The sequence below is a fragment of the Monodelphis domestica genome, chromosome 4, assembly GCF_027887165.1.
Source record: "Monodelphis domestica isolate mMonDom1 chromosome 4, mMonDom1.pri, whole genome shotgun sequence".
Classification (NCBI taxonomy): domain Eukaryota; kingdom Metazoa; phylum Chordata; class Mammalia; order Didelphimorphia; family Didelphidae; genus Monodelphis; species Monodelphis domestica.
The window spans coordinates 345,291,234-345,435,412 of NC_077230.1; the positions used below are offsets into that span (position 1 = coordinate 345,291,234).

General features: G+C 37.3%; 1 protein-coding gene across 2 annotated transcripts; it reads right to left on the reverse strand.

Annotated features, from left to right (window-relative positions):
- Positions 1-299: 299 nt before the first annotated feature.
- RNF169 (ring finger protein 169) lies at positions 300-105,085 on the reverse strand. Of its 2 annotated transcripts, XM_056794978.1 has the most exons (7): positions 104,628-105,085; positions 73,761-73,834; positions 36,970-37,098; positions 23,851-23,963; positions 18,966-19,103; positions 6,743-6,842; positions 300-4,833 (listed from the first exon to the last, which is right to left on the reverse strand). In XM_056794978.1, the coding sequence occupies exons 1-7, from the start codon at positions 105,037-105,039 to the stop codon at positions 3,625-3,627; spliced, it is 2,175 nt and encodes a 724-aa protein (XP_056650956.1). In that variant the 5' UTR covers positions 105,040-105,085; the 3' UTR covers positions 300-3,624. The 2 variants fall into 2 exon arrangements, with proteins under 2 accessions (XP_056650956.1, XP_007491043.2); XM_007490981.3 differs by lacking the exon at positions 18,966-19,103 and having other exon boundaries at positions 104,628-105,079.
- Between the last annotated feature and the right edge of the window lie 39,094 nt (positions 105,086-144,179).

Here is a 144,179-nt window from a genome sequence, read left to right on the forward strand (position 1 = left end):
TGACAGGTCTGGGGTTGTATTTCAATCACTTATCTGAGGCTCTACTCTGTGGGGGGCTGGTCTTGCACTACTTGCCATGTTCCTCTGTAGACTCTAGTTATCAGATGACAGACCCCACATGGTTTTGTGTGCTTATATAGTTGTGTTTACCTGAATTCTCTGCAGTTGCCATCTTCCTGCTCCATTTTTGGAAGCCAATCAACCTGTTAATGAAGCTTAGGTAATACCTGTACTCATCTGAAGACAAATTCCATTCTTTACTAAGAAAAGAGCTTACAAAACCAAGAAAATTGTCCAAATAAAATCAAAGCAAATATTTATTGCGCACCTACTATGTGCAAAGCGCCATATGATGTCCTTAACTGACTCATTCAGGATCACTCCTATGAAAGAATGCTTTCCCCTAAGATGATCCACAAACCCTCTGGTCACAAATACATTCAAAAGCTGAAGAGTATAATCTTCAGTCATCACTTTGTCACCCAGGCAAAATGTTGGCTGTCTTAGTCATTGGGATTCAATTAGACAACAATTAAGCAGCTATAATCAAAGAGGGCATCTTTTCTTAAAGTCCAATTAACATATGTCTGGAGATGGCATTATCAGGAATGCTTCTTCTCAGGGTCTGAGGAAAATCAAGCTGCTTCTCAAAGGTCTGTTTGCCTGGCTTAGGGAAAAGAAAAAAATGGAGGGATCACAGAACAAGCCAGTGACAGAACACATAATTGCCTGATTCAGTGACAGCCCAACAGGGCCCTAAATGACTTCTTCCAACATATACAATCAACAGGTCATGGGCACTCTCCCCAAGTATCTTCCCAGCTTTGGCCAGTGAGGCACCTTTTGCAAGTCTCACATTTTCTGGACTTCTAATCAAAACCATTCCTTAACCCCCAATCAGGAGTAGAGTTATTGGAAGAGAGAAACTTGCATGATGAGTTGAACTCTGCTTATCTGTGAAAAACAGATTCTTGTTGAAGTGTACTTTTTTCATTTCTGGTTCACAAAGTTCCCCATCTTCTGTTTTGTTTGCTTTTCATTTTCTTAAAAGAGAGTTCGGGCCAGCAACTCAATTTTGAAGTAAATTCACAATAAACCAGTCAAGTGAATGAGGGGCAAGTTTCAGAAAGGAAACAGTTCAAGCTTCAGCTTCCAAGGAATTGTTTTAAAAGGTAGAGAGCAATGTAAAATACAGACAATACAGACAGGGTCTCTGGTTGTTGTATTCTTCCCAGATTCTCCCCTCCGTAAAGGGAATATAATCTGCTCAAGTGCAATCACTCTACTTCCATGTGGGGAACTCTCCTCAGCAGTTTGTTTCCCAAACCATTCTAAGTACCAGACTGGGAGACCACACCAGGGCCCGAGGCATTGGCTTAACAGGAAATACTTTGCTCGCTATTGCCAAAACTATCATCTGTTGTCATTGCTATGAGATTTCTCAAAATGAAAGTGTCAATTCAAGGAAATATTGAAAATATATAGCTTTATCTATTAAAAATATTCTTTTTATCTTTTTAGTTTTTTTCTCCTTTTTTTAAACAAAAGTGAGTCCCAACTGAAAAATGTTTTCAGATTCTTGGAGATATAGTGATAAAACGGAAAAATATGTGTGTCTTTGCTGCTACCAACAGAGTTAACCTTCCATTAATACTTACAAATGGCAGAGTGGAAGTATACTAATGGCAGTAACTGATGGCTTTTTCTAAATATATGTATGTATTTGGGGTGGGGGATAAGGAAAAGATAGAAGGGCCAACTTTTCTGTCCTTTCTAGACCACTTCCAATTATTTCAACATGGACATTGTGACTCAAGTATTCTTTAAAAAGGCAACACATCACCAGTAAGAAGTTGGACCTAGATCATACAAAGCATGACCATAAAGTAATAAAACTGATTTTTTTAAAAACTACTCTACTAGAATTTAGTCATCCAAATAATAATGTCCTTCAATCTAGACCCTTTGGAAGACTATACATTTATTCCAATGAGATTGCTACAACTCTTGAGGCCTTTAGAGCTGATTTTCAAGCCATTCAAAAGCATCATTCTCATTCCTTCCTAGTAATACTTCATATAACCTGAACATGTGATTATTCAACTTGACCACTACCTTATTTATCAGATTTGGCTGCTTGTAACCTTTAACTCTAACCAAAGATCAAATCTACCTCAAAGAATGAAGATATGGCAACCATGAGAACAGAGAGAGAGAGAAAAAAAATCTGCTATAGATTCTGAAGGCAATTTCCAAAAAGAATTCCAGAAAATACTGAACACCACCAGTAACCCAAGGGAGCTATTTTGATGAAGATAAAGACTTGTCTGGACATATATTAATTTATAAACATCAGGTGCGTTACTTAAAAGTCACACTTTGTATGTATATAGGGAAAAACAAAGAAATGACCTGAAAGTAAACACCAATCTTTAAGCTAGGGTGAGTCTTGAAGGGGAAAAGCACCAGCTACTATGACAGAAAAGATGTAGTACAGAGCTTCAGAGAAAAATGAACCCCTAAAGAGTCACAGATATCAGAATTCTTGGTTACAACTTCATTGCAACAGTGTACAATGGGTACTCAAATATCATTATCTGATTTTGACTGAGTAATCTTATTTGAAAGTCTAAGTTAAATCAACCTTGCAGAGAATCAAATGCCATGGTGTCACTGAGAATGGCTCTCATCTCACAGACAGGAAGAACTGTAAGTTGGGAAAGCTGTGAGGCTCTTCACTCTTAATGTTATGAATGATTCTTAACTAGCCTTTGCTGCTCCCTTGATTACTCTGAAATTACAAGCTGTATGTGTAACGGGACTACAAATTCATTTTTTCCAGTCCTACATGATTATAAGGTCCTTGAGGGATTTGGATCATCTATCTAAACTCTGCATCTTCCCTAGCCAAAAGACTGTGTTCTATATATAGTAGTGCTTAAAAAAATGTTTGCTATTGGTATTTTATAATTAGTTAGAGCCAACACAATTAGAAAGACATACATTTTGGGATGGGGAAGGGAAGGAGATCTAGGAAGGAAGGAAATTTCAAATTATGAATTTTAGGGTCAAAGAAGAATAAATTATCAATTAACTGCTCAGAACAATATTCATCCTATCTGCAAGGCTGATTTAAACAAAGCCAGGATGAAAGATAAAAGAGGTCAGGTATTCTAGTCTACAATTCTGATAAAGCTAGTCCATTGTGTGTGTGTGTGTGTGTGTGTGTGTGTGTGTGTGTGTGTGTGTGTTTGGGTGTATGTGTGTGTAGCTGGGGGTGGTAGAGGGAGGGGGCAGGGTGTGGAGAGGGGGAGGAGGAATTGCAAACTCTGGCCACAAGCTCCTGAAAATGGCCAGCCCAAGGCTCAGGCCAACCTGGCCCTGCCAGCTTTGGCCCCAAACACTCTCCAGACTGTTTGCAGTACGGAGGGCTTCCTACTTGAAAGGACTTGATCATGGAAGAGGGGCAGGGATAAGGGATCCCTTGGACAGTGAGTATAAGGCCCAGGCTCAGATCCATAATTAAAAAGTGTCCTCATTATTCAATCTAACTGAAAAGTGGACTGGAGGATCTCTGATCGAATCTACTGGCCTCTAGGGAAAAGGCAACATCATTCCTAAGTGCTACTTGGCACCAGTAGTGCTGTTGGAACGTAGGAGATATTGGTCAGTACCTCCTTTTCGCCTGCTCACTATCCTACTCTCATTGTCAAACATGTGCTGGAGCTGAAGGGCCAGCTGCCGATCTTCCTCTTCCTGCTGAAGCTTCTGCTCCATCTCTTGAAACACTGGGTCCCCGGGGGTCAGGCCCACCTCCCCTACATTTTGTCTTAGTTTCTTAAAGGAGCCATTTTGCTCTAAGTGCTTGGTCTTACAGTGCCTTTTCCGGCCACGGCGTAAGGGAGGAAGTGGCGCATCACTGATAGTTTCTACCATGTCACAGTTGCCATTAGGCAACTCAAAATGATTCAGTGTCTTCAGCTGCTTTTTTGTGGTTTTGAGAACCACACCAAGTGTGTTGTTCTCAGGCAGTGCTGGATTAATAGCCATAATTTTCCTTGTCGTGAATTTCACATCAGTGCTTATCCATGATTTGTCTAGATCAGAGTCTGTGCTTGTCTCAGATCCCTCAAACCCCTGACTATCCAAAATGGCTCCATTTGCTCTCCCTTTGGATTCCAAGGAATAGTCAGTTTCCAACAGGATTTTGGCACTGCTCTTCCTACCAATTCTCCTTTCTACCTTTGCTTGACTAACCGAGGGAAAATAATCAGGCTCTGGGATGATAAGTGTAGGATGATCTGAGCTTACTTGCTCACTGAAGAGTCTCACATGTAAAGCCAGCCCTGGCTGCTCTTTGCTGGAATGGACAACTTCAGGAATTAGGAAGTCTTCCCCTGTTTCAGAAGGCATGGAAGTGAGGGTAGCTTTTGAAAGGGTCTTTTTGATCTGTCTTTCCTGGAAGATCTGTTCCCACTTCTTAAGGATCCGTGGACTAGCTTCATAAGAGGTCTGCTTCTGTAAGGTTCTGGTCAAATTCCTGGGTGTTGATTTTATGATCAATGGGCTGAGTACTCTGCCATCAGGGAGTCTCTTAGGAGGGGTACATGGTGAGCAGACAATGGGCTTGAAATGATTCAGTTCTTCTGAGATGCTATCATTACTTTCAGGACTAATAGATCGCTCTGGCTTATGCAAGGAGGACAGAGATGAGAGAGAGCTGAATGGTAGTCGTTTTTCCACAGTCAAATCAGGGGCTGAGAAGCAGCGGTTGTTTTGGGTTGACAAGAGAACACCAACAATGGGGTTGGAGGCTGGAGTCACTGCTGTGACCTGGAATTAAGATGAGAAGATTTTTTTAAATTCATGTTTGTGACCTGAAAAAGTATCTGTAGTTAAAAATCTAATCATGACTCCTTGGGCAATCTGGTATAGTCTACAGACCCCTTCTCCATATGACTGTTTAAATGTATTAAAATGAGTAAAATAAAATACATAGGATTGCAAAGGAAATTAATTCTACTGAATTATCACTGGCTTTTTTATTTATACCAAAACATATCTTAGGGAATTCTGAAGCCTATTTATTCCAGTTGCTTGATCAATAAGTTGTAGCATATATCTTCCTCTCTATGGGTCCTAGGGAATTCACATCATCCTAGAGGGCACGAGGGTCAGATGTCATTCAATAACTGTTGTGGCTCCAAGAAGTTCAATTAAACTGGAACCTAGTACTAGTTGTTGGGCATCAATTGTTGGGTTGTCACCTGCCCACTGTCTCCCTCTACTTCTGCTCCTTTTGTTCCTTCTGTGTGACCTCATTCCTTTCTCTCTCTTCCTGCTTCTTCCATCTATGTTCTTTCTTATATTCCTCCTTTTTATGGTTACTACACTTGACCTGTTTACTTGTCTCTCAGACTGCTCCCCTAATTGCCCATTCCTCTAAGTTCTCTCTATGCTGCCTTCCTATAAATTCTCTTCATTCTCTTCCTCCCTAGTCCCTAGTACAGACTCTTCCTTTCCTACTCTGGCCTTAGCTCAGCTTTCTCCCATTCCATTAAGACTGGCCTCTAGTGAACTCAACTAGTTTATGTACAAGACCTTGTCTATCTATGGTGCTTATTATCAGTGTGATCTTGAGCAAGTCACTTAATCTCCAAGTTCTTTCTTTCATACACTGAGAGAGTTTAGATAATCACTCTGGTTTTATACCAAATTCTATGCATTTGGGCTCATACATATATTTAGGGAGTCCAAGTCATCTAGTCCACCCCTACACTTTACCAATGATGAAACTGTTGCACATGTAGTATGCATCGGATGCAGGATTTGAGCCCAGACCCTCTGACTCCAGCATCTTGTACCACACAGTTCCAGTCCTGAATACCTTAGTCAGCCCCCAACTTTGACCTTCAATGGCCACTTCAGAATTTGGCAGATTAAGTAGAACTAGCACTAAGAAGTCAAGTAGACCTTTCTCATTTGCAAGTCTAGATTAGAAGGGGATTTCTTGACCAGAGGTTAGACTCTTTAAAGAATCCTAGGAATGTTTTAAGAAGACTGTGGAAGATGAACTATAAGAAACTGTAGGAAAAACAGTGATGATGAAAGATTCTGAACTGGAGAGATAATGATCTGCTCTCCTCTCTATCTGATGCCTTCCTTTTCATCCTTTAAGATTACTAATGTTAATAACAGAACCACAGAACTCTAAAGTCTGTGTGGTGGAAGGTTAAATGGAAGATGGAGACTCCAAAGTTAAGGAAGTTTTGAGATGAAAACATCAAAGAAGTCCTGGTTTAAGAAGGCATACCCTCTTAACAATTATAACATATGTGGGTAAACAGAGAAGAAAATCGAAAATGTATATTTAGTGGAACTGGGAGGTGAGGAATAAATTTACATTTAACAATGTTGCTTTTTTTCTAGAGAACAACAGATTTGACCAGATTCTTGAGTCATATTTTTCAGTTGGTTTAAATGAAGACAACACTTCTGAGCTCAAGTTTTAACAAATGCTTATCAACTAGTCCTAATTCTACCTACATATAAGTATAGACATTAGATTCACTGTTTTTTCCTCAACTGACTTTTTGGACTCCCCATTAAAGCTCACATGCCCAAGATATATTCTTTTTTGAAAGAAAACAAAACAGTAACAAAATCTAGAAGTGACCTGTGTTTAAAAAAAGAATGTGATAGGACAGGAAGGTGGATTCCCTGAGGCCTCTTACAGTAGTACCTTTGCTTTATTGGTGGGAACTGATCGAATTCTGCTTTTTGCTCTGTCCTGGGCTGTGTCATTACAACTCTGGCTTCTCTCCACTCTGGAATTCAGGTTTCTGAAGGGGAAAAAAAGAAGTAGCATAACTAAAAATAGTATATACAACTGTTAATACACTAGGGAAGTCAGGGGAGTTAGAATATGTTCCAAAAGGAGATTAACAGTGGTGGGAAGGGTAATAGACTAGAAGTTAGTAAAAAAGTTCTAGTCCCACTTCTCTGACCTTGGACAGGACCACTTTTGGTGTTTGGTTTCCTTGTCTATAAAATAGACATCACTTGAAGTTTCAAGTGGATAGAGGCCCTCTCTAGCTCTTTTAAACTATCAACCAATGAAGACTGAACTCTATAGTTAGGATGAAATTATTTGCAACACACTCTGGATACCCATGGAAAATAGGTGCAATTATATCTTCTTCAATTAGCATTATAAGATCAAATGCCAAAGGATGAAGAGGTCTAAAAAAATCCTGATTCAAACTCTTCCCCTCCAAACTGAATCAGATGATCTAAAATGGCTGAATGACTGTGTAGTCTGGATTTGAGAATTTCTAGGGGCACAGATTCCACTACTCCATTACTAATCCTGTTCAGAATTTTATCTTCTTTATAGGCCAGAAGTTTTTGATATGCAATTGAAATTTCAAAGGCAATTTGAATTACTGTTTTAATGACATCTGAGCATTTCCAGGTTGGTAGAAAAAAATTCAGTGTTGTCCCTCTCCTGATGAGATTTACAGTTTATTAGAGACCTTACCCTCTGATTTAAGCCTACTGCTCTCAAATCTCTGGAGGAATAAAATATAATCTACCTGTACAAAAAGATCTGTGATAATCCCAACCAAAGGTTTTTAAAGTGGTAAAACATCTACAATCATCAAAAAAGGTTGTTATTGGTGGCCCATTGGCTCCCACAGGTCTGATATGTCCAGTTAAAAACAAATCCAGGGTTTAATCTACTAGTCCTCATTGGAAGATAAGGGTTTTATTCTCTTTATCTCCAACCAATATGGATAGCATGGCACACTGGATAAAGAGCTGATCTTTTAAGCCTAGACAACCTGGGTTCCAGGCCTTTTTTGACACATATTGGTTATATGACCCTGAACAAGTTTTTTAACTCTCAGCATTCTAAGCAACTCTCTAAGACTCTAAGTTGCAGAGAAGGTACCAGCCTACCCTGGCAAAGTCATTCCCACTCTCCACCTTATCTTTAATTTCTTCATATATACTAGCCTATTGCTTATAAACAATGCCCATACCATCTCTATGCTAACAATTTCTCAAATTTATCTATCCTGCTCCAACCTCTCTGCTCATTTCCAATCTTGAACCAAATAGACATCTTAGACTCAACATGTCTAAAACTGAACTCATTAGCTTTTATAAACTCTTCCCTTTCTTAACATCCTTGTTACTGGAAAGGGGACACTGCCATCCTCCCAGAGCCTCAGGTTCACAACCAAGGAGTTACCTAGAATTGCTATCTCTCATTACCAACCCACCACCCATATCAAGCTATTGCCAAGGTCTGTTTTCATCTTTGCAACATCTCATGAATACTCCTTTTGTCCTGGGATATTGCTAACATTCTGGTGTTAATACTCATATTATATCTGGACTATTGCCTAGTGGGTCTGCCTGCCTCAAATTTCTCCTTCACTCTAATCCATTTAGATACTAGAGTGATTGTCCTAAAATACAGCTTGGATCATTTCATCCCTCACTCCTCCACATATATACATATATTCCGGGGTGAGGGGTGGGGGGTGTGGCAAACAGAGAGAGAGAGACAGAGAGACAGACAGACAGACAAAAGACAGAGACAGAGAGAAAAAAATGCCAATGATGAGGAAAAATGTTTGAGACAAGGGGACAGTCAGTGAAAATGCCTAGAGTCAAGAGACAGAGGGCCTACTGAGAGGAACCATAAGGAAGTTAGGCATTCAATTGAAGAGTATGGGGTGATAACGTGTAAAAAGAATGGAAAGGTAGAAAAGGTCAAGTTATGAAGGTATCTGAATACCAAATAGATGGTCTATTTGACCCTGGAGGTAAAAGGAAGTCATTGGTATTTACTGAATGGTGAAGGTATGGAGTAATATGGTCAAACCTACACTAATTTAGGAAGATTGATCTGACAGTTGAATGGAAAATCATTGGATTAAGTGGGACTTAAGGCAGAGAAACCAGCCAGCAGGCAATTGCAATTGTCCAGACTTGAGCTGATAAAGCCTTCTTTATTGCCTTTGCAGTGGTGGAGGTAGGCAGCATTTACAAAAAAATATTATCAAAGAAAAATGACAAGACTTGACAACTGATCGGGGGTGAGAGGAGGAATTGAGGATGGTGCCTAGGTTGTAAGCCTAGGTAACTGGGGGATAGTGTTGTGAAGAAAACACTGTAAATCTCAAAATCCTACAGATATGGGTCTTTTATTACTGTAATCTGCATTAGTGAAGGGCATACTCACAGTGCTGTTGTAAAAAAAGTACTTTTTAAGTTTACTGCGTTATAGAAATGACTTGTTCTTCTATAGGTATCTCTTGGTGCTTAGCATGATGCTTTAAATAATCAATTCTTGGCTAACATGACAGCAAATGAAAGTAATGAATGCTGGAGGGGATGTGGCAAAGTAAGGACATTAATTCATTGCTGGTGGAGTTGTGAACTGATCCAACCATTCTGGAGGGCAATTTGGAACTATGCCCAAAGGGCGACAAAAGAATGTCTACCCTTTGATCCAGCCATAGCACTGCTGGGTCTGTACCCCAAAGAGATAATGGACAAAAAGACTTGTACAAAAATATTCATAGCTGTGCTCTTTGTGGTGGCCAAAAATTGCAAAACGAGGGGATGCCCATCAATTGGGGAATGGCTAAGCAAATTGTGGTATATGTTGGTGATGGAATACTATTGTGCTAAAAGGAATAATAAAGTGGAGGAATTCCATGGAGACTGGAACAACCTCCAGGAAGTGATGCAGAGCAAAAGGGGCAGAACCAGGAGAACATTGTACACAGAAACTAATACACTTTGGTATAATCGAATGTAATGGACTTCTCCATTAGGGGCGGTGTAATGTCCCTGAACAATCTAGGAGAAAAAACACTATTCGTAAACAGAGGATAAACTGTGGGAGTAGAAACACCGAGGAAAAGCAACTGCCTGACTACAGCGGTTGAGGGGACATGACAGAGGAGAGACTCTAAATGAACACCCTAATGCAAATACCAACAACATGGCAATGGGTTCGAATCAAGAACACATGTGATACCCAGTGGGATCATGTGTCGGCTATGGGGGGTGGGGGGGAAGGAAAAGAAAATGATCTTTGTCTTTAACGAATAATGCTTGGAAATGATCAAATAAAATATTATAAAATAAATAAATAAATAAATAAATCTGCCCAGCACCCCCCAAAAAATAATAATAATCAATTCTTAAATATTACATGAGAGAAAGAAGAGGGAGAATATTCTTTCTTGGGAAACATTTACATTTTAACAGATGGACAATACTTTAACTTAGAGGGCAAATGTTCATAAAACAATATGGCAGTGTCATGTAGATGTGAAACTAAGATTCCTGGAAGCAGAGCAGAATCAAGTTTAGATTTATGCTATATAACTGATGTTTATGGTAGGCTATGGCAGAGACTGCAGAGATTGTATTGTTCTAATCAGTCACAGTCAAGACATACAGTAGAAAAAAGACCCCTAACTGGAGCCAAGATAGAATAATCCAGAACAGCTCCATGCCACCACTAGAATGCTCTCTGACCAAGATTAAAATATCACTACAAAACAAATACAGGAGTGAAAGAACCAATAAGGGGACAGAGTGAAACAACTTTCAAGAAAAGAAAAACCCAAAAGATAGGCAAAGAACATCTGGAGCACTGGGGTGAGAAGAGAGCAGAGCCATCAAGAGGCTGTAACAAGGAGGAAAGAGGAAGCCAAGAGCAAGCCCCATGGCCCTACCCCACATTTGCTGTCTTAGGTTTGAAACCTAAGCCTACAACAACATCCAGATCCTGAGATCCTGCCTAGTCACATAGTGATACAAGTGAAGGTATACTCCTTGAAATTTCAAACCTGTAGAGAAGTCTGGAGTCCTAGCCCAGAATAGTCTGTGCTGAAGTGGGCTGACCCTAGTGGGCCCAGAGTGAACCCAGAAGTCCCAGTCAGGGCTTGGGATAAGGGCATAGTACACAGTTTGGGATGATTGATAGTACTAAGTACTGATCTTTTTGCCTAAAGCTCAGGAAGGAGCTCCAAGACAGGACAATCAAGGGTGTGCCTTATTGGATCAAGTACACAGTGAGACCAAAAACTTCAGCCTAAGCCTGGGGCTAGAATTTGATCAGCCCCTGACCTGGTCAAGTTCAGAGTGATATCAAAAGCTTACAGGTAAGCCTGAGGCAAGTCTTTAAGCTAACAGAAACTCCAGGATCAATTGAATGGGGGGGGGGGGGGGGGAAGGGTGGTAGAGGCTCTCTCAGAGCTCACAGTCCTCAAACCATTACATCATCCCTCCAAAAATGAGCAAACAACAACAAAAAAAGCACCTAACTCTAAGGAATTTTTATGAAGACAAAGAGCAAAGTACAGACACAGAAGGGGATAGTGAAAGCAAAGGAAACACACACAGTCTAAAAGAAAAATATGGATAGGAAACAAATTCTGGAAGCACTCAAAAAATGCTTCAAAAACCCATTAAGAGAAGCAGAGGAAAAATGGGAAAGAGGAATGAAAGTGATGCAAGGAGAAATGAAAGTGGTGGTAGAAGAAACAGGTCAATTGAAAAAGGAGAACCAAAAATTGACAGAGGGAAATTAGGCCTTAAAAATCAGATTTGACCATCCAGAAACTAATGCTTTCTTGAGAAACCAAGAAACAATAAAGCAGAATCAAAAGAATGAAAAATCAAGAGGAAAACAAGAAATATCTTATCAAGACATACAGTACACTAACCCCAACAAAGTGGTGTCATTCTGATCTTCTTTGAGTATGAAGGAGAATAATCACCATTTGAAAACCTCTGATAAGGGATAACCCATTACCCCGAGGGGTAAGGTGACATGAAAATAAATATATTCAAGACTCTCAAACTATTCCAGAGAACAACTGGGAACTATGTCCAAAGGGCTATAAAAAACTGTGCATATCTTTTGACCCAGCAATATGACTACTAAGTCTATATCCCAAAGACAAGCAAGAAAAGGGGAAAAGACTTCTTTATACAAAATCATAGCTCTTTATGTGTTGGAAAAGAATTAGAAATCAAGGAGAGTTAATTGAGCAAGTTGTGGTATACGATTGTGATGGAATACTACTGTGCTATAAGAAATAATGAAGAAGATGGTTTCTGAAAAACTTGTGAAAACTTACGTGAACTCATGCAAAGTGAAGTAAGTAGGATCAGGAGGCTACTGTACACGGGAACAGAGAATATTGTAAGGATGATCAACTGTGAAAGACTTTACTTTGATCAAGACAATGATCCAAAACAATTTCAAAAGGTCCATGATGAAAAATGCTATATTACCTCCAAAGAAAACTGATGAATTCTGAATGCAGATAGCATATTTTTATTTTCTTTATTTTTCTCCCTTTTTAAATGTTTTCTTTTGTAACATGGCTAATAAGGAAATTTATTTTGCATGATTTCATTTGCACTGCATGCTTTCTCAAAAAAAGGGGAGGGGAGAGAAAGATTTAGAACTCAAAAAAATTTTTAATTAATGTTAAATTTTTTTACATGAAATTGGAAATATGAGACAAAATAAATAAAAATAAAAATATAATGAAAAAATTCAGGACTCTGTAGACTGACACTTTCTATAACTTTATACTTGTATTACTTTTACTTCTTTTAAATGGATATGTAAAGTCTTGTATTTCTGGTCTGAGTAGCAAAGATGGCATTGTCCATGGTTATAGGATTAAATATTATTTTATTAAGTTATTTAATTAATTTAAAATATTTTTCCATGGTTACATGATTCATGTTCTTTCCCTCCCCTCCATCCAACCCTTTTCCATAGCCAAAAAGCAATTCCACTGGGTTTTACACGTGTCACTGATCAAGATCTATTCCTATATTATTAATATTTGCACCAGAGTGATCATTTTAGAGTCTATCCCCAATCATATCCCCATCAAACTATGTGATCAAGCAGTTGTTTTTTTTCTGTTTGTTTGTTACTGATGCACTTAAATGAATTGAATTGGTGATGAATGAAATGAATTGGAAATGAAAATGAAATGAATAATGTGGTAATTTAACACACTGGTATATGGTAAAGGAGATGATACTCTAGCATGGGGACTATAATCATCTCTTTTTTCTTTAGTTTACTCAGCCTATGAGTGTTCCTGGGCTTTAATTAGATAAATAATGATTTTTTTTTTAAAATTCATTGAACCATACTATTTGATATTGGTTTGGATGGCCTAGAAATACTCTCAAACACTGTAATATATAATCCACCATGTGAACAACTAAGAATTAAGAAAGAAGAAAAATAATTTGTAGATTTAAAATATGTCATTAGTTGTAAAAGGATGTTACTTTTAAGAATATTGTTGCTGCTGCTACTAATATTGATAACAGCTTCTATTTGTATATCTTACCTATGACAGAAATCATGAGAAAATATTCTTATTAAAAGATGAGGAAATTACAGCTCAGAGAAAATAGATAACACAGTCATTGTCATACAGTTAGTAAATATTGAAGTTTGAACCCATATCCTCTAAATGCAAGTCCAGTTTGCCAAGTTCTAACTGCCCTCAGAAATGGAAGCCGTACTAACAATTAAGCCTTAGTCTTCTCCAAAGTGATTGCATCTGAGAGAATCTCAAAAGCCAATTCACCCCCTACAAAGAATAAAGCCTAGAGTTTAGCTAGAGACAGGTAACTGCTATAACCACAAGTCAGAATCTGAAGAACACTGACAAAACTTGAGAACTTGGTCAGGTCTCTTAATCTTTTACTAGCTCTAGGTGTTCATTTAAAAAATAAGAAGGCTGGATTAAAGACTTAAGAGATGGAAGGGGCTTAATATTTAGTCCAATTTATTCTGATCCCAGTTCTCTCTTCTGACACTTTTAGGTCTCTTACAGCTCTATCAGAAGATGCTTTAATATCTCCTCATCTGATGATCGGTTCAAGAACAGGGCCTGTATTACAACTATATTTATAACCCCAGAATCCAGTATAGTTAGTAGGGCATAAGAAGCACTTGCTGAATTGATATCTATGTTGTAAGGTCCCTTTCAGCTCCAACATTCTAGTCTGTAAAAATGGAGACTTGAATTCAGGACTTCAATCCCCAGAAGTCCTTGCTCCACTTCCACAGAATGCTTTGTAATATCACTGAATTCTCACCTGGGCCGAGATCGAGATGGGGTATTTAACCTGATTGGAAAGGCTTCTGGGCCCCTCTCTTTTCTTTTTCCCGTTGCCGCTTCCAAGCAGACAAGTCTCTTTTCATAATATAGGTGGGTTGGTCTAGGCGTCACTGGGCCTAGACACGTGCTTTCTTATTCTCTATTTTCTTTAATCCGTAACCTTTAATAAACCTCTAAAAATATAACATTCCTTGCAGAGAGAAACTAATTTCTACCCTGCCTAAGCTTCCCCCTAAATTTTAACTATTACAATTCTAATATTCAAACTTTTGATTTCAGGTCAACTGACAGCCAAATCAAATGGTATCTATTTGATTTTTGCTATGGCTGAAGGGAAAATTGGGGGTCAGGGATGGTATGGACTCACCTTATTACTTAGGGGGAAGGTGATAACTTTTCTATGGAAACAAGAGATATGAATTAATGAATGCCCTACTTTCCTAAAATCCTCTAATCACTGAATTTTGCTTCCAAATAATGGGGCTCTAGGCCAGTTCTACAATTGGCAAGGCCCACTTGAGGAGCAATGTCATGGATAGGCTATAGCAGTGTCCATATAAAAAAGTTCCCAAGAAACAAAAAGAAACACTTATCCTTCTCTCAAATGCTGATCCTTAAAGCTTAGGGTAGACCTTGCCAGCCAGTCTAATTTCCATGTTAAACATGCAATAGCACAGTAGATATGACAAAAAATTAGGATTCTTTGAAAAATGTCTGGCTGAAATTTCCAGTCAGGATACTAAATGGTTTCAGGGATGCCTGGATAGGCTGAAAATACACCCAACCACAACAATGAGTCTGATTCACAATGAGAAGTAGGAGTGGCTGCTACAAACATACAACTGGGGCCGTGAACCATACTATTTGATATTGGTTTGGATGGCCTAGAAATGCTCTCAAACACTCTAATATATAATCTTAATAAACTTAATGCTCATAGCATACAACAAAGGGTTTTCACTGTGAACATTTTACATATAGATAAGAATATAATACACACAGGCTGCTATTGTCAAAACAAAAATCAGAAAGGAGATGTATATAAGCAGAAGTGCATTCTATAGAATTTCAGAGTTGGAAGGGACTTAAAAGAGAAACTTAAAAATCTATCCCTAAACTTTAATCAGTGAATAAATCCCTTCTATAGCATCAGTGACAAGTAGTTTTCTATTCTCTGCCTAAACATCTCCATTGACGGGACAATTATTATTTTGGGAGATTGCTTTAATACAATTTTTACTACAACCATAAGATTTAGATCTAGAAGAGACCAAGCTCATTTGAACCTTAGTTTAGAGAAGAAGACATTTAAGTTCAGAGAGGATGACTTTTCCAAGGTCAAACAGGTAATAAGTAGCAATGCTGGTATTCAAATCTACATTCTTTGCATCTAAACCCAGGGCTCTTTTCATGTGTCACATTTTCTCCTACTGTTAGCAGACTCTCTTATATTTAGCTGAAACCTGCCTCCTGGGACTTCTCCCCATTCTTAAATTCACCCTCTAGAATCAAACAGAGCATACCTGGTTACTTTTTCTCTTCAGATTCAGATCAAATCAAATACTTGAACATTGTGCTGCTAGCTGATTCTTTTCTAGGACACACCTTCATTTTTAGTCCTCTTCCTCCTTTAGCTTACTGGACACTTAAGAGTCCCTACAATCTAGCTCTATTTTCCCCCCTCTTTTTTAATTATTTTTTTAAAATCCTGAATTTCACAAGCACCAAATTAAAACAAGAATTTCCACTTACAAAGCAGACAAAGCAGAGCAGAGAGTTAATAAATAAACATTTATTAATTGCCTAACGTGCCAGGCACTATGCTACATAAGTGCTAGGGATGCAGAGGCTCCCTGAGGTCACAGAGCTCACAGTCTAATGGGGATGGGGGGAATAGGAAAAGGGAGTAAATATAAACAACTCTGAACCAGGAAGCTATAAGGCAGTGATGGAAAACCTTTTAGAGATGGAGTGCCACACCCTACCCCCCATCCTCTAGATCAAGTGCCATTCTGGTCCCCCACTAGAGACTGAGTGTCATGCCTCACCCCATCCCCCTTACCCTATACAAGGGAGGGAAGAAGTGCTCCCATTGGGTTGCTGGGCAGAGGGGCAGATGATATGACGAAATGTCCTCAGGGATAGTGGAGAGGGGAAAGGGATAAACTCTGCCCAAGTCCCTCTGCTTTTCTAGTAAGAACTCTGACAGTTGGGGGGATAGCCCATGTGCCCACAGAGAGCACTCCTGCATGCCATCTTTGGCACCTGTGCCATAGGTTCACCATCACTGCTGTAAGGAACTAATCAACAGAAGGAAGGCACAAGAGGTAAAAGGAACTGAAATAGATTCTTGTAGAAGAAGTTGGTACCTTAGCAAGGACTTCAAGGAAGCCATAGGGAGAAGATGAGGAAGGAAAGGATTCCAGGCATGGGGGACAGTCAGGGAAAATGCCTAGAACAGGGAGATGGAAGATCTTTTGAGAAGATAATTAGGAGGCTACAAGAAACCACAAATCTGTATCACATATAGCTTTCTTTTCCTGTACAATACATAACAAATTTAATGTTATTTTCAAAAATGTCCTGATCATCTATCTTTCCCTCTGAGCTTCTGATTCTTCATTTCTCATTTTTAGAATTACATTGAAATCTTTCTCTTCTTATTTTTTATGACAATAGTATTGTTAACCCCGTTCTCTGCCCTCCAACTCCCTCCCTCAAACTGGAGGAGGGAAGGATTAAAAAGATTTATGGTGAAGAAAAAGAAATTCCAACATTGACTACATTGAAAAAAGTATATCTCATTCTATATTTTAATTCTATCTGTCAGGAGGTAGGTAAAACATGCTTCATTACTGTTTTTCTGAACCATTCCTCTGATCAAATTATCAAATAATTAGAAAGTATTTAACTTCAGTGTTCTGATTGTATGAATTTTTCTAGTTCTGCTCACTTAACTTTCTTTACTTAAATCACTTCAGACAAACCTTCCCAAGTTTCTCTGAAATCATTCTTCATCATATTTTATACTGCAATAATGTTACATTACATTTACTATTTATAAATATTTATATTTGACTGCCTATTTATGTCCTTTGATCATTTACCAGCTGGGTAATGGCTTTTGTTTTTATGTAGCTGAATCAAGTTCTTTATATTTCCTGAATATAAGGGCTAAATCAGAAAAACTTGTTGATCCCTGCCCCCTCAACCAAAAAGCTTCATATTATCTTATGTGATTCTCTTTACCTCTTAACTGTCATGAATTTTTCATCCATTTATACTTGCAAAAGGCATTTCCTTCCCTGCTTCCCTAATTTGATTTCTGATATAATCTTTTATATCTAAGTCATATAACTATTTGGAGCTTGTCTTGGAAAACTTGAGATACTGATCTAAACCTAATTTCTGTCAGACTGCTTTCCAGTTTTCCCTGAAATTTTTGGCATATATACTGAGCTCTTATCCCAGTACTTGGGTCTTTGGGTTTATGGAACACTATGCTACTATGTTTGTTTGCTTCTGACCAATTTTAATTTTACTAATTCGTTGAGTTGACCAACTTTTTCTATTATTTAAGTGTCAAATAGTTCTGACAACTGCTTTGGAGTATAGTTTGAGATATGGTACAAGTAGGCCCCTTTCTCACCTTTTTTCATTATTTATCTTGAGATTCTTGATTCCTCCAGATGAATCTTAACTACTTTCCCCCTAATTCTCTGAAGTAATTCTTTGCTAGTTTGAGCAGTATTACATTAAGAAAATTGATTCAAATAATAATGTCATCTTTATTATATTGACCTCTGTTATCCATTAAGCAATGAATATTTTCTCAATTATTTAGGTGTGAAATTTCACCAAGTATTCCTCCAACATGATCATAATTTATATTTTTAATATGTTGTTTTTGTTGTGCTAACATTTTATTAACTGTTTTTGTATCAATAGTCATTAGGTAGATTGACTCAGTTTTCTTTTTCTGATTTGTCTCTCCTTAGGATTTCTTCTTTTCCTATTTTTTCAAAGCTTATATGAAATAGGAAATAATTTTTCTTTGAATATTTGATAAAATTCACCTAAGTCCATCTATTCTTGGACTTTTTTTCTTCAGGAGTTAATTTACTATTTCTTCAAGGCATTTTTCTGAAATTGGTTAATTTTAATTCTCCAACTTTTGTTCTATTAACCTGAGTATTTTATATATTTTAAAAATATTTGCATATTTCATTGAAGTTATCCATTTTGTTGGAATAAAATTGAGCATAAGAATTTGATAATTTAGTTTGTCTTTATCTGTTGTGAATTTTTTTCATTTTCTGATACTAGCAAATTCTTTTTCCTCTTTAAAAATCAGATTAAAATGCAGTTTATCTTATTAGAGTTTTTTTAATGTAGTTTTAGTTATTAACTTAATTTCTTTTTCCTTTTGGTTTCGCTAATATCTTCTATGATTAATTTCTTCAAAGGCTTTTTAATGAATATAATTTTTACTGCATTATGGACAATAAAGGATGCCAATCAATAAAAATTTATGAAGTATCTAATTACATACCAGGTCTTATGCTAAGCACTGGAGATACAAAAAAAGGTAAAAAGACAATTCCTGCCACCAAGGAACTCACATTCTAGTAGATAAGACAAGCAAACAAATATGTACAAACAAGCTGTATACAGGTTAAATAGGAAATAAATAGGAAAAGCACTGGAATAAAGATGAGTTAAGAAAGGCTTGTGGGAGAAAATGGAACTTTAGTTGGAACTTACAGGAAGCCAGGGGAAACCAATGAGTAGAAATGAGGGGAGAGAGGATTCCAGCCATATGAGACAACCAGGGAAAATTCCCTGAGCCAAGAGATGCTTATGGAACAGCAAAGAAGGCCATACCACTGGACTGAGGAGCACCTTGTGGGAAATAAAGTGTAAGAAGATTAGAAAGGTGTGAGATTTAAAATGGTTGAGGTCTTAAACTGTAGTGATTAAAATAGTGGAAGATATAAATTGTGATAGATATAAGAGAGGGTGAGTAAATTTGACCGCAGAAATATGTTTCACTACAGTGTCTTGGGTTTTAAAATCAAATATAAGGTGGTCGCCAGGGAAATATTCCCAATTATTCAAATACCCAAGTCATTTGGGTTTTATAGAGATTTTAATTAACAATACAATGAGTAATCAAAGAAGGAGAGAGAGAGTAAGAAAAGAATCAGTTTTTTAACACTCACCACAAGGTCTGACTAAACAAGGATTTCTAATGACACCAGGCCAGCAGCATCTCAGCTGCTTTCACCAGCTCCCTCCTCCATCTGAATGTTTCAGAATCAGTCTCCTCAGAATGAGTCTCTCCAATCTGAATGTTTCAGAATGACCTCTAGCTCTTCCCTGAGCTCTTATTTTTAAGGGCAAAATCTTCTCTGCCACCTTCCCTAAGTCCTTGCATCTACCAATCACTGTAGATGTTAGATGTTTCTAAAGGACCACCCATTCTTTGTCCACACCTAAGAAGGTGTGGATTTTTGAGTAATTCACACCAGGAAAGCTCTGAGTAAGTTTTCCAGTTCTTTGTTCCTTGTAAATTCACAAGTTGCTTGACCTTTATAGGTACTTAGCTTAAGAAAAGTATGGGTTTAAGTACTTTTCATTGTTCAGAAAAGTTTACAACTTTATCTTCCCCTAGGGCAGACCCAAGTAGGTAAAGTAGAATTCTCACATTCCTGCTTTAAGTAGAGTTCACTGCCCAAATGGGGAATGGTCTTAATCCAATCTTATAAAGTAGGGTCTGGGAAATTTTAAGGTTTACAAAGGGAATGGTCTTTGAATGGTAAAGATAGAATTTTGTATTTGATCCTGAAGTCACTGGAGTTTAATGAGTAGGGAGTGACAGAATCAGAACTGATCTTTAAGATAATCCCTTTGGCAGCTAAATGGAGAATGGATTGGAATGAGGAGAGACTTGAGGCAGGTTGATCCACCAGCAGGTAACATGGTCTGCATTATCATGGTGAGTGTCAGAGGTCAGAAAGAGACATATTAGAGAGATGTTGTAGAGGTGAAATCAACAAGCTTTGGCAACAGAATGAATATGGAGATTGGAGGGGGGTGAGATATAGTGAGGAGTTGAGAATGTGCTTACTATTTCTGTTACTGTACACTTTATATGAAGTTTTTTTATGCCCTAAATAGTTAATTTTTGGAAAGGTGCCAGGAACAGCTACTTTTTCACTTCGTCAGTGAGATCTCCAGAGGTCTATCACATACAGCTTGTCAAAAATTCTATCCAAGTCCTTAACTTCTTTTTTGTTTATCTTTTTGCTTTTAGCTCTAAGTCTGAAAGATGTATACCAAGGCCTGGAACTATTTTTTACTGCCTCCCCTCTCAACAAACTTTTCTTTTAATTATTTAGATCTTATGTCATTTGTTTCTCATAAATAACACATTCTTGGATCCTGCTTTCTTCTTTTATTCTCTTCCATTTTATAGGTGAGTTCATCTCATTTTTGTACTTTTTGTTTTTTTTTATACTCTTATACTTTTTCTTCTCTTTACCAAGGAAAAAGCAGTGAGAAAGAATTTGTTTAACAAAATGAGGTCATTTTCTTTTGCTCTATAGTTCCTCTTTTCCTCACCTTGCCCAGACCCTGAGACAGATTCTTTATCCTTTTTTCTCCCCTTTTAACTTGACCACCTCAACCCAGACCGTGACCCTTTTAGATCTACTCTCTAATGCAGGAGTAAGCTTTGCTTTTAGCTAATCTCACCTTTATACTATTTAAAACTCTTCTCCCATATGCCTGTCCCCCACTACTATGCTTAGTTTATACTTTTTCTACATATATGTTATAAATGCAGGTGTGTGGGTGTGGGTGTTTCTCTCTCTCCCTGCATGTGTTTTTTTCAAAACTCCTTTAGTTCAGGTCAAGGCAAAACTTATATAATATCTGATTTCTCCATCCCTCCTATGTTTGTATATGTGAAATAGTAAGTTCCATACACTCCTCCCCATTTCTTCTCTAATGTATTCCTGTTTATCTTTTTTCTTTTTTTCACTTAGAACTATCAAAACAGACTAAAGTAACCACAAGCCCTCTTTTTATATTATTTACCTCCTATGGTGCTTAAAGACATTGAGTTCTTCAGGGACATATGCTTCATTTCCCACTATTAGAATGTAAAAACTTTCTCATTATGTAGTCCCTTACAATCACTCCAATGTATTTACACTTTTCCAGGTCTCTCTAAACTCTTGTCTTTGCATTTCAAAAATTCTATACAGCTCTATTCTGGTCTTTTCATTAGGAAGGTTTAGACGTATTCTAATGCATTCATTTTTTCCTTTCTGTAGTTTTCAAATTATATTTAGGTAAATTATGGTTATAAGTCTCTATCTTTTGCCTTTTGGAATACTATATTCCAAACTCTCCTGATCTTTAAAGTGGTAGCTGCCATCTTAAATGCTCCTTACTATAATTCCATAGTATTTGAAATCTTATTTCTGCCTACTTGCAGTGTTTTTCCCTTATCCTGGAGGCTGGAGATCTAGGCTACGAAGTACCAAAGAATTTTCATTTTAGTGTTTACTTTTAGAGGTGGATTCTTTTTGTTTTCACTTTGTTCTCTGGTTCTAACAGATATGAGTGATTTTCACTTATGATTTCTTAAAATGCAGTATCCAAGTTTTTTAAAATTTTGATCACAGTCATCAGATAGTCCACATGTCCAGACCCAGAGCTCTGAAAATGTTTAACTAGACCAAGGCCTCTTTGGGACTAGGGCTAATGCACAATCACCCTAAGGCTTCCTAACTGGAACATTCTAAGGCAATGAGAACTGGAAGGCACCTAGTGTGGTGCTCCTCTTCCAGGGCCCCCTTCTTACTACCTACAGGCTTCTAAGTGTTTTCTTGTTGATGCTAGACAAAGGTACCTATTACAGTTTGTCTTTACAGTTAGTTCTTCATTCTAATTCATTCTGATGCTCTTCTATTTTTCTTTTCTAGAATACTGGAATTCCTTTTATTTTGGGAACCTTGACCATAAGTCCTCTAACTTACCTTCCCAATTTGATCACCCAAATTTTGCATAGTCTGTATTCTACCCACCCAGAAAAGATTCCTCATCATTCCCAAGTGCCTCAATATCCTTGCTCACATTACTTTCCTATGTCTACACATCCTTTAATATACCTATAAGTAGGCTCAATCAAGGTCCAGCTGAGAGGTCACCTCTTTTATTCACTGGAAAGTCTTATGGACTAAAAATTAAAACATGTTTATAATTAATCTCAACATGTTTCCTTATTCACTGCCATTTCCTTAATCTCTCATTTTCCCTAGCTCATAAAATCACAGAATCCTGGAATGTGAAGGGGCCAGAGGTTACGTAGTTCAACTTCTCAGCATAGGAATGCTCAGCATAGCACCCCTGACAGGGGAATACATTGTCTTTGCTTCAACACTTCCAATAATAAAGAGATCATTCCCTTCACAGAGGCTGCCTATTGCACTAAAGGTCAACTCTGATTGTTAGACATACTTACTTTTACTGAGCCTAAATCTGCTATCCTGTAACTCAGACACAAGTTCACTACCACTGTCCCATAATGATGATTCTTCAGAGTTTAGAAAACATACTTTCCATTCCTCTATTCTATTTTGATAATGTGTATAGAATAGTAACTCCCCAAATGTAGGCTGAACTACAAGAAATAATATATCATAAAACAAAGCAAAAAAAAAAAACACCTAATATTTGGACTATTGTAAGTATTTAATATAAGCTTGCTAATTGACCAGAAAAAGAGCCAAACTTGAGTTTATTATCATTATCATATTATTTTGTAGTTAATGTCCTGTGGACTACAATGCTGATAATTAGAGGCAGCATGGTGTCATGGATGAAAAGTGGCCTCAGAATCAAACCCAACCTTAATATATATAAATAAATATGCCCTAAACTCACACAAACAGAAATGAACTAGAAACATCCTGGAGTATGAGGCAGAAGAAGGGAAATGGGGTAGATCAGGGAAAACTTATCTATATTAACCATTGGTTACCCTTTCTATAAAGTAGAAAATCCACACAACATATAACCAAAAGTTTGACATTCTTCAAATGTGGTCATCTTAGCACTGGAAAAGACCTCTGAGGCCAGTACATTTCTCCATCCAATGCATTAATCCCATGTATAATATTCCTAAACAAACAGCTGATCACCTTCAGTTAAGTTCAAAAACTTCCTTTTAGAGACAGCCCATTTTATTGTTATACAGCAGGGATATGGAAAGAAAGTGGTAGAGAAGATTAGGAGAACCATATAATTTAACTTTCTCCTTCTTCCCAAAAAGAAAGTGAAAAGTATATGGTGTCAGGCTAACAAAGCTGCTGTTTGGTCCCAAAACCAATGATACAAGATCTTGGCACAATTCCACAAGGAATTTTACTTTTTATTTTTCACTTTTAAAAATCTATTACATTCTCACTTTTATTTCCTCTCAAAGTCAAGCTTTGCCCCAATTCTTCCCCCCACTCCTTCCCCCCATTCTCAAAGATTGCAACAGTCTGTCTTTCCCATATTCCTCTGCCTGTCTGGTCAAAACCCCTGTTGCCCCCCAAATAAACAGATTCAGGCTGAATTTGGTATGATTTCTTACCCTGTCAGGAAAGCTAAGGAGTAAACGCTGCTCTTGGAAACAAACGCCGAACGATGTGTCATCTTGCCCTGGGAAGGTTCTTCATTTTCAGAATCTGAGAGGCGCTCGGGACACTGGGGAGGAGACAACAAGGAAGACAACACTTGTCCATCTGCGGTACCCATGGAAATATCCCTATGATTACAGAGAAGGTATATATAGATTTATAAGTGTAAAGGATATAAACCAAGCTCAGATTTTTAAGAATTATTTTCTATTAGATAATGATACTAGAACATTGGGTAGAGAGATCCTCTATGAAGGATTTACAGAAGGACAGAATTGCATAGGAAGAAAGGGCAAAGATGTAGATAGGCTGTTATATGCACTACTGGGCATCTGTGCCCACACAGACTACATATCCAAAGCAAGCAGAAATTCTTTTATTATCCTCATTTTGTAAATGGGAATGTTAAATGACTTGTCCATAGTCACAAAGCTAGTAAGTTGTAGAACTTGGATTCTGGTCTAACTCTAAATACATTCAACTTTCATTAAACTTTAGCTGCCCCTCTAAAATAACAACATATTCCTTTAGCATATGAAAAATGTCCCATTACCCTCCTGGTTAAGTGAAAATCTAGACCAGAAGCTACTTCCCTAACATAATGGTTAATCTTAAGGTAGTGAGAAATGAGTAGGCTCTCATCTACTAAATGCAAAACTCCCTTGTTGCTTCTCCCTTTAAAGATCACTACCTTAGTATTTTCCTCTTGCATCAAACATTCTATAGGCACTAGTTCCCCCCCCCCCCCTTCTTTCCAGAATACAATGTCACAAAGCAATTACAGAGTTATAAAGTTATGGTTTTTCCCAAATCTGAAATGGAGGCATCACACAATTTAAGAACTGAAATAGGTCTGAGTGTCCATCTGGTCTAACCCAAACCTATAAGAAATCCAACTATATAATATACCCAACAAGTGGTCATCTAGTCTTTACTTAATGATCTCTAGGAAAGAAGAATCCACCAGCCTCCTGAGGAAACCTATTCCACTTTCAGACACTTTTTCATTGTTAGCAAGTTTTCACTGATATCAAAGATAAATACGCCTCTTTGCAACTTCCACTCTCTATTCCTAGATCTTCTCTTTAGGGTTACACAGGGCAAGTCTAATCTCTCTCATGCATGATATCCCTCCAACACTTAATGGAGTCATCATGTTCCCCATAGCAAAGTCCTGAGCAGAGCTTGCCAATCTGACTTTCCAGTCAGTCATATTACACATCACTCCCTATCATGATACCCATGGGCCAGTCAGACATTACTATCTTACTCCATTTTCTGTCTCTGTGCCATTGGATTGGCTGCCCTCATGCCTAGAAGGCACTTCCTTCTTCATTTCTGCATCTTAGAATCCCTAGTTTCCTGCAAGACTCAGCTTAGGCATCACCTTCTATGTAAGATTTTTCCAGATCCCTTAGTCAATTAGCATTTATTTAAGTACCTCTACATACTAAGTATTGTGCTAAGCACTGAAAAAGGAAAACAAACAAACAAACAATACTTTCCCTGAAGAATCTCACAGCTACTACTTGTTCCCTAATAATCTTGAATCTATTCTGCATATAGCAAAGATAGCTATTGTTTCCCTATCTAACATAAACTCGTTTAGGGTAAGAATTGTTAAACTTCTACATTTGTATCTAATTATAGTTTAAGCTCACAGTAAGTGGTAAATAACTGCTTCCTAACTGACTAACTTAAACAAAGGTCAATAATGGCAGATTTTCTATCCTCAGACAGAAGCTGCAAGGCATATTGTGGAAAGAGCACTAGACTTATAATCAGACATTTGCTGGCACCTCAGGTTCAGGGTCCAAAGCTCAGAAAGCAAAATCATTAATACAAGGTCACACAGATCACAAGAGAAACAAACAAGGACCTGAGCCTAGGTTGTGATCTGAACCTAAAGATGCAATTTTTTCTCCCCTTCAGGGATTTCCTCAGCCTCCAAGTAGACAGATGGGAGAACAGGACCCCCTCATATCTTTTCATCAGCCTTAACAGGTTCCTGGAATGCTACAGATTTGCACATCTAAAAAGCTTCAAATTTTCTGAGAAGAAAGAGCATTACTCCTGGAATAAGAAGAGCCTAAACCTCATTTCTAACATCTGAAAAATGGGGACAAAAGTTATTATAAACAAGGATGTTGTAAGGCCTCTGAAAATATAAAGCATTATGTAAATGTAACCTATACTAGTAAGAACTATCCCCTATATTATAGAAAAGATAAAGTACAGTGGACAAGGCACTAACTCTGGAACCAAAGGACCTAGATTCAAATCTTGCCTCTGTTAATTTCTATGTACATGACCTTAATCTAAGGTCTTAGTTTTTATACCCTTAAAAGCTCTAGATTTATGATCTTATTATTCAAATAGAACCCAGAACCTCACTTTCATAGCAGTCTTAGGTAGCAAAAATGGTGACATTTGCATAAAGTATTTGGGGACCAAAAAATATTCTTTCAGATTAAATGAGTAAATGACAAAAATACATGTCCCCTAAAAAAAAAAAGTCATAACAGTCTAAAAGTTGTAGTGTCACTCAGATAGTTCTTATATCACTAGTCTGTTCGAACATCAAAAAATATGCAAAATTGAGTATTACCAATAAATACGTTGAAAGAAATAACAGCAAATTGCAATTTCTGAATCCAGTTTAGGATTAAACTGAATTCATTTACATTTCAAGAGTAAAAGGGTAAAGGAGGAGAGCAGCCTGCTTAGGGAACAATATTAAGAAGTTTAGAATAATTTCTGAGTCTTAACCAAGCTACAGAATTAGAAGTAAGTCTTCTACAGTTACCTCTGGACTTTGGAAAGAGCAGAGATGATAAGCTCTTTCTGGCAGAAACCATAAGAACAACATAGCAACCAAGAAGCACCTGCATATTAAAGGAGTCTCTCTCCAGTTTGTTCTGCCACTGAGAAAAGTTAAGATAAGAGGATAAGTTCCATCACTCCCTGAAGCAATTAGAAAGGTTGGGTCAGTCTTTCCTACCCATTTCAGTTCCTTCATTTGATTACAAGCGACTCTCCAAAAATGTGATTATGTGGCAATTCAGGATCCTCAATAGAGAGAAAAAAGGAAATCCATTGGCAAAGCAGCACTTGGTGTTTCCTTTTAAAAGGCAGTTATGTTTAACTTTTTCCTTGAATAAAATTTATTAGAACTTTAGGGTATACTTATTAATTCAGATGACTGGAATAAGCTATCCCAAAATTAACTTCTGGTTTTAAGATAATTATAAATCTAAAATATTTAATAAAAGATGTCCTTTACAGCTGGCTAGAAAAAGGGTGCTATGGTTCACCAAATTTACATCCAGACTGGGGTGACATGACATTGAGGTAGCTCCAAAGACAGCTTCCTAGTTTTCCAATTTTGTATAAGAAGTTTCACCTCTATTGCAGGTTTGTTATCTACTACCTCCCTACTTCCAGGTATGTACTTTGAGATCTCTAAATTTAGAATTGGTTGAAGAGAATAAGGATATGATATCAAAATGGTTCCTGATTTATCTAATGGGAGGCAACAAAAATGATATGTAGCAGTCTCAACTATGATGCTAAGTGTTATAGAGCCATTTGGGTCCAGAATGGTCTTCTTTAAGAGTGAAAATTGTGAGATTGGACATAAATTAATAATTTCATTAATTAAAAGTAGTAGGGGAAGAAAAAGATGGAAAAATAGGACAGAGAATATAAAAGGTACTTTCTTTATTGCTCCATTTAGCTTGCTAATCTGCAACTGCCATTAAGGCCTTCTTCCCATCTTACACAGGCAAGTCCAGTCAGCAACAAAGAAGATAAAAGCCTGAAATCTGCTCTTGCCTCAGTTTATCAAACCTTCTCTCCACCCACTAACTCTCATATGTCACATCTCAGGAGCCAACCATGACTTTCTATTTTGCTGTGCCACCCAGGGGAGCAGTCCATGGAACACTGCAGGGAAGATTGTACTGTCCCATGTCTAGTGATCTCTTGACTTTACTGATACATTTTTCTGGCTGTCATTCTAGCCACATGACTCAGTTCACCCAATGATTTCCTTCACACAGTCCTGGACTCCCAGTCAAAAGTAGATAAGGTCAAGTGTGTGACACAGGAAAGGGAGGAAGAGAAAATTTCCCTCACACACTTCTTGGGTAGTTTAATGGGTAAAAACAAGAAAGTTAACACAAGATACTAGGAAATTGATTATTTCCAAGGGGATTTTCCTCTTAAATTGCCTGGCTAGCACCAGAATGGAACTGAGTTATACATTTAGATTAAGAATTAAGTCTTAGAAAGATGCTTTTGGCTTCCCCCCCCTCAAGATTCTATAGGAAAGGGGAGAACAGACTTCCAATACACAAAGACCCTAACAACATGAGAAATATGGATACCCAAGTATATTCTAAAACAAGTAACACTGATTTATTACCATTTCCCAAGGTGAGGAAGGATAGCATACGCAGTTACAAAATTCTAAGAAACAAATGTGTCTTTAAAACATATCCCAAGTAATGGGCATAGAAACCACAAATCGGAAATTATAAATGAATGAGTTACAGTTGAACAGGCCATAACAACAGAGAGACCTCCTGTAATCGTTTTCATAGAATTACTGAACACCAAAGCTCATCTATCCAACCCCCTCATTTTACAAAAAAAAAAAAAAAAACAACACAGATTCAGAAAAGCAAAGTAATATGGCTGAGGTGATAACTTAATTACTAAAAAACTAAGCCTGAAGCTCAAGCTTCCTGACTACTAAAATAGTGCTCCTTCCAACAAAACTGTCTCCACAAGGAACTCTAATTTCTGGCTGTGTCTTTTCCACCTTTAGTGACTGGTACAAAGATCTGGCTTTATACTTACCTCCTGAGAGATAGTGAAGGACTCAGGGAAAAGACTAAGACATTTAATTTTGGACATAAACAATGTGGGAATTTATTTGTAACTTCAGGAGTTGGAAGTAAAGGATTTGGAATACCAAAAGTAGATTTTTTGTTCAATTAAAAAATAAAACAAAATTTAAGGAGAAAAAAAAGGTCTAGTTTTATTCCCTCTGACTTACTCCTGACTTGTAATTAGCAATCTCAAGACATTTCTGTGGTTCAAGGCTGTGAGATGGCAACCAGTCTTTATCATACACTTAGTTTTTGTGTCCATACTGATGACAAAATTCATGCATAACAAGTCTTGAATTATAAAATATTTTGACTATATGAAAGTTTTAAAAATTAAATTAAATTAAGAGCAACAGCTGGATAGTTCAGTGGATGGAGAGCCAGGCCTAGAAACAGGAGGTCCTAGGTTCTAATTTGGCCTCAGACACTTCCTAGCTATGTGATCCTGGGCAAATCACTTAACCCCCATTACCTAGTCCTTACCCACTCTTCTGCCTTAGCATCAATACGAAGTGTTGATTCTAAGGTGGAAGGTAAGAGTTTTTTTAAAAATAATTAAATTAAATTATATCAACAACAAAAAATGAGCTGAAAGAGACTTACCTAAAATCCCCTAAGTGGCAACTATCCATTCCTATGTTCAAGCCTAGATCTCCTGACTCCAAGTCCAGAACCCTTTCTATAAAAGCACACTGCCTCTAATATTTGCTTTAGCCGATGAGTGTATCACTTACAAAGGTCAGTGGCTGATCTTAAGGCATCTCATTTTATATATCTTTGAAGCCATTTGTGGGGATATTCAGGAGACAAAGGGCTAGTAACTGAATATAATTTTCAGGCATAGTTACACAAAACACATTCTGACACATTAAAACAGTAATGGCAGCAGTAGTATTCTTTTTGAGAATGAAAGGGCAAAGGGGTCTGGTTAATCTGGCATATTTCAGAGAGGTGGCATGGACATAGGGATATTAAAAAGAACAATATTCCAATTAGCATTTTTGTTATAATGTACTAAATGAAAAATATATACATATCAAAAACGCTGCATAAAACAAGTTTAGCATGAAAATATACTTAATTCCTCTCCTTTGCCCCACAATTTCTCCAACCTTGCTCTATTTGGGGGTACTCCATAGCTGCAGACTAGTTTTTAGGGATTCCATGAACACATGTCAAGCTCAAGAGTCTTTGGCCAAATGAATATGGTAAATTTTATACTAGAATGTCTTTCAATTGCTAGTCCCACACCAAATGGTTAGTGGTTCACAAGACTTTTATCATCTAAGGCCCTTATTTCATAAAACTTAAAAACTGATTATTTCTTTTTTCCATTTCCAGATGTTTCTACCTCAGCTCCCAGCTGCCAACAACTGACACTGACAGCACAGAGTTGAAGCTTCAAAGAGTAAAGAGTTATAAAATGCAAAATTTTACACCCCCCCCCCAAGATAATAGACAATAGTTTCCCCTTCTGGATAGATTATTCTCCTGATTCCCCTCCCTACCCTACTCCTCCACTTCTTATTTTTCAGCATTTTCCAGGAATAACTTGTACAAATTATTCAATATGGCAATTGATGAACATGGACAGTCAACCGTTTATCTATTCTGAAGATTTTATTTGTGTTTGTCAATATTTGTCAATTCCCAGAAGCTATAAGATCACCAAGGTTAAACTGACTATTTTGGGGGAGAGAAACAAAGGAGGGGTTGGGCAGTTAGTAACTTTAAATTTGGCCTTGAGTTCTCTGTTGACTTGGAGGCATCAATAGTCCCAATGGGGAAGCCACAAAGAACTATGAGAAAGAAGCCCAAAGTGGTGACAATCACTATAGAAACCAAAGCTAAGAGAGCTCAGAGGTAATTTAATTAAATAAAAATTCCCTCTGCAATATTACTGACAAGTAGTTGCCCAGCTTCTGCTAGATCTCCAATGATGGGGAACCACTAAAGATCAACTAATCAGGGATCCTTGATAAGCTACATACATATATGACTACAACAGAAAAAAGATACATTTATAACATTTTAAATTCTAGTTTGGAGTAAAATTAATTTTTATATCTCTTCTAGTCAAACAGTTTCCAGTTTTAAATGTTATATTTGTATCTGAGCCCTCACTTCCCCTAAATATTGCTATTCATCAGAATTCCCTCATCTCTAAACGAAGAGAAAAACAATTTTGATCTAAAAGCTAAACCTGAAATTTGGAGAGAAAAAATTATGGCTCAGGTTAGAAATAACTTCAAAATGAAGGCTTAATTTCAACATTTTAATGTTACTTTTTTATTTTTTAAGTTATTTAATTAATTTAGAATATTTTTCCATGGTTACATGATTCGTATTCCTTCCCTTCCCTCCTCCCTTCCCCCTCCAGTAGCCAATGAGCAATCCAACTTGGTTTAAATGTATCATTGATCAAGACCTATTTTCATATTATTAATATTTGCACTAGGGTGATCATTTAGAGTCTACATCCCCAATCATATTCCCATCAAAACATGAAATCAAGGAAATGTTTTTTCTTCTACAGTACTTTTTCTGGATGTGGATAGCATTCTTTCTCATAAGATCCTCAGAATTGTCCTGGATCCTTGCATTGTTGCTAGTAAAGAAGTCCATTACATTAGATTGTGCCACAATGGTTCAGTCTCTGTGTACAATGTTCTCCTGGTTCTGCTCCTTTAACTATGCATCAATTCCTGGAGGTCATTCCAATTCACATGGAATTCCTCCAGTTCATTATTCCTTTGAGCACAATAGTATTCCATCACCAACAGATACCACAATTTGTTCAGCCATTCCCCAATCGAAAGGCATCCCCTCATTTTCCAATTTTTTGCCACCACAAGGAGCACAGCTATAAATACTTTTGTACAGTATTTTTCCTTATTATCTCTGGCGTACAGACACAGCAGTGGTATGGCTGGGTCAAAGGGCAGGCAGTAATTTAAAGTAAAGATTAAATTAACTCTCCCCTGCCCAGTTTTAGATTTAATCAACAAAAGCATATACACCCCACTCACACTTGAGGGGGGGAGGTCTGTCACCCACCTGTGCAATAGTGGGTGATGAATCAGAATCGACTGACTTCCCCCTGGGCAGTCGTAAGCAAAGTTTTAGCTGTAATTGGTACACACCAAATGGAAGAAAGTCAACAAAAAGGAATGATCTTTAAAAATGCCAAGAACTTCCTGTGAGGGCTCTCTTCAATCTTTCATCTTCGACTTGACTTTGGAGGATCTAGACCTTGAGATCTCAGACAGCTTCCCTTTTAGAGCTACCACATGGAGTGAGTGAAAAAAGGCTGATTCCTTTGCTGGATTTTCTGAAGGGACTAGCCTCAGGAGAGACCTACCCTCTTGAGAGAGGCTCCCTGCATCCTCAGGTCCTTGGCTCAAGGCTGAGGCCCCTCCAGCTAAGGACTAACTAGCCTTTCCTGGGTTAAACCAGGACCAGATCAAAATACTTAGTGTGTAGTCTAGATATCTTACCCTATCCTCTCTCTGATTTTCTTACTTTCATTCCTTCTATATTTTATAAATAAATTGTTAAAATAAATCTCTTTGGAATTAATTAAAATTCCTGGCAACCCTACTCTTGAATAATCCAGTCCAACCTTTTATTTAAAAAAAAACCCTCATATTTCTACCCCTTAGAGGGCATAGTTCCAAATTACTCTCCAGAATGTTTGGATCAATTCACAATTCCACCAGCAGTGCATTAGTGTCCCAATTTTGCCACATCTTCTCCAACATTTATTACTTTCCTTTGCTATCATATTAGCCAGTCTGCTAGGTGTGAGTTGTTTTGATTTGCATTTCTCTAATTATAAGAGATTTAGAACACTTTTTTATGTGCTTATTGATAGTTTTGATTTCTTTATTTGAAAACTGCCTGTTCATGTCCTTTGCCCATTTATCAATTAGGGAATGGCTTGCTTTTTTGGAAAATTGATTTGGTCCTTCAAATATTTGAGTAATTAGACCTTTGTCAGAGGTTTTTGTTATATTTTTTCCCTAGGTTGTTGCTTCCCTTCTAATTTTGGATACATTGGTTTTGTTTGTACAAAAACTTTTTAATTTAATGTAATCAAAATTCTTCATTTTACATTTTGTGATATTGTCTATTTCTAGCTTGGTTTAAAATTCTTTTCTTTCCCATAGATCTGACAGGTATTCTATTCTATGTTCACCTAATTTACTTATAGTTTCATTCTTTATATTTAAGTTGTTTACCTATTCAAAATCTAACTTGATATAGGGTATGAGATATTGACCTATACCTAATCTCTCCCATACTATTTTCTACTTTTCCCAGCAGTTTCTGTCAAACAGTGGGTTCTTGTCCCAAAAGCTGGGATCTTTGGGTTTATCTGAGGTCATTTATCCCAAGTCTATTCCATTGACCCTCCCCCTTCTGTCTCTTAGCCAGTACCATATTGTTTTAATGACCACTGCTTTATAGTACAATTTAAGATACAGTACTACTAGGCCCCAATCCTTCACATTTTTTTTCATTATTTCCCTTGATATTCTTGATCTTTTATTCTTCCAAATGAACTGTTATAATTTTTTTCTAATTCAGTAAAAACATTTCTTGGTAGATAGGTATGGCACTGAATAGATAAATTAATTTTGAGTAGGATTGTCATTTTTATTATGTTAGCTCATCCTACCCATAAGCAATTAATGTTTTCCAATTATGTAGATCCAGTTTTAATTGTGTGGATCATGTTATGTTTTAAAAGAGGTCAGTCAATGTTAATTTTTCCAGGTTGAACTAAAAATTAAAACTGTGTACTCTGCTGAAAAGAGACTTGGAGAAAGAACTTAGAACTGACTCTGCTCTTTGCTGTAGAACCATAAACATATCACTTCTCTCTCTGCACTTCAACTAAGATAATACTCTGTCTCCCTCACAGGAAAAAATATATATGTACTGATATTCTTAAAATGATCTGATTGAATTTTCTACCAATTCTCTACAACATATAACAAAATCTTCCATGTGACTGCTTAAATTATTTTTATTCTTTTTTTTCTGTTGTCTCATGTATGCTACATCTTGCAACCAACCAACAAGCATGTTAAGTACTTACTATCTTTAAGGCGCCTAGGTCAAGAAGACAATAAAAGAAATAATCCCTACTCTCAAAGAGCTTACATTCTACTGAGGAGATAATATGTACATATATAACTACTCACAGATTACAAAAATAATTGCAAGGGAGAGGGGGGAAACACTAACTGTTGAGGTCACCAGGAAATGTACTATGCAAAAAGTGGTGCACCTTTGCAAGTACACAAAATTCAATAGTATGAACAAACTCCAAGATCCTGAAATTCTGTTTTGTGATTCTCACAGAGCCATGTACAAACCTTATTTCCCTCCCTATTGCTCACTGACTTCCTTCCCTCTGGCAGTGGTTTCCCTGGGAGTTAGATCACAGGTTGGGCAATTCATGGGTCATCAACCTTGGTTTCTCTTTAAGTGACTTGGGGAAGTGGCTCAAAGGAGTAGAGAACTAACCCCAGCTAGATGCCAGATTCTTTCCTCCAGGCTTAGTGAATTGCCACATAGTCCCCCAATACATGTATCCTATCCTGTTCTCTCTGTTCTCAGTTCTCTGGCTCAGTAGTAGGTACAGAGCACTTATAGCTATCACAGCCTAAACAAAGTTCTTCTATTTGAAGTTTGGATTTCCATAGCACCAGGATGAGATGAAGTTCAGTTATAAGCACACAGATATATGTCCTGCTTGTTCCCTCTGTTCCTCAGTTCAGGTTTGGCATTGCTGTTGCTTAGAGTTTGAATCACTGTGGCATCAGAGAAAAGGAAGAGCTCCTAGGATGTGGAGTTGCATTCTGATATAAGCTGGTATAGCCCTGGCTGCCAGAGAATGATAAGGGTGAGGATGCTAAGTAAGCATTTATTAGGAGCAAGGGAATATTGGCCTTTGCTATTGTTAGTTCATCAAGTTTTTACATTGTTTGAGTTCACTATGTACCTTACAAGGTTGGTGAAAGATGAGCACCCCACAAATCATAAAGCAACACATACTTGTAAGCTATTGTTATTGTTGATAAGAGCAACATTTAATAATATAACTACAATGCTAAAACCCCAGGAGTATCTGGCAGATCACCCAGAACTGATCCTCCCAAAAGTCAAATCACTTGCTTTTCAACAGCCACTAGTATGGTCATAAGCTCATTATCAAATCCCTGTGACTTTACTCACTAACTTAGAATTTTAGGAAAATCACTTCAGTTCAATTGAATAAGCATTTATTAAGTGTCTATTACACACAAAAAGCATAATAGGTTTTGGGTATACAAAAACTAAAAAGATCTAAAAAAACCTTAGCTCTCAAAAAGCATATATTTTATTGGAGACATGCAGGATATACACAGATAAAAATTTCAAATAATTTGATAGCACATTAACAATTGAGCATCAGGAAAGACTTCAGTTGCACTGCAGCAGTGATGGCAAACCTTTTAGAGGCCAAGTACCCAAACTGCAACCCTCAAGCAGCATGTGAGACCCATGCCTTACCCCAGACAGTGGTGGGAGGAAGTGCTCCCACTGGCTGCTGGACAAAGGGGTAGGTGATCTGAGAATTGTCCCCAGGCACACATAGTGAGGGAGATGGGAGCAGCCCCCTCCATCATATGTGCCATAGGTTCACCAACACAGCACTTGAGTTTCTCCCTGAGGTTCAGGTTCAGCAATGAGCCCAAGTTCCAAGACTTAGAGGTGAGGAGGGAATACATTCCAGGTAAGTAGATAAAAAATGGAAAAGCACACCAGTAGGAGGATGGAATGAAGAGTTTAGGAAATAGCAAGACAGGGCAGTTTGGCTAGAAATAAGAATGCACAAAGGGGAGTAATGTGAAATAAATCTGTAAAAGATAGGATGCAATCAGACTGTACAGGTGGCAACAACTGACATATATATTGCCATTTTGACACCTGTTAATACCTCAGACATCCCAGTGATTCTGAACCTCTGGATGTTAGCATTCAAACCCTATTCCTGACCACACATATAAATTTCTCATTCTTATCCCCTTCAATCCTCCCACCTCAAAGTTCCAACGAAAGGCTACCCAGTCCATTTACTAATGCCTTCTCTACTGGTTATTCCATAAGAAACAAACTTCCCTTCATCTTAAGTCTTTTCCTCTCCCACTCCTTCCATCCACTGGCTATTACTGAGCCCTACCCTCCCTGTCCAACTTTTTCAGTACTGGCTATACCTTCATTGATTCTCAGTCAATGGTCTTGTGTGGGAGTTGGAATGCTTCTTGCTCTTCATCATCACCTTCAGGGTCTCTTTCTTCCTCCATTACTCAGGAACCTCTCTTCCTTTAAAGTTCATATTATTCATATTGTACCATCTAATCAAAATCCTGGAAGGTGAATTTGCTGGTTCACAATTTTTCTTTCCTCCCCAACTCCTACTCTCATACTAGGGGTCTTCAACATTTATATTGACCCTCCCTCAAATGCTCTAATCACTCAGTTTCTCAATCTATTATTCTTCCACCATGAGCTACTTTTCCACTCTACCTTATCCACACACAGATAGTCATACCCTTGATCTTGACATCACCCACAAATGTATCACCTCTATGTTAAATAATTCTAAACTCCCCCTATCTAACCAGAATCTCTTACTTTTAACCTCTCCCTCTTGCCTTCCCTTAAGAAATTCTACTCTTCATGATACCATAACTAAATTAGGGGAACACAGAATAGTTTAACTGGCAAATCTTTGAAGAAGGGAAGAGGCTGAGTTAAGTGGTTTGCCCACTGTCACACAGCTAGTGAGTTTCTGAGGCCAGACTTGAATTCAGAAAGATGTCTTAACTCCAGGCCCAGTGCTCTATTCACTATGCTACCTAGCTGCTTTACTCCTTATCAAAGCTAATCCCTCTACTTGCTCAAGTAATCCCTATCCATACCATCTCCTTCATCAGACTGCTCCCCACTGTCACTTATTTTCAATTTCTCTTTTTACTCAGAAAAAGTATTCTATCACCTAGGCTAGCTGTGATAGGTCAATTTAGGAAAGTTTATCAAGAAGGGCTGTAAGGAAAACAGTTTATAAATGGCAAAGAACTATGTAAATGTGAATTATTATTATTATTAAAAGGAATTACTTACGAGTACTAATGGCTCATCTTTTTTCTGCACTTCTTCCATTCTCCTTTTCCCTGCTTCAATATCCTCCAGTAAGAGTTTGTGGATCAGATCCTCAGAGGTTTTCTCCTCTTCTAACTTTTCTTCCTTCAACTAAAAATACAAATTACACAAGAGATAGAAAAATTTAAAGTCAACCCTAGAATCATCTTCCCACTAAGGACTTGATTACAGCAGAAAGATAACAAATGAGTACTTTGAGACTAATCAGATCCAAAACCCTTCTAATTTTTAAATAAGCTTGCAATACTGAGTCTTTTCTAAACCAATATTTCACTATAGCTTAAAGTCCAATTGCTCTGCATTCTTGAGCAATCTAAAAACCACACAGCTAAGAGAATACAAATAAAATCAGAAAAATAAGATTTATTCACACAGTCAGAAAGGCTAGTCCTTCTTGCAGGCCAGACACACCTGCCTGGTTCCTACACCAGCTTGGAAGGCATGATGATTCAATGAAATGGCATTAACTATTACTAATTAATTAGTTATTAAAGCTCTTAAATGGGAGATTTGGAAAACTTGAGTTTAAGTTCTCATTCTGCCACTAACTCATCAAATATCTAAGGAAAGTTGTTTCTCCTCTCTAGACCTCAGTTTCCTCCTCTGTTAAATAAAGGAACTGGACTAAATAATTTCTGGGGTTTCTTTTAGTTATGATATTCTGAGAATAGAGCTAAAGCTAGTAAGATTTAGTAAGAGGTCAATAAGTCAGAGTTATAGAACTGGATAGGATTAAGATCATCTAGTCCAACTCCTTGACACATCCATAAAAGTAAAGTGACTTGCCTGAGGTCATAAGCTGCTAAGTAGCAAAGTCAGAATATGAACCTACATCTTCTGATGCCAAATCTAATACTTTATAGGTAGCTTTACTACCTCAAGTGCCAAAAATACTACATGTAGAATCAAAAGAACTGAATTCCACCTCTGGCTTTGCTACTTATTGCCTCTATGATTTGGGACAAGTCACTTAATATACCTGGATCTCAGTTCTTCACTGGCCAAATGCAGAGGTTGGACTAAATGATGTCTAAGGTTCACTCAAGGTTCAAAAAATTCAAAATTCTGTTTTTGATTGATTAGTTCCCTCCCTCTTCAGGCTTTTGTGGCATTTGAGGGTGAAAAGAGAACACAGAGTCTCATATTTTAGTAGAACTTTTCCCTCTAACATGTTTGAACGTGTTTTTAACATATCTTAAATCATAAGCTAAATATACTGAGGGAAAATAATTCCCAGAATAGAACAGGAGATGAAAACAAAGTACCCTAATAACAACTATCCCCCAGTAAAAGGGAAAGCAAAGCCCCATCTCCAAAAAAAACTCCTTTTTGAAGCCTGTCCCAACTTATTCCTCTCTATTAGGAAATCTAGAATTATCCTTATTTTTCAAGTTAAGGAATTTTAACTCTAGAAGTCAAAAAGACATTAGAGGGATATTAGGAAGGAGAGATTTCTGACTATAAGAGACAATAAGTAAAAATGCTACCCAACATGTTAGCTCATTGTTGTTCAGTCATTCAGCTGTGTCTCAATCTTTGGGATCCCACATGTGGTTTTCTTAACAAAAAGATACTAAGTGGTTTACCATTTCTGTCTCCAGGGGAATCAGCTAACAAAGGTTAAGAGACTTGCCCAGAGTCCTACAACTACAGAGTATCTAAAGCTGGCAGTGGACTCAGATCTTCCTGACTCCCAAACTAGCACTCTATCCACTAAGCTACATAGCTGCCTCTATGTGTTAGCTATTTCTTCCAAAATGTAGCATCTGAAAATTTGATGAGCACACCATTTTCACCTTTATAAAAGTCATATGGTCAGCCAGTTCAATCCCGTCATTTTAGAAGGAAGAAAACAGAGAAGTCTGAACTGAAGGAATCAAGATGGCGGTGTAGAGGCAGTGAAAAATTAGACCTCTGAAAACCCTTCCTTACCAATTAAAAAAACAAATGTTCCTAGGGGACTGAAAACCAAACCTAATAACAGGACAGAGCCAAGGAACCCTCCTGTTGGACTCAACTTAAAAGGTACTCCCCACAAAAGTCTGAATACAAGAACACTCGGGTTTAAGGGGAAGAAGAAGGAAGGTTCCAGAACCCTTCCCCAACCAACAGTACTGAGCCTCCAGCAGTGGCAGGAATCTCTGGGCAGGTAAGGGTGCTAGTCTGGAGGGAGTACCTTATAGGCAAAGCTGTGCCAGGCTCAGGGCTTTGAACACAGGCGGTGGGGAAGCAATTGAAGAAGAAGTACAGAGCAGGCAGCCTAGTTGCAGCCAAGGTTTTGGCTTCAGAGCACATCCAGTTCTACAAGTTCAGCTCCTCTGGGCTTAATCTTATCAAGCCCTCAGAGGGCAGGGAAGCTCAAGCTCCAACACCCCTCCCCTAAAGACTGCTCTGAGAGCCATGCTAAGTTCCAAGGGTGAAGGTTGACAGAAAAGCCCAAACCTACAGATCCAACACATAATGAAAGGAGGAAGAGTGCAGGCAACTACAGGGGGAAAAGGAGGGGCAAATGTGAGCAAACAAAAAAAGAAAAATGAAATTACAATCGACTGCTTCTATCCAGGCAATGAACAAAGAACAAAGAACAAATGTAACAGGAAAAGATCAAGAAACATCAAGCAAAAACATAGAAACGCCAGTGAACTGGACACAGGCTTTGGAAGAACTCAAAATACAATTCAAAACACAATTAAGAGAAGCTGAAGACAACTGGGAAAAGAAATATTAAAAAGCAAGATAAGTCATCTGGAAACAGAAAATAGTGTCTTGAAAGCCAAAATTAATCAGCTTGAAAATGAGGCAAAGGAGATAAAAGATGACCTCCAAAGAAAATCAGACCAGAAGGAGAAGGATAACTAAAAATCCAGGGATGAAATTCAGTCTTTACAAACTAGAATACAACAATTAGAAGCAAGCGACTTCACAAGGCAGCAGGAAACAATAAAACAAAATCAAGAGAATGAAAAAATTGAGGAAAATATAAAACACCTTATTCACAAAACAGAAGATTTAGAAAATTGTTCCAGGAGAGACAACTTAAGAATCATTAGTCTACCAGAAGATCATGACAAAAGAAAAAGCCTGGACATCATCCTACAGGAAAATAACCAAGAAAATTGCCCCGACATTCTAGAATAAGAGGGAAAAGTAGAGATTGAAAGAATCCACAGATCACCTCCTGTACTTAATCCCCAACTGACAACACCTAGGAATGCTATAGCCAAATTCAAGAACTACCAGACCAAAAAAAAATTCTTAGATTAAAAAAAATTTTTTTTAATTTAAAAAAAAAAACAAATATATATATATATATATATATATATATATATATATATATATATATATATATATATCACAAACTGCTAAGAAGAAGTCATTCAGATACCATGGAACCATAGTGAGGATAACACAGGATCTGGCTGCATCCACACTGAAGGACCAAAAGGCATGGAATATCATATTCCATAAAGTAATTGAACTAGGTCTACAACCAAAAATCAACTACCCAGCAAAACTGACTATATTCTTACAGAGAAGTATGGTCATTTAATAAATAGAAAAATTCCAAGAATTTGTAAATAAAAGACCAGACCTGAACAGAAAATTTGATGCCCAAACACAAAACCCAAGAGAATCATCAAAAGGTAATTAAGAAAGGGGGGGGGGGGAGGAAAACGAAGCAAAAAAAAACAAACCCTTTCCTTATTGGTAACTCTTAAAAATTACTATCACCTGGGTAGCTAGAAGAATTATACTTAAAGGGAACAGTGAGAAACTATATACGATGAAATGCCAAGACATGAATATGTATATAGATACATATGCATAAAAATATATATGTATTACTAGAGTTAAAAAAAGAGGTTAATACTAAGAGAAATGAGAAAAGAAACATAGAGTAAATTTATATGTCACAAAGTAGCACATGGTGGGAGGGGGTTGAACATCAATACACTGGAAGGGTAAAGAGGTTGGAGATAGGAAATACTCAATTCTTATGTGCATTGAAATTGACTCAAAGCGGGAAGAACAATCAAATACACTGGGGCAGAGAATTGATTTGCGCCCTATAGGGAAGTAAAAGTTTGGCAAACAAACTGGGGGGTGGGGGGGGAAGCAAAACAAGGAAGGAAAGGGAGTATAGTTTAAAAAGACTGTAAAGAAAATAAGGGAGAATAAGAAGAGAGGTGGGTAGAAAGGAAAGTAAAATAAGGGTGGGAATTATGGGCACGGATTAAAAACAAAACTGATGTAGAAGGAAATAGTGAAAGAAGAAAGGGCAGGACTAGGAGTGGAAATCAAAATGTTGGGAAATAAACAGCTGGTAATCATAACTCTGAATATGAAAGGAATGAACTCACCCATAAATTGCATGAGAATAGCAGAGATGATTAGAAACCAAAACCCTATCATATGCTGTCTACAAGAAACACACATGAGGAAGGTAGATACACGAAGGGTAAAAGTAAGAGGAGGGAGCCAAATCTATTGGGCATCAACTGATAAAAAGAAGACAGGAGTCACAATCGTGATATCTGATGAAGACAAAATAAAAATACATCTAGTCATAAAATACAACACCCATTCCTATTAAAAACACTAGAAAGCATAGGAATAGAAGGGTCATTCCTAAAAATAATAAACAGTATATATCTAAAACCAACAGCTAATATCATCTGCAATGGGGATAAACTAGATGCATTCCCAATAAGATCAGGAGTGAAACAAGGATGCCCATTATCACCTCTACTATTTGACATTGTACTAGAAACACTAGCAGTAGCAATTAGAGAAGATAAAGAAATTGAAGGCATCAGAATAGGCAAGGAGGAGACCAAGTTATCACTCTTTGCGGATGACATGATGGTCTACTTAAAGAATCCTAGAGATTCAACCAAAAAGCTAATTGAAATAATCAACAACTTTAGCAAAGTTGCAGGATACAAAATAAACCCACATAAATCATCAGCTTTTCTATATATCTCCAACACAGCTCAGCAGCAAGAACTAGAAAGAGAAATCCCATTCAAAATCACCTTAGACAAAATAAAATACCTAGGAATCTATCTCCCAAGACAAACACAGGAACTATATGAACACAACTACAAAACACTCGCCACACAACTAAAACTAGACTTGAACAATTGGAAAAACATTAACTGCCCATGGATAGGACGAGCCAATATAATAAAAATGACCATCCTACCCAAACTTATTTATCTATTTAGTGCCATACCCATTGAACTACCAAAATACTTCTTCACTGATTTAGAAAAAACCATAACAAAGTTCATTTGGAAGAACAAAAGATCAAGGATATCCAGGGAAATAATGAAAAAAAACACATATGATGGGGGCCTTGCAGTCCCAGACCTCAAACTATATTACAAAGCAGCAGTCATCAAAACAATTTGGTACTGGCTAAGAAACAGAAAGGAAGATCAGTGGAATAGACTGGGGGAAAACGACCTCAGCAAGACAGTATACGATAAACCCAAAGATCCCAGCTTTTGGGACAAAAATCCACTATTCGATAAAAACTGCTGGGAAAATTGGAAGACAGTGTGGGAGAGACTAGGAATAGATCAACACCTCACACCCTACACCAAGATAAATTCAAAATGGGTGAGTGACTTAAACATAAAGAAGGAAACCATAAGTAAATTGGGTAAACACAGAATAGTATACATGTCAGACCTTTGGGAGGGGAAAGGCTTTAAAACCAAGCAAGATATAGAAAGAATCACAAAATGTAAAATAAATAATTTTGACTACATCAAACTAAAAAGCTTTTGTACAAACAAAACCAATATAACTAAAATCAGAAGGGAAACAACAAATTGGGAAAAAATCTTCATAGAAACCTCTGACAAAGGTTTAATTACTCATATTTATAATGAGCTAAATCAATTGTACAAAAAATCAAGCCATTCTCCAATTGATAAATGGGCAAGGGAAATGGATAGGCAGTTCTCAGATAAAGAAATCAAAACTATTAACAAGCACATGAAGAAGTGTTCTACATCTCTTATAATCAGAGAGATGCAAATCAAAACAACTCTGAGGTATCACCTCACACCTAGCAGATTGGCTAACATAACAGCAAAGGAAAGTAATGAATGCTGGAGGGGATGTGGCAAAGTAGCGACATTAATTCATTGCTGGTGGAGTTGTGAACTGATCCAACCATTCTGGAGGGCAATTTGGAACTATGCCCAAAGGGCGACAAAAGAATATCTACCCTTTGACCCAGCCATAGCACTGCTGGGTCTGTACCCCAAAGAGATAATGGACACAAAGACTTGTACAAAAATATTCATAGCTGCGCTCTTTGTGGTGGCCCAAAACTGGAAAACGAGGGGATGCCCATCAATTGGGGAATGGCTGAACAAACTGTGGTATATGTTGGTGATGGAATACTATTGTGCTCAAAGGAATAATAAAGTGGAGAAGTTCCATGGAGACTGGAACAACCTCCAGGAAGTGATGCAGAGCGAGAGGAGCAGAACCAGGAGAACATTGTACACAGAGACTAATACACTGTGGTATAATCGAACGTAATGGACTTCTCCATTAGGGGCGGTGTAATGTCCCTGAACAACTTTCAGGGATCCAGGAGAAAAAAAACACCATTCATAAGCAAAGGATAAACTATGGGAGTGGAAACACCGAGAAAAAGCAACTGCCTGAATACAGAGGTTGAGGGGACATGACAGAGGATAGACTTTAAATGAACACTCTAATGCAAATACTATCAACAAAGCAATGGGTTCAAATCAAGAAAACATCTAATGCCCAGTGGACTTACGCGTCGGCTATGGGGGGTGGGGGGGAGGAAAAGAAAATGATCTATGTCTTTAACGAATAATGCTTGGAAATGATCAAATAAAATATATTTAAAAAAAAAATACATCTAGTCAAAAGAGATAGGGAAGGTAATTACATCCTGATAAAAGGCAGTATAGACAATGAGGAAATATCAGTACTTAATTTAGGCTCTTTGGGTATTAAAGTCTAGCATTTCACAAATAGTATTCCCAAAAGGAAAAAAAATATAAACTCCTAGAGAAGACCTTTAATGCCTCAATTAACAACACAAGCCTCTTTGACACCTCTCAAATAACAGATATGAATCCAGGGGCAGCCAAGTGGCTCAGGCGATACAACATCAGGTGCATAGACAGTCCTGAGTTCAAATCTGGCCTCAGACATTTCTGGGTGTTGGACCCTGGGCAAATCACTTAACCTCCATTGCCTAGCCCTTATACTCTTCTGCCTTAGAACCAATACAGAGTAAAGATGGCTTTAAAAAAAAAAAAAGGCATAAATGCTATTCAGTGTCAATTGTCCCATGTTTTTTGCTTTTGCCTCAAAAGCCGAGAAAGTCTTTCTTCTTTTCCCAATAACTTATAAATATAAAGTTTCCATCTGGCCTCCAATAACCCCATAATAAAAATCTTAAATAGGATATTAGGAAAAAGACTTCAGCAAGTCATCACAAGGGTTATTCACTATGACCAGGTAGGATTCATACCAGGAATGCAAACTGAACCAGGAATGGTTCAATATTAGGAAAACTATCCACATAATTGACCATATTAACAAGCAAACTGACAAAAATTACATGATTATCTCAATAGATGCAGAAAAAGCCTTTGACAAAACACAACTCTCATTTCTATTGAAAACACTAGAAAGTATAGGAATAGAAGGGCCTTTCCTAAAACTAATAAACAGTATATATCTAAAACCATCAATACACATCAACTGCAATGGGGATAAACTAGAAGCCTTCCCAATAAGATCAGGAGTGAAACAAGGATGTCCATTATCACTTTTATTATTCAACATTGTACTCGAAACACTAGCAATAGCAATTAAAGAAGAAAAAGAAATTAAAGGTATTAAAATTAGCAATGAGGAGACAAGCTATCACTCTTGGCAGATGATATGATGGTCTACTTAAAGAATCCTAGAGAATCAACCAAAAAGCTAGTCAAAATAATCAACAACTTTAGCAAAGTCGCAGGATACAAAATAAATCCACATAAGTCATCAGCATTTCTATATATTTCCAATACAGCTCAGCAACAAGAATTAGAAGGACACTTGACCCCCATTGCCTAGCCCTTACCACTCTTCTGCCTTGGAGTCAATAAGATGGAAGGTAAGGGTTTAAAAAAAAAAAAGAATTAGAAAGAGAACTTCCATTTAAAATCACCCTAGACAATATAAAATACTTAGGAATCTATCTGCCGAGACAAACACAGGAACTATATGAACACAACTACAAAACACTCTCCACACAATTAAAACTAGATCTAAACAATTAGAGAAAGATTGATTGCTCATGGGTAGAATGAGATAACATAATAAAAATGACAATCCTACCCAAATTAATTTACTCATTTAGTGCCATACCCATTGAACTTCCAAAAAACTTTTTTATTGAATTAGAAAAAACTATAACAAAGTTCATTTGGAAGAACAAAAGATCAGGATATCCAGAGAAATCATGGGGAAAAAAATGCAAAGGAAGGAGGACTTATAGTCCTAGATCTCAAACTATACTATAAAGCAGTGGTCATCAAAACAATTTGGTACTGGTTAAGAGACAGAAAGGAGGATCAGTGGAATAGACTAGGGGTAAATGACCTCAGCAAGACAGTCTATGATAAGCCCAAAGATCCCAGTTTTGGGGACCAAAACCCACTATTTGATAAAAAACCACTGGGGAAATTGAAAGACAATATGGGAGAGATTAGGTTTGGATCAACATCTCACACCCTACACCAAGATAGACTCAGAATGGGTGAATGACCTGAATATAAAGATGGAAACTATAAGCAGATTAGGGGAACACAGAATAGTATACTTGTCAGATCTATTGGAAAGGAAAGACTTTAAAACAAAGCAAGAGCTAAAAAAAAAAATCACAAAATTAAAATCAATAATTTTGATTACATCAAATTAAAAAGGTTTTGTAAAAACAAAACGAATGCATCCAAAATTAGAAGGGAAGCAACAAATTGGGAAACAATCTTCATTACAAAAACCTCTGACAAAGGTCTAATTACTCAAATTTATAAAGAACTAAACCAATTATACAAAAAATCAAGTCATTCTCCAATTGATAAATGGGCAAGGGTCATGAATAGGCAATTTTCAGTTAAAGAAATCAAAACTATTAATAAACACATGAAAAAGTACTCTAAATCTCTAATAATCAGAGAAATGCAAATCAAAACAACTCTGAGGTATCACCTCACACCTAGCAGACTGGATAACATGACAGCAAAGGAAAGTAATGAATGCTGGAAGGGATGTGGCAAAGTTGGGACATTAATGCATTGCTGGTGGAGTTGTGAATTGATCCAACCATTCTGGAGAATAATTTTGAACTATGCCCAAAGGGCGCTAAAAGACTGCCCTTTGATCCAGCCATAGCACTGCTGGGTTTGTACCCCAAAGAGATAATAAGTAAAAAGACATGTACAAAAATATTCATAGCTGCGCTCTTTGTGGTAGCAAAAAAATTGGAAAATGAGGGGATGCCCTTCAATTGGGGAATGGCTGAACAAATTGTGGTATATGTTGGTCATGGAATACTATTGTACTCAAAGGAATAATAAAGTGGAGGAATTCCATGGGGACTGGAACAACCTCCAGGAATTGATGCAGAGTGAGAGAAGCAGAACCAAGAAAACATTGTACACAGAGACTGATACACTGTGGTACAATTGAATGGAATGGACTTCTCCATTAGTGGCAAGGCAGTGATTCTGAACAACTTGGAGGAATCCACGAGAAAAATCACTATCCACATTCAGAGGAAACACTGTGGGAGTAAAAACACCGAAGAAAATCAACTGCTTGAATACATGGGTCGAAGGGATATGGTTGGGGATGTAGACTCTAAATGAACATCCTAGTGCAAACAACAACATGGAAATAGGTTCTGATCAAGGACACAACTAATACCCAATGAAACTGCGTGTCAGCTGCCGGAAGGGTGAGTGGAGGGGAGGGAGGGAAATAAAGTGAGTATTGTGACAAAAAAAAAAATCAAATTAAATTAAATTTTAAAAAAAATCTCCTAGGGAAAAAAAAAATGCTGTATTGGTACAGGTATATTGTCAAAAATGAAACTGTTGCCCACAATGACTCAAACAAAAAATTGGCCAAGTTCTTTCTTAATTAGCCTATCAAATTACCAATGTAAACAATGTTGACTTCTGTTTACATTGTGATAACACTGTGTACTAATAAAGGTCTACCCACCTTGAAAAGATTTATTCCCTTAAGAAGGCAAAGATGTTCTCTGAAATCTTGGTAAGATTTTATTAATAAATCATTATAACTTTAAAAAAATAACCCCATAATAGCTGACGTACTAAGTTAAGTCCTACCATGTCCTAAGTAAATCAGGAATTATAACAGTCTATTCATACTCTCATTCTTCTCAATCAATTACTATGCTCAAAGATCCCAAAGCATATAATAGATAAAACCTTTCTTCATATAAATCACTTTCTTGGAACAACAAAAAGGAGGTTGCAGGTCTAATACAAATAGAGATGGAGCTTTTTCTATTACAAAAGAAATCCGGGAAGCTAACTGCAAGCCTGCCACAGCACCTCATTCCAAGTAACTGCCCTTCAACTGTCTCAATTTGAACACAGATTTGAAGGCCCACAGCATCCCACTTCTGTCTTCAACTAGCAATAAAAAATATCCTTTAATAAAATACATAAATCTTGTGCTTGTGCTTCCTTTTCCCCTCCCTAGTGCCACCAAACAAATGAGTTGTTATAAGGAGAAACTGACTAAATCTCCTCATTTTTACATTCCCCAAACTCAGAGTTCTCATTCCAACTGCTTCAGCAAATTACCCTAATTTGAATGCTGTGGAACCTACTCTTGTCCACTTCCATCAAGTTATATTCTTGACTTGATAAATCAAAACCAGATGATTACAGTCCCAAAAGTCAAGAAGCTCTTTCAACTTTTCCTATAAGTGAAAAGAATAAAAACTGGCAATTGGGTGGAAATAAACCAATTTACCTCATTAGTCAATTGTCAGGGATTCAAACTCTGATCTCTCTCCTAACTATAACTTGGGGCTTGAGGAGGTAGTTTGGTTTTTAAAAGCTGGTATTCCATTAAGAAATAGTCTTATTATTTATTTATCTTTTATCCACAAACACAGTAAAAAATTATTTGACCCATCATCTACTATACAAATAATACCTCCAATAATGATAAAGCTAAGTGCTAGTAACACACTAGTCTCAAAAACTTTGTTAGCAGATGCAAAATACAGGTTTACAGTAGGTTTTGCCTATATTTAATGTCTTCCTTCCACATCTTTGCCTCTTTAACTCCTATTCATCTTTAAATGCCTCCATCTAACTACCTTTTCCACAAAGTTTTCCTTCATTCTTCCTGGCTGGTAACAACTTTCCTCCTTAGACCTCATATACAATATTTAGTTTTATAACTCTTTAGTGCATTTATATAATACCATGTATTATTTTTACCTGTGCAGATACAATATTTTACAAACTTCAAGACATTGGAGTCCTAAGTCTTATCTAAACTTTGTCCTGCCTTATTTCTATCACAGAAATTTGCAAAGAATAGGTGCTTAATTCTTTTTGAATAACAGATATGCTCCTATAGATCAGAAACATTTCTGGGACAAAGATGCCATTAAATAGTGACTAAAAACACCAAATGTATCCCCAGAACTATTTATATAATTCTTATCCCTCAAAATAATCCAGTGAGAGATATATTATCAAGATTAATGAGAGCAGTTAGGTGGCTCAGTAGTAGAGCACCAGGCCTGGAGACAGGAGGTCCTAAGTTCAAATATGGCCTCAGACATGGTCTAGCTGTGTGACCCTGGGGAAGTCACTTAATCCCAAATTCCTAGCCCTTACTGCTCTTCTGTCTTAGACAGAAGGTAAGGGTTTAAGAAAAAAGTTAATGGTCCCACACACATTGTACCAATTTTTTAAAAATGTAGATTCATTAAGGTAAAGAGATATTCCCAAAGTCTCAAGTCTTCCCAAATAAAATCCAGCTGACTTTCCCTTACACCAAAGCAACTTCTTATTAATTTTAACATTTACTTTTTTAAAACTATAATATATCCAGGAGTACTAAGGCAAAATACTAGTAAAATTATCAGGCAGAGTTCCCTGCATCCAATTACAAAATGAATTTCATGATTTGCCCAATACCATACTTATAAAATGCAAAGATGGAATAATGGTGATGATGGCTCACATATGAATCTGTAGCATTTTAAGGTTGATAAAATGCTTTTTTTGATAACTTTGTGAAGTGGGTAGTACAAGATATTAGTATCCCCATTTTACTGAGGAAGAAAGTGTAAAACTTAAGAGAGGTTAAGTTGATTTGTTCAACTTCTTACAACCTATAAATATCAGACCAGGAGTCAATTACTGCTATCCACACACCACAGCCATTATGGCGTGCTATTTTTCCATGCTAAAACCACAAGTTTAAAACACAAAGCTAGGCTCTACAAAAGAGTGATATACTCTGCCCACCATCACCCTCATTTACAATAGACAAGTAGTTTTTGTCAGCCATGTTCCTTATGAAAAGCAAAAAGTAATTATAATCCTATCACTAAAGTGGAAAAGAGAACAGTAATATATATTTCATTAAAATCTAAGTTCATTTAAATTCTTTTCAAAAGCTTTAAGGTTATTATTTTATTTTTAAAATAATATTAATGGTTTATTAGTTTAAAAGTTACAAATGTTCCATTAAAAACATCTACTACATAGATCTCCAGAGAGGGAGAAGTTTTGGAAGAAGCATTGGACGTTGTGTCAGAGATGCTGGGTTAAATCCTGGCTCTGATACTTACTACCTTAGGCTGTGGGCCCATTATTTGACATCTTTGAGCCTCAGGCTTTATTTCTTCTGGCTAATGAAGGGACTGGACCAGATGACTTCAAAGGTACCTTCGATGCTAAATCTATGACCCCCTGACTCACATGATGAATTTGGCTATTATTATTTTTTGCTCTCTTCATTGTAACATAAAGATGATCAAATTTCAATCAGGAAAAGGTGGGGTTTTTTTATGTTTTATTAAAAGTTTTTATATAGCACTTTAAAATTTATAAACAATTTAAAATAAATAATATCATTTATCTCATTTTATTAGAGAGGGAGTTTGGTTAAAAGAAGGGAATTAAACTTGACATCATGATACTTGGGTACAAATTCTGTCTCCATTGAGATCTTGGTTACGATACTTCATATCTCCCTGGGATTTGTCTTCCCCTTATGTAAAATGGGGATAATGATACTTGAATAAACAGTATTTTGTGATTGTCACAGGGTAAATGCTTTGTAAATTCTCAAAGCCATCATATATATTAATAATGACTATTATTATTTTCATTATACAAGATTACAAATATTATATTAATTTTATGGGGAAGAAACTGAGGTTCAAAGAGGTTATATAATTTGCCCATGATCCAAAGAGAGCAGAATTTAAACCTAAAATTTTTTCCCTTTAAATTTAATGCTTTTTCCAAAACAGTTTATGTACTTGCTTCTCTGGAACCCTTCATGAGTCAATCTGAATATGGGCATTATTGAATAAGTTTATTTCTATCTGCAGTTTTCTGGTCTGACTCAGCAAACTAGACTATCACTGTCCAATTGTAAGAGGGGAAGAAAGGAAAAATGTAGGGGCATCTAGCTCTTACAGGATTTTGCTATTAGTTAGAAATGTCTCCTAAACAGTAGTTGACTAGTGATTTGCACATACTAGATGTTTAATAAATATTTATAGAAATGAATCAAAATTTCTTAAGTCACAAGTAATAATATTTTTCAAGCCACTCTGGATAGTTCCATTATTTCACAGGACAATAGGATTTATGGCTAGAAAAGTCATATAAAGCTCATCTAATTTAACACTTTTGATATAAACATTTGAGAAAATTTAGGTTATCAAATGATTAAAGTCACAATAAACAGGCAAATAGTAGAGTTCAAATTACATTGCACACTGATTTGCTTAATTTGTTGAATTCTATTTAAGAACTGTACAATTGCTATGTAAAGGGTTCATTTTTACATTTAAGAAAACCACAAAGGCATATATTTGTCAATTCTATTTGAACCAGATACAGCTAAAGTTGGCCTCCATGAAAAAGTCATCATTCCTCCAACTTGAGTCACAAGCAGCTTTCAGTATTTGGATATGCATGGCTTTCTTCACTATTCTTTCTAATATGCTCCAATCTCATTTTGTGGTGGCCTCTCAAGAACTTAACCAAAGAACCTTGCCTTTTCTTTCACAAATATTCCCAAACTGGAAGGGGATAGGAGTAGGAGGGAGGGAGGACATATGAAACTATGAAGAAAAAACATAAAGATAACCCAGGTCTTTGAGTAAATTAGATCCTCTGTATTTCTTTTCCCAAAAGCATCCTGATTCATTTTTTTTAAGTTTCTCTTCTGAACAATCTGAATTCTTATACCCAAGTATAAGAAATAAAGGAATAGGAGAAAAAGTATGGAGAGCATTTTTTAGATTCTTTAGCAAAAAACTAATAGTATATTCACAAATATCAATCAAATATAAATGCTTATAATGAAAGACCAAAAACTTACTTAATCTGAAGTTTCTTCTCTTCCTCAGAACCATGTAGTTAACTTGCTCTTAAAGATGTGCCTGTGCACTACTCCTATAAAGTAAGCATCTTGACTACTCCTGGTCCTGAGAAGAAACATGTCAGCACATGTCAGGAGTGGGGATTTCCTTAAGTATTACATATACCAGAGGAGAGAATAAGAGCATGAAAACATACCCAATGACATACAGCATGGTATGTATAGCAGAGAGGGCATTAGACTTTAAAGTCATAAAATTCATCTTGTTCCAAGCAGCAATGTTATCAATGCATTCACATTCTAGGCTAAAGTAAACCATATTCCAGGGTACTAAAAGAACTAGTAGGTTTGTAATCTTTCTAAAATCATAGAAAATGGGTGAAGTGCCCCAAATTCAAATTAATTTCAGCTATAAATCCTATGACCTTATGACTGAAGGGGAAAAGAATATTTGAAAAGTTATAGAAAATGGATTTGAAAATAGTTGGAAAGGGCCTTAAAGATTATATAACCTAGCACCTCCATTTTAGATGCAAAAACATCTCTTGATAATGACCTGCCCGAGGTCACACAAGTAGAAAGTAGTATACCAAGATATGTATTCAAACCTAGGATCCTTTCCACTATACAACATGATGGTGAAATTCCAGAGGTTCCTTATTACCTCTGGGATAAAAAACAAAATCTTCAGTTTCACAATTAAAGCCTTTGACAATTTTTTATATTTTAAAATATTTGACAAAATATTTTTATAACTAAAGCTTTTCTAGTTCTATCCTACATTTCTAGATTTAAAACATAGTGCTTTGTAATGCTTGCTAAATGAAACTTATAAGAACTAAATAACAGAATAATAGAAATTAATAAGATCAACATCTTTATCTTTAAACAGAACAAGTTGGTTTAACACTGTAAATTATAATTAACAAGATTTAAAAGAATTTTAAAATATAGTTTATTACAACATGGTACACAATATTCAGGTAGGGTCAAAAAGTTCAAATTCACCTCTAACCTTTACTTCTATTTATCACCCCTCTCCCTGTCCAATTATTGAAGTCACTAACAAGTCCTATAAATTCTACTTTTGTACTCACTCATATCCATTTCCTCTGTTTAACCTTCATTACAACTTAAGTTCAAATCTAGTCCCCAAAACTTACTAGCTGTGTGACCTTGGGCAAGTCATATAAACTGTTTGACTCAGTTTCCTCATCTACAAAATGGAGATAATAATAGCACCTACCTCCCAGGGTTGTAAGGATCAAATGAGATAATAATTGTAAAGTACATAGCAAAATGCTCAGTATATAGAACACATTTTATAATGTTAGTTATTGTTGCTCTTATTATTATTACAAAGATTCAAAGTTCAGACTGGTATGACCTCTCTTTCCAACTATTTTAATAGCATAAATTGGTACTTCTCTTTCATATAATCTACATTACAAGCAAACTAGACTATAAGCCTTTCCTTTATCCTGTCCTACCTTATCCTACCCTCCATGTATTTGAACTGATCATTCTCTATACCCAGAATGGATCGTTCTCACATATCCACTTATTCAAACCATTACCTTCCTTTAAGGCCCAGTTCAGTTTTTTTACTCCTTTGCAAGTGGTTCCTGATTCCCTCACCTAGAATTGGCCTTTCCTCCTAGAATCTCTCAGCCCATTCTATTTGACAAGAGGCAAGGTAGTATAACAGAAATAGCAATAATGGTAATTAATAATAATAATTAGCAATAGTAATAGCATCAACTTAAACCTGCACTAAGACTTCTGGAATACCTTTCATAGGACTTTATTGTTTGTGAAGTGCTATACAAAGTAAAGCCAAGATGGTGGAATAGCAGGAAGAAGATCCTTGCAGATACAGCAAGCTTTCCACCAAAACTCCTCCAAACAGATTTAGAAAATACACACATCAAATCATGATAGGGAAATTAAGAAAAAAAATCAGGAGTCGTTTTTCAGCATAGGTTGGTATAGAGAGACAAGACTGAAGGGTCTTGTGGACACCTGAAAAGGAGAATGGCCAAGTGTGATTACAAAGCACTCTGCACCCAGGAAGAAGTCATGCACCAGGGCAAGAAGAGGTCAGGGCCTATAACAGAATGTGTGTTATCTGGCAGCTTTGTTATCCTATTCAGTACCAAATCACAGATGCAGAGTGGACAAAAGAGGATACCTATACTCAGGAATAACATTCCAAGGTGAGAGGTAATCACAGTCCCTGGGTTGTGTTCTAAGAGAAAAAAAGCAAGGTCAGAAGTGAGCAGCAATGGTATGGCTCAGATTCCAGAACAAAGCAGGGTCTCAGTCATATCCTCCAGCCCAAAGGGGTGCCTATAATTCAGTCACTCTGACCAATTAGATATTCCCACCTGGCTTAATTGAGGCTGAAGTCAACAGTACGCTGCTGCTCAGATACAAACACAGGTCAGGAACTTGCAGAGCTTAGAACAGGAGGGTAGCAATCAGATTTTACCTTGAATTAGACCAACAGAAATGCACTGAAAGCCTGGTGGCCTGAGGCCTATCCCTGAGATCTCAAAAAATAACATTTAGTACCTCGCAAAAATAAGACAAGTCCAGATCTCCAGAAGTGCACAGAGACATCAAATCTGACATCAAGAAGTAGGTTGGAAGAATAAGCAAACAAAAAAAGAATCCTAATTGATAAAAAGCTATTAATAGTGACCGAGATACTTACAGCACAAACCCAGAAGAAAATGATTCTAAAACATCTACAAGCAAAGCTTCAAAGAAAAACATGGCATGGGCAAAAATTCAACTAGAATTCATGAAAGAGGTAAAGCTAGATTTTAAAATATTTTTATAAACTGAAGGAAAGTGCTAGAAGGAATTTTTTAAAAAGAAATGAGAGCTATGGAAGAATTGAGAATTAATAGTATGAAAAGAGAATTAACAGAAAAGGGAATTCACAGTCTGACACAAGAAACACAAAGCAACCAACACGTTTCCTGAAAATTAGAAATAACCAGATAGCAAAGACTTAATGAAACAATAGGAAATATTTTTTAAAAAGCCAAAATGCTAAAAAAAGAAGAAAACTTGTCATCTCATTATAAAAACTTAGGAACCAGATTGAGGAAAAAATTATAACAAAAATAATATAATATGTAAAATTACATTTAAAAAAACAGGACTACATAAATACCATGACAAAAAAAAAGAAAGAAATCTTTAAAGAAAACTGCCCAGATCTCTTAGAATCAGGGAGTAGAAGTGTAAATAGAAGGAATTTACCCACCATCTGCTAAAAGAAATCCCAAAATGAAAATTCTATGGAAGATGATAGTCAAAATTCAGAGCTCCTGGGTCAAAGAAAAATTACTGCAAAACAGCCAGAAAGAAAGAATTTACAAACTAAGGAGCCACAGTCAAGATCACAACTTAATAGCTATCACTATAAAGGAACAGAGAACATAGAATGCTATATTTCAGAATGCAAAGAACATATAGGTTTATAACCTGTAAAAATGAGTATAAATTAGTATAAAGACCTTCAGAACCTAGTCCCCTCCTACCTTCCCAATCTTCTAACACTAACTCCCCCAAATCCAGTAACACAGGATGACCTCTTTGATAACCCAGAAATAACGACCTTCAACTCCTGCTCAGGTCATTTTCTCTAGCCCCATACCAGGAATGCTGTCATTACTCATCTTCATGCATTGGCTTCCTTTAAATCTCAACTAAAATCCCATCTTCTACAAGAAGTCTTTCTTCCTAATCCCTCTTATCTAAACCATTCTGAAGCTGGTGTCTCTCTGAACACTAGAATTTTGCTTGGGACAAATCTTGTGGTGAGTGGATTGATGACTGACTGATCTCTCTCTTTTAAGGCTGGCCTAAGCTGGCCTAGCCTTTTTTCTCATTATTTCCTTTCTCTCTCTCTCTCTCTCTCTCTCTCTCTCTCTCTCTCTCTCTCTCTCTCTCTCTCTCTCTCTCTCTCTCTCTCTTTAATTCCTCATTTGTATTAATTCAAATCTCTACAAAAACCCAGCTGACTTGGGTATATTTAATATTTGGGAATTTTTCCCTGGCAACCACCTTATATTTGATTTAAAACAAGACACTGTCTTGAAACCATATTTTCTGTGGTCACAATTTAAGGCAACCACTCTTTTATCTGCCACAGTTTATAACTCCCACTATTTTAATCATTACACTGTGAAATAAGCTAGAAAAAGACATGATGAACCACTACAGTACCTTTGTCAAGAAAACCCTAAATGGGTTGGTGAAGAGTCGGACAACCAAAATGACTGAACAACAAACAACCATGTTCACAGAATTCATTTATTACATCTAATTATTCTGTGTGCTGGGTTAAAAATCACCTTCCCACTACTTTAATGATTCAACTAACAATGAAGAACAAAAGTGAACTACAAAATTAAAGAGTGAGAGGAAGAGAAGAAAGAAAAAAGCCAATTGCAAATTTATTAGCAAAAATTCAAGGGCCAGTGATATGACAAATTACCAAAAAGTAACTCTTAATAGCCTCAGTTTCTGTAGAAGGAAAGAAATTGGGTCTTTTTTCTTTCTATTCATTCTCTAACACAGGCACAGAATCTCAGAGTTTCAAAACATCTCAGGAGCCATCTAATCCAAACTACATGTGAACCAAATCATGCTAACAATAATAGGAACTGAGGGTAGGCATTAGATCTAGGAATTCAGTGGCTTAAGGAACTCCTGGGGAGTAACTTCCTTTGCCAATGCAGACTGGTACCTTCTCTGCAATTGACAGTCTGAGATAACTGCCTACAGCACTGAAAGATGAAGTGCTCTGCCCAGGGATACACAGTCAGGATGTCAAAGATGGGTCTTAAATCTAGGTCTTCCTGATCCCCAGGCCAGCTCTCCATCCATTGTCCCAAGCTGTCTCCCATCAGAATAATTACTCAGATTTAAATACCAGCTTATTGTTATATATAGTATCCAACTTTGCACAAGGCAGTTACTTAATGTTTACTGAATCAAATTAATTATAATCATCTCTAGCATTTATATAACACTTTAAGGTTTGCACGGCAATTTACATGCATTATCTCATTTGATCCTAACAATCCTGGGAAGAATTATTATCTACATTTTATATTTAAGGAAACTGAGGTTAGAAAAGGTTAACTGACTTGATCAGGGCTACACAATAAGCACCTGAGACAGGATTTGGACTCAAGTCTTCTGGCCCCCAAGTCCTGCTTCTATCCACTGTCCTATCTAGCTACTGAATAGGCAGAATCTTGATTTTATTTTCAAAATTCCCTTGTGAGACAGGTATACTATATGAGTATTATTATCTTCATCTTAGAGATGAATAAAATGAGAACCAGCAAAATTAAGGGGCTTTTTAAAGATCATATAACTGGTAAGGTACAGACTAGACTCATATTCAGAACTCTGGTGTTTGGTATTCTTTTCACTGCACTTTCAATTAAAATAATAAAATAAGCAACCTGGCTTAAATTTCTTCCAACTGTAATAAAATGCAAATCATTAAGGTATGTTTATTTACCTATTTATTCACAAAAGTAATGACAATAACCTATCTTACTGTTGAATAGGACTTTTAGAACTGAATTAATACTTCAGAATGCAAAGATGATAAATGAGCATTTAGGGGAGAAAAGCATTCAATTATTTCCATAGAACAATATTGCCTTAGAGTAGGAGATTCACTCCCAGTGGGTTATGTCTCAGGAAGGTAGAAGAACTCTCTGAAAATCATTCATTTAAACAAAAATACTTGTTAAATACCTTCTCTGTGCAAAGAACTGTTAGACCCTGAGGACACAAATTGCTTTACACATTAACTTATTTGATCCTCCCAAATACCTTTTAAGAAAGGTGCCATTAAAAGCTATTTTAATGACAAAGAAATTGAAAAGTTTGTCAGAAAAGAAACTGAGACAAAAAGAGGTTAAATGATCTTGTCCAGTAATAGAACTAGTTAAATAGGCAAGAGAAAATTCAACCTTAGGTTTTCCTCATTCCAAGTCCTGAACTCAATCCATTTCAACATATATTTGTCATAAAGAAGCTGATGAGAAGGCCTCAAAACCTTAGGAAAGTATAAGGCAAAATTCTCTGTGTTTTTAAAAAGTAAAAAGTTGGAATGGCAGTAAGCATGAGTAAAAGTGAAACTTTGGAAGAGTTGTTAAGATGAGTACAGGGAAAGGTAAAATATTTGGGCCAAAGTAAAATAAACTTATTGACAAGTAAAAAACTTACCTTTTTTTTTTTTAACATCTTTAAACAGCATTTAATTTATAGCCACACTCCTTGTGGTGGTAAAAAATTGGAAAATAAGGGGATGCCCTCCAACTGGAGAATGGCTGAACAAATTGTGATATGTTGGTGATGGAATACTATTGTGCTAAAAGGAATAATGAACTGGAGGAATTCCATGCAAACTGGAAAGACCTCTAGGAAGTGATGCAGAGTAAGAGGAGCAGAACCAGGAGAACATTGTACACAGAGAAGTATACATTGTGGCATAATCAAATGTAATGGACTTCTTTATTAGCAGCAATGCAAGGATCCAGGACAATTCTGAGGAACTTATGAGAAAGAACACTATCCACATCCAGAGAAAGAACTGTGGGAGTAGAAACACAGAAGAAAAACAACTGCTTGATCACATGGGTTGATGGGGATATGATTGGCGATGCAGACTCTAAACAATTACCCTAGTGCAAATATCAATAATATGGAAATAGGTCTTGATCAATGACACATGTAAAATCCAGTGGAATTGCAAGTCAGCTATGGGAAGGGGTTGGGGAAGGGGAGGGAAGGAATGTGAATCTTGTAACCACGGAAAAATGTTCTAACTAATTAAATAAAATTTCCCAAATTTGGAAAAAAAAAAAAAAGAAACACCCAACTTACTCTTGTCCCAGGCTGAACAATAAACCATCAAACATCCACTAAGTATCCTAGACAGGACACCAAGTACACTTTTTGTCTTAGTTTCTCTTACTGTATCTATGCTGCTCCCAGGTATTCTAGCCTCTGGTTACATCCCTCTTCCCAAGCCTCTATGTAACCAGTCAGTTGTTCCTCCTTGGTTATACTCCCTAAAGTACAACTATAACCCCATGTTATGGTTTGGTGGAAATTCCCATTATTGGTATTAACTAGAGTAGTGACTGTGTAGTGGCCAATGAGCATTGTTTCCCTTGTCCTGATTAAAGACTTTCAATAATAAATAATAATAAAATAACATTTAACATGCCATATAGTCTTGTTGCAATCACTTTTTCCTAAAGGATTTGACATTAAGATTATAAAATTTTGACACAATCTTTCATACCTCATCCTGAAACCATAATGAAAAGTTTATTTTTCTAACCCCATAGGTTTTCAATGGGAGTTAAATCAGGCAAGTTCTCAGACCACTGAAGCATATTTTTTTTTTCCATTTTGGATAAATTTCTTTATCTTTTTTGATGTGTGGTATGAAGCAAGGCTAAAACATTTTTGGGGGGGTGGTTGTTTTATAGTCTGATGAAGATACCCAGATCTTGCCACTTTCTCAACTGGGCTTCTAAGAACTGTTTTGTCAAACAGTTTTTCAGATTTATAACCTCAGCATTATCCTTAACATTCTCCCTCAATCTACATATATAATTAGCTATCAAATCTCTCTCTTTCTACATCCACAGCACCTTAAAGACTAATCCCTTATTTCTCCTCTCATAATTTCCACCTTAGATCAGGCCCTTATTATCTCTGATCTAGATTTTTGCACATCTCCTATTTGTCCTTCTTGCTTCAAGGCTCTCAGCTTCAGTCCATCCTCCACATTGCTGCCAAAGGGATTTTCCTTAAACACAGATTTGACATTGTGGATGAGGAAGACTTTGAGCCAGGTACTGAACTCCTTAGAGAAAGGGAGAAGAGTGGCCTTGAGGCTGACAAATTGTAGCAAGGAGGCTCTAAACTTGATGATACAGAAGAATGAGGAAAATATCAAAAGAATCAGAAAACCTGACTCAATCACAGTATAACCAAATCATTTAACTTCTCTGAGCCTGGTTTTTTTTTTTTTAATGTATAAAATGTGAGTAACAATTGTTGCATCAGATGGAAGTGATCCCAAAGGGCGTCTAGTTCAAATATCTCATTTTGTAGATGAGAGACTGAAGCCCAGAATGGAGAGAACCTCAAAGTAGAAAAATGAGAGCAGAGAATCAGGTAAGCAGCAATGAGAAACAAAAAGAACATGCCAACTCCTCCCAATGTCATAAATGTAGGGACAGGAAAGGGAGAACAGGAAGGGTGCATAAAAGAAGAAGCAACTAACATGAGTGACTTCTTTTTAGTTAGTTAGTGTCTTTGGTTAGTCAGTTAATAAATATTTGTTAAGTATATACTATGTGCCAGGCACATAATAAGACTGTGGGATACAAAGAAAGACAAAAGACAGCCCCTGTCCTCAAAGAATTTACAATTTCTCCATTAGAGAAAGTCAGCATATACAACATATAAGATAGAAAGATGGTGCCAAGAGTTCACATTTACCCAGCCCTTGACAGATCACTTTCTTCATTATAACCTTGTGAAGCAGGTGTTACAAATATTATTAGCCACTCCCTCCATAAAAAAGGGGGGGTCGTAGCCTAAGGTTCAGAAATTTAAGGGATTGTTCCATGGTTAAATAGTAATTTAATGATAAAAGTTTAAATAACACCCTGGTTTTTGGGGTCAAACTTTTCTTGTGACAGGCAGTTTCTACCCAAGACAACCTCTCTCCTGTGCACAATCCCAGGTGGCCAACAAAGAACTGAGAAAGGGTAGGAGTATGGAATAATGTGCATGCTGAGTCTAGAATGAGCTCCTCTCCTATTCACCCAAACCCTTCCTTCTCTTGTCATGGTCTCAAAATAATTTCACTCAAGGGTCCAACCTCCTCTGTTGGCTAAGTTACAAATGTATACTACTACTTTGGAGATCTGGTTGTATCCTTGTATCTCAGACTACAAATGTGATGCAACTTTACCCCTTCCTTCTGCTGCCTCCCATCAATTCTGGTATCTCAGTAAGTGCTTTCCCTTATATGGGGTAAAATATGTTCATAATAAAGATTTATTGCTTTTAGTATCATTGGTTCGGTTGTCTCTTCAGAGGAAACCCCTAAATGCCAAAAAACAACTGCATTGGTCTAAGAAAGCTACATAACTGAAATTTAAACCTTCTGACTATATACCCATCATTCTTTCTTACGTGTATTGTCCCATAGCTAAAAGGAATGAAAACAGGCACATAAAACATGACCTGGATAGCCCAAGACAGCATTTAATAAGCACACAATGCCTTCTATATAGTATATACCTGTTAGTTGAACCTAATAAAAATTAAGTCTAGTTCCAGGAAAAGCAAAGACTATCTTATTAGTAGTTTTCTACTCTACTTGCACAACTGTCACACATAAAGTGCTGTTTGCATTACATGATAGCAATACAGTCCCATTTTGGTATGATGTTATATAGTTCAAAACAGGTAGATTATAGCTTAGTAGGAGACTTAAACTTATTCTCTTTATCTCTTACAGGTACCAAGAAAACATTTTACATAATAGGTGCTCAATAAAACATAGTGCACAAATAAAATCAATGCAGACAAAATTAGAAAGCATGAAACTGGGAGGAAAATTTTATATCAAGTCTGTCTGATAAAGGTCTTATTTCTCAAGTATATAAGGAACTAGGCCAAGCTTATAAAAATAAGAATCATTTCTCAATTGATAAACAGTCAAAAGATTAACAATTTTCACTAAAAGAAATCAAAGGTATCAAGTCATAAAAATGTATCCCAAAGAGCAAAGAAAAGGGGAAAGGATCTATATATACAAAAATACTTATGGCAGCTTTTTTGTGGTGGCAAAAAAATTGGTAATTGAAGGGATGCCCATCAGATGGGGAATAGCTAAATAAGTTGTGGCATATGATTGCAATAGAATACTTTGATAGAATATTTTGCTATTTAAAAAATGATGTGCAGGACCTGAGAAGACTTATATGAACAGATGCAAAGTGAAATGTATAGAACACTATACATAGTATCTGCAATATTGTAATAATAATCAACTGTAAAAGATTTAGTTACTCTGATCAATATATTCAATGATTCACAATTCCAAAGGGCTCATGGTGATAAAAGCTGCTCACTTCTGGAGAGAACTAATGAACTATGAGCAAAGATTATGACTTATTTTTTAAATTTTATTTTTCTTACATTTAAAAATGTCTAATGGGAAAATGCACATGTATAAAAGATCTAGTATTTCTTGCTTTTTCAATGGATGGGGATGAAGGGTTAGAATCTGGAACTAAAGATTTTTTTAATTTAATAATTATTCACTTTGTATACATTTTGCATCTGCTATTTGTGTACATTTTGTTTCCCTAGTACATTATAAGCCCCCTGAGGGTAGGAACTTTTTCATTTTTTTCACTGTGTCCCCAGTATCTAGTATGATGCTTGGCATACATTAAGTGTTTAGATAAGTGCTCATTGATTTCTATCGCATGTTTACCTCCTGGGTTGATTATGAATAATATCTTACAATGATTTATTACCACTAAAATTCAAATCCTTTAAGATGCCAATGAATGACAAGCAATAATGGAAGCTGAATATAAATTGAGATCCTTTTCAAATGAGAGGATAAGAATGAAGTGAGGTGAGTGTTTATAATAGATGATCATATATTACCAATTTCTTGCCCATTTTTAGCATTAAAACTCCTCTAAGTGGGTCCCAGAAAATCAGATAATGGCAAAAATAAGATTTGGAAAGTTGTCAGGCAACTACAAAGATAAAATTCCTTATAATTCCTCTAATAGACACATACTTTCACCATTAATCAAAAAGACTGGGGCAGCAAGGTGGCTGAGTAAACCAGGCTTGGAGATGGGAGGTCCTGGGTTCAAATCTGATTTCAGACATATCCAAGCTGCATGACCCTGGGTACGTCACTTAACATTGCCTAGCCCTTACCAAGACTCTTCTGCCATGAAACCAATACATAGTATTGATTCTAAGATGGAATAAAGAGTAGTTTACATGATGTATATAGACCTCAGAGTTCAGGGCAAGTCGAACACATGAACAAGGAATTGAAAACAATTATAGGGAAAATCTGCACAAACACACTTAAAGTGGACAGATGTTCTTCCTTTAGCTTTATTTCAACTGAGAATTAGACCTAGAGGTGACTTGCACATCTCCCCTTGCAAAATTCTATATGGTCAACCTTTGTGGCATGGTAGAACAGCAAAACCATCTTATGTATCCATGCTAAAAGGAGAATGCCAACTCCACACCTATTTCTGGTAGAAATACAAAATAGGTTGGAAGAATTAAGAAAGCTCAGATTGTTAGTACAAAGAGTACCAATGGATTTCGCACTACACAATATCAAGCCTGGAGATAAAGTGTAGATGAAGAATTTTGTTAGAGAAACATCTACAGAGTCTAGATGGAATGGCCCTCTAGAAGTAGTTATGACTACTCTTACTTCCATAAAAGTTTCTGGGAAGGATCAGTGGTATCATGCCTCAAATGTAAAACAACATTATGCCCACAATACTGACAGCTATATAGAAGATTTAGTAAACAACCTGAATAGAATGCAAAAGGAATATAGCAAAAACTCTGAAGTAAAGCCAAACAACAACTTAAATTGTCCCTATAAATGAGAAAAACGAGAGTAAAAGAAGAAAAACAGAATAATGGCACTGCATAAATATATGAGATAGTCCCAGATATCAAGACAATAGCTCCAGATAATAATCAAGTCTCTACTAATAGTGAAACAAACTTTTATTAACAAGAAAAACACAAACACATATCTACCAATACACAACATCATGAAGGATCTCTGTTTATATCAACAAGAAAGTATATATCAAGGGTAAAAGAAAGTTTCTATCTCCAGAAATATTCAAATATCATAATCTCTCTATATTCAAATTTCCATAAATCCAGAACTCCAGAGAACCAGATACTAAATTATAAAAGTCAATATCAAATTTCAAATTATAGGACACCCTTAAAAACTGATTAGAAAAATACATTAAATACACCCACACATGAAGAGTTTACACCATAGAAGACATACATCAATGCATGAAGATTTCACACCATAAAACTGACATGTATTCATGAAGAGTTCACGCTTACTTACATGCATATGCACACATGAAGAAAAATCAATCTTACACACATGCAGGATCCTGTGTGTTAAAATCATCAGAGAACACAGGACTTCAATCAAAGAGAGATGACAGGCAAAAAGCATGAATGCTGTATAGAGGAAGACTCAGGACCTGTATATTTGCATTTAATCAACACCAAGGACACCAAAATATTTTTGAAATTAAGGACTGATGATAAGGGGTCACATAAGATTTCATCATACACGTTAACTTCACATATAGATCAATGCATATACATTCACCCAAAAGCATAGCATGAAGAAGACACATGGGTGGGGTAAGTATGTAACAACTCAATTAGTGCACACACATATTTCATACTGACATGTTATTTGAGTTTCTGCAGGAATCAGGCAGGCAGGAAGTTACAAAACAATTCTTGTCTGAATGACTTCTGGTCAGAACTCATATACAAATGTATCATAGTGTACATATGTAAAGTTTGTACAGTGAGAACACTGTACATCTGTAAAATACTAATGGGTTAATCTACTAATATAAATCTTTAGGATACCAACATTTACTAACAATTAACACACAGGGAAAGACACAGTTCAGGGAAGTTTGAAACTTGAGACAGATTAGGGACAGAATGATATTTTATCTTATGATAAATTTAGACAGATATATAATGTCAACATGGAAATTTAGAAATCCCCAATTTATTTAGTTGGGAGGTAGAAACTCCAGGTTTTGACCTTGTCACAGGAAATTTTTCCCCCTGAGGGAAGGCTCTATTTCACCAGACAATAGAAATCCACTTCAGGTGGGAGATAAGCCCCATCTGAAGTCCAATGACTCTTTGTCTCCAGAAGCTTTTTCCCAGTATATCACACCCTCCTTCCAAGGATCAAAATCCAGACCTTCAGCTTTCGAGATTGACACGCTGCCTGTAGCACCAAAGAGTCACTTGATGGATGGATGGATGGATGGATGGATGGATGGATGGATGGAAGGAAGGAAGGAAGGAAGGAAGGAAGGAAGGAAGGAAGGAAGGAAGGAAGGAAGGAAGGAAAGAAGGAAGGAAGGAAGGAAGAAAGGAAGGGAGGGAGGGAGGGAGGGAGGGAGGGAGGGAGGGAGGGAGGGAGGAAGTGATATGGGACAGTTTTAATGTACTTTAATGTAATTAATGCCCCACTTCCTATACCCAGAATAACAATATAAACACTACCAATTACACATTAGGAAACCTTTTTCAGTTAATAATAAACAAGGTAAGCATTATTGTGGTAAATTTCTTAAGTATACATTTTTATGGATTAGCTAGATAAAGCATGCATGATACATTAAGTGACACAAAGCTATAAATAGCTAAAATATTAAATAGTTATCACAGTCCCAAAAAAGCGCTGAAAGACTACCCACTGAGATACATATGACAAGATGAAACTTAATTGGAATAAGTGAAAAGTTTAACACTTAGGTTTAAAAAAATCAACCAATTCACCAGTACAAGAAATAGGGGTAAGCATGGCTAGAGGGCAATTTATATCAAAGAATTAGGGATTTGGGGGAATATGAGTAAAAAAGTATGGCAAAGCCATAGCAAGATAGCAGGATCTTGGGCTTCATTAAGAAAGGCAGATTGTCTAGAATGAGGAATGAAAAATGAGAGCTAGAAAATGGTCGTCAGTTCTAGGACCCACATTTTAGGAAGGTATTAATAGGTGGGAGAGTGTCCAAAGAAAAATAATCATATTGGTAAAAGACCTTAAAATAATGCCATATGAGAGTCTGTCTTTGTATCCTCAATGCTTTGTATTTAATAAATGTTTAATGAATTAAATTCAACTGGGAGATGTTTAACCTAGTGAAAAAAAAAACCTAAGTGAAATGTTAATTATATTTTAAATTAAATTTTATTTTACCTTTTTCCCACTCACATGTAAAAAGAGCTTCCAACATTTTTCAAAAAATATTGTCTCGCCTGTACAAGAATATTCATTGCTGCGCTCTTTGTGGTGGCAAAAAATTGGAAAATGAGGGGATGCCCTCCAATTGGGGAATGGCTGAACAAATGGTGGTATATGTTGGTGATGGAATACTATTGTGCTCAAAGGAATAATCACCTGGAAGAATTCCATGTGAACTGGAATGATCTCCAGGAACTGATGCAGAGTGAGAGGAGCAGAACCAGGAGAACATTATACATAGTGACTGATAACATGTAGTACAATTGAGTGTAATGGACTTCTCCATTAATGGCAATGCAGTGATCCTGAACAACTCAGAGGGATTTAAGAGAAAGAACACTATCCACATTCAGAGGAAAAACTGTGGGAGTAGAAACACTGAAGAAAAACAACTGCTTGATTACATGGGTTAAGGGGAATAAGATTGGGGATGTAGACTCTAAATGATCATCCTAGCGCAAACATCAACAACATGGAAATAGGTTCTGATCAAGGACACATGTAAATTGTGCATCAACTATGGGAAGGGTTGGGGGGAGGGGAGGGAGGGAAAGAATATGATTCTTGTAACCAAGGAGTAATGTTCTAATTTGACTAAATAAAATTTTCAAAAAAAAAAAATATATTGTCTTGAATTTTCTCCCTCCCTCCCTTCTCCCTATCCCTGTTGAGATGGTAAGTAGTCTCATACAGATTTTACATGTCCAATCATATAAAACATTTTCCCATACTAATCCTCTTGTGGAAGGAAATAGAAAAAAATTAAGAAAGTGAAAAAAGCCTGCTTTGATCTAGATTCAGACTCTATGAGTTGTTTTTTCTCTGGAAACAAATAGCACTTTTTATCCTTAGTCCTTTGGGATAGTTTTATATGATTGTACTGTTGAGAATAGCTATTATTCACAATTGTTCAGTATACAGTATTCCTGTCACTGTGTACAATGCTCTCCTGGTTCTGCTTAATTCACTCTACTTAAGTTGCTATAAGTCTTTCCAGGTTTTTCTGAGTTTCTGCTTTTGTCATTTCTTATAACCAAGAGTATTCCATTGCAATCACATACTATAACTTACTCAGACATTTCCCAATTGATGGGTATCCCCTCACTTTTCATTTCTTTATCCCCTACCCCCCCCCAAAAAAAGAGTGCTTTAAATATTTTTGTACCTACAAGTCCTTCCCCTATTAGTTTTTTTCCCCCTTTGGGATACAAACCAAATAGTGGTAATGCTGTGTTCAAAGGATATATACTGTTTTATAGTCCTTTGGGCATAGTTTCAAATTACTCTCCAGAATGACTAAATCAGTTCATAACTCCCTCAACAATATATTTGTGTCTCAACTTTCTCATATCCCCATGAAGTTTTGTCATTTTCCTTTTCTATCCTAGGTGTGTGGTGTGGTACTTCCAATTGTTTTAATTTACATTTCTTTAATTAAGTGATATAGGGCATTTTTTTTGCATGATTAGATAGAGCTTTAATTACATTGTCTGAGAACTACCTAGTCATAGTCTTGGATCGTTTATCATTTGGGGAATGATTCATATTCAACTCATTTCTCTATGTATTTGAGAAATGAGGCCTTTATTAGAAAAATTTGGAAAATATTTCCACACGTTTATGATTGTTTTTCTCCCCATTCTATTTACCCCTATTTAATTTCTAACATCTACTCTCCCCCAATTTGCCCTCTTTTGTATCAGCCTCACTATCCCCTTCTCTTATCCTCTTCCTCTCCTATTTTCCAGTAGGGTAAAATAGCATTCTATACCCAATTGATTCTGTATGTTCTTTCCTCATCAAGCCAGTTTCAATGAGAATAAGGTTCACATACTCCCTTCCCCATCTTCTCCTCCACTGTAAACACTCTTCCTCTTTTATGTGCAATAATTTACCCCATTCTATTTTTCCATTCTCCCTCCTCCCAATATATTCCTCTTTCTCATGTCTTAATTTTATTTTATTTTTATATCACCCCATAATATTCAACTCACACTTTCACCCTCTGCCTGTGTATATTCCTTCTAACTGCTCTAATAATGACAAAAATCTTTGGAGTTATGAGAATAATCTTCCCATATAGGATACACTACTTTATTGAATGTCTTCATTTTTTTTTCCTGTTTACTTTTTTATGACTCACTTAAGTCTTATATTTGACAGCCAAATTTTCTTTTCATCAGGAATGTTTAAAACTCCTCTATTTTACTACTGAATTCCCATTTCCTACCCCACTCCCACCCCAAAGGATTACATTCAGCTTTGCTGGATGATTTGGTTAGCAACTTTGCACTATGGAATATCCTATTCCAGGCCCTCTTTTAATATGGATTTGTTAAATCTTGTTTTATCCTGACCATGGCTTTACAAGATTTGAATTGTTTCTTTTTGACTACTTGCAATAATTGCTCCTTAGCCTGGAAATTCTAGAATTTGGCTATAATATTTCCAAGTTATCCTTTTGGAATCTCTTTCAGGAGATCATCAGTGGATTCTTTCCATTTCTATTTTGCCCTCTGGTTCTAGAATATTAGGATAGTTTTTCTTGATGATCTCTTAAAAGATAATGTCAAAGCTCTTTTTTTTTTATCATGACTTTTACCTAGACCAATAATTCTTAGATTGTCTCTCTCCTGGATTTATTTTTGAGGTCAGTTGTTTTTCCAATGAGATATTTCACATTGTCTTCTATTTTTTCATTCTTCTGACTTTGTGTGACTGTTTTTTGATGTCTCATGGAGCCATTAGCATCCAAAGCCACTGGAGTTTACTGAACAGAGGAGTAACACAGTCACAACTACATTTTATAAAGATCAATCTGATAGATGAATGGATGGATTTGCTGGGAGCCATCAAATCCATGCTGTTTGACACGGTCACAAGTGGAAACCGGGGACTGCAAAGGACCCCAGGAAGTATGGAAACACCCACTCCAACCCCTCTGTGTGACTTCTCTCTCACTAACATCCCCTATTGTTGGAATTGTTATGATTATTATTCTTACCCAGCCCTATACTTACGAAATTAAACCTAAGGATTTCTATGTACCCATTTAGATAAGGAATCATAGATGGGACCCCCCTCCCCTTTCTCTAGGTATAAAATCTCTAACAAAACTGTATCTAGATTCTCCACCCCCATGTACAGGTCAGGGATGACAGGTATATTAATTGCCTTTCAGGGAGAGGCTGGCACATTCTACTTCACTGACTTGTTTTGCTAACTGAAGTCTCGGTAATGTTTTGGAAACTTTAGTGAAACATTAGAAAATGACAGTCTGATATTGAAATAAAACTCAAAACTGGGTTATGTTTATTAATGTAGACTTGGCAACAATGTTATGTTGATTATCTACTAAGAAATCCTGATTGATCATGTATTTGGTTAGTGTAATGAATAATTATTCTTGGCTTAACCACATGTCTGAGCCTCATGGGTTAATTGGGAACTGACCCCTAGCCATGCTGCCTGTGATGAGAAAAACAATTATATTCTGTGAAAGCTTCACATTTGTTGTTAGAATCTATGGAATCAAAGTATGTGTATGTGCAACCATTAAGGGTATAAAAATAAAAATCAAGCCAGCAAAGGCTGAGCAGTTCTCTTGTGATGCCTGACTGCAGGTTGAAACTTTTAACTGCTTCCCATTTTCTTCTTCAATTTATGCTGATGCTGCCACACCCAACCAAAGACCTCTGACCCTGTGGAGGGCAGCTCCCCCACATATACACACACAGAGCATAGATTGAAGTGGGGAGAGAACAACCAGCAAGAGATTGCAATTTCCAAGGAAGAGAGGTGATAAGGGCCTGTGAGGAGAGAAGGGACATATACAAAACATTATCAAAGTCAAACCAGCAAGATTTGGCAGCAGATTGATAAAGAGGCTGAAAGTAAACTCAAAGATGATTCCCCAGGTTGTGAACCTATGGGACTAGAAGAATGATAGTGCCTTCAACCGCAACAAACAAGTCAAGAAGAAAGGTAGGTTTTGGAGAAAAGATAATGGGCTCAGTTTTAAATATATAGAATTTAAGATGTCTGAAAGGCAGTTGGAGATAAAAAACTGGAAGTCAGGAGAGAGGTTAGAGCTATAATAGCAGGTTTAAAAATCATCAGCTTAGAGATGATAAGTGAATGCATGGGGGCTGATGAAATCAAGCGAAACAGCAAAGAGGAGAAAAGAAAAGGGCCCAGGACAGAGTCCAAGAGAATATTGTAAAATTAGAATCTGTTATCCTAAAAAAATTATGATCCCCAGCAAAAACTATGATTCCCAGAACCCCACTCACTTCCTGCCATTATATGCTGACATAGAAAGAATAAATTGGGTGGAGTTCGGTGTCTAGCCCTCTTACCTTCCTGTCGGCGGTTTTGTTGGAGTGGGGTAACAGATTCTAATTTCTAACATATTAGGGTAACAGATTCTAATTTCACAATATCCACTTATAGTGGTCAGGAGAAGTTGGACATGAGCAGAAGAGAACCAGGAGAAAGCAGTAACACAAAATGCGGCAATCAAAGGTTACACAAAGGTTAAGAAGGAAGAAGACTGAGAAAAGGTCATTAGATGAGGCAATTACCAGAATACTGACAATTTTGGAAATAGCAGTTTCAGTTAAAGATTAAGAGGAAAAAGAAATGGAAAAACCAATTCTAGATGGCCTCAAGTTTAGCCACAAAAGGAATGGAAGCAAAGATGAACAGATCAGGTGATGTTTTTTTTAAGAATAGGGGTGTAGATTCATAGATAATAGGGAAGTAGCCAGTATATATGGAAAGACTGAAGATCAAAGAGACAGTGGGAATGATAGAGGGGGCAATCTATTAGAGAAGATAGTTAGGAATGGGATCATTTGTACATACAGAAATTTGCCTTGGCAAGAAGGATCAACTCTTCATTTGAGATGAGGTGAAAGAAAATAGTAGGAAAAGATTATGAGGATAAAAAAGCTTCAATTTTTTCTATGAAATATGAGGTACGGCTTTCATTTGAGAAACTGGGAAAGACAGAGTCTAGAGAGGTTTAAGGAGGAATGAAAAGGGCACTGTGTTGAGTGAGTCAGTGAACTGAAGAGGAACTATATTGTTCTGATAGACCCCAAGGAGGAGAAATAGAATATTATGATGAAGTTGTGAAGAAGTAAAGTTAAGCTTGTTTAAAAAAAAAAGAAAAAGCAGTTTAATAATTAAATCTAATTAAAAGTAGAATGGACTGCCTCAAAACGTTATGGATTCTCTCTCACTAGGAGATTTTACCCAAAGACTAGATGACCACATATCTATCACTAATGTGGAAAGGATTCTTGTTCAAGAATGGACTGAACTTTGAAATGTCTTTAAGGATCCTTTTAACTCTGACACTGTAAGGTGTTACTTAAAGTATGTATACTCTGCTGTTATAGATGTTGGACCAATAGCCCATGACAATTATATTTACAGCAATAAAAATACAACTGCTTGTTTAAATCACTGTGACTGATTGTTTACCAAGGCATACCATTCTCTAAATCCATCTGGGCCAAGAGGAAAATACTGGGAAAGGAAGACTATACATTTTACCAAATGAATCCCTTAAAAAGCAATGTGATACATGGAAAGACAATGGAGTCCAAAGACCTGGACTAGAGTCCCAGAATAACCCTGGGCTAATTACATGATGAAGTTGCCTCACCTCTTTCATCTGTTTAAAAAAAAAAGGGGGGGGGTATAAATAGTACTTGCTCTCAACTAAACAATCACTTATTATGGACTTATACTCAAGGCACTGTGCTAGGAATAGGAATACAAACAAAAATAAACCTGCCCTCAAAAAACTTATATACATCACTGAGGAATACAGCATATACAGAGATTCAAATCAATTCAATCACCATTTACTAAGTGTCTATTAGATGGTAGACACTGAGGCTAAAAAGATAAAAAACAAACCACTCTATAAGAAATTTCCTTTGCCCTAGAGGATATAATACTATAGGTAAGTGCATACAAAATAATTACCCAAATCTTTTCAACTCAATAAACATTTATTAAGTGCCTACTTTGTGCCAGGCACTGTGCTCAGCTCTTCCAAGTCTTTTCTGTCAGGGAGAAGAGCAGTAACAACTTGGGGGGAAGTAGGGTATCAGGATAGGAATCTTGTAACAAATAACACTTCCGCTGAGCCTTGAGGGAAAACAGATTCCAAAAGGCAGGGAAGAAGAAGGACAGTGCTCCAGGTATGGGGAGGACAGCCTGTATAAAGACAAGGAGGTAGAAGATGAAAATATCATATACAGGTAATAGCAAGCAGTTCAGTTTGTATGAGTGACAGTGATGTGTAATTAAGAGTATGAAAACATCAAACAAGAAATTTATGGTTTATCCTAGCCTTGAGGTTAAGGTATTTTGGGTAAGGAAGTCACATGGTCAAATTTGTGCTTTAGAAATGTCAATCTGGTAACTATATGTTAGATGGAATGGAGAGGTTAGAGATGGATTGCAGGGAGAAAATTAGGAAGCCATTATAATAGTTCTGACAAGAAGCAATGGAAAAGTAAATCAAAAGTAATTTGAACAACAGGAGGCCTTGAAGAAAGGAGAGAAGAAAAGGTTGTGGGAAGACAGAATAAAATCAAGGCAAAAGAAAAGGATTGCCAAATAGCTGTGTGAACCCATTTGAAACTGAACCACAAATTTATAGTGGACTTAGTCACTGGTTTTGTGGCTTTCTCCATCAGTAGTACTCAAACGGGAATGAAAAAAATGGATGGTGGAGATATAAGCCAGAGTGTGGTTTGACAAGGCATGAGGTGCAATAGGATCAGAGGTGAGGGAATTCAAGAGTAGAGAATATAGTTGGACTTTTTAACTAGAGGGTCAAGACTGCAATCAAGAGCGCCACAGCAGAGGCATCAGACTGGGAGAGAGCAAAGACAGTTTAAGCAGGTGTAGGTCCCAGTGAGGATGATATATGGTTTGAGAGGTGTGTAATAGAGAGAGAAAATGTAAGGATAAGAAGTTTCAATTGAATATAGAAATTTATGAGTTCTGAACAATGCAAAAAGCCCTGGCACTGGAATCAACAAGCCTGGATTCAAATCTCACTTCTTGACATTACCTGGGTAACTTTGGACAAGTCACATAAAACTCCCTAGGCCTCAACTTTTCCATCTGTAAAATCAGAAGGCTGGTCCAAATAACAGCAAATTCAAAGACATGACTATTTCTTATGTTTCAAAGGTTAAATGAAGGTCATGGGAGCTGAAGAGCTTAAGTTAATGAACTATAAGATTACTGTAAAAGAAATATTAACATGTATCTAGATGTCCCTAAAAATAAAGGCAAGCAGTTAAGGAGAAAAGGAATTCTATGGAGCCAAGAGCCTTCGAAAAAAGAGGGGGAATAACCTGAAAATGACCATAATAAGGTCAGAGGAAGAGAAGTTTCTGAATGATGGCATCAAAGGGAAGTTTTGCAAATGTCAGTGAGAAATAAAGAATATAGTTATTTTTCTTCCCTCTGCTTCAGTGTGTCATTGAACATGAGAGATGATGCATACAAATATAAGAGAAAGAATAGCTAGTAATAAAGTATCTTGAGGTGACAGTCAAGTTTCTGCAAATGTAAGAATAAAGAAGTAGAAGCAGAAAAAGACTAAGATAAAGGAAGGCCACTGGCAATAGAATAGGAATTCCAGAAAGCAAAGCAGAATGGGAAAACAGAGCAGGACAGAGGCCAGGTAGGTTTAGAAATGGATGAAGATGAGAAATAGTTGGGAATGGTGGCTATGAATATAAATTTTCACCCAAGCAGCCAGACTATTGCTAATAATAAATTTGGATTCTTAACAAATATTCATTATCATTTCCATTTCAAGTTACTTTCAGGAAAATGAAAATTAAGGTTAAACTGAATACCATACCTTTCTAAGGCTTTCATACTCTTCTCGAAGTTCCCCTGGTTTACTTAGTTTGATTGGTGCTCTGAATATAAAGTCTGCAGAGAACAAAAGGAAAATACTTTAATGTACATACTTTTCAAAGAGGGAACTGATATTCAATCAAACATCATTAAAGCCTTGCTTATTAAAACACTATAATGTATAAAGAACTATGATGAACTCTAGGTGAGCTATGAAAATGAAAAAACAGTCCCTACACTTATGGAATTTTCAGTCTACTAGGTAATATTAAAGATAGGTAACTATAACAGAACAAAGAGGAAAGAGTTGTTGCATGACATTCAGTCAAAATACATGAATGGTAATAAAAAGATATCAGTCTTCTATCCCTAAATAATAATAATACCAAAATACAAGGTTTCCTACACAAAATTCCAATAGTTCTGTCAACAAACTGTATATTATATATTACTTTATATATTAAAAAATCGTGACTCTTGAACCAGGCTTAATCTTATTAGAATGTTAAAAATATTTAAAGTATTGCACAGAAAACTGCAGAGTTTGAGAGTTAACTAGAATCTAGTTACTAGACTAGAATATAGTCTACTAGGGCTCAGAGTCCATAAGACTAGGTGAAGACCACTAAATTTAGAGTCAAAGGTCCTAAGTTCATATGCTAGCTCTCACATTTACTATTGTTGTGTGACTAAGGACATGTCACTGCACTTTTTTTTAATTTGATCACTTCATCTTTGTGGGCCTCAGTTTCTTAATCTATAAAAAGTCAGACTTGGTGGCTTCTAAGGTCCCTTCCAGCTCTCAATTTGTGATTTTGTTATCCTAAAATCTCTCACCTAAGAAAGAATCCCCTCTACAACATTCCAGGCAAGTGGTTATCCAACCTCTATATGAAAAAAGTACAATTTAAGCTTTGTTCAAGGGACTTTTCTGCTGCCACAATGGGGATATTGTGAACACTATATACACACTAAGGAAAACTATCTTAAAATCCTCCCAGAAGAAAAGTCAAATTTCCTATATATCTGTCCATGCTTAAATGAAGCTGTTTCAAAGGACTAAAAGAATTTATTGCTATATTTTCCATCCTTTCAGGTAGACAAATATTTGTTATGAAGTTGTCTTCAGCTTCTAAATAAACTATATTTTTCTTTTCCTAGATGAGTTAGTTATATTTAGAAAGCAATACTTCTATTTGATATGTGGTAACACTTAAGGAATGTGGAAGACAGTGCCATTACACATATTCAACCTAGGTAGTAAACAGAAACTCAGAGCTCAACATGCTGGAGATTGATTAATCACCAGATTTGGGCAGCAAAAGTCACATCATCTTTAGTCACCGAAATGGAAAGAAAAAATTCCTACTGATGATTCTGAGAATTATCAACCTTTGTGCATATTTCAAATATAAATCATTATCAAAGCCAAGGCATCCAATTCTACTGTAGGAAAGTACTAAAGGTCAAGAAGTTCTTTCTTAGAATGAGCCCAATTCTGTCCCCTTTTAATTTCTTTATAGTAGTAGTAGTAGTAGTCTCTCAGTAACCGAGGATGATGATTGTCTTTGTGCACTTTCATCTGTGATGTAGATGAGTGTGCACAAAGACACTTGTACGTGAAGGAGATTTAAATGGAAAAGTCGATGCACAGAGACAGTCCCACTCTCTCGGCGTTGTGTTGGAAGCCGGGGTCCAGTGGCACAAAAAGTCGTTACACCTGGAGACTTCCTTAGCTGCATTGGATGGCCTTGTTGTCTTTTGTGCTCCAACAAGCCCTAAACACTCCACAGTGCTTTGCTGTGTCGCCATCTCAGCCGGTGAACCTTCTTATTGGTTTCTTCCTTTCAGCTGAAGCAGTCTTCACATGCTGGGTGAGCAAAGCCTTAGTTCACCAGGGGTCTACGACCCGATGGCTACCCGCACAAGGTTTAGCCGGCTTGTTGAAGCCGTTGCCCGGGGTGTGGCCGCTGCCCGGGGTGTGGCCGCTGCCTCATGCTAGCAACTATTAGGAGCCACAAGTGAGAGCTGGGTGTCAGGTGAAGGTCAGAGGTTATAGAGCTGCCCTAGGAGGGCACGACAAGCCCTCCATACCAGAGATACTACTCCTCCCTGACCACCCCATACACCCCAACTGACAGGAAGGGGCTCTCTAAAAGACCAAAATAAATAGATTAGTGGATATATGCAGGTAGGTGTCACAGGCAGCTAAGTAGCACAGTGGACGCAACTAAGCTTGGAATCAGGAAGACTCATCTTCATGATTTCAGATCCAGTCTCAAACATTTACTAGATTTATTACTCTGGGCAAGTCACTTTACCCTGTTTGCCTTGGTGCTAAAAACTGAAGAAGATGGCTATTTAAAAAGTTACATCAGAGACGGGAAAGGCTATCTATGAAAAAGCTAAAACATATCTTAAGGGGGGCAGCTGGATAGCTCAGTGGATTGAGAGCCAGGCCCAGAGATAGGAGGTCCTGGATTCAAATATGACCTTAGACACTTCCCAGCTGTGTGACCCTGGGCAAGTCACTTGACCCCCATTGCCTAGCCCTTACCACTCTTCTGCCTTGGAACCAATACACAATATTGATTCCAAGATGGAAGGTAAGGGTTTTATAAAATTAAAAAAACAACATATCTTAAGGAGTACAGATGGATGTACAGAAGCAAAATCCAGTCAGCTGGTATCACACAAACCTGGCAACTACCATGTATCTGCTGAAACCAAGTTAGTGTTTGTGATCAGCATCAGAAGTATCAGTAGTCCAAAAATCTGCAAAGTAGTAAAGCTTCTTCCTCTTTACCAAATCTTCAGTGGTAATTTTGTTAAGCTTTAAACCAAGGTAAACAGGGTAAAGTGACTTGCCCAGAGTAATAATTTCTTTATAGTTCTACTTAAACCATCCCTAGAACCAAACAATCTAAAATCTCCTTGTATGTGACAAGACTTCAAATATTTCAAGTTAGTCACATGTCTCATCTCTAATACCACTTCTAGAAATATTCTCTTCTTCAGGCTTCTTTTGGTTTCTTTCAACAGATTATCATTACATACATACATGCATACATACATAACTATTTTCCTTTCCCATTCTGGTTGCCCTTTCAGGACAACCTTTTAGTTTATAAATATCTCTTCTGAAATGTGCCATTAAAAAAAAAAAGTCTGGTGATGGTTTATATATTCCTCAAACCAACAAAGATAGCCAGGAAGAGTTATCTCAATAAACACAGGAAAGCTTTGTGGTTAAATGTATGTGCCCTAGGGCTAAAAATACACATTCCCAAAATGTTATTCTGAGAATAAAATCACTAAATAAAAGTTTGCCCATCACTAAGCTTTCTGGGCTTTTCTACAAATGCACTTTTATAGTTCTCTGAAGTCTAGGCTCTTCACCAAAGACAGCAAAAGCAGGCTAATTCTCTGTTGGGGGTGGGAAAAAAAACACAAAAAAACCTAGCAATGTATTGCCATAATGGAACAATCAAGGTTCTGATACAGGTCATACTCTGTCGATATCACTTGGTCAAGCCAGTGAACTTACACAACATCCAAAATGCATTTATGTCCAAACTGAACGTGTTCCTGGGGACACAGTGTTCCATTATCTGAGAGTGAAAATTAAGATTATTTTCTTCCAACTCCTAACAAGTCTGATCCTGTTGAGAGGAAGGAATCCTAGTGTCCTGCCTAAGGGTTTATTGTACACTCTCATAGTCAGCACACATTTGGATTATGAAGTTCAGTTCTGGGTGCCACATTTGAGGAGAAACAATAAGTTGTCTCTGTCCAGATAATTATCTGAAAGGAAAAGAGTCTTGAAAATATATCATGAAGGATTGGCTAAAGAAAAGAAGGCTATTTAAGTTGGGGAAGAGAATATTTTGAGGAAGAGTAAAGTATGAATGCTGTCTTAAGATATCTGAAAGGTTAAAATAGGGAACAGGAATCATATTTAACTTGTTTGACTCTATATGACAATTAGGATCAATGGGTTAGAGAAAAGCAAATTTGGGATCAAAAGAAGTAAAAGAACTTTCAAAAATGGTGGCCTAAAAACAGAATGGGATTCCTCGGAAGATATGAATTAATTTCCAGTCACTGGAAATCTTTAAGGGGAAGAATGTTAACAACTTAATGGAGATGTGGTGGAAGGGTTTTAGGTAAAGATTTGTACTAAATAACCAGGAAAATCCCCAAAACTTAATTTTCTATTATTCTATAACCCACTGTGCACTATCTAAAGAAGAAAAAATATTGAAAAATAATTTTATCCAACTATATTTTCACCTGAATCTTTATTTTTATTTGGATAAGAATAAGCATACCCTAAGTCAGGCTTCTAAAAAAAGAGTCAACACAAGAATTCAAAAATATTAAAGTGGCAGTATTCAATGTCTATATCTATTTTTAAATTTTCCTTTAGAAAAGCCTATTTCTTTGGCAGCAGTATTTTTTGGTAATTACAAAGTAGTACTCTAAAACTTCATGATCATCATCTTTATTATGAGCAAAGTGGTATGCTGAATTGCCAAAGGTTATCTACATTTTGACATAACAGAGAGGGCTCTAGCCTGGGAGTTAAAAGTTCTTTCAGTCCAAACAAATATATTTCTTAAGCACCTGGATACAAAGCACATAAAAAAAAGTTTTTAAAGTTTAGATAACAGTTAATTTAGTCCCTTCCTTCATGGAACTTCCACTCCTGAAAAAGGAAAAAGGCACAAATTGAAACACAATAAAATAGTACAAAGGTACAAAATAAAATGTTATGTGAGGTTCTAATTCAGGCTGCAGGAGAAATCAAAGAATTCACAAAGCATTTCTGAGAGGGTTTAAATGACCACACCCATGTGGAAGGAGAATCCAACAACACTATGAAAAGATTGGAATGGAGAAAAGTAGAGATGGGAAGACCTGTTAGGAAACTAATCCAATAGTAGAGTTCATACTTGACATGGGACTGTGACCCTTGTACTGCAACTCAGGACTGAGCTCTGCCCATGAGCAATGCAACAGAAACACACCCAATATCAGCAAAGGGACCCTGGTAATTTTCTGACCAGCTATCCATCCCCTTACCATCTGTGGTAAACTGCTGCTAAACTGAAAATAATCCAGATGCCCCCAAGACCTACTGCTGGCTTCCCAAGGCATAGACTACTCTTTGCTTACCAACAATAGACTGCTTCTCCACTCTCACCCCAGTGCAACAGATCTTTCTTGCCAACATTTTAAGATGTTTTGGCCAGAATATTGTTTTACTCTACCCTTTTGGAAGTTCTGTCACTCCAGAATTCATTTTGAGGTATTATTTTTAAGTTGTTTGAAGTGGAATTTGGGAAAGCCTTTTCTCCATTATCTTCCTATCCAATGAAAATCTTTAAGAGAAGGTTGGCAACTGCTTAACTGAAGATGCTATAAAAGGGTTTTGTAATAAGAGCTAATTAACAGGTAAGGTCCCCTACAACTTAATTGTCTATTATTCTATAAATTATTGTATTCTAACTCCAGAATAGGGTAGAGGGGAGGAAGAAAAGGGGAAGGAGAGAATGACTCATCAGGAAAGAAATAATGAAATGCAAAATAAAACTATGATTTAATATGTCTTTTTAGAAATACAAAGATGATTCGAAAATCCACTTAGATGCGAACCCAAATGTACTTGGTTGAGGGCATAAAACAATCAATATGGTAGGCTGTTTATTTTCCCTTTATAAGTCCCCCCTCTTAAAAACCACAAAAAGGCAGAGCCAAAATGGCAGTATAGTAGTAGGGTAATCCTGAAACAGCTCTGAATATCCTTCCAAACTGATCTTTAAAAGTGCCTCAAAAGGACAGAAGTCAAAGCAGGACTAGCAAGGGGGGCTCTCCCACTGAATACAATGTGAAAGGTAGGTAGAGAAAGTGAATTTCCAGGAGATGAGGGAAACCAGAGGCAAAACTATACAAAGCAAAGCACAGGCCAACAACCCTGCCACTTACTGCCCCAGACACAGAGCCAGGACATGAGCTACACTAACAAAAAAGCACCGCAGACATAGCCCTGTAGACTCCAAGCCCTGGCAGTGAGATTCAGAGCTCCATAGCACTGGGCTCACTCGGGTCTCTACAGTAGCAGCAACAGCAGTGTCAATGAAGATAGCCTCTGGGCAAAACACTGTGAAGCCTGCTACAGCAACAAAAAAACACCACAGATCTCCCCCTGGAAATCCTAGGCCCTGAAGGTAAGGCTCAGAGCTCCACAGTAATGGGCTCACTCAGGCCCTAAGAGAAAAGGGAAAATAGCCTCAAGACAAAACCCTGCAAGCCAGAAGCTAAGGTAGAAATGACCAGCAACTTGTAGGACTCCCAGTCGGCCAGTGGGAAAATGAGCAAACAGAAAATTTTTGATCCTGGAAAATTTCTACAGAGAAGAACTAAAAAAACAAACAAACAAACAAACAAAAAAGCGACAGGAAAAGGTGAAAAACAAGTAAACACATGTAAACTCTCAAAAAAAAATGGAAATTGGTCATAAGCTATGAAGGAACTCAAAAAGGAGTTCCAAGAACCAAGTAAAACAGAAGGAAAATGGGAAGAAAAGTGGGAAAATGAAATGAAAGTAATGGAAAAAGAAAGTAACAGCTTAAAAGGCAAAATTGGTCAAATGGAAAGAGAGATACAAAAAATCAAAGGAAGTAATAAGGAGAATAAAAACCAGAATTGACCTGATGGAAGTACAGGCAAAAAAAGTCCAAAGATAAAAACAGTGCCATGAAAAGTAGAATAGAGACCAAATGGAAAAGGAGAATTAAAAGATCATGGATGAAAATCAGTCTTTAAAAACTAGAATTGGGCAAGTAAAAGCTAATGATTTCACAAGACATCAAGAAATAATCAAAATGAAAAGAATGAAAAAAATTAGAAGAAAATATGAGACTTCTTACTGAAAAAACAACTGACCTGGAAAGCAGACTCTGAAGAGACAATTTGGGAATTATTGGACTACCTGAAAATCATGACCAAAAAAAAAAGCCTAGACATCATATTACAAGAAATTATCCAAGGAAACTGCCATGATATCCTTGAACTAGAGGACAAAATAGACATTGAAAGAATCCATAACCTCATGATCACAAGTCCAAAATTTCGAAGTCCTTCCATGTCTTTTGACGTTGATTGTAGAAAACTATGTCTTGATTTTTCATCTGTGCTGCATGCCACATTTAGTCTGTCATCCATTCCTGATAAAAGTCCTGTGTTCTTTAATTCAGGAACATACCATAACATTCAGGAACATGCATATGTGTAAGGTTTTACATGTGCATGTATGTAAGATTGAAAATTTTCATTGTGCATGGAAGTAAAATATGAATTATTCATTAGTGCTTGTCAGTATTCATTAGTTGTTCATATGTGGAAGTAAATTTTACATATGATCATCTTCATGAGTGGGTGTATGCAGTATGTTGTAGTATAAATTATTAGATATCATGTTATGATTATGAATTTGATATTCCCTTATCTTTTGATGTTTGAATTTTCACAAGGGGATTTATTGTTTGCTGTCTTTTAGATATATCTTGGAGATGTGGAAGCTGCCAGATCTTGTGTAATCCTGACTGGGGCTCCATGAAATGTGAATTCTTTCTTTCTGACCACATACAGTATTTTCTCCTTGGTCTAGAAGCTCTTCAATTTGGTTATAACATTCCTGGGAATTGTCATTTGGGGATTTATTGCAGGAGGTAATCTGTGGATTCTTCTATTGGTCTCTTTAAATCAACTCTGGGTGAGTTTTGTGATATCTCAAATAAAATACTCTTTCTCTTCTCTAAATTAAATAAGAGATTTATTGGGGAAGAAAGGAAAGATAAGAAATGGAGGGAAAGAGGGTTTCAGGTTCCCCTAATACTAGAATAAGTCTTGGGTTGGAAGATGGTAGAGTATAGTTCAATTTGGGAAAATGGGCTGACAGGTCTGGAAATTCAGTCACTGTATCACAACAGAACAAATCAAAGAAACCTGGACTTTGTCCTTCTTTCTTCTGTCCCCAAGCTAAGAGACTTCTCTTCTTTCTGTCTCCAGTGTTGTTTCTGTCATACTACCTTGGTCCCTAATAATACCAAAAGATTTTGTCTGATCATTCAAATATTCAACTCTCAGGCAAATCCCTGTGAGAAGAGTGTTTACTTTCTCAAGGGATCTTTCCATTTCTTCATGATCTCTATCAGCTACTCTCCTCCATCCTGGAAATGCTCTGCTAGAACACAGCCCTTTGTGATTGACTTCCTTTACTCCAAAGAGGAAGTTTTGGTAAAAAGGCTTGCAACTATATGCCAAGAGAGAATCAGAAATGCTGAAGTTGACTATCCCAGGTAAAAAACAAGCACAGCAACAGATAAAACAGGTTCTACAGAAGTTCTTGAGTTTTTCAACAGCTTAAAAATGACAATCCTTTACCTTTACCTGTGGACAAAAAATGCTGCTTTAGGTGACCAAGTTACTTCATACATATTGATCCATTAAATACTAGGACCACTCCACTGAATAACTTTTTCTCTAATGTCTACACTTGGACCAGGATTATATTTAACCTAGGACACTTTTACGGAAATGATGTCTTAAAGGATGTCAAATAACCACATTCTATAATCTGACCCACCATCCTAAGCCAGGAATTACACTGAGTTTAGTCAGTGAGCAGTAGGGATTGCCACAATTCAGGAGCATTAGACATTTACCAGGTCCTTCCCAAAAGAAGGGGGTGTGTTAACAGGTTATTAATAAAAACAAACAAACCAACCACAAGACAGGTATTATGTTGTTTGTACCAAAACCCCTCAGGAAAGATCTGTCATTATCAGAACATCCACACCCATCACAGATGCACAAACAAATCTCTCACCTTTATACAGACTGCTGCCCAATCACAACTCGAAATATTAATGAGCACCAAACTAAGAGTCTGGAGACCAGTTTCAGTTCTTACAGTAACTATGACTATGGACAAGTCATTTCCATGTCCTTCTTTAGGCTTGCATTTCTTCATTTGTAAAATGAGGAAGCTAAACTTGGTGACCCATAGACTCCCTGGTCCAGTTGTTCCATGATTCTATAAAATTAGAAGTAATTTACCCATAATATTTGGTTATACCTAGATTTCATTTTGAGTAAAGGTATGTTTAAGGGAAAACAAGTAATTCAGTTTGAATGTAGTATAGAAAATATAAGGGGTGTTGGAAAAGTGGGATGACACCAAATTGTGAAGGACCTTGAATGATAAGCTTAAAGAATCTAGGCTTCAGAGCAACAAAAATATTTCTGAACAGAAGAGTAGCAGTTAGAGCTATTTATTAAGAAGATTAATCTGATGAAATATAAGGGAGCCAGGGGAAGAGAAAGACCAAAATAAGGAGTCCTTGGTGATGAAAGCTGTGTTTTAAAATTAATCTCATATAGCAAAAAAAATGGAAACATAGTAAATGGCCACTGATGAGGAAAATGATTGAAAAAACCATAATGCATGAATTAAATGTATAAAGTAATAAGTATGAAGAATTCAAAGTAAGGATATCCATATGAACTGACTGAAATAAAATTAAATAAGCAGAACCAAAAGAACATAATCACAACAATAAATCAAAAGATCATTAAGGGTAGTATGTTATATACATTGCTAGACAAAGTCAATATATCTGGTATTTTTTTGTTACTTTCTTTGTCACAAGTGAGGGTCCAACTTCAAGTGGAGAGGAAGGTGGGGAAGGAGTTGTTTCAAAATGACTGGGATAAAAACAAACAGAATCAATAAAATTTCTTTTTTTAAAAATTCACTGCATAGTAGCTATATGGGATGAGCTGTAGAACATACAATATGGAGGCAAGTAAACTAGCGAGGGTACTATTTCAGGAAACTAGGTGTGAAGTGATAAGGATGGTGGTAGTAACCGATGTATAGAGGAACAATTAAATGAGGAAGAAAAATTGGACATTTGGAATCAGAGGGCTTGTTCCTGGTTTTGTTATATACTACCTAGATGACCAGGGGCAAGTTATTTGACTTCTCTTAAGTCTGTATTCTTATCCATAAAATGAAAGGGGAAAACAAAATGACCCCCAAACCCTCTTTCAGCACAAAATCTATAATTTCATTATACTGATTCACCGGAAGAAGGCCAAGTAAAGAAGTTAAACAGAGGAAAGAGTAGTATTATACTATCACTTAGCAAGTCACATCTGGAGTATTGTACTCAATTTGGGGCACCACAATTTAGGAAGACAGCAATAAGCTAGACAGTGCTAGAGATGGAAAATGAAGATCATAAGGGCAATGGAACATGACATACTGGAATCAGTTGAAAGAAGTCAGGATGTTTAGCCTCAAGAAATGCTCAGATAGGGGGCAGCTGGGGGGAGAAGGGGGGAGGGGGGAAGGGGAAAGAAGGGGGAAAGGAGGGAAGGGAGGGAGCAAGGGAGCAAGGAAGCAAGCAAAGCTCAGACATATCAAAGAGAGGGTAGAATTAAGAGCAAAGGATAGTTACCTCAAAAAAGTAGATGTATATTCAATGTCTAAATCTGTTTTTTTAAACTATATATGAGAAAAATATAACAAGTCTAAGAAAAAGTTTCTAAGAATTAGAGATAATTAAAAGTGATACTGGCTGCCTGAAATATAGTGGAGCTTCCCTCATAAGTCTTTAAGTACAGGTTAGATGACCTCTTTTGAGGGATGGTATAGAAGGGTTTTTTGCATTGAGGGTTGACCTCTGAGGTTCATTTCCACTTTTAGATTCTGTGAAGTTCCAAACAGAATTGACCAGTCTTATTTGATATTACCTCAACTCGCCAATAGTGCAGGTGGAGAATTAACTAAATACATGTGAAAAATAATTTATTGTTAGGAGTCAGCCTGAGGAAGTAGAAAGAGAACAGTATTTGGAAATCAGATGACAGAGATTCAGCTCCAAGATGTGATAGTTCCTATCCATACAACTTTGGACAAATCATTTAACCCTTCTAAATATCAGAGTTATTATAAAACAAACATTTTATAAATCTCAGTGCTATAACTGTGAGCTATTATTACCAAACAATAATGACAAGAAGTACTAGTAAGTAAACAAGATTAGAAAAGAGAAGCTTGCCAAAAAAAAATTTGTGTGTGTGTATATATATATATATATATATATATATATATATATATATATATATATATTCCCAATATACAACCAGCTACCACATAAAATGCTCCCCTTCTGGGAGGCAACTGAAGACTGAAAATAGAAAGCTTTGATACTCTGATTTATGATTTTATCAATATTAATGATACCTCCACTACAAAAGATCCAAACCCCTTCCAGAAAGGGAAAAATTAATGAACTAATAAAGTTTCATATTTATTTCAATATTCAGCAAATATTAGGCAACTATTATATATAATATATGGGAACTACAAGAAAAGGAATAAGGGAGTAAGCATTTATGAAGCATCTACTTTGTGCCAACACTATGCAAATGCTTACAAAGATTATCTTAAAGTAAGTCATGGTCCTGTCCCCCAAGAAGAAAGGCCCTACAGTGTGATGAAATCCACACTAGTCCATAAGTAGGACAACCTGGCATCTTGCCCTAGCTCTGATATTTACAAGATCTGGACAGGTCACTTAACCTCTTGAAGCCTCAATTTCTTCAGCTGCAAAATGGTAGTTATAATATTTGCAGCATTACCTTCTACATGAGTCAGCTAGGTGGTGCAGTAGATACAGATTCAAACCTGGAGTCAGGAAGGCTCATCTTCCTGAGTTCGAATCAGGCCTCTAGCACTTACTGGACTTGGCTCAGGTTCCTCATCAGCAAAATGAGCTAGAGAAGGAAATGGCAAATCACTTCAGTATCTTTGCCAAGAAAACCTTAAAAGGGGTCACAAAGCCAGACAGAAAACTGAACAAACCTTCTACATATCACTGTCATAAGGAAAGCACTTTGTAAACTTTCAAATCTACAAAAATATTAAATGTTTTAATAAAATTTATTTAAAATTTAGAATATTAAATTATATTAAAATTTTAAAAATCAAATATTTAAAAAACTAGGTATACAAATAATACCCCCATTTTACATGAGGAAACTAAGGCTCAGAACACCTATATAAAGTCATAGTTTGGCCTTTGACCAAAGACTGCATGCCTGGGTAGCAGCACCCTCTGTTCTCCAAAGTTAGAGGTAGAAAAGGAATTATTTATTAAGTTATCTCATTTTAGTCTGACAACTCTGGGAAGTAAGTGCTATTATTATCCATTTTACAGTTGAGGAAACCAAGACAAACAGAGATTAAGTGTCTTGCCCAGGGTCACACAGCTAGTTAAGTATGCAAGGCTGGATCTGCCATCAGACTCCAGGTTCAATATACTACCTAGTATGCCAACTAGCTTTCTGGGCTCACTATACTAACACCAAACTTAGTGCTGACACTCAAATGCTATAGCCTATCTGAGCTTCAACCATACAACAGCCTCAGTTTCCCTGGTAGCTAGGATCACAGACATGTTCTACCACACCAGACTTGCTCTCCTCCTTCATATATACTATTTCCTAGCTGTAGTAGATGCTTAGATGCTTAATAAGTATTCCTTGAATTTTTCTAAAATTATGACCCTTTCAAAGTTGCAGAGAGAAACAGATACAATCTCTGTAGATTCCCTAATTCTGCTAAAATCATCTCTTTGGAGAGTACAATGCTATAACAACCAGCTACCACATAAAATGTATCAATAAATTTCTTAAGAGGATAAATTGGTCTCAATGACAATCTTTAAACCTTAGTTTTAAGTCAGTTCATAAGCATTTATTAAGTATTCACTATGTTCTAAAAATACAAAAACAAAAAAAGTTTTTTTCTTCTCTGCCTTCAAGGAGTTGACATTCTACTGGTTCTCAAAAGCAAACTTTTTTTTACCTCATAAACACAATATTTGATCATGCACTGAAAAAAAATCTATATTTATCTGCAAATTCTATGCACATACTATTGTACTAATGTTAAGTACATTATAAAATGTTCACCAAAAGATACTAAAAAGGATAAAGATGAAATACACAACTTATTCAATTTTTTTCATTTAATTTAATGGAGATTCCCTTTGCTCTCACTAGAAATATTTTAGTAATAATTTATTAAGAGAATGTGATTAAATATGCTTTATTATTTGAAGAGAAATAATTTCCTGTGTATGTCCTAAAACAGAATTTTCAGGGTGGCAACACTCCAAAGGGCAGCCAGAACCAAATTAAAATGTAATTGGTAAATAGCTAACAAAACAAAAATATAGAATATAGATAATGTTAATTATGTGATTTTTCTAAGACAATATATTGTTGTCAGGGATCTTAACATATGGGTTTGTGACCATTCACTTTCTATTTGAGTCTGCCATCAGAGCTCTAGAGTATGGAGCAAAAACTAAAGTGAACAAGATGCCCAGAGTGTTTTGAGTAGGGGGAAGGCATGGTCAGATTTGTACAATAGGAAAATCACCTTACCATATATATAGAGGGTAGATGACTAGACCAGGAAGAGACTTAAAAGAGAGAGGGCAAATAAGAAGTCATTACCATAATCTACACAAGAGCTAATGAGCACCTGAATTAGGGTGTTGGCTTTATTAGGAGAAAGAAGAGAATGGATTCAAGATGTGTAGATAGAAATGATATTTGGGTTGAGTACAGGGTGACATCATGTTTGTGAAACTGGATGACTACAAAAATGGTGATGCCTTCAAAAGAAATAAGGAAGTTTTGGAAGAGAAGTGGGTTGTGGGAGAAGAAATAACATAATGAGATCTATAGTACAAGCTACAATCTATCCTTTCCTATATACAACTCATTCTTTTCCACCTAAAATGAAAAGTGGGTAGGAGGAGGGTGGAAGATGCTCTTACAAAGTCATTGCTCCTGAGCACAGAGCTCAGTGTCTGACAGTGGTCCAATGTATCCACAAGGTATTCATAGAGAAAGAAGGTAAAAGATGATACATGAGGGAAGGAAAGAAGGTAAAAAGTGGTACATTTTCCCAATGTCACAGCTGGTGCTACCAGCAGGGGTGGAGTGGGGGTGTTAAAGAATCTAAGTTCTGGTAAAGTTATAATTGTGCTAAGGAACAGGCAAGCACAAAAGGAGAAGGCTGAGAACTATAACAGTGGGGGCAAATGGGCAATGGAGTAAAAGAAAGTTACATGAGGATGCATCAAGGATGGAGACAGGCCCTGCAATTACCTATAAAACAGAAAATAAGATGTGACCTGTCTTCTCACCCTCCAAAATGACTGGCCACATATCCCACAGGGTCAAACAGATGACCACTTTGTAGACCTTGGCTCCAAAGAATGTGTGTATCAATAATAATTTTATGTAACTGCTCATGAATCTCATTTTCTTTTGGATATTCATTCATCTGAGGAGAAAGCAGGTATACATATATTTAGGAGGTATGATTCAAGAACAAGAGAAGGGCCCAGCCTGCAATTATGAATGTTGCTTGTCTTATTCGTAGATATGAGAATAATCTCTTTAAATAATTAGGAGGTGTGCCACTATTAGCTGTTAGCTGTTTATTCCATCTGAGCCATCTTTCTCAGAGCCCTGCAGCAAGTTTGGGATTCAACAGAAGTTTCACAAAAGATTCTGTCTGACCAGTGAAGCTGAAAGCAATACACTGTTACTTGGTTCTTTTTAATTCAGGTAAGGAAAAGGTAAATGCTAAACCAATATGACTGTGTTTGAAACATAAAGGGCAATGGTAATAAAGGAAGGCCCTAATCAAGGTGCTCTTCCTCCCTCAAAGCCAAAGCAGGAAGAAGAGATGGGGTAAGCCTCCTCCTGAGGAGAGACTTTTGTTTGGATCTTAAGAGTTCAAAGGGGCCTTAAACATCACTTCCTCTGAGCCACTCATTTTTACAAATGAAGAAAATGATAACCAGAAATCACAGAGCAAGGAAGCAAAGGCCCTAGAAGGGGAATCCAGCTCCTCTGACTCCAAGCCTAGCACTTTTCCTCACCTACCAGGTTACCTCATTACTCAGTTTCAATGCATCTGGCTAAATTAGAACACCTCCTACATAGGGCAGAACACCACAATGAGCACCTCCAGATTCCAGGACAATGCTGAAGCCAGTAAAGACTGCTGTTTTTCCTATGGAGAGACAGAGTCTTACTCAGGCACACCTAATTGGCTCTTCATCTTTGATGTCATAAGCTAAGCAAACAGGTATTGACCAAGAGAAGTCCCCTTCCCACCACTCTCTCTAAAAGCAGAAGGAAGAGAAATCTCCAAGATTCCAAAAAAGATAAGGTAAGGGCAGCAGGATGGAGGAAGGGTCATATTTACACCAGAGGCAGTCTGCTATGAGAGACTAAGTCCCAAAATAAGCAGAGGTTTGAGCTGGGTTTTTTTATTTTTTGCTTTGTTTTTTAGCTAACTATTTTTCTGTATGTTTTCAAGTTATGAAGCCATGATAATATATTAGGTCAGAAACACTAATAACATCATAGGTAAAGCTATTAATTTGGTAGATTCATTCTGGAAAGCAATGTAGAATTACACAAATAAAGTACCTAAACTGCCCACACCCTTTAACCTAGAGATTCCATGGCTAGACACATGTCCCAAGAAGGTCAGTGACAAAGAGAGGTTTCATATTCACCAAAATATCTACAGCAACATTTTTTGTGATAGTAAAGAACTGGGAATGATGTAAATGCCCACTATACGGAATGGTTAAACGCACTGTGGTATATAAACATAAGGGAAGATTACTATGCTGTAAGAAACAAGAAACATGATGAATACAGATAAACAAAGCCAAGAAATCAAATATAATTTCAACAATGTGAATAGAAAGAACAATCAAAAAATGGAATATTACAAAATTAAAGAACAAGCTTTGCCTTAAAGAACAGATATGAGAAGATAGCCTCCTCTTTTTGCAGAAGCTGGGGTCCAGGACTGTGGAATATGGCAAATAACATCGGATTTTTTTTTTTTTTGATGTGTTGATCAGTTATGCTTAAATTTTTTTTCTTTTCCTTTTTTTTCCCCCGTTTTAAAAAAATATTCTTGGTTATAAGGGTAAGGAGAGATACTGGGGAAATCTTAGCTATATAAAAACAAAAAGTATAAAGATCTAGTAAAACTAATTTAGGTACATATATTACATATATACCCAACACTAATTATAATAATATCTAGTGTATTTATATAGCACTTTTAGGTTTCCAAAACACTTTACAAATATTCTCTCATTTGATGCTCACAACAACCCTGGGAGGTGGAGGTAGGCACTATTATCTCTATTTTGCAAATGAAAAAATTAAGACAGATGGAGGTTAAATGATTTGTTCAGCGTCACATAACTAGTAAACGTCTAAACTTAAAGTCAAGTATTTCTGACTTCACTAAAGGTCTAGTGATCCATCCCCTGAATCATCAAGAGTACACACGAGAAAGCATGCACACACATGCATGCACACTGTAAAAAATAGACTCGAACTCTGGACTTCAATCCCCACAAGCCTTTGCTCCACTTCCCCAGAATGCTTTGTAATCTCACGGAATTCTGAGGTGGGCGAGATCGAGAAGAAGCTGATTGCAAAGGCTTTTGTGGCTCTCTTTTTGGACTTCCGTTTTGGAGCAGAGGCTTCTCTTCCATGATGTGAGGTTATCTTGTCTAGGCCTCTGGCCTAGGCACGTTTTGTTCCTTATCCTGTATTTTCTTTAATCCTTAACCTTTAATAAATCTCTAAAAAATATAATACTCCTTGTAGAGAGAAACTAATTTCTACCTGCCTCAGTCTCCCCTAAATTTTAATTTTTACAGTTTTGGCGACCTAATGGGAGAAAAAACCTCTCAATCTTCTGATTTCTTTTCTGATCTTTAGTTCAGCTTTTAATATCTAGTGCCTAGAAATTTTTTTGAGCCACATTTCTCTGGCCGAGTTTTTTTTGCTTTTTTTTACCCTCGCAAAGCTGCACTCCCCGATTCAGACCTGTTGCGTTTGCCACCCACCCCACCCGGCTCGGCCCGTCACTTCCTGCCTGAAGCCCCAATCGTCCTCACCTGGTACTCTGGCTCCTGGCCCTGCCCACCTTGGCGGCCCTCTCGGGTTCTGGCTCCTGCTCTTGGCCTCTCACCTGGTGCCCGATCTCCCGGCCCTGCCTGCCTGTTTCTGCGCCCCAGACCCACGAGCGTGACCCCAGCCGGCTCATCACCCAGATCCTTGGAGCAGATCAACCAACTGGTAACAAACAAACTGGGGTATTGACCACATGGGGTATCAGAGCAGGGGAGAATGAGAAAGGGAGAGAGAAGAAACAGATTTTTCAAACAGGAACCTAAAAAGCAATGGGCTGTTTAAAAGGATACCTTTTGACTGTTCTGGTAATAGCATTGACTTCACCTGCGTGTCAGGGAGAAGATTCAACTAACTTTGAAGGGGCAAATGAGTGGCTCAGCAAACTGAGAGCCAGGCCTACAGACATGGGGTCCTGGGTTAAAATCTGACCTCAGATACTTCCCAGCAGTGGGGCCCTGGATGGGTCCCTTAACCCAAATTGCCTAGCCCTTACTACTCTGCCTTCGGACAATAGACATTTAAATGGATAATTAATTAAAAACACACACACACACACACACACACCCCTAAGGAACTTTAAAGACTGGAGGTTATGATTTTAAGGCATTTCAGACTCCAATGGTTTATTTAAAAAATCTCTGCATTCTATTGCATTTTTCCTAATTATTTTGTTTAATTACCGGATTCAATATTATTCTGTTACACTGAAGGTTGACTGAATTTATTTTGAATGTACTGAGTTTTGAAATTCTGTTGTTTTTCCCCTATAACTGTGCTGAAAAAATATTAGTGATTAAACCCATATATGAAAAAAGTTTTTCTATTTTGCCTTTGTAAAATTGTCACAGAGGATAGATGGACTTCAGGACTGGTTATAATTGTATAACAACCTTTGGAAAATTTAATATGCTAAATATCTCAAATGACTTTAAGGGTTTTTTAAATATGATTTTTGTAATTTTTTTTAAACAATCTCTGGTTATTTTTGCCTGTCCCTACCACGAGGTAAGGCCCATTCTAGTAGCTGAAGTGAAATACATTTTATAACCCCCAACCTTCCTGCATTTCTAAATATGTGAATGGAAGTTGGGGCACTTAATCTCAGAGCATTTGTACCCCTAAAAAGCCTCCAAAAAAAAGGAGCACCCCTTTATTTATACTCTTCAGCTCACTATTTTACTTCCACCAGAATGATACATAAATTTCTTGATTATGTTCTTAACCCAAGATGAGTTTTACTTTGTTTAAAAATATGTTTAAATACCAAGGCTGAAAGATTGCTACATTAAAAAAAAAGTGTGACAAATGTCCATCAATTCATAGGTTTTTTAAAATGCCATGCAGCAACTTGTGTGAAATATGATAGTGTGTTTGTTTGCTATTGTAATTAATTGGGCTATTGAGAATTTTGGGGATATTGAAATCTACATATTTGTACTACTGTATTTTTAAAAATGAAAAATTATTAACGTTGTTCAATTCATTTGCCTTCTACTCACAGTGAGCATGGCCAGATATTAAGAGGAAATGGATCTCATTTTTGGTGAGAAAGCCTTGTATTCTATATTTTCTTAGCTGACACAGAGTGTCAATGATTATAAGCTATATTTTTGAATTTTTTAAAGCTCTTTTTTATTATATTTTTCTTGCATGTGCAATATACTTTTTCAGGTTTTTTATTTAATTTTTTTCTCTCCTTTTTATATTTAAAGCACATGTCACCAGCATTAAGGTTTTGACTTTTCAGTACTACAAGTTTAAGATATATTTGCTAGAGCATGCCCAAAAGGTTGTGACTATAAAAATGATGCCACTAATTATTTAAATAAATTATGGGACTTTGCTTAATGATTCTGTCTGATTCCAGAACAAGATATATACACAAGAGCCATTGCACAGAGCCAAAGAAAAGTCAATCTAGGATGGATTGATGCACTTCTAGGCCAATACAAAGGTCGTGAACCTAGTGTGAAGACTCGACATTACTGTGTTTAACATGTTGTTACGACATAGGCTTTCCTTGTCTCCATACTCACTCTGAAAATACTCACAGACAAGTATCCCCGAAACCTTGGCTCATATAATCTGGTCCCCTTTTCTGCCTCTCATAGTGTGGTACCTTTCTGTAGTCCTGGCTACTGACTGGGTAAATGCATCATTGCTTAGATCATTTTGATTGGGCCCTGATTCAAGGACCTGTTATAGATTTATTTTTCTTTTACTTGGAATTTTTACACATAAGACTTTGCTAGTCTATATTTTCATCCAATATTTTCTTTTTTTATTTGGATTTCTCTGATATCTTTTTAATTTCTCTTGCCAATTGATTCATATACTTCATACCTCAGCCATGCATCCCTAAGTGATCCTGTATTTGTCAATCACTCTCTTAACAGGGGAATGTAAAAAATATCATTTAAATTTCAAAGTTTAAATTCTTTTTGAGAAAAATTTTAGGTAAAGAAGATGATACCTCTCTGAATCCAGAACTGAACTGTTGGAGAAGATACTATGAAGAAGCCTCCAGACCAGCCAGCTGCACAAAAATTGAACTTTGGTTGTAGTTGATTGAACATTTATTTGTATGTATACTTTTATGCCAAAGGGGACTGCCCCCTAACTGGCTTTTTGTCAATACGTTTCAGCAATTATTGGTTTTATTCTTTTTTTCTCTAAACCTCAAATTATTGTAATCTTTAAATTAATTATGTTTTCATGATCCTTTGGAAAAAAATTTGATTGAACATTTATTTGTATGTATACTTTTATGCCAAAGGGGACTGCCCCCTAACTGGCTTTTTGTCAATATGTTTCAGCAATTATTGGTTTTATTCTTTTTTTTTCTCTTATCCTCAAATTATTGTAATCTTTAAATTGATTATGTTTTCATGATCCTTTGGAAAAAAATTAATTTTTTTCAAATGCTCAAACGGGGGAATGTAAAAAATAGACTCGAACTCTGAACTTCAATCCCCACAAGCCTTTGCTCCACTTCCCCAGAATGCTTTGTAATCTCACAGAATTCTGAGGTGAGAAGAGACCACAGAGCAGGGGGACAGGCATGCTAACAAACCGCGGAGGCTGGGAAGAACTAGTCTGAGGCAACATATATCCACAGAAAACCCGCCCATATCACCCAGACCTCGGACCAAAAAGGAAAGGGGAAAAAACCACCAAAGGGATGGCTCACATTGCCCAAAATCAAGTCTCCAAGAAGAAAGGGAAAAAAGTGACTATTGAAAAATTTTATGGGGGGAATACCTAAGAGAAAGAAGAGAAAGAGGATGAAATTCAAACAAAATCAAAACATGCCCCCCAAAATGGGAATTATCCAAAAGTTCTGGAAGAACTCTAATTGGAGCTTATCCAAAAGATGGAAACCTTCTAGCAAGAAAAATGGGGAAAAATTCAGAAAGAGGTCAGCAGCCCGGCAGACAAGACCTCACAATTGGAGAAAGAGCTGAAAGCCTCTAACAGGAGGGCAGACCAAGATGAAAAGTAAAACCAGTCCCTAAAGCCCAGAATTAAGCAACTGGAAAACAGTGATCTTGCAAAACAGCAAGAATTAATAAAGCAAAGTCAAAAAATTAATGAATTAGAAGAAAACATAAAATATCTCACTGAAAAGGTCACAGACCAGGAAAACAGAGGAAGGAGAGACAACTTGAGAATCATTGGTCTGCCCCCCCCAAAAAAGAGATAAACAGAAACCTCGATTACATACTACAGGAAATTATAGAAGAAAATTGCCCCAATATTATAGAGCAAGGGGACAATATAGAAATAGAAAGGGTTCATAGACACCCTCTATACTAAGTCCCCAAAAGACAACCCCCAGGAATGTAATCGCCAAATTCAAGAGCTTCCAAGAAAAGGAGAAAATCTTACAAGAAACTAAGAAGAGGAGCTTCAGATATAGAGGAGGCCCCATAAGGATCACACATGACTTAGCAGCAAACATGCTAAGAGACTGCAAAGCATGGAACACAATATTTAGAAAGGCAAGAGAGCTGGGTCTCCAACCAAGAATCAACTACCCATCAAAACTGACTATATACTTCCAGGGGAAAGTATGGGCATTCAACAAAATAGAAGATTGCCAAGTATTTGCTAAGAAAAGGCCAGAACTTAGTGGAAAATTTGAACCCATTAGGGCAAGAAAGAAAGGAAAATTAAGGAGGGGGTGGGGGGAGGGAGTATAAAAACGGAGGGAAGGAGAGGGGGGAGGGGAAGGGAGAATAAAAAGGGAGGGGCTAGAAAGGGAAGCATCTCAAGGGAGGGGACTAGGGGCACTGACCTAAAGTAAATCACTGGTTCAAAAGGAGAAAGCTAAAGAAGAAAGGTCAGAACTAGGGGAAGATATCAAAATGCCAGCGAATCCACAAATGACAATCATAACTTTGAACATGAATGGGATGAACTCACCCATAAAACATAGACAAATAGCAGATTGGATTAGAACCCAAAACCCTACCATATGTTGTCTTCACGAAACACATATGAGGAGGGTTGATACTCACAAGGTTAGAATTAAAGGATGGAGTAAGACCTTTTCGGCCTCAAGTGATAGAAAGAAGGCAGGAGTTGCCATCATGATATCTGACAAAGCCAAAGCAAAAATAGACCAGATTAAAAGGGATAGGGAAGGTAAATATATTATGTTAAAAGGGAGTATAGACAATGAGGAAATATCACTAACCAACAAGTATGCACCAAATGGTATAGTACCCAAATTTCTAATGGAGAAACTAGGAGACTTGAAGGAGGAAATAGACAGTAAAACCATATTAGTGGGAGACTTGAACCAACCACTATAAAACTTAGATAAATCAAATAAAAAAATAAATAAGAAAGAGGTAAAAGATGTGAATGAAATCTTAGAAAAATTAGAGTTAATAGACATATGGAGAAAAATAAATAGGGACAAAAAGGAATACACTTTCTCAGCACCACATGGCACATTTACAAAGATAGATCATACACTAGGTCACAGAAACATGACATGCAAATGCCAAAAGGCAGAAATAATAAATGCAACCTTTTCAGATCGTAAGGCAATAAAAATAATGATCAGTAAGGGTACATGGAGAGCCAAATCAAAAATTAATTGGAAATTAAATAATATGACACTCCAAAATCGGTTAGTTAGAGAAGAAATCAAAGAAACAATTAATAATTTCATTGAGGAAAATGACAATGGTGAGACATCCTTTCAAACCTTATGGGATGCAGCCAAAGCAGTACTCAGAGGAAAATTCATATCCTTGAGAGCATATATTAACAAATTAGGGAGGGCAGAGATCAATGAATTGGAAATGCAAATCAAAAAACTTGAAAGCAAACAAATTAAAAACCCCCAGAAGAAAACCAAACTAGAGACCCTAAAAATTAAGGGAGAAATTAATAAAAATCAAAAGTGATAGAACTATTAAACTAATAAACAAGACTAGAAGCTGGTACTTTGAAAAAATAGACAAAATAGACAAAGAACTGGTCAATCTAATTAAAAAAAGGAAAGAAAGGTAAATTAACAGCATGAAAGATGAAAAGGGGGACCTCACCTGCAATGAAGAGGAAATTAAGGCAATCATTAAAAACTACTTTGTCCAACTATATGGCAATAAATATACCAACCTAGGTGATATGGATGAATATTTACAAAAATATAAATTGCCTAGACTAATAGAAGATGAAATAGAATTCTTAAATAATCCCATATCAGAAAAAGAAATCCAACAGGCCATCAAAGAACTCCCTAAGAAAAAATCCCCAGGGCCTGATGGATTCACAAGTGAATTCTATCACAGAACAGCTAATCCCAATACTATACAAACTATTTGACATAATAAGCAAAGAGGGAGTTCTACCAAATTCCTTTTATGACACAAACATGGTACTGATTACAAAGCCAGGCAGGTCAAAAACGGAGAAAGAAAACTATAGACCAATCTCCCTAGTGAATATAGATGCAAAAATCTTAAATAGAATACTAGCAAAAAGACTCAAGCAAGTGATCAGGAGGGTCATTCACTATGATCAAGTAGGATTTATACCAGGAATGCAGGGCTGGTTCAATATTAGGAAAACCATCCATATCAACAAACAAGCAGACAAAAATCACATGATTATCTCAATAGATGCAGAAAAAGCCTTTGATAAAATACAACATCCATTCCCATTAAAAACACTAGAAAGCATAGGAATAGAAGGGTCATTTCTAAAAATAATAAACAGTATAGATCTAAAACCATCAACTAACATCATCTGCAATGGGGATAAACTAGATGCATTCCCAATAAGATCAGGAGTGAAACAAGGATGCCCATTATAACCTCTATTATTTAACATTGTATACTAGAAACACTAGCAGTAGCAATTAGAGAAGAAAAAGAAATTGAAGGCATTAAAATAGGCATGGAGGAGACCAAGTTAGTGCTCTTTGCGGATGATATGATGGTCTATTTAAAGAATCCTAGAGAATCAACCAAAAAGCTAGTCAAAATAATCAACAACATTAGCAAAGCATAAGTCATCAACATTTCTATATATTTCCAACACAGCTCATCAATAGCAAGAATTAGAAAGAGAAATCCCATTCAAAATCACCTTAGACAAAATAAAATACTTAGGAATCTATCTCCTGAGACAAACATAGAAACTATATGAACACAACTACAAAACACTCTCCACACAACTAAAACTAGACTTGAGCAATTGGAGAAACATTAACTGCTCATGGGTAGGACGAGTCAATATAATTAAAATGACCATCCTACCCAAGCTTATTTATCTATTTAGTGCTATACCCATGGAACTTCCAAAAAAAAATTTTTACTGGCTTAGAAAAAAACATAACAAAGTTCATTTGGAAGAACAAAAGGTCAAGGATATACAGGGAAAAAATGAAAAAAAATTCAAAGGAAGGTGGCCTTGCAGTCCCAGACCTCAAACTCTATTATAAAGCAGTGGTCATCAAAACAATTTGGTACTGGCTAAGAGACAGAAAGAAAGGAGGATCAGTGGAACAGACTTGGGGTAAGTGACCCCAGCAAGCCAGTATATGACAAACCCAAAGAGCCCAGCTTTTGGGACAAAAACCCACTATTTGACAAAAACTGCTGGGAAAACTGGAAAACAGTTACATCCTACACCAAGATAAACTCAGAATGGGTCAACGACTTGAACATAAAGAAGGAAACTATAAGAAAATTAGGTGAACACAGAATAGTAAACATGTCAGACCTGTGGGAAGGGAAAGACTTTAAAACCAAGCAAGACATAGAAAGAATCACAAAATGTAAAATAAACAATTTTGATTACATCAAATTAAAAAGATTTTGTACAAACAAAATCAATGTAACTAAATTGAGAAGGGAAGCAACAAATTGGGAAACAATTTTCATAACAAAATCCTCTGACAAAGGTTTAATTACTCAAATTTACAAAGAGCTAAATCAATTGTACAAAAAATCAAGCCATTCTCCAATTGATAAATGGGCAAGGGACATGAACAGGCAGTTTTCAGCCAAAGAAATCAAAACTATTAATAAGCACATGAAAAAGTGCTCTAAATCTCTTATAATCAGAGAGATGCAAATCAAAACAACTCTGAGGTATCACCTCACACTTAGCATATTGGCTAACATGACAGCAAAGGAAAGTAATGAATGTTGAAGGGGATGTGGCAAAGTCGGGACATTCATTCATTGCTGGTGGAGTTGTGAATTGATCCAACCATTCTGGAGGGCAGTTTGGAACTATGCCCAAAGGGCAATAAAAGAATGTCTGCCCTATGATGCAGCCATAGCACTGCTGGGCTTGTATCCCAAAGAGACAATAAGGAAAAAGACATGTACAAGAATATTCATAGCTGCGCTCTTTGTGGTAGCCAAAAATTAGAAAATGAGGGGATGCCCTTCAATTAGGGAATGGCTGAACAAATTGTGGTATATGTTGGTGATGGAATACTATTGTGCTAAAAGGAATAAGAAAGTGGAGGAATTCCATGGAGACTGGAACAACCTCCAGGAAGTCATGCAGAGCAAAAGGAGCAGAACATTGTAAACATTGTAAACAGGTAAACATTGTACACAGAGACTGAAACACTGTGGTACAATAGAAAATAATGGACTTCTCCATTAGTGTCAATACAATGTCCCTGAACATTCTGCAGGGATCTAGGAGAAAAAAAAAACTATCCACAAGCAAAGGACAAATTGTGGGAGTAAAAACACCAAAGAAAAAGAGGGGACATGAATGAGGAGAGACTTCAAATGGACACCCTAATACAAACACCAACAACACGGAAATGGGTTTGAATCAAGGACACATGATACCCAGTGGAATCGTGAGTTGGCTATGGGACGGGTGGTGGGAGGAGGGGAAGAAAAGAAAATGATCTTTGTTTCCAAGGAATATTGTTTGAAAATGACCAAATAAAATAATGTTTAAATTGGGGGGGGGGGGGGAGAAGTTTGAGGGGGAGGCAACTAGGTGGCCCAGCAAAATGAGAGCCAACTCTGGAGACAGGAAGTCCAGGGTTCAAATGTGGCCTCAGACATTCCTACTAGTGTCACCCTGAGCAAGTCATTTAAACCCTATTGCCTAGTCCTTACCATCCTTCTGCCTGGGAACTAATACACAGTATTGATTTCAAGATGAAAGGTAAGAATTAAAAAAAAAAAAGTTCAAGGATCCACAAAAAGCTCTCTTGCCATTTGAGATCCTTTAATCTATTACTCTGTCCATTTTTTTTGGTCCATCTATCAAGTTGGATGACTACTTGTTTAGGACAATGCAGATTTCTGCTTTCAGTGGGACCATGGATACTCCACAGAGGTCCCTTCCAAAGCTATTATTCTATGAGTCTAAGCGATTGACAGAAAATTCTTTTTAAAATTAGAACTAAAAAAACCCACTATACTAATAAGTCAGCATAGAGATAATCAGAATATCACTATTATGGCATAGTACAATAATGCAAGTTGTTAATGACAAACCTAAGTCATGAAAAGACTCAAAAGCATTCAACAATGTCCATGTCAAGTTTAGCAAGATGTCCCTTGCTGAACATAAATCTCTTTGTGTTATTCCTTGTTACTTGATATTGTTATCTTTTAAGGAATGATTTACAACTCATCATAGGCATGGGAAATAATATAGAGGTGTAGTATATCTTTAAAAAATTTAGTATACATGAGATAAGCTTTAGTAACCAGCAAACTATATATGTCAAGTGCCTGCTTATTTCCCTTTAGATTTCAGATAAACAAAGTGCAACTGTAGTAATAATAATAGCAGCTCATGTTTCTATAGCACCTTCTTCACAATAGTAACAAGTTTTAAAGGCAAGGAAACTGAAGCTCTGAAAGGGTAACAATCTACCATTCGTGCAAATGCTAAAATAATGTGCTTTATTCATCAATTAAATTATGTTATTCTTAAATCCAAAAATCTTCAGGGCTCTTTACTGTAAAACAAAATTCACATTACTCTTCCTGGAATTCAAGGCCCTCCAAAATCATATATCAACTTGCCTTTTCATTTTTGTGTATTATTTCTCCCCTACAAATATTCTTACACGCCAGTCAAACTGGACTCTTTTACCCCCTTCTGTGCTTACTGAAGTCTTATTCATCCTTTTAGGCAAATCAATCTGATCTACTATATGAAGCTTACCTTGATTCCTATGGGGTGATAAGGTTTCCTCTCAGACCTCATTTATCATTTAAAGCAAAACAGTAAACCTCTCCTGGGTCTCAGTTTCCCCATCCATAAAATGAAAAGAGGTTTGGAAAGATAGCCTCTAAAACCCTTCCGGCTCTAAATTAATATAAATATGCTTGCTTAATTAAAACTCTAAAAATGCATTGGTCTCCAAACTTTGATCAAGCACTCCTATTAAAAAATTTCTGAGCATGCCCCCAATGCATGAATTTTATTTCTAAACTTATACATGTATTTCTATGCTAATAATTATATTATAAAATTTATATAAAAATATCAAAAAGGTTGAGATAAAAATTAAATAGTTTTTGAGTCTGAAGTAAATAGAGAACAACTGGAGTTTACTGAGTAGGAGAGTAACATCAATTTTGCTTTAGGAAAATCACTTCAGCATATGTATTAGAGGATAAATTTGAGAGAGGAGACATTTGAGACAGAGAGACCAATTAGGAGGTTGTTGCAATAGTACAGATAAGAGGTGAAGCCAGAATTCTGAACTGTACGTGGTCCTTGTAGCTGGGCAACAGAAAACCAATACAAGACTCTTAAGGATTATTATGATTATATGAGAAACTCCTAATATAGAAATTCCTTCTACAAGAAATGTAAGTCTATGACTAACAAGTCAAAGAAAGTTACCTGAGGCACACACACAAAAGTTAATGATGATGAGTTTAGTAGATTTTGAACCCAGGTCTTCTAACCAGCTATGCACTTGCCAAAATGTCTCCAACACTTTAATAATGCTGCCTATTTTCCAGTGAAGAAATGTAACCTACTATATGAAAAATTGCTCCAAATAACTATCAAAGAAATACAAATTAAACAACTCTGATTTCCTACCTCATCTATCAGACCGGCAAAGATAGCAAAATGGCATATGGTAGAAGGTCTAAGGAAATACATATTAATGGGTACACTGTAACTGGTCCAGCCAATCTGGAAAAAAATGTGGAATTATATCCAAAAAATTACCAAACTATAGCCAAAGTTACTAAATTATACTTGCCCTTTGACCCAGAAGTATGATCACTAAGCCTATCCTTCAACAAGATCTCAAAGGATGAAAGGGATCCACACATACAAAAGGTATTTATAGCAACTCTTTTTGTAACTACGAAAAACTGGAAACTAAAGGGGTATCTATCTACTGGGAAATGGTTAAAAAATTATGGTATATGAATGTAATGGAATAATAGTATTGCATCATAAGAAATTACATAACAGACCATTTCAGAGGAAACTGGGAGGGCCTTCATGATCTGATACAAGTAAGCAGGACTGGAAGAATAATTTACATAATGACAGAGAGAAAAAAAAAACTTTCAAAGACTATGGAATGCTTCATTAATACAATAATAAACTAGAAGCCTGAAGATGATTCACATCAACCCATGTTGCCAGAGAGATGGTGGGGTTAAAATCCAGAATGAAACATTTTTGGACAAGGAAAGCCAATGTAGGAACTTCTTTTAGTGGATAATACATATTTGTTATGGAGTTTTGTTATTTGGGGGTTTCTGAAGGCAAAAGGATGCCAGTGAAAGAAAGGTTTGTAAAAACAAATGATAATATATTTTCATATATAATAGAAACTACATAATGGAAAATAATAACAGAAAATACATCTGTGTATATTAATTTAGATGAATGCCTGGTTGATTCATTTTGATTCATTCCTTTTAAAAGTGGGAATAAATATTCTTGTTTTAAGAATTTAAAAAGGAATTCTGACTAGACCCACTGTATCAGTTGCATTTTATTTGTAATATTACATAGTTTGATAGATTTTATCAACTGACCAAATTGAACCCTTGGAATGGACTCCTGAATTAATTTATTTATTCTACTTCAGCTTCCTTTCACAGAAACACATTAAAAATAAATAAACTAATATTTTCATTTTCCATATAAAACAATCATAAGGCTTCATTTAAGAAAATGTACTGACTACATATTCAAGAACCAAAAGTAAGAAAATAAGGGGTAATATATTTGTCACACTAATTCTCAACCAGTATTTTTAAAAATCTTATTAAAGAATATTAAGTAATTTTAGGAATCATTAATTTACAAGTTTTACATACCTCACTTCATGTCATTTTATTTACTCCCCAAAGCAACTTGATTTTTATAAGAATTTGGCTGTATGAGAAATACAGTTTTCATAAATCTTTATTATCTCTGGTGGTTACAATTTCACTTTAGAGAATACTGACAGAAATGCAGACTTGTAAGGGTGTAGGAATAAAAACCTTCACCCTATCCTTATCTCATATAACCTCTAAATATCCAATAGAACTAACTTCAAGGGAAATGCAGTCCCATTAGCCACTTACTACAGATATGCTAATTAAAAGAATAGTATGAATTACATTGCATGTGCAGTGATAACACAATGATAACTTGTAATACCTTCCAAAGCACCTGAAAGAAAAAGGGAAGGCAGAATGTGAACAAGAATGACTTCATTGATGAAAACACTGAAGCCCAGAAAGATGACAGGTACTACTCACTGACTGCTTAGATGAAAACACAACACTGCATTCTGGGACCTGTAGTTTAAAAGACTGGATTTTTTTCATAACAATACTCTCCTTCCCTTTATGAAAATTAAACATACCAAGGCTCCCAGCATTCCAGTAGCAGCAGCAGCAGTTTACACCCTGGTAATCCATTCCATAAAATGAAGGAGGGAGACAACTTCTTATCTACAGATAAGACAAGTTAATTTTGCCAGTGTAAACTGTGTATGCCTCAATCTAGCCTAAGGACAAGTCCCAACAAAATCTTTTGGCTTTTGTTTGCTCTTTACACTTTCCTTTCAGTCTACACTTTTGATCACAGGAGATGAGACAGAGGTTGGGCAAAGACTGATTTCAATGAACAGACCTGGGGAGGGTACTGAAATAAAGGGAAAGAATAGTAGTAAACTAAGTCCCAGACAGCCTTCTTGGCCAAAACTTGTACAGCAAATGATGTCCAGGGACCTCTCCCTTTAAACTTAACAGACCTTTATAGTAGAGTTCAGTGCTCCATCCCCATCCAAACTGCCCCCCTGAATCCATCCTTTGCCTAGACTGGGATTGCACCACCCCAACAGAGCAAATTCAATTTCCCTTCTGCCCACAATGAACCCAACTTGTCTCCAACCTATCCCAAGCCTACAACTTTCCTTTAATTTCCAACTTTCCCAGCCTTATGCCAGAAGATGAGATTCTTCACACCAAATCCACTTTATCTTATTCCTTCAAAACTAACCTAGTCCTCCAGTCATCCTAGGACCATAGCATCCCTTCTTTCCTCTACAAGTTCAACCTACCCATCCAGCATCCAGATTCAATCTTGCCTCTATCACCCACATCATAGTCTCCCCCTCAACCCAACTTACCCTTGAACCCAAAAGCTCCATCACACTCACCGAATCCATCATCTCAAAGCCACATGACACTACATTATATAAACAAACACACACACACACACACACACACACACACACACACACATCTAACCAGATCCCTGAAACCTCAGAAACCCGTTATTTCTCCTAATTACCAACCCAAATTCAATCTAGCTCCTAGACTCAATCCAAGCCCCAAAGCCTTGGTCAGGGTCACTCTTCCCTTAAATCCAAATATGACCCAATATTCCTGCAAATTCAACCTGTTCTCTGACCTATGATCTTCCTCTGTTCCCCCCAAAATCTAATCTGACCCGTTTCAGATTCATAAGCTTCTCTTCCAAAATCTGACCTACTCCCCGATGCTTGACTCCTCCCCCAGAAGATTGGTTTGTACTAGAGGTAAGATGAGAAAATGAAAGGGGGAAGAGGAAGAAGAGAATGAGAGGGGAGAAGAGGGGAGGAAGAAGAAAAAAGAGGAAGGAAGAGAAAAAGGGAGGAAGAAGTAGAAGAAAGAAGTAGGAAATGGGAAGAAGGAAACAGGGAGGAAGAAGAAGGGGTAAAGAGGTGGAAGAAAATGAGAGGAGGAAGGGTACGCCCGGAGGAACGGGACATAAGAGACTGCACCTTCCTCGGCGACCGCAGCCCGCTGTTCCTCGGCTCCCGCAGCATCAGCTCCCAGACCGGACCCAGCAGGGTCCCCGTCCAAGCGGCGGTGGCGGCGGCGGCCGCGGTGGAGCCGCTCCCACAGTTCAGCTTCGGCCAGGCCGCTGGGGCGGGAGCGGGGGCGGCGGCGGGCTCGGCCCAAGGGGCGGTTGCGGCTGCCGCAGCGCGGGCAGCAGGCTGGCCCGGAGGGCGGCCCGGGCCCGGGGCCCGGCCCCGCTTCGGTGGCAAGGGGAGGTCGGCCCAGTGAGTGGCCGCGCGGCAGGACCCCTGCCTCCGCCAGGCACCCGGGGCAGGCCGCCGTGGCAGTGCCCGCAGCTAGCTCCTCCCCGCCTCTCCGCCGGCCCCGCCGCCTCAGAGAAGCCGCCGCCGCCATCTTGTTTCGCGTTTGAAGGGAGAGACCGTTGGGGGCGGGAGGCGGGTGCGAGGAGGGGGCGTGGCGGTATTTATGTACATATTCATTAGCGGCCTGGACTCTGGCTATTTTTATCCATAGGGAGGAGAAGAAAAGCGAGAAATGGGCGGGGCTACATCAAGATAGGCTTACCATATTCATAAAAGGGCCTGGCCCACGCGTTTTGAGACCTGCTTTTGGTCCCGACAGAGAAAGGGGCTATGAAATGGGCGGGCCCGTAAGCTCTGCAGGGCAGTACTATATCTACTTACTAGCAGCTTTTACTCCAGGGCCAAGTCAGGAGGGGGAAAGTAAGAGGAAGTAGAGGGCAAAGGCAACGCCTATTGGGGTGGGGCTTATCTGCATATGCATAAGGAGGCCGGGCTCTACTCGTATGACCACGCCCTCCGGAGGAAGATGATTCTGGCGGGGCGGGGCGGGCTGTCTCTGCATATTCATAAGATAACCCAGCTCTGGTCAAACTTATGGGGGCTGGGTTGGGGCAAGAAGTGGTTTTTAAATATTCATGATATGTCCATCTTGGCTCCGCCCTTGACGCGCTCCTCAGCCCCGCATAGAGCTTTGACGCATAGGCTATTCCTGGCCAAGTCTAGACATACAGGCAAAGCACAGTAAGTGATGAGATGAAACCTGGTGTGGCGTGGTTTCCTCGAGCCTCTTAGGGCTGGGAGCTCCATGACATGGGTTCGAGTGTCAGCTCCACCATTTGCGGGTTATGGAACCTAGCCTCTTCTCCACTGAACTTCGGTTTCCTCATCTGAAAAATGGAAATGCCAATCCTTTCCATGGCAGTTTTTGAGAAAAGTACGTTAAAGACGCCAGCTTTTATTACTAATTGAGGTAATTTTCAGGAAGATGTAGGCTAAAATAATACAACTGTCCTCTGAAGTAAGCAGATAAATGAGACCCAGAGGCTTTGGGAACTTGAATTACCTACATAATTATCTCAGGTCTACTCTAGGGGATGTTTCCTTTGGGCAATTTTCGGGAAAAATCACTCTCTCCAACCTTGAGATATTTTTGTCTTCACTACCCAGTTAGTGATATGTTTGCAATTCAAGTCAACAAAAATTCATTATTCCTAGGTGATTAGGTAGAGAAAAGCGAGTTTTGTAATCAGGAAAACTATATCAGAAAAGAGACTTGGGCAATTTCAGTTGTGGTGATACACATAGATATCCATTCTGGAATAGGAATAATATTTAGCAGGAAGAAGAGTGCTAATTACTCTTTTCCAGAGTGGAAAAAAAAAAAGAGTAAGAATATTGCCTGCCTGTATGAGAGCATGCTGTATAGAATTTGAGTTGAAAAGCACTTCAGTGGCTATCTAGTCTAATTTTTTCCCAGCTCCAAATCCCTGTACATCAATCTTGGTCTCTTTAGATAACTCGCCTACTTCCTCCTCATTGGAATTACCTTCAGAATTTCACTTTTACCCATGGTTACTCCAAACCTCCTCTGACCTCAAATTTCCCATGGCACCCTCTTTATCCCCTATCTTAGCTGAAATCCCACCTCACATATCAACACACACACACACACACACACACACACACACACACACATACACACAAATAGAGGTGTTCACCCTCTTCTCATCTCATATGCCCATATCTTTATCACCTATCTCTAACTTGAATCTAGTCTCTGATTTCTTTGCCAAGGCCAGCCCCTCAATATGTGCCCTTTTCCCAATTCCCTTTATTCTCAAACTTGTCCCTATATTATCCTTACTCTTTACTTATTCAATCTCTTCCTAACTGGCTCTTTGTCTACTTTCTACAAACATGCCCATTTCCCCCTCACTTGATCCTACCATCATATATAGCTATTGTCCTATATTTTTCCTTCCTTTCTTGGCTAAACTCCTTGAAAAATCTGTATTTGTTGCCATGACTTCCTTCCCTCTCACTTTAAAATCTGTAATTTTGCTTCTCACCTCATCATTTAACTGAAACTTCTCTCTCCAAAGTTACCTCTAAAATTCCAGATCTCATAGTCTTTGCCCAAATCCTTCTGAACTTCTCAGCAGCATTTGGCACTGTTATTCACCTGGATATTTTCTATTCTGGGTTTTCACATCATTTTCTTCCTTGGTTCTCCTTTTACTTTCTGATCTCTCTTTTTCAGAATCCTTTGTCATGCTCTTCATCCATATTGCGGTCCTTTGTACTCAAAGGGCATCAAAATGGCATCATTGGCAAAGTCTTTTGACTCACATAAATTGTATGTAAGAGAGTCAGAGTTGTGAGAAATTGTCAGTCTTGCTCTCTCTCCCAGAACCATTGGAGATAAGTGGCAAAATAAAAGTCAAGATGACTGGTAATGGCTCAAGATGCAGTGAATGATCTTGGAGTCTTCAATGTCTAACCAAGCTCTAAGTGCTCCACAGTGCCTCCTTCTACTGCCTTCATGTTCATATCCACCAGGAAAGCCTTCACATGTTTGGGGTAGACATCCCCCTAACTTACCAGTGGATTTGAGGCTCGTCAGTTACCCTCAACCTGCTTTAGCCCATCTGCCAAGACATTTTTACTGAGGTGTAGCCACTGTACATGCTATAGCTCCTTGGAACTACAGGTGAGAGTTGGATGACACCAAAAGCAGATGAGTAGCCCTAAAAAGTGGGGGTGGGGGTGGGGGGCTTGGTAACACCTCATACCAGAGGTGCTAGTCCTTTCTGAACATCTCTAAATATGGGTATACCCCAGGACTCTGTCCTGGGCTCTCTTGGTGTTCTCATCAACTCATAGGGTTCAGTTTTCATCCTTATGTAGATCATTCCCAGAACTATATACTAATATCTAGTTTCTCTTCTGAGCTCCAAGTCTCATACTGGATATTCTGTGGCCATCTTCCATTCAACATTTCCAAAACAGAACTCATTATCTTTCCCCATCAACCATCCTCTCTTCTGACTTTTATTGCCTCTGGGAGCAAATGTAAAATGGATTCAAAGCCCTTCATAACCTAGCCCCTCCAGTCTTCTTATGTCTTACTCTCTAACAATTACTCTTCAAGCCAGTGACACTGGTGACTGTTCTATGAACAAGATATTCCATCTCTTGGCTTTAATTATTTTCTCTGGCTGGCCCCCATGCCTGGAATACTCTCCCTCCTCTGCTCTGGCTTGTAAACCTTAAAATTTCTTAGACTTATGAATGTTGGAAATTTCACCATTGGGAAATTTCATACTTGAAAAATTTCCTACTGATAGTAAGAACTCTATTGGAATGTGAAACTCCTTGGAATGGGAGGATCCTTCTCCTCCCTACTTAAGACTACTTTAGGACAGAAACCTTTTGCTAAACAATGGAAAGGGCTTTGACCTATGCTTAAGCATAGAACAGGAAGTTCTTTGAGTCATGATTGATTTTAGAATTGATACAATAGAGATACTTGGAATGACAGAACCAGGTCTTGAAACTTCCAATCTCCACCCTACTCAAAGTAACAGGATTTAGGAAGGGCTGCAGCAAAGATCAAGATTTAATTATTTGAGAATATGACCTTCAACAGTCATGTGCAAAGGAAACAGACCTCTGGGCAGTCCTGGGTTAAGCTAGAGCCACCATTGGCACAGGGGAGACATCGATAGTGATTGGTAGATGTGAGAACTGAGGGGAGGGGACTTAGATGGTTTCCTTAAAGATAGCGGGGTCTGAGGATGGAGGAGGAGGTTTTGCTCTGAGAGTTTTTGCTCTGAGAGGTTTTGCTCTGAAGGAGGTCTGAGAGGAGGGCTTGCTCTGAAGGAGGCTGGAGGTGGAGGCCCCTGAGACTGTTTCTCCATTTTGGTCACGTGAGTGATAGGGACTGATCTCTTTTCTTTACCCCAGCTATCTAAGGACTTGGGCCTTTGGCCCAGCCTAAGCAGAGGGGGTATTTAAGCCCTATTCCCTTCTCTCCCCTTTCTCTCTCTCTCTCTCTCTCTCTCTCTCTCTCTCTCTCTCTCTCTCTCTCTCTCTCTCTCTCTCTCTTTTTCTCTCTCTCTCTCTCTCTTTCTAATACCTTTCTTCCTCCTGTTTGTAATTAAAAACTCCATAAAAGGTTGACTGTTGACTTGAGTTTTCATTTAGGAATTACATAGCTGAATTCCTTGGCGACCTTAAATTAATATATATCAGTCTTTTAAAGTGATTTCCATATCACAGGCTACAATCCTTCCTGCCCTCCTTTAAGTCCCAACTAAAATCCTACCTTCTACAGCAAGCTTTCTCTATTCCCTCTTAATTCCAGTGTCTCTGTTAGTTATTTCATATTTACCCTGTATATAGTGTTATAAGAAATTTTATTAAGTTCACTCTGTCTCTTTAAGAGACTGAGCAGATAGCTCTCACCTTCTGTCTCTTTAAGAGACCAACCATAAAAAGGAAATATCAGTTAAGTTATTCTATTTTCTCTGACTTCCTTGGGAGCAGGGTTTCTGTGATTCTCATAAACATGAAGATCTGACAGTTACTTTGAGACTTTTACTTTGAGAGTTTGAGATACACAATAGAACAAGAGAAAGAGTCTGAGTTACTACAAGCTTTTCCCTTCAGTCCCTTGAGGGAAAAGAAGCTATCAGAGGGGCTTGTCTCCTCTGACTTTGGAGAGAGCAGAGCTGCATCAGTTTCTCTCTGTAAAGAGAATCTGACAGTTTGATTTCATATATTACTTTTTTTTTAACCCTTACCTTCCACCTTAGAATCAATACTCAGTTTTAGTTGCAAGGCAGAACAGTGGTGAGGGCTAGGCAATGGGGGTTAAGTGACTTGTCCAGGGTCACACAGCTAGGAAGTATCTGAGGCCAGATTTAGATTCATATATTACTTTAAGGAGTTCTTTATCAATTTAATATTCACCATGTAGATACATAAGACAGATAGTGAACTGAATATAAGTTAGACAGAGTAGATAAGTTTTAGCCCTGCTTTGCCAGGCAAGAAGATCCTGCCAAGAAAGGCAGTTGGAAGCAGGGTTCTTAGAGAATTTAGTATAAGGATTTGAATTTAAGATATAAGGATTAATAGTTATACTATCCTATTTCCTACCTCCTATTTCCTATCCCTACCTCTCCTCCCAATAAATAAGGACACTAGGTTACCAAACATCTCTCTGCAACTTCAATGACTTCTATCAATAATATTTACCCTATAACAGCCATATATTACCCATAACAATAGTTTGTATATAGTTATTTACATTTTGTCTCCTTCATTAGACTATAAGCTCTTTGAGGGCAAGCACTATCTTTTGTCTTTTTGTATCCCCAGCACTTAGCACAATGCCTGGTCATAGGATATGTGTAATAAATGTTTAATGATTATTTTCTTCAAACTAGTAATATTATTTTTGAAATGTTGATTGATTGACTCTGTCTTTCCTTATTAATGCAAAGACTACAACCATTCTTCATTTTATTTCCTCCATGAATTCTTCTCTAGTGCATGAAGTCACGGGGTGGGGCACACAGTCAGAGGCAGGGCATGGTACACAGTCTGAGGAATGGGTGGGACATGGCATGTAGTCCCTAAAAAGTTCTAAAAGGTTTGCCATCACTGCTATAGGCTCTTACCTATTGTATCTCTAAATACTTTAGAATGTGCTCTCTAAAAACTAGAATGTTTGTCAGATTTTCCTAGCTTTCTTCATCAAAAATTATAACATGGTGCTGTCACTTGTCCCCAAGATTTTCATCATTTACATCCCAGGCATCAGTTCCTTCCCCTAGGTCCTGTTGGCAAACCTATGACAAGTGCCAGAGGGGCCTACTCCCCTCCATCTCTGAACCGCGCCTAAGGACATTTCTCACATGACTCACCCCTCTTCCCAGCAGCCCAATGGGAGCACTTCCTCCCTCCCCTGTCTGAGGAAAGGCAGGGACTCACACGTGGTGTGAGGGTTGCAGTTGGGGCATTTGGTTTGCCATCACTGTACTAGTGAAGGAATAAAATAAAATTTTAATAAATCATTCCTGCTTGTTATCATAGGCCTCACGTTTACCAGAAGAAACTTGGAACTGCTTTAGACTTTGGATAAAGTTCTCAGAAGTTTCCCAAAGTCTGTGACTGTCTGAAAATAAGCATTTTTCTGTGAGGTTAACCCTTGACTCACAGAATGTGTTTTCTTCATGACTCTTGATTAAATTTTGATACATTTTGCCTAACTGTATCTTGGAACTCAGGACCTTGGCCAGGTTGTTGGGACCCTGGGAAAGTTATGCAAAGTACAGTTAACCAAAAAGCCTTCTTCATTTGAGGCCAATAAGAAACCTTCTGGAAAGTGGACAGTGGAGTCTCACCCATGGAGAGGACACTCTGCCTGGGACATTTTCCTGAACAGGATGCCTTAAAATGTGGAACCCTTGGACTCCCCAGCTGGAATATTCAGGTGCAGGTGCTTTCCCCATTCAGTAATGTTTCTTTCTTTTCTATCTCTTATTATTGCTGGTGTTGCTCTTATTTGTATATTCCTTTGTGTTTTCTGTAGTAAGCTAAATTGCTGGATTTTTGCATAATAATAATAAACCTACTTTTTTTTATCTTTTTTACTTAAAGATGCTTTTTTTTACCTTTTTACTTAAAAATACTTAGAAATGTCTCTTATTGTAGGAGAAAATCTTGAATCAAAAAAAGTTAAGCAGTTGCAAAACTTAACTCTTAGCATTAAACCTAGGTGAAAATCAGATACCAAAGAGATTTTCCCTTTTGAAGGCTACTCCATTTCTTAAAGGGAAACTTATCATCATTAGGACAGATAAAAACTGATTAGCTCTTCCATTTTGGGAGAGAAGAAGCATCATGTGATAGAGAGAGAACAATGGTTTTGAAGCCAAGGAGACTTGGGGTCAGACTCCAATTCTGACACAAACTGGCCATGAACATGGGCAATTCACTCTCATGGGGTACTAGGAAATTCTCTGTGGTATGTAAAAAATGGAGACTTGAACCCAGGACTCCAGTCCCCAGAAGTCCTTGCTCACTTCCTAGAATGCTTTGTAATCTCACTGAATTCTCACCTGGGCGAGATCACAAATTATTATTTAAAGGAGTTCTCCTCTTACTGAGTGTCTTTCCTACTTCCGCTTCCCAGCAGATCTGTCTCTCATGATGTAAGTGAAATTGAATGGGCCTCTCTGGGCCTAGACACATGCTTTCTTATTCTGTATTTTCTTTAATCCTTAACCTTTAATAAACCTCATAAAATATAATACTCCTTGACAGAGAGAAACTAATTTCTACCTTGCCTCAGTTTCTGCCAAATTTTAACTGTTACAGGTAATCAGTTGCAAAGAAGGTACCAATCTACATTGATAAACATAGTTTCCTCATCTGGGAGTCTCCTATACTAATAAAATCATAGGTCTAGTCAGTGATCATTATGGAAAGTAAATATAAATTTGTACCTCTTTTTGACTCCCAAAATAGCCTTTTGATTTTAAAACCCAACAGTCTCATTTGGGGGTTGAAGCTCAGACTATCTATCCTGAGACCATGGTTGGGGTCCTTTTTTCTTTTGTCTAGATTTTTTTTATCTTTGTTAAAGGCAGGCAGGTGAGTCCTGCTCCTTGTTTATAAATAGTCAGGTAGTAAAGTCAGTCAGCTAGGATCATTTTGGGTCATTTGGCAAGGGGTAAAAGAAAATCTGCAGAAAGATTCCTATTTTGACCTGATTGAGGTCTGAGTCCTTCAATCTCAGAGGCTCTGGGAAGGGACATCAGGAAGAGCTCAAATTGATGGAGGAGATAGGAACTGTAGGCTCAAGAAGCAATCAGGTCTTGCTCTATTTGCTCAGCTTCTTCTGCTTCTCTCTTTCCCTGACTCTGGTCCACTTTTTGCTATTTAATAAATAATGATTATAAAATTAAGATATGGCCTCTAGAAAATTTTAATCATTACAACATACACATATCAATTGCACTAAGTGGTGGGATATAAAGGAAGGCCCTATCCTTGAGGATCCTGCATTCTAATGAGGATGACAACATGAAAAAAGGTTGTATATATCAGGTAAATATGTCAATAGAACATAATGAAGGTAGGATTTTACCTGAATCTTGAAGAAAATGAGGCAAAGGCGAGGTGGGAAAGTGGTCCAGACATGGGGGACAACCCTGCAAAGGCATAGAGGGGAGAGTTTGTATGTCCTATTCAAAAAGCAACTGAAAGAAGAGAATATGACAATAGAGCATGTCGGAACAGTCGCTTAACATGTGACTACTATGTGTTAGCCACTTTGCTAAGAGTTTAAAATTCAAAGAGAAGTAAAAAACAGATCTTATCCTCAAGGTGCTCAAAAATCTAATGAAGGAGACAACATGCAAATAATTATGTACAAATAATCAATATACAGGAAATAATCAACAGATAAGAATAATCAATGAGAATTAGTTAAGAATAATGAGAATTATTAATAAATAATAATTAAAATTAAAAAGAACAATTAACATGCATTAATTACTTAAGAATAATTAATGAGAATTAAGAGGGATTGGGAAAAGCTTCCCAAAGAAGGTAGGATTTGGCCTGTGACTTTGAGGAGGCCAGGGAAGCAAGAAGGTACAGGTGAAGTACATTTCAGGCAAGAGGGACAACCAGTAAAAATGCCTAACGTCCAAATATAAAGGAGGGAAACAAAGTGAAAGAAGAATGAAAAAGTTGGATAGATCCAGAATTTGAATAATTTAAATACCAAACACTGTTTTTTATATTTGATCTTGGAAGGAATAGGGAGCTACTAAACTTACTGAGTGGGACAGTGGTATATATCATCAGACATGCTTTAAGAAACTGATTTTGGCATCTAAGTGGAAGATGGATTATAATGAGGAGAAATAGAGAACAAGAAGACCAGTTAAAAAGCCATTAGAATAGTTTAAGGTTTGAGATGATGAGGGCCTATATACCAGGGGATTGGCTGTGTGAATAGAAAGAAAATGACACATACAAGATCATGTTATTGAGGGAGAAATGGCAAAATTGACAAATAGATTAGGATATATGGCATCAGTGTAAGTAAGGAGTCAGTGATAACAAGGTTATGAACCTCTGTGAGTAGGTGGATTGTAATTCCCTTAAAAATATGATGGCAAATCCTGATTTTTTAGATTCACTTGATGCCTAGAAAACTTTTTTCATCCTCACAATTTTATTTTGTGTGTGTGTGAGTGTAGTATTTGTGGGTTTGATAGTGTGAACTTTAGATTACTCCACCCTACTTAGTCTAACAAAAACAGGAATGTCTACACCCATACTTAAGGATTAAGTATTTAGGAGGATGGCCTATGACAGACATGTGCTAGCAAATGACAAATCAGAAACAATTGATAGACCCCTGGGCTGTCCTAAGTCAAGCTTAAGCTACCATTGGTACATGTGAGATGCAGGAAAGTAATGTAAAACTGTCTATATATTTCATGTCACTTCCTCTAGCCTCTTTCCACAGAGAGGTGACTCTGGTGGCAGCTTGCTGAGTGTTTTGGCATCTTGGTGTAGTGGCAGCTATTGTCTGGTTTTGGCGGTGAGTGTTCCTTGATACTATACTGGGAGAAGCTGAGTAGCCTAGTTCAGGTGAGGCATCTTCACTGAACTCTCTCAGAGTTTAGGCTGATTCTTCTCCTTTTCTTTCCAAATACTATCCTCTTAGAAAAGCCTCTAATCTTCTTCAAAGACCTCATGGAAAAGGTCTTTGAATTCCCTCTGGCACAGGCCAGGCAGGAGAAATCCTATACCCTCTTCTCTTTCTTCTCCTTAATTCCTTCTCCTCTATATTAATTAAAATCACCATGAATTTCCAAAAGGACCTGGGTATTTTATTTGGGATTTTCTCTGGTTACCAAATTAATTTAGATTAAGTCACAACCCTAAAATTATCCTTTCAGTCTGGATAATCCATGAAGGGTGTGACCAGAACCCTCAAATTTCTGTGAAACCTTTTTCCTTTCTCTATTTCTTCCTCAAGTCAGCTTTTTAAGCAGTTTGAAACATAGCTGTGAGATTAGATGAGTATACTTTTTTCCCTTTTCTCCTTAATTTGAATTGAACATAGCCATTTTTAAAAATCAAAAGGTGGCAGGACTGGGGAAGCTGTTTATGTATGAATCCCCTTTCCTTTAGGGAACAAACAACCCAATTAGGCAACCCTCACTGACAATACTGCCTAGATTACTCTTAATTAGCACTGAGAGAAACCTGGAGGAAGTTTAGATCTTTTCCTGCTCCCCACATGTCCTTGGTTTTTAAATTAAGTGAGGAATTAAAAAAAAAATAACTTGTGAGGCCCGCTAGGAAAATAATATATATATATACTACATTCTACGACATTTGTATAGCAGTTGATGAATTAGGGACATTAAAGATTTCAGAATACCTCCAATTTCTTATGATATTAGGTAATTTCATTTTATACTCCTAAATACTGTGATGAGAAATGCTAACTTGAAAAAATCTGATACTAAAATACAGGAAAACCTGCAAAAATCTGAAGCTAAAATATAGGAAAACATTAAAAAATCTGAAGCTAAAATACAGGAAAACATGAAAAAATTTGAAGCTAAAATACAGGAGAACATACAAAACCAATTGGATAATTTTAAATGCTTCTTACAGGATCAACTGGCAAATATTGGCCCCACCAAAAACATGTCTGAACCTGAAAAACCTGTTTCTGAACCTCTAAATGAGGAAATTCCCTCCCCCGAAATAGAGATGGAAAACACCTCTCCTATAGCTCAGCTAACAGACTTGTTCTTTCATAGTCTGCAAATCTTGGCTGAACTTAATCCGAAGACCCTTCTCCTGAAACCCAAACTTCTGAAATCCCAGTTTCTCCTGTTCCTTCTCCTACCCAAAAACCAATCCCAGCCCCAAGGAAATGTCCTCCTACCCAAAGGATTCTAAAGAAACTTGTTCTAGTCAAACTGACTCATAGGTACTAAATTCAACTAGAGGTCTTTTTCCTCTAAGAGAAGTACCTATTTCAGGTACTTCTCATGTCAATAAAACCTGAGTGTGCAATGCAGCACATTGGCCATCTCAGGATTATTTATAACTATATCATTGTAGAGAGGCCATCTTAACAGCCCTGAGAGAGTGTGCATGCAGTACACATAAATGGACAGAATTTGAAAGAATTAAGCAAAATGAGGAAGAGACACCCACCAGATTCATGGACAGAATAATTGATTTGGGAGTCGATATATGGATTTTGACCTTTCTAAAGAAAATTGCATAAGACAAATTAGAAGGCACTTTGTCAATAACTCTTGCAAAGTGATCAGGGATTATTTTAGAACACATTGCCCAAGATGGCCACAGATGGACCTTGAAGAATTGCAAAATATGGCTCTATATGTTTCAAAGGGAAACAAAGAAAAGGAGGAAGAGAATAATGATCTCATGGAGGAAATTGGGAAACAATTGACATATTTAAAAGATAAGATTGCTAAACTGAAAAGAAGGCATGATACTCAACCAATGGCACTTGCCCCTCTCCAGGAATCTAATTATTGATCCATTACCTGACAATTCTGTGAGAAGGGTCATAGAATGATAGAGTGTAGAACTTAATTGAAGGCAATCAGAAGGAATATGTAGTTTAATAACAACTACAGAAATGATAAACATAGAAATAATAATAATAATGGAAACCACACAACTTTAGGAATGTTAACTATAGGAATAGATACTGGGAAAATGATAACTCAAACCAAATGACTCCACAACAATATAACTTAAGTGGTGCTCGTCCAAAAAATACTCAGGGTGCTAATGCCCTTCAGGGGGGTGCCCAAGGAACTTCCCAAATACAACGAAGGTGTCCAGGGGGAGCTGGGGCACAGGAATCAGAGGATACAACCTTTGATTTTCTGGACCCTGATGTCCTACTACCTATTATCCCTATCCACAGTCCCCCTATACTGATGAGCCTCATGTTACCTTAAAGGTGGATAACAACTATTATGATTGTCTTTTGGACACTGTAACTTCCAGGTCTGTATTAAAGAGTACACCTGATTTACATTGCTATTCCATTGGTTCAGAGAATGTAATGGGAGTGTCAGGGATACCCCAAAGAGTTAAAAAGCTTCCCCCTAGAATGGTGTCTGTAGGAACCCTAGAAGTACAACATTCCTTCCTTTTGATGCCTGACTCCCCTTTAAATTTGCTGGGGAGGGACCTTCTATGCAAACTCAGAGCCACAATTACTTGCTCCCCAGATGCTTCCTTATCATTGGAAGTACCAGAAGAATCTTTAAAATTACTCCCTGTACTTCTCTCAGAGAGTCAGGAGGGGAAAGAGCATCCCACCTTTGTAACACCCGGAAATATACCAGAGTCTTTTTGGGCCACATCTTCTTCCTATGTAGGCTTACTTAAGTCAGCTGTTCCTGTGCAGATAAAAACTAAATCTAGCCCACCTCCTTCCATTCCTCAGTATCTCCACTGAAAAGGAGAAATGGAGGGTATTACTCCAGTAATAAACTCACGAATTGACCAGGGAATTATAATCCCTTGTAAATCTGAATACATTTCACCCATCCTGCCCGTTAAGAAAAATGGGGCCCAATGGCTAGCACCTCTATATTTATATATATATACAGGATTTGAGGGCTGTGAACAATCACATTATAAAGAGACACTCTGTAGTTTCCAACATACTTATGATTATTTCTTCTATTCCTAGCACAGCTACATACATTACAGTAGTGGACTTGTGTTCAGCCTTTTTTTCCATACCCATACATGAGAACTCCAGGCATATCTTTGCTTTCACCTGGAGAGGCTCACAATTTACGTGGAGTCGTCTGCCACAAGGGTTCATGGAAAGCCTGAGTCTATTTGCACAAATTATGAGCCAAGACAATATAACATTTAAAAACAGTAAATTAATCAAATACATAGATGAATTACTCTTGGCTTCAATGGATGCAGAAGCATGTCAGGAAGATAGTAAACACGTTCTTTTGGAACTACACAAAAGAGGGCATGAAATCTCAAAGAATAAAGTTCAGTGGTGTCTCCCTAAAGTAGAATATTTGGGTTCATCATGACTGCGGGTGCCTACTCTATTTCTCCCAAATGAATTGAAAATATTCAAAATTTAAACACTCCTACAACTAAGAAACAGTTGAGAGCAATTTTAAGAGCAATGGGGTTTTGTATACAATGGATTCCTTGCTATGGGGAAATTACTAAACCCCTTATAGCACTAACAAGGGATTCAGTCCCTGAACAACTTAAATGAGAGCCAGAACACCTGTCAGGTCTATCAGATCTAAAACAGGCTATCCTGTCTGTCCCTGCTCTAGGCATCCCAGATTATAACAAGCCATTTACTTTATATGTACATGAGTGAAGAGGGGTAGCTTCAGGTGTTTTAACTCAGACTTTGGGACCATCTCAGCACCCAATTGCTTATTAGTCTGCTCAACTGGACCTAATAGCATCAGGAGCACCACCATGTCTTAGAGGAGTAGCTGCTAATGGATCAGCAAATTACAAGGTATGAAATAACCCTGTTAAATAGTGAAAGCATCACCTTGAAACACTGTACAACTCTGAACTCTGCCACCTTGCTTCCAGATTTACCAACTTCAGGAGAACCAATTCACAGTTGCAAAACACTAATATCCATGGCAGAAAAGCCTTGACAAAATCTCTTGGACAGTCCCTTAGACAATCCAGATCTGGTCTTAGTTACTGATGGTTCCTCTTTTATGAGAGATGGCATATGCTACACTGGAGCTGCTATAGTCACAGAATTTGCCACTGAGTGATCAGCTTCACTACCCTCTAATATTAGCACTCAAGGGGCAGAACTCATAGCTCTGAAGCATGCCTGTATAATTGCCAAGGATAAAAAGGCAACAATTTATACGGATTCTAGATATGCTTTTGACATTTGTCACTCAGTCAGGATGTTATGGCTCCAGAGGGGATTTTTAACCTCAGCTGGAAAATCCATAGCTAATGCAGAAATTATTAATGAAGTTCTTTCTGCTCTCCAGATGCCTGAAGCCCTAGCTGTAGTTCATTGCTCTGTCCATACAGGTGGCACTGACCTTGTCTCTGGGGGAAATCATTGAGCAAATGCTGCTGCAAAGCTAGCAGCCATAGCAGGGCCTGAATTAATTTTAACATTAAGAACCACTGATGACTTAAATTTATCAATTTCCTATCATGAAAAGGAAGTGAAAAATGAAAGCAAAAACTCAAAGCAAACGTTCAATCAAACTTCAGTTCAATCAACCACACCCAAAGTTCATTCTTGATCTTCTTGCTGTAGTATGGGTTTTCTGGCATCTTTCTGCAACAGTTCATTCTCTGTTTTTAGGAGTTAGCAAACTTCTTCCTTGAAGATCTTTTCTCTAACAAAAAGAAAATCTTGGATTTTTATAAAAATACAATCTCAAACAAAAAATAAAAAATCTTGGATATTAAATTAAAATACAATCCCCCCTGAAGTGGGTATTAAAAAACATCCAGTTCAGCTCAGGACGCAATGTTGAGTTATGGGGCTGTATGGGTCAATTATCAAAAAGAAGAGAAAAACACAACCAAAAACATAAGGGGGGAAAATTCAAAATAGGCCCTTGTATAGATCCAATTTAAAGTAATTTCTATCCCACAAGTCTGTAGGACAGAATGCAGTAATATTTCACTTACCCATTTATAGCCAAGACTATAGGAAGTTGCCATAATATAAGAAGGAAAGGAACTAGAATTCTATTTTGATAGGGAAATGTCATTCCCTTGTCTGATTTTTTGATATTCTCAGGGATATAGGGAGCCAAGATGATAGCCAAATTTTGGTACTTGTATGAGTAATTCACAAAGAGTATCACAAGTGGATGGTGTTTCTTGAGAACACATTGAATTACTGATTTTTTCCTTATTTTTATTATTGCTTGATTTTTTCCTTTTTTTCTTATTTCTTGTACTAAAAGGCACATACAATTAATTTTTTTTCTGCAGTAATATAGGTTTAACATATGTATATACTTGCTATAATATCAATGCATACCCAAAAGCTTTAAACTATGGGAACCTGCCATTTATTGATAAAATATTATGGTACTGTGATTAATGTTTGTATCTGATTCCAGGAAATGGGATAAAAACAAGGAGCACAGACTTATCCTGAAAAGTGCCAAAAAGAGCACACAGGTCAAAATGAAATCAATCCATGTTGGATTGATGAACTTCTACGCCAACATGGAAGTTAAAATTAGTGTGAGACTCAAGGTTGTGATGCTTGATATATGTTAAGTCATAGAACTTTCTTATATCTATCTACACATCTCACCATTTGAGATGTTTTTTGGACTTCCACCTATCCCTAAGCAAGAACATATCTGATTTAGAACAGAATCAGTAAAATGACTTCCTCTATCTGAATCAATACATGCTGGCAGTCCAAAGCGAGGGATAATTTCTTTTAAACTTATCTTAGCAACAAAAGCTGCTGTGGCTTGGGTCACAGGAAATGCTTCCGGCCATCTGGTTAGTTGATCTACTATGACGAGACAAAATTTGTAACATCCAGCCTTTGTCATTGTTATGAAATCTATCTGTAGATGTTCAAAAGGTGTGTAAGCTAGAGGACATCCACCAAAATCTTTACCACAAAATGCATATTGGTTATATACTTGGCAGGTAGAGCGGGCTGAACACACTTTAGAGGCTGTAGTAGTTATACCAGGGACTATCCATACTCTCTTAACAGAGTTCATGATGCCCTTGGTGCCAAAGTGACCATTTTTATGAATGGATTGGCAAATTTGGTGATAGAAACTTCTAGGGAGCAGGGGTTTTCCTTCAGATGACACCCATACTCCATTAATTTGTTTTGCTTTGATTTTTTGTTTCCATTTTTCCACTTCCTTTTCATTATAGGAAAGTTACAAATTTAAATCATCAGTGGTTGTTATGTTAAAATTAATTCAGGTCTTTCTATGGCTGCTACCTTTGCAGCGGCATCTGCTCAATCATTTCCTCTAGAGACAGGGTCAGTGCCACCTGTATGGACAGAGCAATGAACTACAGCTAGGGCTTCAGGCAGCTGGAGAGCAGAAAGAACTTCATTAATAATTTCTGCATTAGCTATAGATTTTCTATCTGGAGCCATAACATTCTGACTGAGTGACAAATGCCAAAAGCATATCTAGAATCTGTAAAAAATTGTTGCCTTTTTGACCTTGGCAGTTATACAAGCGTGCTTCAGAGCTATGAGTTCTGCTCCTTGAGCACTAATATTAGAGGGTAGTGAAGCTGACCACTCAGTGGCAAATTCTGAGATTACAGCAGCTCCAGTGTAATGTATGTCATCCCTCATAAAAGAGGAACCATCAGTAAATAATATCAGATCTGGATTGTCTAAGGCAGTGTCCAAGAGATTATCTATAGGCTTTTTTGCCATGGACACTAGTGTTTCAGAATTGTGTAATGGTTTCCTGAAGTTGGTAAATCTGGAAGGAATGTGGCAGGGTTAAGGGTTGAACAGCTTTTCTAGGTAATACTTTCACTATTTAACAAGGTTATTTCATACCTTGTAATTCGCTGATCTGAGAATGCTTGTGTTCTATGCTTTAGCAATAATGCTTCTACCTCATGTGGGCACATAATTGTTAATGGGCATCCCAATCTAGATCAACAGTTTTTGTCACTATTAAGGCTGTTGCAGCTTCTCCTCTAAGACATGGTCATGCTCCTGATCCTACTGGGTCCATTTGGGCAGTATAATAAGCAATTGGGTACTGAGAAGGTCCCAAAGTCTGAGTTAAAACACCTGAAGCTACCCTTCTTCGCTCATGTACATACAAAGTGAATGGCTTGTTGTAATCTGGGATGCCTAGGCATGGACAGACAGGATAACCTTTTTTATCTCTGATAGAACTGACAAGTGTTCAGGCTCTAATTTGAGGGGTTCCAGGACCGAATCCTTTGTTAGTCCTATAAGGGGTTTAGTAATTTCCCCATAGCAAGGAATCCGTTGCCTGCAAAACCCTGTTGCTCCTAAAATTGCTTTCAACTGTTTCTTTGTTGTAGGATTGCTTAAATTATAAATATTCTCAATTAATTTTGGAGAAATATAGCATGTACCAGCAGTCAGGATGAATCCCAAATATTCTTCTTTAGGGAGATACCACTGAACTTTATTCTTTGAGATTTTATGTCCTCTTTTGTGCAATTCCAAAAGAAGGTGTTTACTATCTTCCTGGCATGATTCTGTGTCTGTTGAAGCCAAGAGTAGATCATCTACATATTTGATTAATTTGCTATTTTTAAATGTTATATTATTTGTGTCTTGGCTCAAAATTTGCGCAAATAATTTGGGCTTTTTACATAACACTGGGGCAAAAGACTCCATGTCACTATGATCCTTTCCAGGTAAAATAAAAAAATATTTCTCATTTATAGGTATGGAAAAGAAAGCTGAGCACAAGTCTATTACTTTAAAGTATGTAACTGTGCTAGAAATAGAGGAAATAATAGTATTTATGTTGGAAACTATGGAGTATCTCTTTATAATGTGGTTATTCACTGCCCTCAGATTCTTTACGAATCTATAGAGGTGCTTGCCATTGGGCCCTATTTTTGGTTTTTTAACTGGCAGGATGGGCGTGTTGTATTCAGATTTGCAAGGGATTATTATTTCTTGTTTAATTAATCAGTTAATAACTGGGGTAATACCCTCAATTGCCTATTTTGAGAGGGGATACCGAGGAACGGAAGGAGGTGGGCTAGATTTAGTTTTTATCTGCACAGGAACAGCAGATTTAAGTAAGCCTAAATTGGAAGAAGATGTGACCCAAAGAGACTCTGGTATATCCATAGGTATTTCAAAAGTGGGAGGCTCTTTTGCCTCCTGGCTCTCTGAGAGAATTACAGGGAGTAGTTTTTAAAATTCCTATGGTATTTCCAATGTTAAGGAACCATCTGGGGAGCAAGTTATTGTGGCGTCAAGTTTACATATTAGGTGTCTCCCCAGCAAATTTACAGGGGAGTCAGGCATCAAAGAAAGGAATGTTGTACCTCTAGGGGTCCTACAACCATTCTAGGGGGAAGTTTTTTAACTCTTTGTGGTATTCCTAATACTCCCACTACACTTTGTAAGTCAAAGGAATAACAATCTAAATCTGGTACATTCTTTAATACAGACCTGGTAGTTCCAGTGTCTAAGAGACAATCATAATAGTTGTTACCCCCCTTTAAGGTAGCAAGTGGTTCATTAGTATGGGGAGGGCAGTGGATAGGGACAACGGGTAGTAGGACATCAGGGTCTGGAAAATAAAAGGTTGTATCCTCTGATTCCTGTGTCCAAGCCCCCCCCCCCCCCCACACCTTCATTGTGTTTGGGAAGTTCCTTGGGCACCACCCTGAAGGGCACTCCCTTGAGAGGCATTAGCACCTCAAGTATTCTTTAGATGAGCACCGTTTCTTATATATTGTTGTTGGCTATTATCATTTCCTTCATTTGGAGCATTGTTATTATTTTCCCAATTTCTATTTCTATAATTTTGGTTTCTATAGTTCTTATTTCTATAGTCATTATAGTTATTTTCATAATCATGGTTTCTATGATTATTATCATTTCTTTTTTTAAAACTTTAAACATTGTTTTATTTGGTCATTTCCAAACATTATTCATTGGAAACAAAGATAATTTTCTTTTCCTCCCCCCCCCCCTTCCCACCACCTCTTCCATAGCCGACGCACGATTCCACTTGGTATCACATGTGTTCTTGGTTTGAACCCATTTTGAAGTTGTTGGTTTGCATTAGAGTGTTCATTTAGAGTCTCTCCTCAGTCATATCCCCTTCCCCCTGGAGTCAAGCAGTTGCTTTTCCTCGGTGTTTTTACTCCCACAGTTTATCCTCTGCTTGTGGACAGTGTTTTTTAGATCCCTTCAGATTGTTCAGGGACATTGCATTGACACTAATGGAGAAGTCCATTACCTTCAATTGTACCACAGTGTATCAGTCTCTGTGTATAATGTTTTCCTGGTTCTGCTCTTTTCACTCTGCATCACTTCCTAGAGGACGTTCCAGTCTCCATGGAATTCCTCCACTTTATTATTCCTTTTAGCACAATAGTATTCCATCACCAACATATACCACAATTTGTTCATCCATTCCCTAATTGAAGGGCATCCCCTCATTTTCCAGTTTTTGGCTACCACAAAGAGTGCACAAAGAGCCACAAAGAGCTCTTTGGGGTACAAACCCAGCAATGCTATTGCTGGATCAAAGGGCAGACAGTCTTTTATCACCCTTTGGGCATAGTTCCAAACTGCCCTCCAGAATGGTTGAATCGATTCACAACTCCACCAGCAATGAATTAATGTCCCTACTTTGCCACATCCCCTCCAGCATTCATTACCTTGCTTTGCTGTCATGTTAGCCAATCTGCTAGGTAAGAGGTGATACCTCAGGGTTGTTTTGATTTGCATCTCTCTGATTATAAGAGATGTAGAACACTTTTTCATGTGCTTATTAATAGTTTTGATTTCTTTGGCTGATAACTGCCTGTTCATGTCCCTTGCCCATTTGTCAATTGGAGACTCGCTTGATTTTTATCAGTCATCAATTATCAATTGATACAATTGATTTAGCTCTTTATAAATTTGAGTAATTAAAACATGTCAGAGGTTTTTATGAAGATTGTTTCCCAATTTGTTGCTTCCCTTCTGATTTTAGTTACATTGGTTTTGTTTGTACAGAAACTTTTTAATTTGATGTATTCCACATTATTTATTTTGCATTTTGTGACTCTTTCTAAGTCTTGCTTGGTTTTAAAGCCTCTGCCTTCCCAAAGGTCTGACATGTATACTATTCTGTGTTCGCCTAATTTTCTTATAGTTTCCTTCTTTATGTTCAAGTCATTCACCCATTTTGAATTTATCTTGGTGTAGGCTGTGAGGTGTTGATCTAAACCTAATCTTTCCCACACTGTCCTCCAATTTTTCCCAGCAGTTTTTATGAAATAGTGGATTTTTTCCCCAAAAGCTGGGATCTTTGGGTTTGTCATATACTGTCTTGCTGAGGTCACTTACCCCGAGTCTATTCCACTGATCATCCTTTCTGTCTCTTAGGCAGTACAAAATTGTTTTGATGACCACTGCTTTATAATATAGTCTGTGATCTGGTACTGCAAGGCCCCCTTCCTTTGTATTTTTTTTTCATTATTTCCCTGGATATCCTTGATCCTTTGTTATTCCAAATGAACTTTGTTATGTTTTTTTCTAGATCAGTAAAAGTTTTTTTGGAAGTTCCATGGATATGGCTCTAGTCCCTCTAGTCCCTCCCCCCGATATGCTTCCCTTTCTAGCCCCTCCTTTTTTGTTCCCTTCCCCTCCCCCCTCTCCTTCCCTCCCTTTTAATACTCCCCCCCTCCTTAATTTCCCCTATTCTCTTACCTTGTTGGATAAGATAGAATTCAAGATCCCAATGGATCTAGATGTTCTTCCCTCTCAGAGTTGATTTCACTGAGAGTAAGGTTTAAGTAATTCCACTTCAATCTCTCTTCCTCTCCTTCTCATATGAGAGTTCTTCCCCTCCCCTTCCCATGTGTATCTTTGTATGGGAAAGATTATTCTATTTAGTACTCCTCCCCTCCCATTTCTTGAAGTAAATGTTAGTATTATTGATGCTTCCCCCTCCCTTTTTCTTTCTTTGCCCTCCCTTTCACCAAATCTCTTGATGCCCCAATCTTTCCCTATGCATGATTCTTTTAACTACTCTTATGATGCATACAATTTTGAGAGTTACACAATACATTTTCCCCACATATTAATATATATATAATTTGATATAAATGTAGTCCTTATAGAAGAGAGTTTGACTTAAAGAAAAAGATAAGATTTATCTCCTTTTCCCTTTCTTTCATATTTATTTTTTCATGTTTCTCTTGCTTTCTGTGATTGGATATAAAAATTTCCACTAAGTTCTGGTATTTTCTTAGCAAATGCTTGGAAATTCTATTTTGTTGAATGCCCATACTTTCCCATGGAAGTATATAGTCAGTTTTGCTGGGTAGTTGATTCTTGGTTGGAGACCCAGCTCTCTTGTCTTTCTAAATATCGTGTTCCATGCTTTGTGGTCTCTTAGTGTGTTAGCCGCTAAGTCCTGTGTGATCCTTATGGGAGCCCCCCTATATCTGAAGCTCCTCTTCTTGGCTTCTTGTAGGATTTTCTCCTTTTCTTGGAAGCTCTTGAATTTGGCGATTACATTCCTGGGGGTTGTCTTTTGGGGATTTAGTGTAGAGGGTGTTCTATGAACCTTTTCTATTTCTGTTTTTCCCCCTTGCTCCAGAACATGTGGGCAATTTTCTTCTATAATCTCCTGTAGAATAGCATTGATGTTTTTGTTTATCTCTGGTTTTTCAGGGATACCAATAATTCTAAAGTTGTCTCTTCTTCCTCTGTTTTCCAAGTCTGACCTTTTCAGTGAGATATTTTATATTTTCTTCTAATTCATTAATTTTTTGGCTTTGCTTTATTGATTCTTCCTGTTTTGTAATCTCACTGTCTTCCCTTTGCTTAATTCTGGTCATTAGGGACTGGTTTTGCTTTTCAGCTTTGTCTGCCCTTGTATTAGATGCTTCCAGCTTTTTCTCCAATTGTGAAGTCTTGTCTATCAGACTGCTGATCTCTTTCTCCCATTTTTCTTTCCAAAAGGTTTCCATCTTTTGGGCATGCTCACTGTCTTCCAGTTGCTTAATTCTGGTCGTTAGGGACTGGTTTTGCTTTTCAGCTTTGTCTGCCCTTTTATTAGATGCTTCCAGCTCCTTCTCCAGTTGTGAAGTCTTGTCTATCAGACTGCTGATCTCTTTCTCCCATTTTTTTTCCCAAAAGGTTTCCATCTTTTGGGTAAACTCCAGTTTAAGATCTTCCAGAGCTTGTGGATAGTTTCCATTTTGGGAGGCATGTTCTGATTTTGTTTGGATTTCATCCTCATTCTCTTCTTTTCCTTGGGTACTCCCCCCATAAAAGTTTTCAATCGTCACTTCCCCCCCCCCCTTTCTTCTTGGAGGCTTGAGTTTTTGGCCACATGAGCCATCCCTTTGGTGGTTTTATTCCACTTTCTTTTTTGGTCTGGGTGATATGGGCGGGTTTTCTGTGAATTTAGGTTGCCTCAGACTAGTTCTTCCCAGCTCCCGAGGTTTCTTAGAGCAAGGGCCCCTGTGTTCAGCCCAACCGCCCAGGAGATCAGCGTGGCCCGCCCAGGTGTTCAGCTCCGCCCAGGTGTTCAGCTCCACCCAGATGCTCAGCACAACCTCCCCGGAGTTCAGCTCCTCAGCCCCCTATGCTCAGTGCAGGATTCTCCCGTGAAACTGCCCTGAGAGGTCGTTTCCTTGCAGTCTTTAGATCCCAAGGACCCTGGTGTGCCCCCCCAGACAGAGACACTCCTCACTCACTTGCTGTCCCAGTGAGCGCTCTGATAGCTTACTCTGGTTTTGTGGGGGGGTAGAGGGGGAGGCTCATTTCACATGTTTGTGTGAGCTTTTCCTCCTCCTTATAGTGTGGAAATGTTCAAACCCCACATACCTTCATTTCTGTGGGGTACAGGAGAGTCCCTCCATTCTTCCAAAGGTGATTTTTATGCTCTTTTGAAGTAGTCTATTTCATTTGGTGTTGGGGAGAGGAAGCGAGTCACGTCTAGATTGCAGCCATGTTTACCCAGAAGTTCTATTATCATTTCTATAGTTATTATTTGTAAAGTTGTTATTAAACTGTATTCCTTCTGATAATCTTGAGAAAAGTTCTACATTCTATCATTCTGTGGCCCTTCTTCTCACAGAAGTGGCAGGTTACTGATTTATCCATGGAATCCTGCAAAGGGGCTATAGTTTCTCCCTTATTTTTCAATTGTCTCTTTAACATTTCATTTTCTTTCTTTAAGTCTTCCACTAACGTATTGTGTTCCTCAGGTCTTGTTACATCACCCTTATAAACATAGGTTGCAACTCTCCTCAATTCTTCAAGGTCCATAGAGTCCCAATTAAGACAGCTAGTTTTAAAGTAATCTTTTACCACTGAACAAAAATTCTCAACATATTGCCTACGTATTTGCATAATGTCCCTTTCTCTGGATAAATCAAGGTCCACATATATGTATTTCATACGTCAATAAGTCTGTCCATAAACTGGGAGTGGATTTCATCAATATCTTGTCCGGTTCTTTCAAATTTTGACCATTTTTCAGGTCTATCAGAGCATGCTCTCATAGCTGTCAATAATGCTTCTCTGGCCTGGTTTAGTTTTGTGTGATCTAGTTCAACATTGGGGTTCCATTGTGGGTCTTCAGTTGGCCAATAATGACCTCTTCTACCTCGTTTTTGATTAGCCAGAGAGATGATATTGTTTTTTTCTCTTTTTGTTAAAAAATGTCTCTAACAAATTCTCAACATCCATTCAAGTGGAGTCAAAAGTTCTGAATATGTTCTCTAATTTTTTTATAATTAATATTGGTTCTTCCTCAAATGTTGGAAGATCTTCCTTAAATTTATTTAAATCTTCAAGGCTAAAAGGTGTATGATTTCTTACAGATACCAAGTTCTCATCTTTATTAAAAGTTGGTACTTCCCTTAAAGGAAATAACATATCTGAATTATTTGGTACTCTTATGTTTCTAGGCTTCTTAATCCATTCTCAGTGGTGTAGGTATGAGAAAGAGAAGTGTTGGGAACATTGAGAGAGAGGGTTTATTGTTGTCCCATAGTGCCAGAAAGATCAGAGGTAGGAAGGATCTGGGAATTGAATTGGGAAGGGTGGGAAGGAGGGGCAAAGGAATAAGTGTTAGTAACTGTGGGGATAGATACAGAGGTGTTAGGGTTGGATGAATGAATAGGGTGTGAACTTAAGGTGGAGGCATTAGGATGGTCAGTATGGGTGGGGGTGTAAACTGAGTGTGGAGGGTGTAGAATCGGAAGCATGGGCAGGGGGAGGGGTGGGTTGTTAGGAGCAGGGCTTTCTGAGGCCGAGGGGGAAGGGGGAAGGGTGGGTTGGTTAGGAGGGTTAGTGTCCAGAGCAGGGTGGGACAGAGATTCTGATAATGTTCTTAACTCTCTTTTAATGCTTCTCATAAAAGTTACGATCTCTCCATGATTTTCCTCTATAAGCTCCTCTATAAGCTCCTGCCAAGCATTTAGTCCTGCATTTTGTTGAATATTATAGGGAGCAATTGGTTGGTTTGACTGAGAAATGAGTTTTTCAAGGAGATCCAATATTACAACTACAATAATCAAAACTCAAGGGAAAGTAGTAAGTGGATTAGATTTTGCCATAAATTCCTTGGGATGAGTCCTTTCAGAGAGACAAGGAATTCTGTATTTACAAGATTGGTCATGGAGCTGATGAGCCAGTTGTTAAGTAAGTTGTAGAACAATGTTTGTACTAAAAAAAGAACAAAATATTTACTGAAAAGCCAGTTGTTAACTAAGTTCTGAACTGGCTGTAACTCCATATTTCTAAAGTAAAAACGTGGGGGGCAGGACAAGGCCAAAAGCTTTTCCCAGGTTTTTCTTAATCCTAATTTAGGCAGTTGTTCCCTAAAAAAAAGATATTTAGAAACAGGTCTCCTAGCCAGGACCTTAGGGCCCTATTGCTAAGATTTAAAACAGCTGTGTTCTATTTAATTTAAGGAGAAAGTGGAATGTTTTTTACTCGCCCACTCTTGCAGCTGTGTTTTGAAGCTGAGTTAGCATGTTTAAGAAGACTGACTAACAGAGAAAGTAATAAAGAGAGAAAAGAAAGAGATTTCACAGAAATTTTTTGAGGGTTTTCATCACAACCTTCGTGGTCAGCCATAAACGGTGACCGCGAAAATATGGTTAAAGACTTTTAATTGCCAAAACTGTAAAAGATAATTTTTAGTGTCTTGAGTTAAATAAAAAATAAGTGGTCGCCATGGGAAAAATTCCCAAATATGAAATACCCAAGTCAGCTGGGTTTTATGGAGATTTTAACTAATACAAATGAAGGAATTAAGGAAAGGGAGAGACAGAGTAAGAGGAAATAGTAGGAAAATGCTAGGGCCTAGGTCCAATGGTCTAGGCCTTTCTCTTTAAGAGAGAAACTAAGTCAGTCTTTAATCACTCACCACAAGATCATTCCAAGCAAAACTCTAGTTTTCTGAGACCCAGCTACTCCAACTAGTCCACAAGTTCCAACTCCTTCAGAGAGACTCCTCTGACTCCTGACCTCCAATTCAACTTCCAAAGCTGAGGCCTCAAGATCCTTCCTTTTAAAGAAAATTTTCTCTTGTGTCACCTCCCCTCAATTTTCACGTCTACCAATCACAGTAGACACTCTTCCTAGTACTGCCCATTCTTAGTTTTCACCACTTTTTAGTTCTCACCTTCTCTGGGTAGATTATATCTTCTGAGTACTTCACACCTCTTTGCTAAGCTTGCCCTTTGTAAGTTGCTTGACCTTTTAGTGATTAATTTGACCTTCATTGGTACTTAGCACCCTTTTGTATTAGATCTAAAAATAGACCTAGCTTAAGGGCTTTTGCCTCACTATAAGTATGAGTTAAGTACTTTTTCATTGTTCAGTAAGGAGTTTTACAGCTTTATCTTCCCCTAAAGTATGCCTAAGTATGGGTGGAGTAATGTTAGAGTTCCTAATACATTCCTGACCAAGTACCTTCATTGTTTAAATGGAAAATAACCTGAACCAAATGTTCCAAGGTAGAGTCTGAGAAATTTTAAGATTCACAATGTCATCTGAAGGAAAACCCCTGATTCCTAGAAGTTTCTATCACCAAATTTGCCAATCCATTCATAAAAATTGTCACTTTGGCACCCAGGGCATTGTGGACTCTGTTAAGTAAGTATGGATAGCCCCTGGTATAACTACTATAGCCTCTAATGTGTGTACAGCCTACTCTACTGGTCAAGCATATAACCAGCATGCATTTCACAGCAAAGCCTTTGGTGGGTGTCCTCTGGCTTACATACCTTTTGAGCACCTACAGATAGATTTCATAACAATGACAAAGGCTGGACATTATAAATTTTGTCTAGTCATAGTAGATCAACTGACCAGATGGCTGGAAGTATTTCCTGCAACCCGAGTCATAGTGGCTTTTCTTGCTAAGGTGCTTTTAAAAGAAAGTATTCCTTGCTTTGGCCTGCCTGCATTTATTGATTCAGATAAAGTAATTTTACTGATTCTGTCCTAAATCAGATATATTCTTGCTTGGGGATAACTCCAAATTTCATGTACCATATCATCCCCAGAGTTCAGGCCATGTTGAAAGAATGAAAAGAGAACTTAAAAGTATGATTGACAAATTATGCACTGAGACACATTTCAAATGGCCTGAAATTCTCCCTCTGGCCCTATTTTATCTTAGAAGCAGGCCTAGAGGAGACCTACACATCTCACCATTTGAGATGCTTTTTGGATATCCACCTATACAGGTTAAGCCTTTCTCCCCTGCATATACATCACTATTAGGGGGAGATACTACTATTGCTTCCTATATACAGGAATTACAGCACAAACTGTGTGAACTCCATGAATCCGGAGCTGTAGTACAAGCTGGACCACTAGACTTTTCTTTTCATGACCTGAATCCAGGAGACAATTAAGAATATTAAGAATTTCAAGTGTACTGGAGCAACTCAGCCTTCCTGGGAAGGGCCATTCCAAATATTATTAACTACTCCAATATCTATAAAGATTGGAGAGAAGGACTCTTGGATTCATTGCTCTCATGTAAAGAGAGCATTTTCTGTTGAGACTGATTGACTGTATCCTATCACATGCATTGGAGATAATAATCCATAGACAAGTGGATACTGTTTTCAGGAACACATTGAATTCCTGATCCCCCCCCCCCCCAGCTTATTTTTATTATTGCTTTTCTTTTATTTTGATTAGAATATTTGTATTTTTCCCTTTTTTCTCATTTCTTGTACTAAAGGTATATACAATTAATATTATTTTTTCTGCAGTAATATAATTTTAATATATATGCATATATATATACATATATATATATATATATATATATATACTTGCTGTATAATATTAATGCATACCCAAAATGCTTTAAACTGTGGGAACCTACCATTTATTGATAAAATGTTATTGGACCGTGATTAATGTTTGTGTCATTCTAGGAAATGGGATAAAAACAAGGAGCACAGATTGATTTACTTCTAAGCCAATACAAAAGGACTTGAACCTAGTGTGAGACTGGAGGTTGTGACGCTTAACATATGTTAAGTTGTAGGAATTCCTTGTATCTACACTCTTTGTGAAATACTCAGACAGGTACCAAAGTTTGACTATCATCCTGGCTCCCCATTTCCCTGAGAATGACAAAAAATCAGACCAGGGAATGGCACCTCCCTATCAAAATAAAATTCTAGCTCTTTTTCTTTCTTATAGTATGGCAATTTCCTATAGTCTTGGCTGCAAATGGGTAAGTGAAATATTACTTCATTCTGTCCTACAGACTTGTGGGATTAGAAATTACTTTAATTGGACCCTAAGAGAAGGGCCTGTTAGAAATTTATTAAATCAAAATAAGGGCGTATTTTTAATTTGGTTTTTTCCTTTCTCCCAAAAGTTTAACTTTCTTCCATTTTTCTCTCTCTCTTCTTTGTGTTTTTGGTTTTTGTTTTTCTCTTCTTTTGATAATTAACTCATACACCCCCATAACTCAACCATGCATCCTGAGATGAACTGAATATTTCTTAACACCCACTTCAGGGGGCAATTGTATTTTAATAAAAATCCAAGATTTTGAAATTTTGTTCAAGAAAAGATCTTCAAGGAAAGAAGCTTGCTAACTCCTAAATCCAGAGAATGAACTGTTGCAGAAAGATGCCAGAAAACCTACACTACATCAAGAAGGTCTAGAATGAACTTTGGGTGTGGTTGACTGAATGGAAGTTTGATTGAACATTTATTTGAATGTATATTCTTATGCCAAAAGGGGACTGCCCCCTAATTGGTTTTTGTCAATGTGCCCAGCAAATATTGGTTTTGCTGTCTGTCTTTCTTGTATTTCCTTCTTCTATTTAACTATTGTAATTTCCTCTTAGAAGGTGAAATTATGTGTATGTACATGCAGTTAGAAAATTTGGAGGTACAGGATGATTATGTTTAATGATCAATTGGGGAGGCTAGTCTCCCAATCATCACCAGGGGTTGTGAACTTTAGATTACTCCACCCTATGAGTCTAACAAAACAGGAATGTCTACACCCATATATAAGGACTAAGTATTTAGGAGGATGGCCTGTGATAGACATGTGCTAGCAAATGACAAATCAGAAACAACTGACAGACCCTTGGGCTGTCCTAAGTCAAGCTTAAGTTACCATTGGTACATGTGAGATGCAGGAAAGTGATGTACAACCGTCTATATATTTCGTGTTATTTCCTCTCTCCAGCCTCTTTCCGCAGAGAGGTGGCTCTGGTGGCAGCTTGCTGAGTGTCTCGGCATCTTGGCATGGTGGCAGCTATTGTCTGGTTTTGGTGGTGAGTTTTCCTTGATACTATACTGGGAGAAGCTGAGTAGCCTAATTCAGGTGAGGCATCTTCACTGAGCTCTCTCAGAGTTTAGGCTGATTCTTCATTTCCTTCCAAATACTACTCTCTTAGAAAGGCTTCTAATCTTCAAAGACCTCATGGCAGAGATCTTTGAACTCCCTCTGGCACAGGCCAGGCAGGAGAAATCCTATACCCTCTTCTCTTTCTTCTCCTTAATTCCTTCCCTCTATATTAATTAAAATCACCATAAATTTCCAAACTGATTTGGGTATTTTCTCTGGTGACCAAATTAATTTAGATTAGGTCACAACCCTAAAATTATCCTACAGTCAAAAAAGTCAGATGAGGAACCATCTGAGTATTTGCACCAGTGCTAGGGTTTCCCACCATGGATTGAAGGTTGTATAAGGATGATATTAGAAAATAGAAATAGAAACTAGAAAATTAGTATTGTTTAATTTAGAGATAAGTAAGGTAACTGGCTGGAGAAAAGAATTGGAGTTTGAAGCAGAGCTGAGAGAGTATGTTGATTTCAGATGTTGACAGTAATAACTGTTTTTTTGTGTCAATTACTCTCTCTGTCAGTTGGGAGTTGGTCTCTGTCAGTTGGCAGAGACACACACTCAGAGACTCTCAGGGCTGGAAGAGGTAACATCTTTGCATCTCTGTCTGAGGGAAAATTTTGAAGAAGCTCTGTGTTTTCCTTTCCCAACTTGGGAAACACTACTGACTATCTATCATGGTTTTCATAGATTTTTAAACTCTGAAAAGACCAAAGAAAAATTTGGTATTTGATTTGGACTCTGAGTCTGTAGTGTCCTAACTTTATTCTTGTTGAGACTCAACCAGCTGGCCTTTGCTATTTTTTATATTATTATTACAATTCTTATACCTTATAATTCTTAACTTCTTCAAACTTCTCAGAAGAAAATTAAAGGTCTGTTTTTAAACCAAAGTGGTAGCCATCTGTAAGAATTGTAATAATAGACTTCCGGGTAATCATGGCTGCAATCTAGACGCCACACGCTTCCTCTCCCCGGCACCGAACGAAATAGACTACATCAAAGGAGCATAAAAATTACCTTTGGAGGAACAGAAGGACACCCCAGTACTCCCAGTACTCCACAGAGGCGAAGGTACGTGGGGCTTGAACATTTCCACACTAAAATAAGAAGGAAATGCTTGCACAGAAAAGTGAACTGAGCCGCCCTTCCCCCACCCCACCTCCCCCACTAAACCAGAGTGAGCTACCTGAGCGCTCACCGGGACAGCGAGTGAGTGGGGAGCGTCTCTGTCTGGGGGGGCACTCCAGGGTCCTTGGGATCTGGGGACTGCCAGGAAAAAACGTCTCAGGGCGATTTCACTGGAGAACCCAGCAGAACTGTACTTGGGGCGGGCTGCGCTGAACACCGCCTGCTGATTATCTGGGCGGAGCTGAATACCTGGGCTCGGAGGCTGGGAAGAACTAGTCTGAAGCAACCTAAATTCACAGAAAAACCGCTCATATAACCCAGACCCCAGACCAAAAAGGAAAGGGGAATAAAACCACCAAAGGGATGGCTCACATGGCCCAAAATCAAGCCTCCAGGAAGAAAGGGAAAAAAGTGACTATTGAAAACTTTTATGGTGGAAGTACCCAAGGAAAAGAGGAGAATGAGGAGGAAATCCAAAAAAATTCAGAACACGCCTCCCAAAATGGAAACTATCAACAAGCTCTGGAAGATCTCAAACTGGAACTTATCCAAAAGATGGAAACCTGGAAAGAAAAATGGGAGAAAGAGATCAGCTGTCTGACAGATAAGAATACTCAATTGGAAAAAGAACTCGAAGCATCCAATAGAAGGGCAGACAAGGCTGAAAAGCAAAACCAGTCCCTAATGACCAGAATTAAGCACCTCGAAGAAAGTGAGATGATAAAACAGCAAGAATCAATAAAGCAAACCCAAATAATTAATGAATTGGAAGAAAACATAAAATATCTCACTAAGAAGGTCACAGACCTGGAGAACAGAGGAAGACGAGAAAATCTCCGTATTATCGGTCTCCCAGAAAAACCAGAGGTAAACAACAAATTGGATATTATTCTACAGGAGATTATAAAAGAAAATTGCCCCCACGTTCTGGAGCAAGGGGGCAAAATAGAAATAGAAAGGATTCATAGAACACCTTCTATACTAAATCCCCAAAAGACAACACCTAGGAATGTAATTGCCAAATTCAAGAGCTTCCAAGTAAAGGAGAAAATCCTATAAGAAGCCAAGAAGAAGAGCTTCAGATATAAGGGGGCTCCCATAAGGATCACACACGACTTAGCGGCTAACACACTAAGAGACCGCAAAGCATGGAACACGATATTTAGAAAGGCAAGAGAGCTGGGTCTCCAACCAAGAATCAACTACCCAGGAAAACTGACTATATACTTCCAGGGGAAAGTACGGGCATTCAACAAAATAGAAGATTTCCAAGCATTTGCTAAGAAAAGACCAGAGCTCTGTGGAAAGTTCGATATCCAATCACAGAAAGCAAGAGAAACATGAAAAGGTAAATATGAAAGAAAGGGAAAAGGAGATAAATCTTATCTTTTTCTTTAAGTCAAACTCTCTTCTATAAGGACTACATTTACATCAAATTATATATATTAATATGTGGGGAAAATGTTTTGTGTAACTCTCATAAATTGTATCACCATAAGAGTAGTTAGAAGAAACATGCATAGGGAAAGATTGGGGCATTAAGAAGATTTGGGGAAAGTTGGGGCAAAGAAAGGAAAAGGGAGGAGGGGACCACGATAATACTAAGATTAACTTCAAGAAATAGGGGGGGAATCAATAGAATAATCTTTCCCATATAAAGATACACATGGGAAGGGGAGGGGAAGAACTCTCATATGAGAAGGAGAGGAAGAGAGCGTGAAGTGGAATTACTTAAACCTTACTCTCAGTGAAATCAAATCTGAGAGGGAAGAACATCTAGATCCAGTGGGATCCTGAATTCTATCTTATCCATTAGGGCAAGAAAGAAAGGAAAATCAAGGAGGGGGAGGGGGGAGGGAGTACAAAAAGGGAGGGAAGGAGAGGGGGGAGGGGAAGGGAGCATAAAAAGGGAGGGGATAGAAAGGGAAGCATCTCAAGGGAGGGGACTAGGGGGACTGACCTAAAGTAAATCACTGGTTCAAAAGGAGAAAGCTAAAGAAGAAAGGTCAAAACTAGGGGAAGATATGAAAATGCCAGCGAATCCACAAATAACAATCATAACTTTGAACGTGAATGGGATGAACTCACCCATAAAACATAGACAAATAGCAGATTGGATTAGAACCCAAAACCCTACCATATGTTGTCTTCAAGAAACACATATGAGACGGGTTGACACTCACAAGGTTAGAATTAAAGGTTGGAGTAAGACCTTTTGGGCCTCAACCGATAGAAAGAAGGCAGGAGTTGCAATCATGATATCTGACAAAGCCAAAGTACAAATAGACCTGATCAAAAGGGATAGGGAAGGTAAATATATTCTGCTAAAAGGAAGTATAGACAATGAGGAAATATCACTAATCAACATGTATGCACCAAATGGTATAGCATCCAAATTTTTAATAGAGAAACTAGGAGAATTGAAGGAGGAAATAGACAGTAAAACCATATTAGTGGGAGACTTGAACCAACCACTATCAAATTTAGACAAATCAAACCAAAAAATAAATAAGAAAGAGGTAAAAGAGGTGAATGAAATCTTAGAAAAATTAGAATTAATAGACATATGGAGAAAAATAAATAGGGACAAAAAAGAATACACCTTCTTTTCAGCACCACATGGCACATTCACAAAAATAGATCATACACTAGGTCATAGAAACATGGCACTCAAATGCAGAAAAGCAGAAATATTAACTGCAGCCTTTTCAGATCACAAGGCAATTAAAATATTGATCGGCAAGGGTACATGGAGACCCAAATCAAAAATTAATTGGAAATTAAATAACATGATACTCCAAAATCGGATAGTTAGAGAAGAAATCATAGAAACAATTAACAATTTCGTTGAAGAAAATGACAACGGCGAAAAATCCTTTCAAACCTTATGGGATGCAGCCAAGGCAGTACTTAGAGGAAAATTCATATCCCTGAGTGCATATATTAACAAATTAGGGAGGACAGAGACCAAGGAATTGGAAATGCAAATCAAAAAACTTGAGAATGAACAAATTAAAAACCCCCAGAAGAAAACCATACTAGAGATCCTAAAAATTAAGGGAGAAATTAATAAAATAGAAAGTGACAGAACTATTGAGCTAATAAACAAGACTAGAAGCTGGTACTTTGAAAAAACAGACAAAATAGACAAAGTACTGGTTAATTTAATTAAAAAAAAGGAAAGAAGAAAGGCAAATTAATAGCATCAAGGATGAAAAGGGGGATCTCACCTCCAATGAAGAGGAAATTAAGGCAATCATTAAAAACTACTTTGCCCAACTATATGGCAATAAATATACCAACCTAGGTGATATGGATGAATATTTACAAAAATATAAATTGCCTAGACTAACAGAAGAAGAAATAGTTTTCTTAAATAATCCCATATCAGAAAAAGAAATCCAACAGGCCATCAAAGAACTTCCTAAGAAAAAATCCCCAGGGCCTGATGGATTCACCAGCGAATTCTATCAAACATTCAGAGAACAGTTAATCCCAATACTATACAAACTATTTGACATAGTAAGCAAAGAGGGAGTCCTACCAAACTCCTTTTATGACACAAGCATGGTACTGATTCCAAAACCAGGCAGGCCAAAAACAGAGAAAGAAAACTATAGACCAATCTCCCTAATGAATATAGATGCAAAAATCTTAAATAGGATACTAGCAAAAAGACTCCAGCAAGTGATTAGAAGGGTCATCCACCATGATCAAGTAGGATTTATACCAGGGATGCAGGGCTGGTTTAACATTAGGAAAACTATCCACATAATTGACCACATCAACAAGCAAACCAACAAGAACCACATGATTATCTCAATAGATGCAGAAAAAGCATTTGATAAAATACAACACCCATTCCTACTAAAAACACTAGAAAGCATAGGAATAGAAGGGTCATTCCTAAAAATAATAAACAGTATATATCTAAAACCATCAGCTAATATCATCTGCAATGGGGACAAACTAAATCCATTCCCATTAAGATCAGGAGTGAAACAAGGATGCCCATTATCACCTCTATTATTTGACATTGTATTAGAAACACTAGCAGTAGCAATTAGAGAAGAAAAAGAAATTGAAGGCATCAAAATAGGCAAGGAGGAGACCAAATTATCGCTCTTTGCAGATGACATGATGGTCTACTTAAAGAATCCTAGAGACTCAACCAAAAAGCTAATTGAAATAATCAACAACTTTAGCAAAGTTGCAGGATACAAAATAAACCCACATAAGTTATCAGCATTTCTATATAATTCCAACACAGCTCAGCAGCAAGAACTAGAAAGAGAAATCCCATTCAAAATTACCCAAGACAAAATAAAATACTTAGGAATCTATCTCCCGAGACAAATACAGGATCTATATGAACACAACTACAAAACACTTTCCACACAACTAAAACTAGACTTGAACAATTGGAAGAACATTAACTGCTCATGGGTAGGACGAGCCAATATAATAAAAATGACCATCCTACCCAAACTCATCTATCTATTTAGTGCCATACCCATGGAACTTCCAAAAATTTTTTTTACTAATTTAGAAAAAAACATAACAAAGTTCATTTGGAAGAACAAAAGATCAAGGATATCCAGGGAATTAATGAAAAAAAAATACAAAGGAAGGGGGTCTTGCAGTCCCAGATCTCAGACTATATTACAAAGCAGCGGTCATCAAAACAATTTGGTACTGGCTAAGAGACAGAAAGGAGGATCAGTGGAATAGACTGGGGGCAAGCAACCTCAGCAAGACAGTATATGACAAACCCAAAGATCCCAGCTTTTGGGACAAAAATCCACTATTTCATAAAAACTGCTGGGAAAATTGGAGGACAGTGTGGGAAAGATTAGGCTTAGATCAACACCTCACACCCTACACCAAGATAAATTCAAAATGGATGAATGACTTGAACATAAAGAAGGAAACTATAAGAAAATTAGGCGAACACAGAATAGTATACATGTCAGACCTTTGGGAAGGGAAATACTTCAAAACCAAGCAAGAATTAGAAAGAGTTACAAAATGCAAAATAAATAATCTGGATTACATCAAATTAAAAAGTTTTTGTACAAACAAAACCAATGTAACCAAAATCAGAAGGGTAGCAACAAATTGGGAAACAATCTTCATAAAAACCTCTGACAAAGGTTTAATTACTAAAATTTATAAAGAACTAAATCAATTGTACAAAAAATGAAGCCATTCTCCAATTGACAAATGGGCAAGGGACATGAACAGGCAATTCTCAGCCAAAGAAATCAAAACTATTAATAAGCACATGAAAAAGTGTTCTACATCTCTTATAATCAGAGAGATGCAAATCAAAACAACTCTGAGGTATCATCTCACACCTAGCAGATTGGCTAACATGACAGCTATGCAAAGTAATGAATGCTGGAGGGGATGTGGCAAAGTGGGGACATTAATTCATTGCTGGTGGAGTTGTGAATTGATCCAACCATTCTGGAGGGCAATTTGGAACTATGTCCAAAGGGCGATAAAAGACTGTCTACCCTTTGATCCAGCCATAGCACTGCTGGGCTTGTACCCCAAAGAGATAATGGACAAAAAGACTTGTACAAAAATATTCATAGCTGCGCTCTTTGTGGTGGCCAAAAATTGGAAAATGAGGGGATGCCCTTCAATTGGGGAATGGCTGAACAAATTGTGGTATATGTTGGTGATGGAATACTATTGTGCTAAAAGGAATAATAAAGTGGAGGAATTCCATGTGAACTGGAACAACCTCCAGGAAGTGATGCAGAGCAAAAGGAGCAGAACCAGGAAAACATTATACACAGAGACTGATACATTGTGGTACAATCGAAGGTGATGGACTTCTCCATTAGTATCAATGCAATTACCCTGAACAATCTGCAGGGATCTAAAAAAAAAATACTACCCACAAGCAGAGGATAAACTGTGGGAGTAAAAACACCGCTGAAAAGCAACTGCTTGACTACAGGGTTGGAGGAGATAAGACTGAGGAGAGACTCTAAATGAACACTATAATGCAAACTCCAACAACAGGGAAATGGGTTCGAGTCAAGAACACATGTGATAACCAGTGGAATCATGCGTCGGCTATGGGAGAGGGAAAGGCGGGGGGGGGGGGAAGGGGGGGGAGGAAAAGAAAACGATCTTTGTTTCCAGTGAATAATGTATGAAAACGACCAAATAAAATAATATTTAAAAAAATTGTAATAATATTTCTACCCAGATATATATTTTATAAAGTTTATTACAAAGGGTAGATAGATATTCATTCCTCTATGTAACCTGACCATGTGTTGCCTGCCCTGCCAGTTCCTTCCTCTTTTCCTCTTACCTCCCTGCTCTGCTCCCAATTCCCTTCTAAGCAAGAAGCCCTGCTAAAGACCACCCCTTCACTCTTATTGACATACAACACATTCACGGACTCAAAACCTGGCGCAACTGTGTTATGTCTGGAATGTTGATGAACAGGTGAAGCTACTCAGAAGGAGTAGGGAATGAATTTTCCTGACAAAATTCTCCCTGAGATCCTTTGGGAGACCAGTCTCCCCAATGAATCATTTAAATATAACTATCTTTTAACTCTAAATACCTTCTAGCTAAAAGAACATACAATATTGCATTTTCTAAGAGGAAGTTACAATAGTTAGAGATGAGAGTAAAATACAAAAACTGATTGATAGACACATTGACAAAATGCTGATTAGGAAGCAGTCCCCTTTGTCATAAGAGTTTACATTCAGTATAAATATGTTCAATCCCCTTCATTTCAGTTCATTATATCCCAAACTTAATTCTGGATCTTTTGATGTGGTGTGTGGCTTCTTCAGGCATCTTTTCAGCACTTTCTCCATAAGGGTCTGCTTTCTTTATTTGGGGCGTTTGCAAGTTTCTTTTCCTGAAATTTCTCCAAAAAAAATTTAAACCTTGGATTTTAGGATAATTACACAATCTTCCCTGAAGAGGGTGTTGACAAACACCAGAATCACACTGGGATACATGACTGAGTTATGAGGTATAGGAAACAATTGTCAAAACAAAAACAAAAGAAAAAACCACCCAAAAATCCCAAATAAAAGAGTGGAAATTAAATTCTATATAAAAATAATAAGAAATACAGAAAAGATAAAAATAAAATAAAAATCTTATGTGTATAAAATTCTATAACCTGTAACAGGTTCTTGAATCACAGCAAGGCTCTATTAAAGTGGCATGTCCCACAAGCCTGTAGGGCAATAGCAGCAATACAGCACTTTACCCATTTGCAACCAGGACTACAGAAAATTGCCAAACTATAAGAGAGAAAAGACTAAGTTTCAGCAGCATATGGGAAAAATCATTCCCTGGTCTGATTTTACCTTCACTGTCAGTGATAAGGGGAGCCAGGGTGATAGCCAAACTGAGGTACTTGACTCAGAATATTGCACATGGAGTGTGTACAAGGAGTCCTGCATCTGAACATATGTCAAGCACTGTAATCTCGATTCTCACACTAGGTTCAAGTCCTTTTGTATTGGCATAGAAGTTCAACAATCCCCTCTGGATTGAATTTGGTCTGTTTTGACCTTGTGCTACTTGGCACTCTATATTGGCTCTTTTGTTTCCTTCTTCTGGAATCAGACACAATCATTTAACAAAGTCCCATAACATTTATCAATAAATGGCAGGTTTCCATATTCTAAAGCCTTTGGGTATGTATATTACTAGGGCTAATAGATACTGTAAACTTATGCTGTAAACTTTATCCTTCAAGTAAAAAAAATTAATTCTGAATTTATGTAGTTCAAGTATCACCAAGTTTAGGAAAAAAGAAAGAAAAAAATCAAATATTCTATTACAAACATAAAGAAAAAAATAATTTAAAAAATCATAATTTCACAGTTCACATTCCATGTGACAATGCATTAGCCAAGCAGAGGCACAATACAAAAGGTGCTCACTCAAAAATGAAAATATCACTCTTAACTTGGACAGGATCAACAGTGTGAGTATACATATTTTTTTTCACCAGGTAAAAGCCTTTTAAAAAACATTAGTTCAACAACCAATACAGATTCTAAAATGTACCAAAATCCCCCAAATTATAAGAGCCCATTTAATTACAATATCAAACAAACCCATTATCATTAGGAGTCTCATGAGTATTTATACTTGCAATATGACATTTAAAAACCTTTGAAATCATGAATATTTGTTATAATTTCTACAGATTTAGCAAATCTTTCAACCTTGGGTGAGATATTTTTTAACAAAGTCTATTATTACCATAATTCCAAAATTTGGTGGGAGAAAAACCCAGAAAAATCTCTGCACAGTTGATAAAAAGATACAAATATAACAAATCAATTTCAAAGCTACTAGGCTTCACAGGAAAAATCATTCCTACCTTCCGGATGAGATTATAACACATCACAGGGTAATTAAGCCACTTGAGCACCTCCCTCCCTCTTGGTATGAGACTGTAACAGTGTAATAGAACTGTCTCCAATATGTCCCACCCATTTTCACGTGGAGCTGAGGACTAAAAAGTGAAAAGCACTTCAGATACGTCATCCATTACATTTACAATAAATGCAGAGATGGGAAAATACAACAATGCCATTGCACTCTACTTCAACTACAAATGAACCCTTACCTCTTGTTACAAACAACTCAGAGGTAGGGATACTCCCAGATATCTGAAAATCAATTCTGAAGACCCACTAAAATAAATTTAAATTATTAGACAATTAAATTCCAAAAACTTGTTGAAACCAATGTGATGGAGTCCATCCATCAGCTCTGTGTGACAATTAACAAAGGCAAAAAAATTGAACAAAAGACTGTTTATGGACTTATTAAAATGATATACTTCTACAGTACAATCATAATCATAGGAGAGAAACAAATTAAGACAATATAACAGAAAATTTCAATTTTGATAACTTATGAAGTAGTTAACAGTAAATTGCATACATCTTGTATTCAGAATTGTGTTAGAGACTTCTTCATTCTGGGGAGGGGAACAAATTGCAGCAGCTAACATCAATAAGGCAATGAGATCTGAAAAGGCTTAAAATTCACCTCCAGGCTCTTTGAGTTTCCTTCCCCTCCCAAGTACCATCATTCATGGCAATTACTTTGTACACATCTGTGAGGTCTCCCATGCTAAGGGGAATATCCACACTGAGTACAGATGTTTGGGTGTGAGTTTTGATTTGCCTCATTTGAATAATGATTCCTCCAATTATTATCATTATTCCTGAAACTTCTATTCCTTTTCTCCTGATTTCTCTTCTTAAAATTCATAATTACATGATCCACTTTCCCACAAAAATAACACATTAGTGGTTGTTTTGTGGATTCTTGTAAGGGAGCTATGATCTCTCCTTGCTTTACCTTTCCAACTGTTTCAGTTAATTCTTTTATTTCC

Bases quoted from the DNA above. Each gene is read 5' to 3' on its own strand.
- RNF169 (XM_056794978.1), bottom strand. From the start codon at position 105,039: ATGGCGGCGGCGGCTTCTCTGAGGCGGCGGGGCCGGCGGAGAGGCGGG. The intron at 19,104-23,850 runs GTAAGAAATCAT...ATTTCCCACAAG, and splicing joins TCCTTAGCTTTCCTGACAGG to GTGCTCCTCAGTCCAGTGGT. The intron at 6,843-18,965 runs GTAAGTTCCAAC...TTTCCCCTTCAG, and splicing joins TTGGTTTCCCCTGGCTTCCT to AAACCTGAATTCCAGAGTGG.